At 43.4% G+C, this 116,461-nt stretch overlaps 9 protein-coding genes and 1 pseudogene across 10 annotated transcripts; 2 read left to right on the forward strand and 8 right to left on the reverse strand.

The window, feature by feature from the left end:
• Positions 1 to 1,217: 1,217 nt before the first annotated feature.
• zbtb42 (zinc finger and BTB domain containing 42) lies at positions 1,218 to 8,206 on the forward strand. Of its 2 annotated transcripts, none has more exons than XM_056427135.1 (2): positions 1,218 to 1,321; positions 2,626 to 8,206. In XM_056427135.1, the coding sequence occupies exon 2, from the start codon at positions 2,640 to 2,642 to the stop codon at positions 4,215 to 4,217; it is 1,578 nt and encodes a 525-aa protein (XP_056283110.1). In that variant the 5' UTR covers positions 1,218 to 1,321; positions 2,626 to 2,639; the 3' UTR covers positions 4,218 to 8,206. The 2 variants fall into 2 exon arrangements, with proteins under 2 accessions (XP_056283110.1, XP_056283111.1); XM_056427136.1 differs by lacking the exon at positions 1,218 to 1,321 and adding an exon at positions 1,341 to 1,715.
• A 3,086-nt stretch (positions 8,207 to 11,292) lies between these two features.
• siva1 (SIVA1, apoptosis-inducing factor) lies at positions 11,293 to 15,097 on the reverse strand. Its single transcript, XM_056426279.1, has 4 exons — positions 14,913 to 15,097; positions 14,479 to 14,652; positions 13,454 to 13,607; positions 11,293 to 12,626 (listed from the first exon to the last, which is right to left on the reverse strand). The coding sequence occupies exons 1-4, from the start codon at positions 15,031 to 15,033 to the stop codon at positions 12,578 to 12,580; spliced, it is 498 nt and encodes a 165-aa protein (XP_056282254.1). The 5' UTR covers positions 15,034 to 15,097; the 3' UTR covers positions 11,293 to 12,577.
• Positions 15,098 to 15,599: 502 nt separating this feature from the next.
• On the reverse strand, positions 15,600 to 19,847 carry adss1 (adenylosuccinate synthase 1). Its single transcript, XM_056426277.1, has 13 exons — positions 19,568 to 19,847; positions 18,537 to 18,639; positions 18,381 to 18,443; positions 18,227 to 18,277; positions 18,043 to 18,109; positions 17,825 to 17,932; positions 17,657 to 17,738; positions 17,451 to 17,577; positions 17,177 to 17,331; positions 16,519 to 16,643; positions 16,269 to 16,366; positions 16,023 to 16,172; positions 15,600 to 15,762 (listed from the first exon to the last, which is right to left on the reverse strand). Exons 1-13 carry the CDS (start codon positions 19,748 to 19,750, stop codon positions 15,710 to 15,712), a joined length of 1,365 nt encoding a protein of 454 aa, XP_056282252.1. The 5' UTR covers positions 19,751 to 19,847; the 3' UTR covers positions 15,600 to 15,709.
• Positions 19,848 to 20,054: 207 nt separating this feature from the next.
• Positions 20,055 to 26,428, reverse strand: LOC130201327 (inverted formin-2-like). The gene is made up of 15 exons (XM_056426276.1): positions 26,348 to 26,428; positions 25,552 to 26,179; positions 25,005 to 25,147; positions 24,845 to 24,906; positions 24,663 to 24,765; positions 24,460 to 24,545; positions 24,251 to 24,351; positions 24,091 to 24,161; positions 23,895 to 24,002; positions 23,724 to 23,794; positions 23,512 to 23,632; positions 23,243 to 23,407; positions 22,873 to 22,975; positions 22,620 to 22,772; positions 20,055 to 22,338 (listed from the first exon to the last, which is right to left on the reverse strand). The coding sequence occupies exons 2-15, from the start codon at positions 26,177 to 26,179 to the stop codon at positions 21,410 to 21,412; spliced, it is 2,844 nt and encodes a 947-aa protein (XP_056282251.1). The 5' UTR covers positions 26,348 to 26,428; the 3' UTR covers positions 20,055 to 21,409.
• A 648-nt stretch (positions 26,429 to 27,076) lies between these two features.
• Positions 27,077 to 32,088, reverse strand: inf2 (inverted formin 2). The gene is made up of 5 exons (XM_056426278.1): positions 31,920 to 32,088; positions 28,904 to 29,305; positions 28,259 to 28,374; positions 27,888 to 28,047; positions 27,077 to 27,114 (listed from the first exon to the last, which is right to left on the reverse strand). Exons 2-5 carry the CDS (start codon positions 29,298 to 29,300, stop codon positions 27,077 to 27,079), a joined length of 711 nt encoding a protein of 236 aa, XP_056282253.1. The 5' UTR covers positions 29,301 to 29,305; positions 31,920 to 32,088.
• Positions 32,089 to 36,711: 4,623 nt separating this feature from the next.
• Positions 36,712 to 71,992, forward strand: dnajc17 (DnaJ (Hsp40) homolog, subfamily C, member 17). The gene is made up of 11 exons (XM_056426068.1): positions 36,712 to 36,905; positions 43,213 to 43,282; positions 44,780 to 44,838; positions 44,923 to 45,010; positions 50,187 to 50,263; positions 50,941 to 51,052; positions 51,830 to 51,879; positions 52,625 to 52,702; positions 54,361 to 54,441; positions 55,103 to 55,222; positions 71,714 to 71,992. The coding sequence occupies exons 1-11, from the start codon at positions 36,825 to 36,827 to the stop codon at positions 71,837 to 71,839; spliced, it is 942 nt and encodes a 313-aa protein (XP_056282043.1). The 5' UTR covers positions 36,712 to 36,824; the 3' UTR covers positions 71,840 to 71,992.
• On the reverse strand, positions 59,823 to 71,699 carry LOC130201250 (cdc42 effector protein 3). The gene is made up of 2 exons (XM_056426070.1): positions 71,097 to 71,699; positions 59,823 to 62,076 (listed from the first exon to the last, which is right to left on the reverse strand). The coding sequence occupies exon 2, from the start codon at positions 61,945 to 61,947 to the stop codon at positions 61,321 to 61,323; it is 627 nt and encodes a 208-aa protein (XP_056282045.1). The 5' UTR covers positions 61,948 to 62,076; positions 71,097 to 71,699; the 3' UTR covers positions 59,823 to 61,320.
• A 1,790-nt stretch (positions 71,993 to 73,782) lies between the features above and the next one.
• On the reverse strand, positions 73,783 to 76,182 carry gchfr (GTP cyclohydrolase I feedback regulator). Its single transcript, XM_056426069.1, is given in 4 exon segments — positions 73,783 to 74,358; positions 75,307 to 75,401; positions 75,837 to 75,974; positions 75,976 to 76,182. Coding segments are annotated over 4 exon segments (555 nt in total). The 5' UTR covers positions 76,168 to 76,182; the 3' UTR covers positions 73,783 to 74,228.
• Positions 76,183 to 96,391: 20,209 nt separating this feature from the next.
• Positions 96,392 to 100,285, reverse strand: LOC130201530 (cytochrome P450 1B1-like; annotated as a pseudogene).
• A 723-nt stretch (positions 100,286 to 101,008) lies between these two features.
• Positions 101,009 to 103,873, reverse strand: LOC130201324 (cytochrome P450 1B1-like). Its single transcript, XM_056426272.1, has one exon. The coding sequence runs from the start codon at positions 103,658 to 103,660 to the stop codon at positions 102,089 to 102,091; it is 1,572 nt and encodes a 523-aa protein (XP_056282247.1). The 5' UTR covers positions 103,661 to 103,873; the 3' UTR covers positions 101,009 to 102,088.
• Positions 103,874 to 116,461: the final 12,588 nt, after the last annotated feature.

Here is a 116,461-nt window from a genome sequence, read left to right on the forward strand (position 1 = left end):
GTCTCATTTATGCCCATCTGGACATGACCGGAGTGCAGATATCCACCCTCTGTAAGAGTAACAGCCAAACTAAAAATGGAATAAAGCGGTAAGTGGATAAGAATCTATCCGGTGGCCCCTTCCGACCAGTGGCTGCCGCCTCCCGTCACATTGCTCATTCCCCTCTGTGTCAGAAGGCTGTGAGGAGCTGCAAATGGCCCTTTCAAAACACACGGCAGCTGGAACACAGGGCAAAGGTGACCAAAGCAGTTGGGGGAGCACAGCGAGGAACAGGAGGGGGGGGCACGAGATGAGCAGCTGCAACCTCGAGCCCCTGTGTCTCCACTGTGCCACCATCACTGGCTTTAACAATTACAGAACAGACTCAGGAGGAGACTGGTTTTTTTTAGAGCCTGATATTCTAAACAACTGTGTGACTATTTTTTTCAAAAGTGGTCCACATAAATTTGTATCATTCCTGTCTTGAGACAATTAAGGCTAAATAAGTCACAGCGAAGACCATGGTGTGGTCTCAGAAAACAAAGGCGCTGGGTGATGTGGTGCCAGGGAATTCCACAAACCAGGATTAGCGAGAGCGGCTCTTATAAAGTTCCCAATAGTCCACCGAACCTCCAAATTAACAAAGCATGATTCATAATTCTCTCTATCAGTTTGCTTTCACAAATTCCAGCTTCTTTTTTTCACCCACAGCAAACAAAAAACCACAGGTATCATTTTACAAATTACAATTATTGATTCAAATATATATATATACATATATATACATGCATTTATATATATTCAAATATATATATATATATATATATATATATTTGAATCATGAATGTAAAGTTATTAAAGAAAAAGAAAATTCTTTAAAATTAATATATATATATATATATATTTGAATCAAGAATGTAAAGTTATTAAAGAAAAAGAAAATTCTTATATATAATTTGTTTTAAATAACAACTATATATATATTGTTGTCATATTTAAACACTATATGTAAGTTTATATGCTTCCGGATTTATTCCACTGGACTGTTAATGGGACAGGTGTTTAAATAAGACAAGCCAGTTGATGTTCCCAGTGTGCTCCGCTACTTGCTGCCGCTGTGTGAATTCACGGAGTAGTACAGAACTTATTGTGGCCGCGTGATATCGCGAGACTTGTGCCATTATCAACCTGCTTGACACACAGCAGCGCTGAGTGCAGCCTGCCTCGCCAGGGTCGGACTGAAGCTCAAGAAACGACAAGGAGAAGCGAACATCTGGCTGCACATCATGAAAGGACGTCGGGGCTTCTAGGAAAGAACACGACGGACCGGGCGGAAGTGAATGTAAGTACAGTGTTCGTGTGCTTTGAAACAGAGAAAGACAAAGTTAAAGAGTGTCCCCTCGCCGCTGCGTTCAGCGCAGTTGAGTTCCTCTGCTGTTTAAAAGGCTCCTAGCAATGCGTTTCCCAACACGGACATGGAGCTCAGTTTACTGCGCCCTTGGCGCTCCTGTATCCTCGACACTTGTCTTTCTCCTCTTGAAATATAAAAACTGCGCGCACCATCATAGCCGATACTCGTGCACATTATTCTTCGGCGGCATCAAACTTTAATATCTAATTCACTTTTCGTTTTTCTTTTTAATTTTTTTTGTTTTGTTAACAATCTGCCGGTTCTGTCTTGGATTAACCCCTTCTTTCTTTTTACCACACATTTCACAGTTGTGCGCGTGTGTCAGGTGAGTGGGTAAGCGTTTTCATTATCCACCGCGGGTGTCGGCTGCAGTTTTCTTTTGGTGATGCATTTGCCGATAAATAGAAAAAAAGTTAGAAATGTAATCTAGTGTCACTTATTGAACCACTTTCTTCATGTTTAGTTTTTTTTCACACGTTGTGCGTATAGTTTGGGCTGCGTCGCCCAGAGTTAACATATGGCATAAAGGGGAGCACAGCTGGAGGTACCGTTTCCATTGCGGTGATGTCAGAGCAGCTGACTCCACAGCTTGCAGTGTAATTAGCAAACAGAGCAGCAGTTTACTCACACTGCACTGGTCTTATTTTTCTCCCGGTAGCCTCCTTCCCCCCCGATGGACGAGTGCTCGCGCTCCCGTCGGCTTGTTCTGTAAACACCGCTGTTTGGTGTGCGAGCAGAAACGCGCCGGTGGTGCGCCACTTTTTATTGTTGTTTTTTGTTGCGTACACATTTGGGGAGCTCGTAAAGTAGGCTGACGTGACGACGACAAACCGGATTCCTTTCGGTTAATCTGGAGAGTGGATCCGTTTACTCCGCGGTACATGGGTGGGTGAGCGCAGCGTAGCGTGTCCTGCACCACTGGAGAGAATGTAGGATGACTGTTCCCAAGTTGGACAAGTTATCAAGTTATTGATGTCGATCTTTTCGTTGACTTCTCTCTTTATGAATAAAGTGTTGTTCAACTGTAAACGCTCCTGTGTACCTGCATTTTAAAACACTGCAGGTGTATTGTTTAGTGTGTTCTATGGTAGCCTACCTTGAATTAATTTGGCTGAAGTTCTTCCTCACACTTTCTCTGCTTCTAGCCATGTCGTGTCTGAGAGGCGACGGCAGCTGCGTGGTGCCCTCTAAATGACTTCATTGCGTTTATCCTGTTTTTCCTGTTTTTCCATCAGGTTATGAAGGAAGAATGGAGTTCCCAGACCATAGCCGCCAGTTGCTGCAGTGTCTGAGTCAGCAGCGTCACCAAGGTTTCCTCTGTGACTGCACTGTTCTTGTTGGGGAGGCTCGATTCAAAGCGCACAGAGCCGTGCTGGCCTCCTGCAGCATGTACTTCCATCTCTTCTACAGGGACCAGCTGGACAAAAGGGATGTTGTGCATCTCAACAGTGACATTGTGACAGCCCCGGCTTTCAGTCTGCTCCTTGAATTTATGTATGAGGGGAAGTTGGAATTCAGCTCTCTCCCGGTGGAGGATGTCCTGGCGGCAGCCAGCTACCTCCACATGTATGATATAGTGAAAGTGTGTAAAGGAAAGCTTAAAGATAAGGAACTCTCGTCAGGGGATGAAAAGAAGACTGAGGGTTTGGGACTCAGCTGTCTGGACAGGCAACATTCCTCTGAAGGCAAGCTGCACAGTAAGCAGCTCATCCGGCGACAGCCCCAGACACCGTCTCAGGGGCTTCACAGGGCCCCCCCGGCAGAGGAGTTTGACATGGACAAGAGCGAAGTCATGCTGGCTGTCACAGATTGTGATAGGTCTGCACGGAGCAGGCAGAAGGCAAACGGTCACTCCGGCAGGTCCCCGAACCTTGTAGGTGTCAATTGTTTGTCAGCAGAGGCCGAGCCCTGCGTCCAAACAGCTGGAAAAACAAAAGCTGATGTCAGTAGTTCCACCGTATCGCTGTCCCAGAGGTCCCGGGCTTCAGATGACATGGACTGTGCACTGGATTTGTCTTTCAAGCCTCTGTCGAGCAGAGATCCCTTACAGCCCTCCTACGTCTCGGGACAGCTGGCCCTCGACAGCCAGCAGCAGGGCACTGAGCCACTTGTTAAAGACGAACACGACTTGCTGTCAGAGCAGGAGGACAGTGAGCCGATGAGCCCTGAGAGCCAGCGCTTTGGGAATAGTGCCAGGAGCTCAGTGGTGACAGGGTTCGCTGCCCTCTTCCCAGGCAACAACGGCTCCACAGCCGCCCTGCTCTCCCAGGAGGAGGACCTGATGGACGAGGAGGGGGTGGGCGCCCCGGGCAGGGAGGTAGAGGAGAGGAGAGCTCGGCTGCTGGGGGACAGCGAGGAGGAGGAGGAGGACGACTTGGCCTCCTCGGACATCTCCACCTCCAGCGGGGTGCTCCTGCCCCCGGGGCAACAGGTGTGCGTGTGCCCCCTCTGCAGCAAAGTCTTCCCCAGCCCCCACGTGCTGCAACTGCACCTCAGCTCGCACTTCCGCGAGAAGGACGGCGCTCGCTCCAAGCTGTCCCCCGACGGCTCGGTCCCCACCTGCATGCAGTGCAACAAGACCTTCTCCTGCATGTACACGCTCAAGCGCCACGAGCGCACACACTCTGGCGAGAAGCCGTACACCTGTGGCCAGTGTGGCAAGAGCTTCCAGTACTCTCACAACTTGAGTCGGCACGCTGTCGTCCACACGCGCGAGAAGCCTCACGCCTGTAAGTGGTGTGAGCGGCGCTTCACCCAGTCCGGGGACCTCTACCGCCACATCAGGAAGTTTCACTGTGGCCTTGTCAAGACTCTCGCCATTGGATAAATCGCCTCTCCCCAGTGCCATGACATAAGACGAATGTCTTTTCATACACTGAATACTACTACTGAACACTTTCCACATTAGTACACACACACACATGTTGGCAGTTTGTTGGAGACGCATCTCTTTTGGATTCTACCCCATGTGGCATTTTTCTCAAGTTGTAGCAACGTTAAAACTGGAGCTGTTCTCTGAGCTGGAATGTGTCACAGGCATTTGTGATGGTCAGAGGCAGAACGTTAAAGGTGGATAAACGCGGGTGCTGTGGTCTGTGACGACGTAGGTGAACAAATCAGATGATGCACTCGTTTTTTCCGTCTCGTGTCAATCTGTTGAATTTATTTTGAAGAGTATATTTGCTGAATGAAAAAAGCATCCCATGTTCATACCCAAGGGGCAAATTGGTGATAGCTAATGCTAACATATGTTAATACAATCGTAAGATGTGAGTGAGATTTTTATTTGTGCACATGGAAGAGCAGAACCGTCCGTAAGTAGCAATATATGATTTTTTTTTAAACTCCTACATTATTATTATTTATTTGTTGTTATTCGTCTAGTCCTTAACAAGTAAACTATCATAAGGCAGCAAAACTAATGAAGTTTGTATACTGGAAGTATGACTATTTTCTTTCATGGAAGTATAATTTTCTTTTTTTTAAATGAAGTTGGGTACATATTTATGTTTAACAAGAGGCAAGCAGACCATCATATCACCATATTTCTTTTTTAGCCTGGGGTTGAGTTACCAGCTCTTTAGTTGTTAATGTGAGTGAGCACATTTCGATGGAATGGCCTTCTAATTTGCAATTTAAAAAGAAGTTATATAATCATAGGATGGCTGGAGACTCGTTAATCTAAATGCCTGTAACACTGGTGCCTACTTAAACTCTCAACACTTCACAGAGTGTACTTACTTAAACAAGAACGAGTTATCACTACGCCTTCTTGAAACAAACTAGTCAGTTTTCAGGCCTTTTAAAATAATCTGGATTAAACTCCACATACCAGGTGGTAACAAAGGTAATTATCTACTCTGGAATCCACGAGTGTCCTTAATTGAATAATTTACAAGTATGTTATTCAAGTACATCCATCAAGGTCTCGTCAATTAAATGTTTAAAAGCAGTAAAGTCCATAGTTATTTCCTGGTATGCATAGAGGGTGTTGAGGGTACACCCTCAGCAGGGAGGGACAGGTGGATATTATTCAGCTCTATGTTGGTCACCAACGCTGTGCTCCATGTGCCAGTCAGCTGAATATACTGCCTTTTTTTTCTTTTTCTTTCTTTTGATTTACCTTTATCACATCCTCCCATCTTCTTACTGTATGTGTACATTACTACTGATGAAGCTGGATCCTTTAGTGATGCGGTCCTGGAGAGAATCTTTGGGCAGGAAATGGTTGATGTCTGTTCACATGGATGCTCTCCGGATTCTTAGCAAGAGGGTGTCGCACTAATAGTTCATAATACTCGTCTAATCTGTCCTGAAGACTTGATCAGAATTTATTTATTAGTTTGACTTGAGGATTTTCTGTAGGTGTACTACGTGTTTCTATAAGCTTGAAAGACGTTGCGTCTTGCCTAGCGATCGTGGTACTCATTAACTGGTATTGGGGCTTTCTGTTCATTTTCTCTGTGCAAATCGAGTTACTGTAATTGTATTTTATTATGTCGTGTAGAAATCACTGCGGAGCGTTCAAGATGTGTCACATGGAACATAGAGAAGCACTTGTTTTTAGCATGCATATAGTTTCAACACTATTGTCTAGGCTGCTATTTCTTACTATATGTATATTTAATGTAAATATATATTCTATTTATCAAACTGTTTTGTTGTTACAACACATGTAAGGCAGAGAGAGCCGGGTGTCTTATTAAGGCTGCAGTCTCTTAAAGTGTCACGTCTTCCCCAGGGAGTTTGTTTCCATCTCCATTTTCAAGAACTTGATTGGACTCACGACAAATCCAGTTAGAACCGCTCGGACTGCTGGTCCGACCACAGAAAACGGTTGTTCACAAGCACATCCACACTGGTAGGGCATTGGCTAGCAGCTACCTATAAAAAAAAAGGAGACAATACAGGTATTGTTGCCACCCCACCCCACCCCACCCATGATCCCAGGTAGTTCTCAAGGGATCATGTGTACGTCTCTGCTCGCTGTGGGCAGAAACGGCAGCGCATGCCTCCCATTGCACTTTTCAGTCCTGAATGGAGCCGTTGGAATGTGAGAAATGTATTTTGCAAAGGGAGACCGAGGACACCGTAAACAGGTGTATTGTTTGGAGGCATCCAGGAACTACCCCCCCCCCCCCCCCCCCACGCAGTAGATAAATGCGTCATTGTTTCTCTATATGGAGGATTTGATCGCACATCCATCCAGACAATATCAGAATGATCAGTCGTGTAAGTCGGTCTAGAAGAACGGTTGGTGGCTGTCGGGCAACTGTGACGATGCAGGTCAAATGTAGGTGTTGCGCATCCATTTCAGATCAGTGCACCTGAAGGTGTTTCTCTTTTAGTTTTGTCTTCCCTCATGTTGATCACCGAGACTTCTTTCAGGACACCGAAATGAATTCACACGTGATTTATCAGCATTTGCAACGGTTCGTCAGCATTTCTGACGGAGGACCTAAAGTCGAGTACGAGTCGACGCGTTTCTCTCAGAATTACGGCAATCTTTTTTTTTTCATCCTTCTCCCTGACCCCAACGTCGGCAATGAATGAATGAAGCTTGTGTGTCATTTTACAATAAATGTGATGCGGCTCCCTTCAGACTTGCACAAGCCTTCCTGCCGTTTCCATGACCTGAGAGTTGAATCACTTGGAACAGTTTCAGAGACGTAGCTGTTGCGTAGTGTTCAGAACGTTTATTTAAATCAGAACACAGGAATGTAGATTGTGTCACTGTTGCTAAGGTACGTTTCTAATGTGGTGCACATTCAATTGCTTGATTATCCCATGTACATGTGTACAGAGGTATAGGAGAAGAAGAAAAACTAACCTTGTGAAGATTTGTTCTTTTTATTGTTTGCAGTCTTTATTTATACCTCCAGAAGGATCACCGAACGTGCCTTGTTGACGAACGAATAGGTGTTGTATCTGGAGGAGCCCGTTTTCTATGCTGTGTGTGTTTGCCCTTGACTGCGGCGGTAAAGTTCACATCACAGCGACTGTAGCCCACTCATGATTCACAACTGTTGTTCCTGTTTTTCCATCATGTCGAAAAATCCTGACAAAATAAACGTTTCAAGTCCATTTATTTTTGCTGCTTTTGCAGGAGATTACATTTGAGATTACTTTGACCATTTCTGTTTATGTGAACGTATCTGTGTTTGACGCGTTAAACTGAAGACAAGCTTTTTTTGTTGTTGTGATTTTGGTTTTCAGTTGCCAATACTACTGGGAGCCAAGTCTGTTCCTTTAGTAAATGTCACTGTTGAATGTGAAACACTGAGATTTTGATTGTTGACTATCTCTTGATTGAGGTCTATGTTGCCTAACTCGTGCTGTATGATCTTTAAGTCTAAAACAAACGACTTTACTGATACTGGAATTTTGTCCTCTGCAGGTTACAACTGTGAAATTGTTTATAATCATGAGAAATATTTATTATTGCATTTGCTTCCTGTGCAACATTTTACTGTCTGTTTTAATTTGGTGAAAAGAAAAAAATTCTCAACATTGAAACGAAAAATCTTTTTAATAGAATTTGTAGAAGTGCCATTAGAATTTAATATAATTTTTTATTAATAAAGGTATATTTTATAGTAATCAATTGCTTCAGTGTTAGTGGTGTAGAGATTAGAGGACGATCTTTACGCAGAATTGACATTGCTTAGATATTGAGGCAATTTACTTTTGATCTATAACTGTCTGTGCATTTTCTTTGTTTGCGCTTTAGGAGTGTGCTTGTGTGCTGTGGAAATGTGACAATCTTGATTTAGGTCTTTCTTAAGAATATGCATAGAATTAAATGGTACAACTTTCTCTTTGTGTGGATTTTATTCATTTACTTTTTTCTGTGCACTCGCACGATAGTTTTCACATGTATCAATTTCAGACAAAATGGCAGAAGATGAGCTTTAAATTCAAAAAAAAAATTGTAAGTAAACACAACACAAGAACCTTGTAGAAGAGCCCTCGTCTGACACGCAGCAGCAACAATCAGCCAGATAGCGAATGTGTGGGCTGCGCTGCATTGTGTGCAGAGACAACAGAAAGTGATAATGCTGCTGGTCTTCCAGGCCCTTTCCCTCTGAAACCATAAACTCAGCTCAAGGACGGAGCAATTTCAAGATGGGCTCCCATTGTCCCTGACCTGTTGCCAATACTCTGCAGAACAGATAAACCGCGGATAACAAAGCTGGTTGACTTTATCCTGTAATTATTACTGAAAATTAGATTATATCTGCAACACACACGCATCTATTTATGAATAAACAAACCAACCAAACATGTGTCAGTTTGAGAACTTCATGCTAATTCACTGGACATTTACAATGGCGAGAACTTTTAATTATTTCCCTGCTGCACCATGAAAGAAATCCAGCTGCTCTGCTCCGTGATCCCAATGGGGATGTGCTCTGGTTCCCACCGCCCTCCCCCCAATCCCCGCTCGCCCGCTCTGGGAACGCCATACAGACAAGGGCCGCATCCAACTGCCCCTGCCCCCCATCTATCCCACCTCCACCCCCACAGACCCCACAAACCTCGGCCCCCAAACCGCGGCCTCATCCCACCACTCTATTGTGTTGGTGGGTAGTAGCTCAGCCAGGCTATTGTCTGGCCCGGCTCCCCGGCACATACTTTATGCACAAACGGACGACACAGCGGCGCGAGCCAGGCAGCTCCAACATAAAGAAAACAATGTCCTCCCAAGATCATTCATAAACACCCCGAACAGCCCCAGCCAGCTCACAGTGAATAAGGGCCCACTCCAACGCTGTGGCCACCTCGCACTGTAAACATCCACAGCAGCAGGCCTCGGAGCGCCCGCGAGCAACAACATCTCACATCTGCCTAACGGGGTTAGACGGCCTGGTGTGTGTGTGTGCTTTTCTTATGGACCCAAACCTTCACATGGAAAGTCGGGGCCATGTGATCGGGCTTAGCTGCAGGGTGACGAGCTGGAATATGTGCAATGCAACTCCATGGTGTAATAAAACATTCCTCTCCAAGGCTCAAAGACCAGCGCATTTAGCTGTGAGAGGTTTTGTATATATGTGTTTGTGTGTGTGTGTGTGTGTGTGTGTGTGTGTGTGTGTGTGCGTGTGTATTTAGAAGTACTTGAGAGAAGTTGAGAGGAAAGTTGTAAGTGTCCACCACCAAGGCCAGCGGTGGGAGCCCTTGACCTCTGAAGGGACGGACTGCCAGAGACAGCTGGTGTGGCCTGTTTTTATTTATTTATTTCTTAACAAAAGACAGGTGGCCACACTTGAAAAGGGCACACAAACACAGTTACACATGCGCTTGTGTACAGACAATACACACACACACACAACACACACACACACATACGTGGGTCATTTTCTTTTTTCTCTCTTTGTATGAACACACATGCATATGGTTAACATCCACTTAATTTTGGAGGAGCAATTCTTTTGACTTTCAGAATAATAATGTAATTCAGAATTAATAATATAATATGGGCGGCTGCAGCTCAGTGGGGTAAGAGGGCCGTCCTGCAACTGCAAGGTTGTGGGTTCGATCCCCGCTCTCCCCATTAGTTGCAAAACGAAGTGTCCTTGAGCAAGGCACTGAACCCCCAGTTGCTTCCCGGGTGCTTCACTGCAGCCCACTGCTCCTTAATAACTAAGGATGGGTTAAATGCAGATAATTAATTTCCCCTTGGGGATTAATAAAAGTGTATATTATTATAATAGCCTGCCGTAAAGAGTGACCATTATTGCCACATTTTAAGGCCTCGTCCACATTTTAAGCAGCATTAAGGCTCTTCCCCACTTTCGAAAAGCTACAATCTGAAGTGTTTATATACCACATAAATTGCTACAAGTGCATAAATACATATCAACTAGTATCTCACACTGGGTTTGCCTTTTTTGGAGTGGCTCGCCCTGACAGTGCCAAGACAGTGTGTCCTTGGTCCACTGTACAGCTGTCACTTACTCACACTCGTTGACGCATATTTATAGCAGCAGCATCACTGGGCTTGACGCTCGCCACACTCAGACCACAGCTGGTCCCCACAAGAATGGGGGAAAGACAAAGCCACGTGCTCCCGCTGGCCGACTGCAGTTGGTCCTGTCTGGAGCGCGGTGGGTGATTATGTGGCCCCCTTCTCCTTGCAGACACCCAGTCCATACATGCACCAGGGAGATGAGGAGGATTCGTGGAGGGAGGGAGGGGGGGTGGGGGGCATCGTGACCTTTTTTCTTCTTCTTTGAATGTCACGGATGGGGATGTGCTGAAAACCTTGACAGCTGCACTTGAAGGTACATAAAAACATCATTATGGAGTTACCAGAGAGCAGCGGGGAAAGGAGGAATACGTGTCCTTCTCTCTAATTCTTAAAAAATAATCCATGTTTTGGACCGACGAGTAGGGCCTAAACAACTTTAATTATGAGTGGAAAAGAGGTTTTTTTAATCATTTTTCAGATTTGGGAATGGTAGATCACAGGAGAGACCGATATCACCAATGTTCTTATTATTAAGACAACAGGAATCGTGAGAGAATCATCAGATGATGTTCTTTGACAACACACGGCCCTCCACTGCTTTACATGACTTCCTTTCTTCTAGAAAGCCGACTAAAATGAGGTGTTATGCAATGATGCATCACAGGAAATTGGCTCAAACAACTCGATAATGAAGTGACTTTTTGACAGCGCTTTGGATACTTTTGGGTCACTTTGAATCATTCCTATCTCCGCAGGTTAAGACAAACTCATCTTCCAGGTCAAACAGGAACAGGGGAATGCTGGTTCTGACATTGGAGGCGAGAAAAGAGGTGACTAAGAGTTTCTTTTCTCTTTTGGAACAATAACAAAAGTGTCCACGGACAACATTTTCAAACACTCATTAGGTCCGTGAAGCGAAACAATAGATGGTAAATTAACTTGTATAACGAGTGCTTTAATACTACATGACAACACATACAGTGAGCTTTGGAGACCATCACTAGTCATTTCAACATACAATAAATATCCGATATACACATTTGTGCTTTACATTTTTAATAAGTTATTTACATTTAAAACATCTTGAGAAATTACTTCACTCAAATCCTTAATTTTGCCAGTTGACTAATGGTTTCACATACAATCGATTTGTCTGTTTTTATCAATAAAATAAGTCTTCTGCATAAGTGTTTTATGTCCACTTCTGGGTTTATTAAAGCCTGATCAAGAAATGTGCAGACCACTTGAAGCCTCGCCTGCCAGCAGCTGTCTGTTCGCTCAACCGGAAATCAAGCGGTGCCCTCCAACACCAACTGCAGCGCTCCCCAAAGACCGGTGCCACAACTGGCCCGCTGAGCTGAGGCACACTTGCAATGAGCTCCAGGAAGTGCACTCATCCAAGCCAATATCCAACACCATCTCACATGATTGATGTCTATAAAAGGCAGTGTTCAGGACTTCTGCCACCAAGAACAATTACTCAGTTTGAATACCTGACCCTAAAACCAGTCATCGTCAGTGACGAGCCTCAGCCAAGAGAAAGTGATGACGGCACACCAAGGTCATGTCCGAGAGGGATAATTGCAGCCGAACAGTCTGCCGCAAAGCCCCGGCCGCGTTCAACCTCTGGCTCCTCTGTTTTAATAAATATATTGAATAGCAGATCCTCAAGGTCGGTCCAGACAGGCTGGATTTGAATTCCATTTTCATTGCCAAGACAAAACGTCCATACATCAACTAAAGGCTGAAACAATTTGCTTCTTTAGCATAGCGGGATGGATGTGTCCATCCAGCGAGGAAGCAGAGTTTGTGTGTTACCATGGCCGTCTGAAAGGACCTCGGAGTCCTTGAAGTGTGCTGCCACCTACTGATACATCTACACAAGTGAAGACGGTCGGCTAACCTTTTAGCTAATTGGCTGATTTTTGTTCCAATTTTGATTTGTGCATTATTCAAGAGGCCATTATTCATATATTCATCATTTACTCTGCCCTTTAATTAATCAAAATACATTTTGTGCCTGTATTAGAGATGCGCTGAAGAAGCCATGGCGTAAAGCAATTAACTGTATACAAAAGTGCTAACGTTAATTTCAGTTACTTTATGAATGCAATATACACAATAAAATGGTATAAAATGCGGTATAGAAGTATTAAGCGAGGCCACTACATATGTCCAGCATATACTCCCGATCCCTCAGTCAGTCTTCCTTCCTTCCTTTACGTGGAGCAACTGCAGCACAGTACTTGATCGTATTGCCCGCTGTAACTGTGGAACACAGAAAATATGACATTACAATGGGGAACACTGGTCAAAGAATCACATTGTTCTCATCATTCACACTCATTGTGAGGTCCAGTTTCAATTATCAAATTGAAGGCATACGGTGGAACGAAAGGACCCGGATGTTGAACCACCAACAACAACTCTAAATAACGGCGGACCTCCTCCAGAGCCGCACAGTGTGATAAGCAAAGAAACTATTGCTTTTGCACCAATGGAAAACTTTAGGCTTACGTTTAAAGCAACAACGTGAGCTAATATAACATGTTCTTTAACAGATGCTACTTTGATAAAACAGCTCTTGTACCAAGGCCCACCAACAGTTTTTAGAGTTCTTTTAAGCATCACTCAGCAAATTCACCATGTTGGCTTGTAAGGCGGCTGTAGAAGTGCAGTTTGTTTCTTCATACCCAAAAGATGAATAAGCAGCCGGTTTCCTTCCTGCCTCTGTTGCTTTTTGATGTTTTAACACACAGCAAGTCACCTTGAAGATCTCTGCTCTTACTGGCCAAAGCGGATTAGAACCCAACAATGATCAGGGCTCAGTTGGCTGATGATGTTTACCAGTCTACAAGTTATTTAAGCATCTTAGTCATAACACAATTGCAACTGTGAAAAAGGGCGGACATTTACAGATGTGTAGTTAAAAAAATAAAAAACCAGTCACAATTTGTCAGAAACTGTACAAAGAGCGCAGAGAATGCTTTTTAAGCCCAACTATGGCTGATATTGAAAGCTTGTAAATATGTCTGTGCATTTATATGTCAAAGTCCTTTGGGAAACAGAGAAAAATGAATCCGGTTTGGACTTACTCTATGATAGTGCAGACGGAGCAGCAGAGGCCGGAGCAGCAGGAGCACTGCTGTGTGCAGGAGGGACAGGCGAGGCGCTCACATTGGGCGCAGGGTGTCCTGGACCCCTGGCTTTTCTGACACACACAGCAGCAAGCAAGAGCCGCTGGTGAACCTGGAATCAAAGCACACAACAAAAGTAACCAAAATGAGCCTCCAACTCTGGGACAGCCCTGACATCTGCTGGTGAAAAGCATGAACAGATTTAACAATGCGTTTTTGGCCTCGAGTCAAATTAGTGTGCCTTCTTGCACATTTTAAGTAGTAATACTTCTTTGGTAACATTTAATTAAACTTTTTAAAAAGCATGTGCTTTGTGACACTCAGTACCGAATGAAATTATGCATCAGATACGTGTAACCAAGTAGTATTTAGGGTTACCACATGCATTTGAAGAGATCCACATAAAGTTTGTTTCCAGTTACTTTAGTATAAAAGAAAAACCCATGTATGCTTCCCCAAACAGAGAGAGAGTTGTGTTGGAAGGGTAGTAATAGTTGGGACTTTTGTACTAAGAATACTTTAAGATATCCACTCATCTTTCCTAGGGTTTGGGTTATAAGCTTCAGTTGATTTTTAATTTTTTTTAATTATTGTGACCTGAAGAAGATCCAAGTAATAATTTAACTTTAGTCACATGGTGTAAGCATGGTAGCCTTTTCTTCAATGACAGTTTACTGATGGCCTTGCACCACCTGTATGCATGTATAACTACTTTTAATCTTTTTCTTTACATATACAAATAACGGGATGTTGTACCCTATCACATACATGTAAATTGCTCACGGAAGGGCTGATAACCTTTGCAATAAAAGTATTGTAAGATCAATCCCATGTTTTTCTACTACTATTGTACCGTCTGTCGGTCAAACAATGTGGATCTGAGGTGTTCGAGAAACATGCTAAGATCCTGTTATTTGACACATCGGGATAGATTTGTGACGCAATCCTTCAGTGACGTCATTTACCCGTCGGTTCGGGCTCACCTTGTGCAGCGTTGGCTCGCGTCAGTCTCCCGTCATGTCCGATCAGCGTCTGTCCTCTCAGCAGGGACTGGCTGCATGCAGGAGTCTCCACTTGTCCAGCGGACCTCTGCTCTCCAGTCCATAGTGTACCCATCACAACCTTAGCACCGTTGAAGAGCAGGTTTTTTGTCTTTGCTGTGAGAAAGAAGGGAAAAACAACAATGAGTGAAATGACACGTGATTAACTCTTCTGATCTCCGGGGCTCCCAAGAGACTAATGCAGTCGCATGACATGCACACGCCTTGTGTTAATAGGAATATGAACCAATGTACAACAAGTGATCTACGCGACTTTTTTTTATAGTTGTATAAAACGATGTTATTCCTGCTACGCAAACAACAATTTGCGCAACCATGACGCTAGTCTGAGCTAACAGCGCAACGCATCCACTTACCGTAAATTTCTTGCCGGTATTTGTTCCCAAACACGCCATAATTATTCAACTCCTGTTGTCTGACATGTATTTTGTATTGAGAAGAGAAGGTTTCCGGGAAAGGACAAGCTCGTTTAGGCATATTTCTCTGCAAATAACTCCCGACGTGCTACAACAGGCTGCTGCGGGAAAACTGTAACGGAGACGGGAACGACGAACCAATCACAGACGCCCTTTATTATCACGTGAAAGCTCGAAGCCAATCCAACAACAATGCTTATGTCACGTGATCTTTGGTTTTACGCTGCCTTCATCGGCTGCCGTGAGTTTTGTATTTAATCGATTGCAGAAATGAAAAGCTGGATACTGGTGGAGTAAATTATGACAGCGTGATTAACCAGGGACAGAAATAAACAACGTCTCAACAGTTTGGAATAATGCGTGCTACTCTTATTGACGTGACTTAAAGGAGTAGTTGGTATTTATTTCTCTTGACTAACCGTCTTAAAGTCAACTCTGTCCCAGCTGTGCATGGTTTGACAGGACTGGTGCATCAACTGATCACGTTCCCACACATCTATTAATTAATACCATTGTTGCTGGTTTAATTGGTGATACGATACATTAAAACATGCCCTAGAATTAAATCCGAAAAATGCCCAACAAGACTGTTCGATTGTAACTCAACAAACGTAACCAACACTGCTCAAAGGTAACATAGAGTTTTGTTTATTAATTAATGAGGAGAAAATATGTTTCGATGATGGAAAGATGTCACATCCTCTGGGCTCCTATCAGGGGGAGGTACAGGTTTGCCTCTAGAACATCTGGATCATGCACTCCCTGGACTTTCCAACACCAATCCACTTGACTAAAAGAGACAAAGAAATAGAGAGAAAGATTAGAAAAGTTGACACAACTGTAGAAGTCATAATAAACTGCTGGAAAAGGCTATATTTGATAAGTGCAACAGTGCCACCTCAAGGATTTCATGCAGTTTCTGCATTTCTTCTGCATTTTGAGTTGGAGGCCCTCATTGATAGTATTGATAATAGTTTTCTGCTCCATTTTCTATTTGTTTGTGTGTTCTGCAAAGAGATTTGTGTGTTTGTTATTTTGTGTCAAACATACTGGGAACTCCAATGTGGTTCTCAATGAAGTGGATGTAGTTTTGTGCTTTGGCTGGGAGCTCGTTCCACTTCCTGGCTGCAGACGTGTCCGCCTTCCAACCGGGGAAGGTCTGATACTCAACCTCCACTTTGTGCAACACGTCCATGTTGGCTATTATTGAAAGCAAAACATTATTACCCATCTTTAAATGAAAACTTAATGGGTTCATGATATGTATTTTACATGTGGTTTATTATGTTAAATTACCTGGGAAATGGGGAATTCTTTTTCCATTGACTTTGTAGGCGATTCCGACTTTAATTTCATCCATCACATCCAGAATGTCAAGTTTTGTCAAAGCAATGCTGTTGGACAGGTGACATGTCAGCGGAGAACTGTTTAACATCATTTTTATAACATGATTTTATGACTCTGCATTAATAAATGAAGGCGTCCTTCATTATTTAGATGATCCAGAAAGACTTGAGGATTTGCTTAAACTGTTCTAGCCACTCACGCGGTGAAGCCATTAATCATATGAGCGTATCTCAAGATGACAAGATCCAACCAGCCGCAACGCCGCTTCCTTCCTGTGGTTACACCCACCTCATGACCCCTCGTCTGCAGCAGCTCCCCTACTTCCTACGGTGAACAGGGTGGTGGTGGGGGAAGGGGGACAGCCCTATATGTTACTTCATTATTCATGAACTGAATGATGTTATGCATCTAATAATTCCACAGAAACCTAAAAATGGCAATCACTACACTAGATACAAACACAGCGCACATACAATCAAACATAATATGGACTGATTTTGTGTTAACATCTTGACCTCCTACGTCCATATTTTTAGCTCCCGTGACAGGAAACATAAGCCCACAGTAAATATATCCTGAACCCGGACTCTGGCCCTAAATTTATCCCTGTGAACATGTGACCTGCATCAGAGCTAAAGAGCGTTTGAACCCGTGTCTAAAAAAAATATGACAGCTGCACTCAGCCAGAGAATCCCCCTCCTGCCCCCCCAGCCCCCTTGCTGAATGTGTGTCAGCCACACAATCTCATTTAAACTGTCCATGTCAAGCGCAATATGTTCGGAAAGCCAAGAAATCGTGGACATGCGACAGCGTCCCAGTGAGCCCACTGATTTCCTGAGGTGACATCAAGGTCTTACGTTGAGTTGTTCTGTGGGGAAGGCTCCGATTCCCACCCTGGTAGTGTAGGCCTTTGACACACCAAACACATCGCCGATGTTCAGCGGGGGGATGCCGAGACCAGTGCATGCCCCGCCCACAGTGCAGTTTGATGATGTCACAAAAGGATATGTGCCTTGAGAGCCAACACAATATATAGGTCGATGTCACTGACTCCCTCCAAGATCCACAAAGAACAACCACACATATGCATTTTGAAAAAAAACTACAAATATTATAAATCCAAATCTCTACCAAAGTCAATATCAAGGAGAGCAGCATTGGCCCCTTCCACCAAAATCTTCTTTGGAGATCCATGAAGAGCTTCATACATGTAATACACTCCGTCTCTCACCATCGGCCGCAATCTCTCAGAGTATTCCTGCATAAAGTCAATCAAAACGTGATTTATTCATGTTGGGCATGACAATACGACATCACTTTCGTCATGGATAAACTACCTTGAGTTTTTTCAATTGGTCCTCAACGTCAACTGTCAAGGCTGGGTACATGGACTGATACTGGCGGACAAGGTTCTTGAATCTGAAAGGAAAGGAAATCACGAATCATGCCACAACTGTTCATCGTAGTATTAGTTTTGGAGTTTGGCTCATTCATACGACCCCGACCTCATAGAGAAGTCCTTAAAGTCCCCCAGCAGGTCACACACACGGAGGCCGGTGCGGGAAGCTTTGCTGGAGTATGCGGGTCCAATGCCTTTCCTGGTTGTTCCAATGCTGAAACACAAGCCAAAGGGAGGGATGTAAAATAATGTATGGAATCAAAATATATACTTATACTGACTATAATGTAAAATGTTGGCAGGTGTGTCCTCCGCTATCCTCACTTCTTTCCTTCTTGCGCTTGCCTTTCAGTCTCCTGTAAACCATCGACCACCTGGTGGAAATCAAACACTGTGGAGAGACATCAAACAAGACCTCACACCCTTAAAAAGTGATTGATGATTTATTCAGGCTGTACTTATTTGAATAAAGTAAACCACTCTACGCAATATAATGTTCTGTACATACCAAGGTGAGCTCTGTCTGAGACGATAAGTCTCTTCTCCCAGCCTTTCAGACCTGGTCAAAGAATATAAATGACATTTAAGTGAGTAGACACTAATCCAAATTATAATATACACTTCTGCGTTGTGAGTAACGGGTATTCTTTCTCTTAAAATACCTTTCTTTTCATTTTTATCGCCTTCTTCAAACAGGCCAGGTAGATGTATGACCACTCCGTTGCCTACAGGAGCAGAGGAAGAGGGATATGTAGTCGCAGCGGCACTAATATCCGTGGCCATGCTGTCTCACCACAGCTGAACACTTGAACCATTACCGATGAGGGAGATGCTCTTGGAGTTGATGATTCCACTGGGGAGAAGGTGGAAGTCATACTCCTTGCCTTCCACTACCACCGTGTGTCCTGCATTGTTGCCCCCCTGTAAATCAAAGCAGGGAACGCATTATGATGTGCTCGTGTATCCCGTCTCGTTTTCATGTTGACATAATCAAACACAAACTTCCAGCCACATGCATACGTCTCATTATATTTCCGTGAGACGGTGATAAGCCACCCTTTTCCCTATTCACTGCGCCTCCCCAGCACCCGTTTTAACAGACTTGGCTGATGCTGGTGGAGCCACCACTCTGTCCGCCCTGGCTAAGTCCTGACCTTCTCACATATCAAGCCTCCCTGAGAATGTGACCTCTAGCTCTCTCCTGGTGGGTGGGGCTCTAAAGCCTCCAGAACACAGGGTGCTCGTCCTGTCAGTGGAGAGAGTAGACCACAGCAACTGGTGGCAGGTTTCACGGTGTGCCCCGTTGCTGAAGTGACCTCTGATATCTGACCAGAGGGTTACGTGTCCTATAAGAGTGAATAGCAACTGACCTTTATTGAGTCATTTTTTATTATGAATTCAATGCATCTTCAATGTAATCTCCTTGTGATCCACTGAAAGATTCAGTCAGTGACACTGGGTTTAGAGATGCATGCAATAATCAAGAGAATAGTCAGGCCAGTTGCCTCTTCCTAAAATGGTTATTAGACATTTGGAGTCTGTAAAATGTTTTGCAGTTTGAGTGTAATGGCCACACTTGTCCTCTTCCGTCAGTTATTCTTATTCCACAGTATATTCTCAGCATGGTTAATTAACTGTAATAGACCCCCAAAAAAGATTTCTAAACTAATATTTACGATATTCCTTTGAGCATTTCCCAAAATCATGGAGCTGCAAGTGTTTTCACTCTGCAGCTTGTGCCACATTTCATTATGAATTCAGAGGGGAAAACAAATGGCATGAAGCAACAAGAGACGCACCCATCCCTGTGGATGAATGCTCGTCTGAAAACACGAATCCGAACATGTACCTGACATCTGCAGACAACGTCAGCTTCGGTCGCCAGCAAGTCGACGACTTTCCCTTTGCCCTCGTCTCCCCATTGCGCACCGAGCACCACCGTCACTTTGTTCCCCGCGTCGGTGCGCGAGCGCTTCAGCCCGGCGGGTTGACTCGTGTTTTTGTGGTCTTTCGCCGACCGGTTGAGTGACATGGTGCTGGTGGTGGTGGCGCGAGCCTGCCCGTCTCAAGACGACTAAGCGGTCTCCAGGAGAGGCATTGCCATATCTGTAACTTCATAGCCGATGATGTCAGAGCCAGACGCACAGCAGTGTGCGTCGCTGTGTTCGGGCAACTTGTCTCCGCGGCTGAGCGAGCAACGAGGAAGTCGCCTCCACGGGGAAGGAGCCACGATCGGAAAGCCATTTACAACGTGTATTCTAGAGCTTTTTTTAATTTTCAATGTCATGTTTGCCCCACCCTCCCGCGTGAGTTGGTGGATTAAAAACAAACAGCTGAACACTAAATACACTTTTATTAAAATATTTAACGTTAAAAGTAACAATCCGTTTGATGCTTTTCTTACATTTCCCTGTTAAGTTTCATCAGCGTGTTATCTAAAGAACTACAGGACATTTTGTTTTCATGAGTTAATTAAATATCTCGCACCAACATCACTGCATCGTCCTTCACTCGGTGCTGAAAGGTAAACAAAGCATTTAGCAAAAACACATTCACTGCATATTACAACAGTTAAACAAAACATATAAAGCATATTTAACTTTTTTTGGAACAGTTCTGAATCCAAAACACTCATATACACAATAACAGATTTACATATTGACAGCCATAGCTGTGTTTACTCTTCTTGGTCAGATCATTGCAGGAGGAAGACTCCTGCGTCCTCGTGGAGTCAAAGCTCAGAGTCAAAGCTCAGAGTCAATGCTCAGAAATGGGAATCCTTTCCGTTCTCGACTCCCATGCAAAATTAACATTTTCTTTTTCCTCTCGTTTTCTTTTTTCTGGAGACACCTACGGGAACAAAGACTAAAATTAATAAATCGAAAATAATGAATAATACCTTTTGCATTTCACATTGTGAAATCTATCGGCTTGCAGGCATGACTAGCTTTAAAATATTAACTTAGTGGAAAACAAACAAAACATTTTAATGGATTTACATCACATACAGCAGCTTTCATTAACATCAGATTAGAGCACAGATTACAGGAAGCACATCAGACTGCGTTAGTGGGTTGAACAGTCCCAGTTGCAGATTTGGGTAATGGACAAAAAAATATGGATGAAAAGACACAAAAGTGGTTGCTTTTATGAAATAACGGTCCACAATGATGTCACATGTTGCTTCAAGCTGCATGTTTGAGGTCAGAAAAGTGAAAATACTTAACCACGGATTCATTAAAGGGTACATTTAGGGTTAGTTTTCCCAGGTTTGACCCACATTAAATTCACCGCAAGACACGCTTTTTGGGTGTTAATATTTTGGCCCGCACAACAGAATTGGAAAACGTTTTAGAGAGCAAGTGTTAAAAGCTGGACAACAGAGACAAATGAAATCCAGGATTCGGTTAGACCAACAGATGACGTGTTACTTGGGACAAAGCGTCGACGGTGATTGAGTTAGGACGATGTTCCTGCTTACAGTTTGCCATCCCACTGATTGGACCTACCTCACTGCAACACACAGCCTGTTTTATGTTTAGTGTGTCCTTTCCCACTGTTACCTTGTGTTTCAGAGTCAGAACGAGAACAGAGCATTCAAACAAACGGTTCAGAGAATCAAATCCACTCAATATTAAAATCAGCAAATCAAAATGTGCACACAGCAGCCATACTCGTAAATAAAATGTTGTCATGCCAAATACTTAAAATATATAATATTACCTGTTAAATACAGTAAAAAAACAACTAATCTCCATTTATAACACATCAAGCGACTAGTATTCCAAACAGGATCTTTATTCAAGTGAACGGAGAGGTTACCTTGGTTACTCTTCTTTTTGTTTCGTTTAAAGATGCTCTTCCGTGTCTTTGGCTCGGGCTCAAGGGATGGAGGCACCGCTTCAGACACGGAGCGCAGTTCATCAGATTCCAGTCCATCTGGGGCATCGCACCCCTCGATGCCCCCACCTAGTGTCGTCACGGGGGATTTAACAACAACGCGTTCCCTCTCGTCTCGACCCCGCTCTGCCAAGTGACTCACTTCATGACCGCTTTCACCTTTTTCACCTCGCATCACAGCGCTTTCACTGCTCTGCGCCACATCGTCTGCATTCGGTAACAGACTTTCCTTTATGTGAACATTAACGCTCATGTCCGCCGGCTGATCAGGGATCAGTTTCTCAGAGCCCGGGCTGGAAGCGCCATCGAACGCAGCTTCTAGGGGGTCGGAGTCCGAGAAGGAGGTCGGGCCGAGGACGCTCGTCTCGGTTGAATCCAATGAAAAGACATCTGTTGGGAGGAAGGGTTGACGTTCCGCTTCAGTCGGAGGCGGAGTCGTATCTGGTGGCGTTACGACCGGCTCGCGTGGGCGTGGCCCCTCCTGCAGCGACGCAGGTCCTTCTCGGCGTGCCTGCGTTGTCGCGGCCGGTTCTCTTGGGAGTGCCTTGGGAAGCGCACCGTGTCCGTTTTGAAGCGCACTCGGCGGAGTCTCTTCTGAGGGGCTGAGGCAGCCGGTCGCTCCTCCTGCGCTGGACTGGCGACCCTCGGTCGGAGGTCTGGTGGGAGAGGAAACGGCGGCCACTTCGACGGCTTTTTCGTTTACAGGCTTCACACTTGATCCTGAGGGGGAGAACCAGGTAGTGTTGATGGTGAACACATTAAGACCATCGTTTTAGAAATAAATTGATTTTTTTTTTACAGTGAGCAAAGCTGCGTGAAAAGAAAAATGCTCCCCACGCAAGCGCATGATAAAGCGGCACGACAAAAGCGATGGCGCTAGCTGAGGATGGCAGTGGTGTTTAGGCACATGTACAACAGTGGAGATAAAGCAGCAAAGCGGTGTTGTGGCTCAGGAGCAGAGCGAGGAACTGCGGATGGAGGCCACCGGCTCTTGTCCTTACCAGATGGGCAGGTATCGCTACGCTTTTCACTAGAAGGGAGGCTTTCCAAATCGCACCTTGGCCTGGTCTTTCGGAGGCTGAAGCCTTTCCTGATATCCGCCAAGAGGTGGTCGATGATGCAGTCATCATCCGGCGGCACAAAGGCCTTCTTGACTGGTAACAAAGGTGAAAAGAGGGCTTTAAGCTGACACACACCATCGAGGTGAGGCATCTATTGGGCACAGTGAACAATGGAGGGCCGTTCACAACTTACTGATCTTTCCATTCTCTCCCTTCTGCCTCTTGGACTCTTCCTCTGCCAGCTGCCTCTTCCTCTTCTCAGCCTTGGCTGTCAGCTCTCTTCTGTTTTTGTTTTCCTGTTATAAAGTTAAGATGTCACTCACTGCCAAGTACAAAATGTACGTGGACATTTGTTCTTTTTAAATAATTTATGAGACAACATTTTCCAGTTTTGCCACAGTAGATAATATGACACACTATGTTCATTCGCCAAACGCAGGCAAGTGGTTTAGAAGTTGTACATTTAGAACTACACAACAGAAAGACAGCGTATAGAATACAACAAATGTACAATCCCGGGGGAAAGTCATAACTGCCAACGTAAACAAAGTATCCTCCCTGACCTTCAGTGCTTTGATGAAAAGTCCCCGGAAAGTCCTGATGGTTCCGAAGAGATCCTCAAGCGACAGCTGATTGGCGTCTTCACACAAGTAGGCCGCCAGCTCACACTTCTGCTTCTCCACTGCAGCGAGCCGTTCATTTAGAGCCAGACATGCCTCCAGCCTTTCCTACAGCAGGGAAAATGGAGGAATTTGGATCCAGTTTCCAAACGAAGTGTCGAGCGATCACATGTTGGCTCCATTGGGAGGCGAAGCAGGGGCGATCGCTTTACCTCCAGAAGTTTCTGATATTGCTCCTTCAATTCTTCGACAGAGTTGGAGACCTTCTTGGCCGTCTCGATCAGTCGTTTTAGTAAGGCACTGGTTTCGGACTGAATGGAGTCCACATTCACTCTGAGGACAACATGTACAACCGTTTATTAGAAGGTCACAAATCCACTTATTATGGCCGTGAGCAGAAGTATTTGTGAAAAGGTTCCTATACCCGGCTGCCTTCTCACAGATCTCTATGTCATCCGGCAGCGCCAGCAGCTCTGGGTGGTTCGTGCCTGCTTCCTATGAAAAGCAAATCATGCAGTGGGCAATTAAAACAGGTTCATAATGGAGAAGAGAAAAAAGAAGAATGATGGCAGCAGCCGTGAGCCGCTTTGTGTACCTCCAGGATGTGATGAAGCAGCGTGATGCGGCTCTTGTTGGCCTTGGTCTCCGTGAGCTTGAGCAGGGAGCTGATCTTGAACCCCTCGGCGTTCCCCGTGTGACTTCCCTGGAAGCAGAACGACGATTCAAAAGGCAAGCTCCGTCTAAATGTCGGTTTAAAAGCAAAATATATACGAGACGGAAGAGGTTCTTACATAGTTGAGGAAATTCCCTATGTCGAGGATGAGCCGGCAGAAAATGGGCATGAGCGTGCTCGTTCTGAGAGCTGAGAGATTTGGTAAATGGTGTTAAGAGCACAACATATATAAGAATGGCAACTGTGTGCATACAAGTCGAGCTGAAGGGGTTCCTTACACTGGCAGGCCTCCTCCACCAGCGTGACTCGAGGTCTGAGCATATCCAACACGGATGACGTCTCCTCACACAGCAGCATGCAGTCAATCCTCAACTGATAACTGGAGAAAAGAGCCAGGAAGCAAAGTACATAAGGAGGCAGCTGTGGGAGTATGAAGTCTGCACATCATTATCAGGGAAACAGAGCTGAAGTCAAAACAAAAGCTTACGATGGCACAGTGAGAAGGGAGGTGTAGAAGCGGTCAACATTTGCCAACTTGTCTTTTTCTCCTTGGAAGGACTTCAAATTTTCGATCTACGCGAAAGCACGAGACAGTGACTCAGACATCGGACGTTTCAAAGCGGGCCCCGAATAGTCGGTACGTGGGAAAAACGTCTCTCGGCAGGGATGGAGAATAGTTAGAGTACGAACCTCGTGCTTCTCTGGTAGGAGCTTAATGAGCTGCTTGAGCACCTCGACGTCAAACTTCGTACGGTCCCCGTTCTGAATCATGGCTACAAAGTCCTCATTTTTGCTGGACAGAGAAAATACAAACTACTCAGATGGAACAAACAGATTACAAAACTAACAACAACAACAGTGTGATTCCTTACCATCTGAACTGCTTCAGGAATATGTTCAAATTCATGTTTTTCTTTGGCTCAATGAACGTTATCTATAGAATAAAAAGACATGTGAGAGGCATTCTGATTCATCAGCTTTGATAATCAGGCGTGTTTGTTCAGAGCAGCGTCGAGTGTTGACCAGGCACACCTCTTTAGCCTCCTTGACAGGAGCAGCTGCCCCCTTGTCTTTGTGCTCGGTCACCGGGAGACAGAACAGCTGCTCGATACTGCTGTAGTCCGGCTCCCGGGAAGGCGTCTCTCTCTGAACCGAGGCCCACATGGAGTGACCATCTGTGTGAGCGCAGGAAGAGGGGAACCCGTCATGAGCTCATGTGGCTCCAGTTTGCATCAACATCCCTGAAGTTAATTTGTCCAGTGACGTTTCCACTCTCAGAGCTCGGGGGACTCCTCCACGACAGCCACACGAATATGGAAAACTGGTTCTGGTCATTTTAATGTTTTATCCCCATCAACTATTCTCTATACAGAGGCCTTCAGACAATGTCTTCACTCACATGTCCCATGATAATGTTCCATTTCTGAAATGGTCTGAATCATAGCTTGACGGACAGAGGCAGAAAAGTGATGTATTGTATATATGATACTCTTGAAATTAGTTTCAGCCAGGGTTCACAGCGGTCACAGCAAATGACAGGTTGTTAAGTTGCCCTTTAAAGAATGATTAATCCACTCACCAGTCACATCGCGGAGTTTCTGCCAGTTGAGCTTTTTCATCCTCAGGGTGGGGCATCGGTGCAACTTTGAGGGCGCAGCGCAGCCGAGAGCCGGGCTGCTCAAAGCCCCCATCATGCCTGGGAGAGGAGGAGGTGGAGCCGGCATGCCAGGTAAGGGAGGTGGCGGCGGCGGTCCACCACCCATCCCTGATAGAGGTGGCGGAGGTGGTGGGGGTGGCATGCCTTGACCACCAGGTATTCCGGGCAAGGGGGGAGGTGGTGGGGGTCCACCAAACCCTCCAAGTGGAGGAGGAAGAGGAGGTGGTGGTGGTGGGGGGGGTCCACCAAACACTCCAAATGGAAGAGGAGGAGGAGGAGGTGGTGGGGGCAGAGGTGGGCACTGGTTAGAAGGTTGGAGCCCCATCAAACCAGGGGGTAGAGGTGGAGGTGGAGGGGGTGGAGGAGGAGGAGGAGCTGCGAGCAGTGGCTTCGGAGAGGATGCAGCGCTTTTTTCCGACTTCTTTTCATCCCGGAGATGCAGCTCAGTCTGCATGGCCGTCGGCAGCTTCCCGTCCACTTCATGATGGCCGTCACAGCTCCTGCCTTTGGAGAACATCAGCCGCTGCATGATCTTCTCACAGGACTCCATCTGAGCTGGAGCACAAATACAAACATGTGAAACTCCTCTCATTAAAACGAAAGCTTCCAGCCGCCCTGCCTCCATGTCACTGCAATTCACTTTTTGTCCTGGATAATCACTCTCCTTCCCACATGGATACCAGAGACTTGACCCAAGGTGAATGTATGGCTGACTCACAGTCCTGGGCCAGCAGGATGGCTCGGCTGGTGATGTTCTCCAGAGCCAGCCAGATATCGGAGCGGTTCGGCGCCAGCAACAACAACGTCTGCAGGATGGACAGCAGCTGGAGGGAGGCTGGAGTGCTGCTCACCTGCACACACAAGAGCACACATTAAGGGAGTTTGTCCGCTTTACAGACCCAGGTATCATAGTGTGCCAGAAAACATATATATAAAAAACAGTTTTGATCAGAGAGACAGCAAGAGGCGTTTTCTTTACTGTAACACATGGATTCATTCCGTCTACTTTTCATTGGGCTATCTTAGTTCGAAGAGGTTGATAAAGCAGCTCTCACACCTTGTTAAAGAGCATCGTGAAAACCTCCAGGTGATCGCTCATGTCAATGCCACCATAGACCCGCAGCAGCTCCTCCTCATCTTCAGCCATCGAGTCTTCAAAAGCCTCACATTGAATGATCAAGTCTTCATCCTCCTGCTCCCTGCACACACTCATACAGATCACTGGTGGGCACACTTCACATAGGAAAGGACATTTTACATTTAAAAAAAAGAGAAATGACAAGGGCTTCAAATTAATGTCCGCTCAAACCACAACATCGATTCCCAAAAGAGACATTTTACTTCATGATTATGGACTTTACAATGAGCTCTGAATTTGAACTTAATGTGTTGCATAAAATCTGCTTTAGAGACGAATGAAATGAAATGAAAACAATGGAAAGAAGGCTCACCTTAACTTTGGCAGAATATCAAGTAACTGGAGCCCTGCAAGAGCATCAGAACACTCAAGTATCAGTATATTAAGAACATTTTTCTCCAGAATATCACCCATCCCTCCACATATGTTAGTTTTGAGGAAATTGTCCGGACGTCACAGGTGAGCAATCACATAGGAGGAGTGGCCATGCAAATGGCTGATTGGTCCAAGGTGGTGGGTGTCATTTTGATGTGTTTTTTCCATACGGCCTATATAGCTGCTGCATCTCTAACATGGGTCAAACTATCTTGACAGCGGTGATCTTCCGGCAGAGCTAACTCAGTGCTTAACGCCTCTTAGAAAAAAGCTCCTGTGTTCAGTCCAAGGTTCTTAACCCTGTTGTCCAGTTTATGCCGGGACCGACTCCACAGGACGTAACAAGAATAATCCACGACAGAAGAATGGATGGATGGAGAGGGCGTTCAACTCAAAAGACATCATTACATATCACATTAGGTCAGTGTGATTTAATCAGCGCAAGAGTGATGACACGTTCTCTCATAGAAATATTTGATAGTCACTGTTCGTGTTGTAAAATGCACGATCACACAACGCTTCATACACTTGAGGTTTGCTGAGTTCTCAGGTGTTTTGTGAGTGAGAATAAGGCCATTCGACCTATTCTTCGACCGTGTTAGTGACAGACATGTTTGTGAGAGAGCTTTCCCATCTGCAGTCCCTCTCAGCCCAGAGAGGAGACACTGTTGCAGCGTGACCGTACTCACGGTGGGACTCCGGACTCCCAAGTCATTGTTAAATAGCAGCCGCACGGAGAACCTACCGATGAACTGCTTTCTCATCTTATCTCTCTGCCTGAGGTCATCTCTCCCGAAGATGAGGGCGTTGATGACACTGAGGAGTGTAACCATGTAAGGGACGTTGTCTGTGGCCTGCAGCTCATTCATGATCACACTGAAGCGATACTGCTGCGTCTTCACTCCCTGAAGGGGAAATCAAAGTCAGTGTAAGTCATCAACATCATGAAGGAGCAGTCCAATTCCACAGGGTCACATTGTGTGTGCATGCAACCCACCACTAGAGGGCATCGTGAGGGCACTTATCATTCAGAGAGTCATGTGAGGTCAATCCCACAACAGCTCCACTTTCCGAATAACTAAATTAACAAATGAATGATCTTCTACATCGTCTTGCCTTGTAGTGTTCCAGGGCATCCAGTGCCAGCCGATATCCGTCTCCAGAGAACACGCTGAGGGCGGCGAGAAGCTCAAACACCTGCTTCTTCACCATGGTGTTGGAAGTGTCCAAAGCTGCGGAGCATCATGATCACACACATCAGTACAGGTCCAGCGCTCATATTTTCCATCAGTTTCTCTGAAAGCAAAAGCCGCCCGTCTCTACTCATGCCCCTTTGTGTGTGGACTCAGGCAAGATGCTTTGTTTAACAACCCCACTTGAACTTTGCCCTCTGAGGATGATGCGTTGCACTGAAGATAAACCTGTGTTTGTTTGTTTGTGTGTGTGTGTGTAGGTGAAGAAATCCAGTATTCACTCACTGTGATACACACTTTTTAGGAATTCCAACCCTTACAGATTTATCTCTTTACATAACGAGTACATATCTGGAAAATGCAGCTGTGCAGTGAGTCATGTAGTGTTACGATTTATATCATTGCAAATGTTACATAATATATATTTTAATATATATATAATAAATTCAGTACCAAGGCCACCCTTTCCATGTGTGGGCTATGCTGAGACGTACTCAAAAGAACACCATATGGAGAAATGAGTGCGGTAGATGTGATGATTTTTCCAAAAATAAAAGGTATGGTCAACCTTGGGAGAGTTTGCGAATGTATCCCTCGTTGTCGATGATGAAGTGGATCCCGGCAGAGGAGTTCATGACAGCCCTGACGCAGCTGACACACGTGAGCTGCAGAAGGGCGTCGGCGATGCGAGCGCATCCCCGCCCCGACAGTCGGTCCAGGGCCTCCAGGAGGAGATCCAACCCACTCAGCTCCAGGAACTGGACCATCCAGATCTGGTCGCTGCCCTCCAGGCGACGCTTCAGCCCCGAGTAGTTGACCACAGTGGGGATCTGCAGCAGCCTGATGCACAGCTCCGGGTCAGCACTCTCCAGGTTGGCCTCCTGCTGGGTGTCAGAGTCCTGCGAGGAGCCAAGGCTACCTTTGACAGACGCCCACTTATCTTTCCCATCTGAGTTTCCTGACATGATGGCTGAGGAGGACAGAAGGGAAACGATCAGTTTGTTTTTTATGTGCAGTTGACAGGAGACAACTTTCAGCTATAATTTTTCTGAAAAAGAATTCTGCTGGTTCCGTCTGTTGGGGACGATATCCAAGGATTTTGTCCAGTATGCCGCGTTGTCGGGCGGAAGCAGGCCAAAATAAGGCCCTCCCAGACAGGAAAGCAGAATAGGAAATGATAACTGCACTTTTGTCGATTAAAAGATGTCAGCAGTTCCACTCCCGACACGCTCTGCCAAACATTCCATTCTAATCCTGCGTGAAAGAGAAAAGTCTGGTTGTCAGCTTGTCGAAATTCTCTGGAAACGAACCCGGCGCACCGCAGTCTGGGCAGAGTGTATTGCAATTCGTGTACACACAGGTTCCTTCTCTGCTGTAACTTCAGAGCACAGTCCCCTCTTTGAACAACCTGCCTCGCCCACAAGTTTCTGGAAACGATCCTCTGCTATGTCACAAAGACGTTCTCACGATCTCATCAAATCAACAGAATAGGAGCTCGGGCCAAAAATGGGGGAAATGTTCTGCACAAGTCTAAAATTACTTTCTGCCAGTGTTGAAGTTGTTATATTAGGTGGTCCAGAATTAAAGGACAAGCGTGAGTGGTCCGTCTGTCTCCTGTTGTTGATTTCACACTTGGCAAATATAAGATATACAGACGAGGCACTGAGGGATGAGCAAGAACAAACACATTGCTCGGTGGAAGGAACATTCAGAGAGCCAATCTGGAAGGACTTATGGCTTTAAGAAGTCTTCTATTTTACCATCCAGATATAAGACGAGGCCCGACTCAGAAATCCTGCTTTTTTAAATTTGCTGCATAAATGTAATTCAAAAATGTGTTCGGAGCTCAGTGAATTTACACAGCTAAATTGTATTTGTGACTTGTGTCTTTTCAAAAGGTAATTTGCAGAAGTAATGACTTGCGACAAATCGGCTCAATTGGTTTTCTATTCACTCGGCAGATTCAAGGTAAAATGAGGCTTTTTTCTCTCTCTTCTTTTCTCACATAATCTGGCAAGGCATTTGTCAGCTGTGACTGCAGGTTTGTCGTCCGGCTGCCAGTGTGAGAGTGTTACCGTGGCAGCAAGCAGACAGACAATGGTGTTTAACAACAGGCCTCTCAATACCCTTCAAAGGGCTCTCTGTGTTCGGCGGCCACAAAATGGATGGATGGCTCCCGGCCCCGTGTCAGGCAAACAGGGAGTTGTGGCCAGAAAACCAGTTCAACACTTTCTGCTTCTCGGGTACATTTGGAGTTCATGTTCAGAGTGAGGAGCACAAGTTGCGATGAGCCGAACACTCGGGAAGCCACCGAGAATGTTGTTGAACGGACTCACGTCCTGCAAAGCCACTTGAAGGGAAACGGCGTGCGTACAAACACGGTCTGCAGCGAGGGAACTTTTCACACGGAAGGAAAGGACTTCCCCTGGACAGGAAACGCGGCTCCAGATAAACAGCTCACGCTCTTCTTTTGAAAAAACTTCCATTTTCGTTCCTATGGACGATGACTCAAGAACGAGTTATCTCTGAGCAAACATCTGGGAAGACACTTTTGTTTGTGCAATCTATTTGTCCTCAAATATAATAAACTTTCAGTCGCCGACCTTGTCTGCCAAGTCTCCCACATGTTCCACTAAGAGCCGGCTGATTCACGGCGCTCTGGACAAACCCACTCATCTGTCCTCTCGTTCCACCGCCCACGCAGCAGCCCACTGCTCCTGTACAGCATCCACACCTCAGGAAATGCAGAAACACGTACGCCGATTTACTTCCTCGCAGACATATGCAAAGCCTGCTGGCCTGATTAATTTCTGTTGCTACAGATGATGTGCGAGATTCATCAATAACACATGAGTAAATGCAATAATAGCTTTAGTGGGAATACATATCACGGGGCAGTTTAAACGTGTATTTCTGACTGATTTATTCCAACATAGAACATCTGGGAGTCATTTCCCTGACTTCCGAACCGTCTCTCTTTCACTCGGCTATTTCAGGGAGTGACCGAAATGCCTGCAAAGTCTACAAGCACAGTGTGGAGTTCAAATGTATCTTTTTTTAGTTGTAGTTTCTTCTATTCACAGACTCTGCCGACTCCTATATACCGCAGATTGGTTAAACACCTGCAGGTTGACAAATAAATGGCCAGAGACGACCCATATGTGGTCCAACACACAGCCTCAAAACTGGAATACTCAGTTCGAGTGGATTCTGGGCAACACAGCTGTTTTCCTCACTACCGTCTTCCTCACCTCTTCCTCTTCGTTCCGTCCGAGGAAAGATGGATCGACAATCTTGTCAGACCAAAATACAAATACCAGTGTGCCAAACTGCATTAACTGCATTATGTGCATTGGTCCATGATGATACAAAAGGGACCGAAGGAGCAGCATGAACGGTGCAACATCATCACTTTGAGCTGCAATATATTGCCCCACATATAAGAGGCATAACGGGACCGTATCACATCACTGACAGCAGACAACCAACCGTAACGGTTAAAATGACTCTCACGCTGCACGTGCACATCCTAATGCCTCGGCGCGTCGTTATAGATCACCTATAAAATGACTATGACACCTTACCTGCTTTTATCACATGAATATGAAGACACTTGAAGAGCCGCGTCCTGTGATGTGGTGTCAAACCATGCGGCGCTTTGCAGTCATCCGGACATTTTAATCGGACACAAAATGAATGTGCATGGAGCCCAGGAGATTTCGTCACTGTGTGGTATGCGGATGGCAACGTTTTAAAAACGTTACGTTGCCGCTGAGTTTTCGTTCACTTGAGAGGCGGACAGCGTCAAGACGATCAGCGTTACATTGCTGCGATCTGACATCCGGTCGAGACCATCAGAATAAAACACGTGTTAAGAGTGGCTGCGTGTATATTAATATATTTAATATTAAAATGTTCACGCGGTTCTGTTGTAACGAGGTTAGCTGACGTTGCCCCATTAACCCTAAGCAAGTTAAGCGAGCTCCAAAAGTAACTTAGCGCGAAGATAAATTAACCTAAATTAACCTAACATAGCTATACGTTGACACGTTATATGTTAGCGAGGCTTAACGCTCAGATTAGCGTTAGTCGATTGTGCCTCTTATGCGCTATTTTAAAGCAAGAAGTAAAATAAAGCACTTAATTAAAAAAGAATAGTTTTCAATTAACCTAAGTTGGCTTTACATAAACCGAGTCCACAAAAAAATAAGACATGTTCTTGTTAAATTTGCCACTTTAACATCGAGCGGTTACATAAAAATACAACACATTAGCGTCGCTAACTAATTTAGCTAGCGTTAACTAAACTAACGTTACATTACTTGAGCAGTAAACTAATCACAGAAACAAATGATTAAATACGAACAAACAAAAAGTACATTATAAATGGTGTAACGTTACCTATATTAATTAAGAGTCCAACCAAGCTATTTGGATGCCAGTAGCTAGTAGCCGGGTCACCGTTAGGGGAGATTCAACTGAAAATAACGGCTGGAAATGTTTTTTCCCCTCCATTCCATCCTCCAAACCGCTTGAATAGGTTCTGGGTCGCGAGCCAATCCCAGCCGACATTGGGCGAAGGCCGGGTCCACCCTGGACAGTACTGCGGTGGAGCCGCCGCTTGAAATGTAATGCACCTCTATTCATAGTGTTACGGTACGGAGGCTTGTACGGCACAAAAGCACGGAGATGCACCTTCATTTAAGCAATGCTTTCTCCAATGTGATATAACAAGTGAAAAACAACATTAATTCGGACAATATATTAAATAATATTATAATAACATATGAAGTTTCACTACGGTACGTTTTTTTAATTCAAAGTCAAGTCAAATTCAATGATTATGTTCACAATATTATAACTGTTCCTAAAGCAGATCTTAAAAGGGTGTTATTCTATTTCCACCGGATTTTTATTCATGAGGTCTCCTGCTATGTTCATGTCTATTTTATTTAGATTTTACTGAACAGCTTTTGTGAAAATTAAAGGCAAAGTCTGCTCAAATGAAATACTGATATTAATAATATCCTCATATTTAAACATGTACAAAAGCGGATCCTTAAAATGTTATAACCATTTAAGGATCTGCTTTATAACAGTTCTAACATTTTGAAATTCTGAATATCATAATTGAATTTGAGCTGACTTTCAATTATAAACAGTACAGTAGTGTAACTTCATATGTTATTATCATATTATTTAATATAATCTCCAAACTAATGTTGTTTTTGACTTGTTGACTAGAGTCCGATTAGACTACGGTGCATGTATTTTGACTGTGGGAGGGAGCTTGACAACACGGAGGGAACCCACGCTTTTAATTTGTTTGATTGCATACTCAATAAAAAGGTTTTCTAGAGACAGTGTTTTATTTTAGAGGCAGAATTGACTAACTTCCGGACTTGGTGTGCCTGCCGTTTTCTGGCTTGATGCTGATTGGCAGAATTCATCCAGTGGTTGTGTGGGCCCTCCTCCCGTGCCCCCATCCCCTCACACTGGATTTGACCTCATGCGGACAGTCCCTGCGGGAGGGAAATTAACCCTTGTTAACCCAGTCAACGATTCTTGACAGCACACGATGCACGTCACAGTAACAAAGAAGCGCTCTTTCCTTTTGAATGAATGCAGTTTTGTTTGGGAATGGCAGATACAATGTTCAACCCACAGGGTCTTTGAGTCTGCCTGCACTGAAACATGCTCCAATATTTTTAGCCACATAGCCTAACATTAGACTCACATTTATCTACGACCTAGACCCGGACCCCTCCTTTCTTTTACTGAAATTGCACGTCCTTATTTCAAACTAAATCCCAAATGGTCCATTGAATTATTAACATTAGAATCCAGGATCCAGACCATAATCTGGAGACACACAGACAGGGTGTCGATGGTTTGTTTACATGGCTCCAGGGGTTTAGAAATGTAAACAATTTCCCACAAAGCCCATTTGTATCCACTTCTATAGATATAGGTTATAAGAGAGTCTAAACTATTATGTCAAATTTAAAGTACCACCAGTGCATGGAGATAATAATCCAGAAATCTTGGACTTGGGAGTCAAAATGTGCCTTTTAAACTAAATGTTCCTGTGACTAAAAACACAAAAGTTCATAAAATGAATAACTATGGTTATGGTTTAACATGAATAAGCTTTTTGAGTGTCTCTTATCACTGATTTGTATGCATGTGATTAAGCAAAGTACAAATATCTCCAAGAAGAGACTCGTTCCGTATCCGAATTACACAAACACCACTTTCAGAATGGCAAAAGTGACTTTGATTTGGATCTAGATCATTTGTTGATGATTTGTTGTCACTCCCCTTGTGGCTCGAGGCAATTGGGCAGCCTCAGAGAAAAGCAGCTATGGTAAATGTATTGTTATGCTCATCTGAGCCAATGTGCCGGCCCCATAAGGTATTTTGTTTATCTCAAGGAAATGGGGTTTTCATCAGAGAGACCACAGAGGAATCAGCAGCAATTCCTGGGTTACACCATTAAAATAATATACAGGATTATGCATTCTCAGCTAAAATGGAGCAAAATAAATTCTATCTCTTGTTTAGCTAGATTATGAAGTCCAGTTGGAAACAAGCTCCCAAAACTTAAAAGTCAAAAGTCAACATTATTTTAATTTACATGTGTATAAATGTATACACATTTAAGTGTTTTTTATTTGTAGTTCAAACTCCTAATTTACTAGTCCTGTTGTAAACCTTTTACCATACAGACCTCGGTATAGGATTCAGTTGTCTAAAGTTTCCTGTAACAGGCTTATTAAAGTGCTCAATAGAAGTCTGTGACACAGCTCTATTACCCTGAGAGAAGGCAACCTTTTTGAATAGCCTCTGGGAACAGCTTGCAAATAACATGGAGCTTTGCCATAATCTTTCATTTATTATATTTGAGAAAAACAGAGCTGTCGAATGACACGTCAGGGCATGTTCCTAATCCTGCATCACTATCGTGATCCAAAGTGTTAACAGAGGTGTGTTATTACTAAGCCACACAACAACAGCCCCATAAAAAACAAAAACAGTTCACCCTTCTTTTGGACGTGTCATCGCTTCTAAACCCATTCTATCCCAAGGACCCTCATGTAAGATGATAGGTATTTCTTGGATGAAAATGTCCAGCTGGTTGATGCTGTGCATTGAGTGTGATGCCAGTGGTGGGAAAGTGTTACTGTTGATCCTCTGGTGCAAGCACCCCTCAAGAGTTAAGAACATGGATCCTATGGACATAGCTGACGAGCTGAAATAATGCCCAAAACGCCCTAATCATAACTTCAAAAATATATAGCTACAACTAAAACAAATTATTAACATGAAATTGTTTAGTAAAATCAGACTGTTGGAGCTATTTAATTTGACTTTTGTATTTAGGTTTTATTGTAAAGTAATATTGATTATTTATTGCTTATTTAGGTTATGTTTTGATATGTTAGTTGTTTCTTATGATAGTTGTAATTTAGTTTAATATATTTAGTTGTAGGTTCACTGATGGGTAACACTGGGCACCTGTGGTTATACTGTATGTAGAGGTGGATAGGCACAGGACCAGCATGCACCAGGGTGGCCAATGGTTTTTTACCACAGCACGGAGAGGAAATGTCAATATTTTGTTTGTTCTTTTTTTGTTGGTTTAAATAAATTCTCAGAATACTAACAGGCGGAAATGGACAGTACTTTCTTTTGCATGCGTCAACACCAAAACCCACGGTCCATCAGTGGCGATTTGATTTATGTTTTTGTTTGATTTCGGACGACAAATGGCCACTACACAGACTATATTAGTATTCAAGTATAAACAAAGGTGGAGCCCAGCTGCCCAATTATAATAAAGGTGTAAACAAAGGTGTGCACTTTAATAATGAATCCTGTAAAACCTGATTGATCCATCACAAGGATATGAGCTGATATTGACTTGCATAATAATTGGTCTTTACATAGTCAGATTGCCAATCACTAAATGTAGTACAAAAAATACTGGAAATTAGGTAATTTTTAGAGACAGTGTTGCTGTTACATAATGTGTCCACCAGAGAGTACTCTGTAACAATCACAACAAGATATATTTAGCACAAGTTATTATCATTATTCTACTATAAAATGTCACAACTCTTTCCAGAGCAAACAAGTACGCATTGAGCATGTGTTTACGTGAAAAAAACAATAGAGACCAATACACTCTTTTTTACTCCCAATCATGAATATGTGTAACTGCCTTAAACACCAAAGCATCATAATCCTGTGGAAACAATGTGCAGGTTATTTTTGCATTCACCCAACAGCAGAGCGGAACAACGGAACAAAACTACATTTCCCAGTGTGCCTTGCGCTCCTCAGTTGAAGGGTCGAAGACGTGAAACGCATGCACGCTGCCTGTACCGGGAAAAACAACAACAAACTGCAGAATTAGCCAAACGTTTACATTGCGTTCACATTTCTTTTTATTCTGTCTTGGTATCGTCACTCGTTCTCTGCAGACAATGTCTGGAAAGGCTAAAGATATCCTGAAGATGGATCTGTATGGTCTACTCGACGTTGAAAGCACTGCTACATCGAAAGAGGTGTGTAAATGAGCTAGCGGTTAAGCTAGTTAGCTAGATATAAAGTCGTTATTGTAGAGGCGCGTGGCAGACTGGAGGACTCTGTTGGAGCAGACAGTCTACCGGACCGTTTGCTAAGTAAAGGTTAAATGTCACAATAGTTGTGTTTGCACCAGGAGAGACTGTGGCATGTTTCACTTTCAGGCTATATTAGCTTGCTATCATGGAGCTTGTAACTGTGTGTATGTGTGTGTGTCTCGTAAAGCTCGTGCATGTCAACTAGACAGAGTCTTTTCTGTGACGAGAAAATGCCAGCACAGGCAAAAGAGGACTGACATTCGAGGTCCAGTAAATTAGACACATGCAGCAAAAGGCATGAACACCGGTTAATGGCTGAATCGCAGAGGTGTGGTACATCCGAGAGGCCACAAGGTGGCGCTGCTGCATCAGATTAGTCTTCTATGAGAATTGCATGAAATGCATTTGGTGATTGTGAATTTAAATTCAAGGGCTGCAACCAATTTTCATCATCAAATACCCTGCGAGCTATTCCCCCCCAAATAATGAAATAGTTTGGTTTATGAAATGTTAAATTAAGTATGCATTTTAATGTCGTCAAATTGCTGGTTTTTAAAGCCAGAAATATGGAGGATTTGGCATTTCTCCGAATTTTCCTTTTGACCAAACGATTGATTAATAGAAGAATGATGTAAGCTCTAATAAATTGACAAAAGTATTAATGCTAAATTCATTCATGTTTTTAAGTACGGTATGTTTATATAAAACTAAACAAACACATCAGATCACAATTATATCTGATGAGGCCTGGAAAATGCGTCATACTATGGGCAACCTATCTCTACAAATCAGGTATGCTCACCTCTCCACAGGACAACAATTTTTTTCCCTGCGTGACTTTTCAATCAACTAATCTGTATTTCATTTACCAGTCCAAAGTGGTTTATTATAATGTTCTGAATCCTGCCTCTCCCCTAAGACCCCCTCTCATCACAGTTTCCAGCATCTAGAATCCACAAGCCCAATGGGAAATTACAATTGTGGCCAAAATTGAGGGAAGAATGTAATTTCTTAATTGGATTTCAAAGTCCTCTCCTCCCAGGAGGATTATCCTGGAGGAAGTCAGCGGTTATGGCTCGGGTACAATTGAGACTCCAAAATGCAGAAAGCTGGTTCTGTGTGGTCTGTTGATGTTTGAGAGCGATAGCGAGTGTTTGTTTGTGTGTGTGTGTGTGTGTGTGCGTGTGCCGAGTCAAATCATCAAGTGTGTGTCGATAGATGTCATCAGATTGGCTACTTATCCCAGTTATTTTACCCGCTGCTCCGCCACCACTATCAGGCACGTTGTTTAGGGGCAGAAGCGCATCCCACAGCCCGCTCATGTGGGCTCGGCCACAGCTTGTAAAACGTTGTCTTGACGTAGGAGATTTACGTTCTGCATCTCCTGGTTCCATTTAGCATCCCTTTCTCTTATCACTGCTGCTGACCTCCTTGTGAGCCTGGCTGGCTGATGCCTGCTGGAGGAACCGGCATGTCAGAGTCTCTGATTTAATGACTATGGATGACTTGGGTTCACTTTCTCCGTGTGCTGATGCTATCCCCCATTTAAAGAGTCCCTCTCATGCATATCCGCTGGACTTGGGTAATGATTGCTAAATGTGTGTAGTGTACCTACCACAGATGGCTTGGTGAGACGATGGTAACAGCCAAGACCACACAAAATGCATTGTGGTTTGTTCAGCTTCTTACATCGTCGTGGACCTGACATGTTGCAGTGTATACAGTAACTATATATACCTGGATATCTTCTTTAAGGGTCTGCTTGGTCAGGGTAGGTATGTTTTTTTATTGCGTCACGAGTGATGCAGCCTGGAATCAGCCGATTTATTACCTTCGCATTGAAAATGCGGAAGGTTATGTTTTGATCGCCGTGTATTTATTTATTTGTATGCGTGTTACTCGCATAACTCAAAAAGTATTAAACCGAATCCCATGAAATTGGATGGGATGATTGGTTATTATCCGGGGACCATTTGGTTTGATTTTGGGATCGATCGGGTCAAAGGTCAAGGTCAAGGTCATGAAAAGGTAAACATCTTCTTTTTACCATAGCGCGGTCAATTTTTATCCAATTGGCATGCAACTAATGCCAAAATGTTCATAATTCAATGCCCAATCTTGTGTAATGCGAAGGTATGCGCTCTACCGAGTGCCCGTTCTAGTTCTCAATGCATTGATCTGTGATACACAGATCTACAAACACATGGAAAGTCCATCCCCGTGTCTCACTGCTTTTCTTCATCACATCCAATTCTTCTTATTACTTGTGGTCACATCATCTTTGCCCTGTCTTCGCTCCTCTTCCTTTTCCCTGCTGTGCCTATTATCATTTCCCTCCAGCTGATAACGTCGTGTAAATAGCAGAGCATTGTCCTTAAGGAGGATGGGCCCACGACAGATCAGGCGGCTAATCAGCCACACGGACTAGGGGCTGTGCTGAGGCTGCACTGGGCCCAGTTTGTCAACTATAATTGGCACCAAAGATTGGCGTAATGAGGACAAGATGTGGGCATGCAGTTAAGACTGTGGCAGGCACGGATCACGCGGGTACAGAGAGTCTGTGTTTCACTTGGCACTAAACATGAGGCTACTGTCGGCCTGCTGCTGTATGATCAGTCTGCCCTTGATTTCTTGGCTCCTCCTGGGCACTGATGTGTGGGAAAGAGTCGACATTTATGCAATTTGGTTTGTCTGGAGACCAGAAAAATGGCACGTGACGATCTTAAATTGTTTGAATTGAAAGAGATAGATGACATAATATAATCAAATATAAACATTAATGCTCATATTAGTGGGCAATGGGCAGCATCGAGGTTGAGCCTAGGTGTTCCTGTGGTTTACTCTTTGCACGGTCTTACTCATAATTGATTCAGGTGACCTTTTAGGAACCCTGAAAGGTCATGGAGAAGTGCACAAAAATAACTAGAATGGGCACTCAGTAGAGCGCATACCTTCGCATATCACAAGATTGGGTATTGACTTTTGAACATTTTGGCATTAGTTGCATGCCAATTGGATAAAATTGACCGCGCTATGGTAAAAAGAAGATTTTGACCTTTTCATGACATTGACCTTGACCTTTGAACCGATCGATCCCAAAATCTAATCAAATTGTTCCCTGGATAATAACCAATCATCCCACCAAGTTTCATTCAATTCGGTTTAATACTTTTTGAGTTATGCGAGTCGTAATACGTAGTAGTCGTAACACGCATACAAATAAATAAATACACGGCGATCAAAACAACCTTCCGCATTTTCAATGCGAAGGTAATAACGACGGTAATTGAATAATCCTGTAGGAAGATGCCACTCGATCTGAGCCCTCTTATCCACACATGTGCTCGCCTCTTCAACAGTCGGCCCGCTTTGGATGCTAGTTTGTAGGACCAGAGGGCTTCCAGCATCAATTAAGGCTAGCGTGTTACGGCCTTGATGGAAGTAATCATGTATTATTTAACAAAACGGCACCGGAGGCTCAGGGGACACGAGACGCATTGTGACGGATGCGAGAGGGAGGAGAATGGAAAAGTAAGGTGGAGGAGATGGAGAGAAAAGGAGGTTGGATAATTAACTGGAATGAAGAAATGTATGCGTTAGATCTTTGAGTGAGCTGAACTCGGCAAGACAAAGGTGACGACGTGCGACCTCGCTGTTCTCCCCTAGAATAGCATCAACGATGAGGTTGTACTTGTCAACTTGTCGATGTTTGTCCTGACCGTGTCAAACATCTGGCTGTCTTTCCAGCAGATGTGGAGATGTGTTTATTTCATCTGCCGGCTTCAGGTGATGATGAACATGAGAAGTAGAGTTTGTGTGAACTGAGGACGCAGCAGTAGCTCTTAAAGGACTACAGCTGGGACCCTTTATTTTAAATTTGCAAAGCGGTGAAGTTAGTGTCATTAATTTATTTTGTACCCTTTTCACCTTCGCATTGAAAATGCGGAAGGTAATGTTTTGATCACGTGTATTTATTTATTTATTTATTTATTTATTTGTATGCGTGTTATTCGCATAAGTAAAAAAGTATTAAACCGAATCGCATGAAATTTGGTGGGATGATTGGTTATTATCCGGGGACCATTTAATTAGATTTTGGGATTGATCGGGTCAAAGGTCAAAGGTCAAGGTCATGAAAAAGGTCAAAATCTTCTTGAATCGCATGAAATTTGGTGGGATGATTGGTTATTATCCGGGGACCATTTGATTAGATTTTGGGATCGATCGGGTCAAAGGTCATGGTCAAGGTCATGAAAAGGTCAACTTCTTCTTTTTACCATAGCGCGATCAATTTATATCCAATAGGCATGCAAATAATGCCAAAATGTTCATAATTCAATGCCCAATCTTGTGATATGCGAAGGTATGCGCTCTACCGAGTGCCCATTCTAGTTAAACTTTGCTTTAATTTATGACAGTAAGCACCTTCCAACTTGCTCTATTGTTGTGGGAGGTATTGTAGTGCACACATTTTGTATCAATATGCCCTTTAACTGCATTACCACACTGACACAGAAAGAATGCAGACTTGTCCACATTGGTGAATCTTTTATTAGAATTGAACGTGTTGAAGTTTATGGACATTAATTGCTTTTTCGAGTGTTAGTAAAAAAAAAAATGCCTGAACTCTATAGCCTGAATTTGGAAATGGTGAGCAAATAAATGTACTTAAAATTATCGTCAAAGAACTAAAACTGTCGAACACCCCTTCAAAGCAGACTCTCTTTTTCTGTGTGTGGTCAAAGCTCTGACCTCTTGCAACAGTTATCACAACCAACCCGTTACTCCGAACGCAATGGCTTTCATATCCGCCTTTCTTACCCTCCCGTTTGAACATGCAGCTTGATTTTTCATTTACTTTCTTGTACTTAGTTCACCAAAAGTCTTTGGAGAAATGTGGACAAAGACACCAGAGTATGATGGAGAGCACAGCGAGAAGACGAGGGAGAAGGAGACAAAGAGGCTAAAAGGGGGAAGCATGCCAAGGCCAACAGTGAGCACACTCTCTGTGTTTGGCCCCCGTCCACAGCCCCATGTGTCGGTTGTGATCTGGAGGCAGGCTCAGTGTGCCAAGCAGCAAGACGAATAATCTCTGTGATTTTTAGTCACTCTAAGCCCTCTAAATGAACCACGTTCTCATTTACTGGAACTACAATAATACGAAAAACTCGATGTTGACCACGAGAGAGAAGAAAGGACTTGTAACATTTCGGAGCTATACAAGCCACGTAAGCCCCTGAAGGTTCACGTCTTAGTTCTCGTTCCATGGACAATAGGCGTCCGGCCTCATGTGCCCAAGTTGACTGTCTTGGAGACTCACTGGAGTTGCTCTCAAAGGGAAAACATTCACATCGTTGGTATGGCTGATTGAGACGGGTGAGAGAGTGTCTGTCAGTGGATGCGTGTGTGCGTGCTTGTGTCCGAGCTCGGATGTATGGCGGATGTGTTTTTAGCATGCGATGCGTATGAGCGTGTGTTTTTTTAATTTTTATGTTGTCTTCATGGAGAGTTTTCCTGCTCCCCTTCTTTCTCCAGATGAGCAGAGATCTAATGAAAAGCACCGTGTCATTAACTGGTCCCCAGAAGGACCGATGAATGGTGGACATTCCAAGCAGTGACCTAGAGTAAAAAATAATAAAAAAATCAGCAAAAAGTAAAACCTCATATGACATTACAATACTCAAAAGTATTGTTTAGTTTTTACACTTTGGTTCTCTGAACCCCCCCCAAAAGATTTGGCCACCTGCCTAAGATATTAAGTGCAGCCTTCTCAGATGTGTTATGGACAATGGCACTCTGTTTGTGCATGTTATTATAATTTTTTTTTAGTTTGACTGAGGCTGCAACTCAGGACACATTCATCTTGCACACTGGCAATGGGCCTGAGAATAGTTTGGAACTCTGGGGCGGGTAATTTACTTCAGTTTGTGCCGAGGTGGTTAGAGTCCATTAACATGTCAAAAGGACACGAAGCAGAGGATCAGCTCAGGTGTTGATCTGATCCACACAACACAATCCATATATACATGTAAATGCGGACCACATTTCACCTACAGATCTTTCATGTCAGACTGTTATCCTTTGTGCATCATTTTTTATTCAGACTTTGGTTTTCTGGGCCGAGGACGACGGGATAAAGATAATTGGTATTGATCGTCAGAATCCATCACATGGCCAAGATCTGTGTTTAAGTGGAGGATTCGTTCTCTTTGGGTCCTAATCAACATTTTCCACTTTCCCTAACTCCTAGATCAAGAAAGCGTATCGACAGAAAGCCTTGATGTGCCATCCAGACAAGAACCCAGACAACCCAAAAGCACGTGAGTGAGCCCGTTTGTGTGATACTTTGTGTATGTCTATCTTCACCGTCTCTCCATTCTGAGCCACTGACCTCTCTCAGTCTTCCAGTAGAACTGGAACAAGATTTATTATTCGGTTGCGTAATTTCTGCATTGTTTTCTGAAGAATTCGCGTTAATCGTCTGATCGAGAGGCCATCGAGCTCCAAACCCCAAAATGAACGCTTGAGAGTAGCGCTCTCAGCAAGTTGTAGCCTGCCAGACGGCCGAGCCACACAACTTTGTAGGAAGTCTAACCAGCGCCTGTCTCCCCTGCTGGCTTTCTAGCAGACAGGACCGGCCAAACACCAGCAGCAGCCCCACCGTCACCGCCAGCCTTTCCACACTCTCTCCGTTGTTGGCTCGAGTCCTTCTGCGGCCTGTCGCCAACCAGCATGTCAACAATTAGAGCAGGAAATCCCAATGTAGCTTTTTTTGTCAGGGGGGTAAAAAAAAAAAAAAAGACACCCTGGACCAAATACTGGTCATGAGGCATGTTTTCAAGTGAGGTTTATGTGGTTTCTGGATTGTTCAGACAATTCCTGATTATTTCAAGAAGAAAAAAACTGGGAAATAGGTTTGGTTTGGTGGGTTGAGAGGGATAATGTAGAAGCAGGGGGTCGGTTTCCCTGAAATGTAAAATAAGTGGTTTGGAAGGCCTCAACACTTGAACCCGCACATGGATCGACTCTTCCTCTATCGCACGAGAGCAGAGCAAGCCTCAGGATTTGCTGCTCCTCAGGGGCAGGTTGTATGCATGTTAGAGGTGACTTGAGGGTCATCGGTCCTCACTGACTGAAGACGTCTCCTCACTTTCCTCAACCCCCCCATGTTGTGACACTCTCAGCTGCCTCGTGGACATGGCAGGTCCCCCCCAGTTGGATTTCATTCCAGCCCATTATATGCGGGTCGGTAACCTGAGTGCCCCCGCTGGCAGCGTGATCTCCAGAGCCTCCTGTTAGTGAGCACTGCCAGTCCCCACAGGGAGTAACAGTATCGGTCCGTTCGGCCTCCCATCAGTGAATGATTAAGCCCGTCGAGAATAAAGCAGTAGTGTGGCGGTTGTACGAGGAAGACTGTGAGTGTGTGTGATTGCGGCGGCGGCCCCTCAAGGTGCTCTAATGGAAGATAAATGGAGAGGCCGCAGGTCTGTGTCATTGGAGATAACAGTTTTTGTGATACTCGCTGCGCCCTATTAACTTAACAATGTCTCAGTTTGTTTCAGCCCCGTGTCGAATCGTCCTCTTGAAGATATTATGCTGAGCACATCATGGATCATTTGGCATAAGCCCCCTCTTGATGCAATGTTCTCTTTACTTACTTACCGCCATATCGCCTTAATTTGTATCCCTCCTGTATAACAATTGACAGTTAATTGTAGCCGCTCTCATCCATGTGTAAAAACATTGGTTCCTGATGCAAAAAGAAAAAAAAGGTTTTCTGCGTGCTGAATGTTCATTGTTTTCACTTCTTTTTCTAGTGGATCTCTTCTACCAGTTGTCCCAGGCTCTCGAGGTGTTAACTGATGCTGCTGCCAAGGTAAGGCCACAGATGCCCCTCAACAAGCCCGAACCGCTGATACCGAGAGACTTGATTCATCCTGGTGTCTAATGCTGTTTTCAGGCTGCCTATGACAAGATCTGCTATGCCAAGAAACAAGCAGAGGAAAGAACCAGGAAGCTAGATGATAAGAGAAAGAAAGTTAAGCTTGGTGAGTCCCACTCAGATTCAATTGTATTGTCATTGTACAGAGTACTGAGACAATGACATGTATTGAGCATCTGACCAGAGTGCAAAAGAGAAGCAGTAATAAAGTGCAATGCAGTATGGTGAATAAATACAATGTCGGACAATATAAATAATATAAACATATAAACAATATAAACTGATATATACATACGTGCAAACTTGTCACTTTTCGGTGAAATTCACCGTTTTGAAATCAAAATAGGTCATGTGATGTGGTGCTCTTCGCATTAAAACATCTTTGATGGGACGTGTCGAGTCTCGGCCAATCAGCGTCAAGATGTCGACATCGGTTAGGGGGTTCGGGTTAGCTTGAATGTCAGCCCGCTACATCTGCTGCTGTCACGCTGCACGGTGTATCGACACTAACAAAGTACCCGTACGTTAAACACAATATGATTTAGCATATTTTTTGAATCAATACTTCATTAAAAGAGCGATCAGAGCGCACGCGCTGCTCCGTGTCAAGCTGTCTGCACGCATTGCGCTGCGCAGCGCTCACAGCGAGTGGCGTCAAGTGGCGGAGCTTTTGAGACTTAAAGTCTTCAGCTTTAAAAAAAAAGAAGAAAAAGATGATTCCAGAAGTGAAATGTTTCAGTTCTTTGTCTCCAAGGCAGACAGTCTGTAAAGTTATGTAACTCTACAGCTGTTCATCCTGATGAACTCTGTATCATCTGGTCAGATACTGACTAAAGGCCTCATAGTGTATAATCAATGCTATGATGGGACCATGTAGTTTCATTAATATCTGGCTGTATTAATACTAATATTACTGCCATTTGTTAAGTGTTGAAAAATTGGTAAAAAGTGAACCATACAGATGTTTTATTTATTACTATTATAGAAAAATTTACCAGTATCGTATTTATGGTATCATATTGTTTTTATGGTATTGTATCGAATTCTGGTCTCATGATATTTCTGGCAGGTATCGTATAGAAGTTATAATGTTAATGACAGCCAGGTAGAGGCAGAACAGACTCAGGGAACAGAGTCATGGCTCAGCAGAGCTCACGAGTCCTTGTTGTTCAGGCCAAAGAAAGGGAAGTTGGTTTATGAATGACTTTAACCATATGATATATAATGACAACGCATATTTTTTATTACTATCATTATATCATTAATACTATTTCTACTTTATACATTTTGTTGTAAAACTACCAAAGTTCAGCTAAAAATATTATTAGATTAATCAATTAGTTGCTAAAGAGAAGAAAAAAAAGAAACAAATTATTGATAATAATTTCACTTTAAATAATAATAAAAAAACATTTTATGGTTCCAGCTTCTTAAATTTGAAGATGTGCTACTTTTCGATTTTTTCTAATTTGAATGATTTTTAAATAGTGTTATACTTGTGTTCGCCAGTAGGGGGCAGTAGCGGGTTTTCTCATGACTGGTGCTGTAATTCTTGTCTTAAACAAACAAGTTAGACCAGCGTAACACAGACAGTGACGCAGCTGTTGATGCGAGTCTCTTGTTGTTTACAGGTGAGAAACATACATTAGCACCATATATATATTATTGTTATGTTCGCTCGCTTTTATATTTTGACAGTTATTAACTGTAGAAGTTAAAGTGAAGACAGTTAATTAAGGCTAGCGGATGTTAATCGCGCGCTAGCGTTTTAGCACCATTGTACAATGTCTGCTGGCCTGAGAATTACATTGTTCCATGAACGATTAGATAGTTACATGTTGTGTCCCGTGACGGATATAAACAGTAGTATGCACACACATAAGTACATATATACATACACAACATGTACATGCATATAAAGTTTAAACAGGTTTCCTGGTGGAAGTCACTTCTTGCAGAGCTGCCAACTTTTCAAAAAACCTTGGAGTGAGTTTTTTTCGGGGGTGACCAAAATGTTGCCGCGCACGCAGCCACACACGTTGATGGCTCAAATATCAGGAAATTTGAATTAATGTGGCGTTGTACCCATGTTGTACTCTGCATTCTGGCCTGGCAAAGGTCTTTTACGAGGCATCTTTGCTACCTTAAAGAATTAAAATGTTTTTTTAATAACTCTACTCTCATTTACAAAAACATGCCTAATTCTATTGCACAAATGTCCTGTCTTTATGTTAAATTCTTTATAATACATTTTACTTGTTCAAAGTGCTGCAAATAAAGTGATACATGCTATGTGGGCAGCCTTAACAAACAATGCTCTGATGTTTTGAGCATGCAGTATACCAAGAGGTTAACAAGGTGCTCTCCTGCTGCTCCTTATGACAGCTGAGTTTACATCACCACAAAATCACACGCACAAACACAACGATTTATTTCAAGATTTAAAGTTTATGAGAGTGAGAACTTAATCGAACCACATATCATTAACAGGGCTCTTAAGTTTTGAAGACAGGCAAGAGTGACATATCTATCCAGGATGCTTTATTTTCATTGGTTGCTGGATTAAATCCTACCCAGATCAGGCATGAGAATCCCTCACCTTTCAGCGAAATTCGCCGTTTTGAAACCAAAATAGGTGACTTACGTGAATCGTGTAGATCCGAAGAGTTTTTGTTTTGGGGTAGGGGGGGGGGGTCAATTGGCCGGCCGGCGTTTATGAGATTGGAGTGGGACACAGAGAAAATGTGGAGTGGTGCTCTTCGCAATAAAACATCTTTGATGGGACGTGTCGCGTCTCGACCAATCAGCGTCAAGATTTCTTCAGCGTTTGGTGGTTTAGGTTAGCTTGAATGTTAGTCCGCTACATCTGCTGCTGTCACGATGCACAGTATAGCGATACTAACAAAGTACCCATACGTTAAGAGCGATGTGATTTAGCATATTTTTAGTATCGATACTTCATTAAAAGAGCGATCAGAGCGCACGCGCTGCTCCGTGTCAAGCTCTGCGCAGCGCTCACAGCGAGAGGCGTTAAGTGGCGGAATTTTCGGCTTTAAAAATAAAAATAAAAAAAGATGCCAGAAGTGAAATGTTTATGTTCAGTGTGTAAAGTTCTGTAACTCTACAGCTGCTCATCCTGATGAACTCGGTATCATCTGGTCAGATACAGACTAACTGCTTCATAGTGTATAATCAATGCTATAATGGGACCATGTAGTTTCATTAATATCTTGCTGTAGGCCAATACTAATATCACTGCCATTTGTTAAGTGTTGAAAAAGTTGGTAAAAAGTGAACCATACAGATATTTTATTTATTACTATTATAGATAAATATACCAGTATCGTATTTATGGTATACTGTTTTTATGGTAATGTATCAGTATCATGATATTTATGGCAGGTATGGTATAGAAGATTGTGACAACCAGGTAGAGGCAGAACAGACTCAAGGAACAGACTCCAGGAACAGACTCAAGGCTCAGCAGAGCACAAGACTTAAAGACTTGTTCACGCCAACAACAACAAAAGGAAGTTGGTTCATGAATGACCATATTATACACAATATTACTATTATTATAGGGCCCGATCACTGACTTGGTGTCAGAATGGAGGATTTATAGATTATCATACAACGTCCAACATCGATGTTCCTGGAAGTCATCCCCCCCCCCCCCCGCCTATCCGTCTCACTTTTTTCACCCCTGACCCGTTTTCATGCCTGCAGATACAACAGATACGTTCTTTTCTGTAGCCCATTTCTTTTTTTTATTGGCTGATAAGTGGCTCCTCACAGCAGAACTCCAGGGGAGCGCTTGATTCCTCCACGGTGAGGGCAGCGCGGCCAGCTCATGTTTGCGTGCTGCGGCACATTAAAACATTAAATAGCCGATAGTTTTTTCAGCGTGAGAAATACGATGTGTGGCGGGAGTGCGTGACGTAAGACCGAAATGCGTGACTGTCACGCTCAATGCGTGACACGAGAGCCCTGCATTAACACACCGTAGTCTCTGCTCGTTGTGTCTGTTTGAAAATCTTCTGTTGCTGACTTCGGGACTCTTTGGGGTAAATAGGATGTCTATGCAGCGAATAGGTTTATAGATGCGCTCCTTAGCGCCATCTATCGTCGCAGAGTTTGAAAAGAAACCAATGCGCCTCGGCCCAAAATCAGAATTTCTTTTGCCGTGAGAAATTGGTTGTGTGGCGTGAGCGTGTGAAAACATGCAAAAGCGTGTGTCACACGGTGAAACCGTGAGAGTTGGTAGCTCTGCTTCTTGTCAGTGCCTTCGATCTCCGTGACCTTGTCCGTCACCATGGAAACATTGTCACATGACATGTAAGTACTCTGGTTCTGTGCTGTGACGTCACTAGCGACTAGTGACGTCACAGCACAGAACCAGAGTCTGTATATAGAAGTGATTTCCAGCAGGAATTCAGTGTGTGAATCTCACAGAAACCCCTCCACCCCTTCTCCATTCAGCCACTTCCCGGGGTGGGGGCCTCTGATGGGATATCACAGACCCACAGGGTGGGTGGGAAGGTTTATTATATATTATATATTATTGGTTATTGGATAAGGAACAAAAGGAATTAATTTCTTACATAATTTAGAAATGAAAGAAATTAAAAAAGTGTTCAAGTGCACACATTTCAGGAAGTTACTTTATTTGTAAAATAGTGTAACGTGGGACTTGTTAACCTGTGTGATTGTTGCTCAAGTGGGCCGTAGAGATTTCTCTGAATGGGCCTCGCTCCTATTCACACCTGGGCCCATGCAAAATAAATATTACTGAATATTTCAAGGTGTGGCGGCCATATATATATATATATATATATACATATATACAAACATCTATTATATTCTTATTAGAAGGGTTTGTGGGCACTGACTTAGTCAGAGCAGAGGACCCCCACCCCGTTGTCACCTTTCTCACCCCTCATGAGTTTGCAGGTATGTATATACAGTCTATATATATATATATATATATATATATATATGTAAAAACTTATATTTATATATATATATATTTATATATATATATATGTAAAAAACTCCGACAGCATTTCAAGGCTCTTGATTTGATTTCTCATGATACTGCAATTTTTCGATTGTGATTCTAAAAGGTTTTATTAAATCAGTTTTTTGTCATACATGTTTCAGGTTTAACGCGACACTATATATTTTTTACAGCAGAAAATTATACAAATAATCAATTTGTTTTACACAGTTTTGTCTGTTCTCACACGTGATTTTGCGCGTGTGTGTGTGTGTTGCTCTGACAGACTTGGAGAGCAGAGAGCAACAAGCGGAAGCTCAATGGCAGGATGAGGTGCAAATCACTAGAACACTTGAAGAAGAGGTAAGAGAATTTATAGAAACCATATGAGGGATGATAACGCACCGAACATTGCCTGGGGCAGATGTCCAGAATTAAGAACGCATATGTCACTGTACGACAGGTATTACAGTGCATCCAGGAAACTCTGAAGCACACCCAGGTGTTTCTATTCTCTGTTTTCGTTAAATACTCCCTTCTGATTGAAATCTTTCGAAGACTTGGGTCAGGAACAAAGGCTGTATCTGAGAGGCTATTTTTTCACTGCCATATCACAATTATCAGAAAACCCATGAGGTGATATTGCATGACTTGGTGCACTTTGTTCAGAAATCCGATAATAAATAAAAATGGTGTAAACACTTCCAAGGTGAGTCATGTTTGTGCTTAATGTGCTAAATGCACATAAATATGTAGCCATGTGCCTTGGGGGAAGGAGGTAGACAGTAGGTGGCACTGTTCCATTTTCTTTCTCATCTCAAGGGGCCTTAACTGAAGAAATAATATTGTCTGCACAATCTCCTGGAAACACAGAATAGCAGACAGGGCCTTAGAATGGGAGACTCGTATAGGTGATGAATTACATCAGTGCTTAACAAATGAAAATCGATTCATAATTTAACAAGTGAATAACTAGTAACTAAAACTAATAAGTCTGTTTGAGCACATTTCAGTTTAGCATTTTTGTTTGTTCCTACCAGATAATCCGTTTGAGAGAGGAGGGATCCCGGCAGCTTGAGGAGGAGCAGAGGCTCATCAGAGAGCAGATCCAGAGAGAGAGAGAAGCGCCGCAGCAGCAAACAGGAGGCGGACGTATGTACACTTCCACGATTATTTCACCTAGCCCAGTCGAACCAGTTCAGTGCAGTCCTGTTCTGCTTGGATGAATCCAGTTTGATCCAGTGAAGTCCTATTACCATCCTGAAAACCTCAGCTGAGAGAAGTCACAGCAGTCACGAGGTTCCCTGTTGTTTGCCAAATATTATTCCCATAAAAATACAATAAAAATAACTGAATGTTCTTTTGAATTCATGTTTTGCACTCGATAAGGTCTATTTTAGTTTCTTGGCAGTAAATGTGGCATGGTAACAGAGCATTGCCAAGCACCACACATACACACACAAATACACACACACACACACACACATAGTTTTCCATCAAACTTTTAACCGCCTGATAATACTTTTGCTTTATATCTACACTGTCTCCATTTTCGTTCACATGAAAACAGACTTGTAAAATAAGGCTATAGAAGTGTGTGTATTTAGGGGAAGTACTGATTCTTGGCCCCGGACTTGGATCCATTTTTGTGGCCAGACAATTACTCATGCATAGTCAGCACGTCTTTTGAGTCTCCTCCACTTGCACGCAGTCAGGCCTCATCAGCCCTTCGCTCGATCAGTGCTCGCTCTGTTCTCGGGAGGCACTCGGTGGATCTTCAGACTTCACTCGGTGGCCTTACATTTACCATATGACAGACACGACTCGTTGTCCATCTGCTTGACTTGACTGCTTTTGTTTCCTCAACCAAACAATTGTTTCCTCGTCTTCTCACTTAACTATCTTATTCCCCTCATGTTTTTCTTTCAGATTCAGGAGCGGAGAGATGTTTCAAGAGCATTGTGACCCCAAAATTGAAGGTACGGCTTGCAACTATGGGCTTCTAGGCAGGGTACAAGACAGAGCAGTCCGGATGAGGCCTGCAGTTTATTGAGAGTAATGCAGGAAGATGGAAATCTGAATAAAAGTGCAGGCAGAACCTCAACATGGCTTTGGATAGAACCACAAACGCCGTCTCACCACAGAGCGCACAGGCTGTTCTAAAGCCTCTTCCTCCAGAGGAGGCCTGACGTCCTCAGGAGACCTGTAACTATGCCAACAGAGAGCTTATTATATTTCCTCCTGGAAACTGCGAAGCCTGTGCATATTAACGGAAACTGGGGACGTTAGCTAATGTGTTTCGACATTAAATCTGGTTTTAAAAACGGCGTATTCCCCCGACAACTGTGTATTCAGTTAGAAAAACAAACAGCAGCCGTGCAACTGACGTTATCATGGTTCACGTCAAAGGACACGCATTAGTGTATAGATCTATCTCGGAGACTTTTGGCTCTTTCCATGTTCACGATCGAAGCTTAAATTACCATGTTGTGCCAGGCTGATGTTCCAAGTGTTTAACAATGTCTCTCTCCCATAGCTCCAGTGGTTATGGTAATCTGTGTGTCATCACAGCCAAGGTTACTTGGCATAGTCTGCCTCCTCATTAGCGGAGCCTAATCAACTGTGTTTTAATGATTAGACACCACCATGCGCTGCTTTGATATTTTTTTTTATGTCCTCATGAGTAATAAATGCCTCCCATTTTTGTCTTCTTTCTCATTCTAGTTAAAGTGGAAGTGTAAAAAAGATGATGAGACGAATGGAGGCTACTCTCAAGGCATTCTGTTCACACTTCTACTAAAGGTACTCGTCCTAAAAATGTTACTTCCACAATGCTACAGCAAAGCAGGCCTTTAGAATTCCTGTCTTTTCACACTTAAGACCATTTTGGATTGAATAATATAATAAAATAATCCTTGAGCAAGACTGCTCTTCTTGCATGAATGTGATGAAGTATAAATGTTAATCGACTGAATTAATCAAACGCAGACATTCTCATCAGAGTATTCAATCTACGAATTGTTTCCCAATGTTCTGGAAAATCAATATTGAAGGATACATAACTATAACAAATACATAAATCGTATCGCACTATCATTAATTCCCTCTATTCTTGCCGTCCCAAAGCAGAGCGCTGCTGAAACAGACTTGCCTGCAGAGTCCGGCCATATTTGAGGTCTGCATGACATCACTGTAGATTGTTTTATTCATCCCCTTAACAAGGCCCATTAAGTTTTGTTGCAGTGAAAGTGCTGAGGGCAATGTTGTAGTGCCCTTTTAAAGCCATGCACGCCATGGTTTGTGCCTTTCCTACCAGGTGATTAAGCAGTGCCATGGGAGGTATTAGGAAATTTGCTCTTCTCATGCAACCCAGTACCACCTCATGCCGTCATGGGCTTTTTGGTGGGGTATAGGTTGGCCTGAAATGAGGATAGGGCAAGTGTGAGTGACGTGAATCTGGCCCGGAAAAAAGGTGTATGAATTGCTCCTTTGCACAAACTCAATATGGTTCCAGGCAGGAGGAATCATAAAGTGTTGTTCCTTTTTTATTATTATTCTGAAGCAAAGGGAATACATTTTAGTTAAATATTGTTTTTGATATGGCAAGCTGCAACAGTTCATGTTGGGAAATGTCTGGGAAAGCATGTGATGTGTTCACTTGTGCATACGGACGTGTGAAGACGTGTACTTTGGCCGCTTAAAATAAATCGTCGTGGAAAAAACATGTTAAAACGTTGACATTCTATGAAACGGAGACCTTTGAGAGTCTCTTTTGTCACGTTTGGCTATCCCCACAATGTCCTTCGTAGATATTGGCATTCCTGGACTTTCCGATTGCCAGAAAGCTACATTTTCACAGGATGAGATTCTCCAAGGCCGCGTCCATCCTCCTTTCTCACAAGCCCCTGCGTTAGGCGAGGAGAGGTTTCAGACAGGCCACAGTTCTAAATAATGAAAAAACACTGAGGAATAAAAAACAAAAAATAGAGATCAGGTTTTTGTCTCCCCTGCTTAGACTTGTTTCTCGTCTTCCTCCTCTTCTCTCCATCTCTTGGACAGAAATCCGGGAAAGTCTGAGATGCTCTTTGCTCCCTTTTTGTCCAACCTTTCCTCCCTCTTGTGATTTGTGGCAGGGAGTTCTAATTTCAGCTTTCATCCAAAAATATTGTTTATCAAATGCAATTGCACGAGGAATAGCCCTCATGATCACTCACTTTTGTACATTATGTTCATCGCAGTGTCCCGAACACACAAACACTCATTAAAGATTAGGTTTATTAACCAAACACATATTGAATCCTAACTTTGATTCCAGAAGTCTTTTGTATTCACCCGTGTTTTCAGTTCTTCGGTCTGCATATGCTCTGTGTTTTCATGCCTATGGGTTTCGCTGTGAAAGGAAATACTGAATGTTCTGCATCTCTCCTCTTTTCTTTTATTCTCCCCTTTCTTACCTCTAGTATGGGGATGTTTCGAATGTGATTGTATCGAGTAAGAAGAGAGGAAGCGCTGTGGTTGAATTTGCAACTGTGAGAGCAGCTGTAAGTACCCAACTGTTCCCCGGTCAGTGTCTTCATTCTGTTTGTTCAACGCTAGAAATATTCACCAAAACAGACATTTTCATGCGGTCACATTTGTTTTCTACTTACTTTTCTCCAAGTCTCTGGTTACCTGCTGTTTAGTAATTACTAAGAATGACACCTGTCATAGATTTCCCAGCCTGAGGACGGTTTCTGCAACCTAAACTAATGTTTTAGTCATCCTGTAGTATCGAGTTCTCCGGGCGGATGGGAACCTTTGGACGGAAGAACTTGAGCCGCTTCATTGTTCCACACTGTCTGGATCCTCAGGCCCTTTGTCTTGATAGTGCACTATTTTGTTGTGGTTTCCTCCCCACAACGTGTGGTTTCCCTCCGGAGAACATGTCTGCCAGTCTAAAGGGATCTGGGCACAGGTTCTGTGGTTTCTGCCTGTCCATCTCCAGGACCCAGTCCTGCTCTGGGAGTTGGCCCAGTTACAATCCACCGTTGTCCTTACATGTGTTTTTCATATTTATATAATACCCAGGTGTAAGATGGATATAACACAATTAATTTCTTGCATCTATTAGAACAAAGCGAGTTTTATTTATTTTTGTGTCCTAATAATATACTGGTATAAAAACACAGCCACATATCTTTGGACTTTGTTTTGTGTTTTTAGGAGCTGGCAGCTAAAAATGAAATTGGCCTGAGTAAAAACCCCTTGAAGATTTCGTGGCTCGAAGGACAGCCCGAGGTTATTGCTCCAGCATCTCAACCCGGCCAGTTCATATCTTCACAGGTACCAGTATAACCATGCACTCTCCCTCTCTCATAAAGCATGTTGGCCTGATGTCACACATAATGTTCCCATGTACACACGGCTTCCAACAAAAAGACTATTGCCTAAGCACTGGCCCACAAAGAGAAGTATGTAAACCTTGTGAGGTTGTATTGTTGTATCAGTGGTGTGAGTATTACCCCAGTGCTTGCGTTCCCTTTGCGTGGTCTAGAACAATGTGTTTGCTTAAATGGGCTTCAGTTTATTTGATTTGGAGAGGTGAGGCGCTGGCCTGGGACTGGCCCACAGCCCCTGGTCAGCCACTCATTAACAGGCCTGACCTGGGAGACACCAGGAATGCAGAAAAAGCAGTGTGCAATAATGGTAGCCTGGCACGCGAGTCTGACCAAATGTCTGCATGGGTGCCATCGTCTATATATTGTTATTGATATAACTTAATATAAAATGGTTATTGCATAAACCCTAAATGCTTCCTTGAGAAAAACACATTTCCTTTCATGTGTAAGTATTGCCTCTTGTAATGTGTAAATCACAGCGGTCCATACTGCAATCTGGATATTTGATAATTGATTTGGCACGCCTAATATTTTGTCTTCAGCTACGTCCAGACACCAGAGGCACATTAACTCTTTTCCTGTTAAAGAACAATCTAATTTCAGCTGAATCCACCAGACTCTACAACGTTTTTTCTTCGCTGTCATAAGATTAGTATGAAGTAATGTTTTTTTACCCACTGTGTCCATTTCACTTCTCCAATGTTGTGATCTTGACCTGCGAGGGATTTCAGCTCAGTAGACTCTCTCTGTCTCCAGAGCTGCTGCTGAACTGGGCTTCACCCCTAAACTCAGTGCGGTCTCTCAGACCCCCCTGTCAAGGCTAGCATGTGAGACTCAGCCTGCACACTGGGACTTGTCACTCTAATCTCTTTAAATGTTATTATAGTAACCCGGTTTGCCTTACAGACAGCCAAAGCTGATTGGCTCATTTTTTATTTTTTTTGTCCTGCACCTTTGGCCGGGCAATTTTCACATTAGCCCTCTGCGAGAATACTTCTTGCTAAAGAGGCCCCGCATTGCATAACGGGTGAACCAGTGTCGATATTAGTAATGTTGTTCCACATCTGGCCTAGACACGGGGGGGCATTTGAGAAAGAGAAATAGAGGTTATAAGAAGCCAGAGCCTTGGAGGTCCTTCTCCCCGGACTCTTTCTGACGCCTGAAAATCTGATTCCTCTCCTATTGTCTATCCCGCCATTGCAACCCCACACCAGCCAGCTGCAATCACATGGAGCAGCTTGGGCAAGCTTCTTTAACCTCATCAATCCAAACACGGTGCTCAGAGAGTCAGGGGTCTCACTACAGGGAGCTCAGAGATGCAGATGCATGACTTCAGCCTCAGTTCCAGTTTACTAGGGGGAGCGATTCCCCTTCAGAACCCTGCAGGATCCCCAGACCGTGTCCATGATTTATGAGCCCCCCCCCACTGCATTTACCTAGTCATACGCACCACGAATTAAACAATTTCAAAATAGGAAAGGGCCACGTCTTCCATCTTCCTGACCGTGTGGAATTGCTTCCCAAGCTTTCAATTGTGTTGGGAAAGGATCTAGTTTCTCCCAGAGACTGTGTTTTTGTTGTGTCTTTACCTTTTGACATAATACACTGTCAAAGTGACAGATTGGGAAATGGGAATGTTTATGAAAGAAGTGCTGAAATGATGTGAAGTCTTTCCCAGGTCATTGCACCATTGTTCTGTGCACAGTTGCACATCTCAGTGAATTCAGAATTAGTCACGGTGCAACATAACATCAACTTTTCTGTGGTGTATAATTGAAGCCTGTGTGCAAACAGAAACACCGCAGATCTCATATATACTCTACATGTAATTGCAGTGTTTAATGAAAGCTGTAAATGGCTGCTGCATCAATATTTGATTTTAACATGTGTGGCCGATACCATAGAGTCGGAGTAATGATCACAGCTCACCCTCCAGTCGGTCTTGGTTTAGAAATCACGATCTCATTATTTGTTCTGTCTTTGCCAGGCGTACGGTTTGTGTTTCTGGGGTGATGTAATACCGTCATCAATCACTAGGTCTCCATTCAAGGTTTATTGCGCAGTTTAACGTACCGTATTATTTAACATGAACCTATCATAAAGGATTTGAATTTGAGCGTTCTCGCCCCGCTTCTTCCAGTTGAGCCGGAGAGTCATCATCGGCCTGTCACGATACAAACCAGGTGCAGCACAGCAGCTATTCTGGGATTGTTTTTCCAGCCCGCCGGTTTGCTTGTGCTCGAAAAAGTGCACTCTCATCTGAAATAGCCCCCAAATCTGGAAGAGATGCTTTGTATGCTGCCGTGCTTTTGGCGCCGTCAACCCCGGTCAGCCCTCTCTCTGATTGGAGATAAGACTTCTGTTTTGGGAGACCAGAGGGCTTCTGTGTTTGCTGTGATTGGACCCAAAATGAGGACATCGCATTGTTATTATTATTGATTTGTACCCGATGATAATATTGTGTGCCACGTTTGAATAGATATAGTAAATAATGAGTCAATTCAAGTAAATAGTGCCTTAAACAAATCAAGGTTACATTACATCACTTAAGATTAGTAATAAAAACATACAATAAGTCATGAAGCACCTGTAATAAATCCTAAATGAAATGAACAATAAATCATACAGTTTAACAATGGAGGTTAGTTCATCAATGAGTTAACCCTCTAAAGCCGACGTTACCGTCTTTAAGAGGCCGTAGTGGGACCAGTCCTAAAGCCAGAGTGAGGCAGTGAAAACTGGTATGGCTGATTTCAAAAGGGTCCCTTGACTTCTCACCTCAAGATATGTGAATGAAAATGGGTTACCCGAGTGCCCGTTTACAAACACGCCCAATGCTAATCTCAAGCAGTTTTTGGTATGTAGTATACATGTTTTTTGTTGTTGTTGCTTATTCTAAAAAGGTGTATTTTAAATCCTGGGTTCCCTAAACAGTCTTTGGATTGCATGAATTAGGTATAACTGGAAAGACTCTTGTGGATTCAACGAGTCCAATTGTATTCATATGCGATGACGCTACTCCCCATAGGTCACATTGGGAGAACACTGACATGCACGTATGAAATATAATGTTGTGACCTCTGGAATAATCAAAACCTAAGACCACAAGAATGAGGAATGGTCTCCCGCAAGGAACAGAATACCACACAGTTTATAAAAAGGATACACAGGTTTAGGGTAGCCTGAACTGTGTACACGCGTTTAAGTATTTTCTCACGAAAGGACATGTCAGCTGTGATTATTTTTTTGTCCAAATGTCATGATTACGCCCAATTCATCATGCATATCATGAGAGAGAGAGAGGGGGGGGGGGGGTAGCGGTTCTTGGTTGGCCCTCATGTCAATAGCTTGATAATACATCCTGACGTGATACAGAGAACTCAAACAATATCGGCTTCACAAAATCCCTGTGTGTGTGTGTGTGTGTGTGTGTGTGTGTGTGTGTGTGTGTGTGTGTGTGTGTGTGTGTGTGTGTGTGTGTGTGTGTGTGTGTGTGTGTGTGTGTGTGTGTGTGTGTGTGTGTGTGTGTGTGTGTGTGTGTGTGACCATGCAGCATATTGCAGTAACATCAGGTTGAACTGGAAGACACAAATACAGTAGACAGTATTATTTATAAGACAATATTTTAAGTACCTGACAAAATACATAACTCATAAGAGCTGCTCTTCAGCGAGATGACAGAGTTTCTCGGTATTCTGTATGACGGCACGTTTAGTTTTTTTGGAGGAAGAGAAGTGGTACCAGATGTTATTGGGTTACTTCACAGCTCGGTCAGTTTGTGCTGCACAGACAAGATCATTTGTCTTCAATTATGGGCTCTTTCTTCTCACATCAGTCATGTGGCGGAACACTTGTTGAGCTTAAGTTTATGTGATCTTTCACACTGAGAGCTCTTCTGTAGACAAGTCAAAGCAGCCAAGGACTCTTGCCTACAGGACATTTCTTTTCAGAAAAAGCAGGCAGGAAATTTGATTATTTGAAGATTATCATGAATAAGTACGGGATATCATGTCAGTGGATCTCTTTATCAATGACTGAACGACATGAAATATCTTTTTTTCCCCATCCGTACTCATTAGCACAATCATTTGTTTCCACTGTGTCCGTCTGACCAATTCTTCCTTCTCTTGAGAGGAAATGAAGCTTTGATTTTTATGAGCCATTGTAGCAAACAGTAGATGCAATGTAAAGTCTGTGTGACTGCTTATCTGGAAAAAGTAGCTTGTATTAAAATGTCTGACAAATGTCTGACACACCGGGACGGTGACTAGATACTGGTGAGGCGCACCAGTATCGCACTAGTCACCTCTTTGTGATACTGGTGGTCAAGTTTACTGGAATAGAGCATTTGTGACTTGACACGATATCCTGTTCGTCGCGTCCGTCTAATTTGGGTTTGTGCGTCGGCCCACCTTGAAGAAATGTGTTGCTGCGTGTTGTGGTGGATAAGCCAAGGCTATACATTCTGTAGAAGCTGTTCGGCGAGTCTCATACGAGCTCTATTTAAATGTCGACGGGATCACTTCTATCCACAAAACCACCAATCTTGGAATTTTTCTTTACTTCCTCAAAAATACAAAACAGTCAATCTTTGTTTTCATTGCAAGAAGAAGAAAAAAGCGTTCACAATGTGTTATTGTCGTAACATACACACGCAAGATGGCCAGTGATATCTGATATATAATTATAAATGGCAAAACAGATATACACTGCAGACATATGCACAAACATTGCCGTTTCTGTTTGGACGGACATAGAATCCTGAATCTATTGCTCGGAGTGGGACACTCGTGGTTCCTGTATTCCACAGCATGACCCACGGGAAACGTAGGAATGCGACCGGTGCTGGGTTCGCCCCACAGCCTTTCCTGGCAACCCCCCACTATGGCACAAGCGGCGGTTCTGTCCTGACTCTCCCCTCTCTAGACCTGGGCAAAGTGGACCGAGCTGGTCTGTACAAATCTTGGTTTGGCACACACACACACACACACACACACACGTACTGCTTGTACATGGACGCACGCATCGCCAGAGCACGTGAGATTCAAGCGAGTCTTTTTCTCGTGCCGGCTGTCTGTTTGGTCAGAAGGTAGTGTTTAAACCCTCATCAGGACTCTAGCTGCAGTCATGGATGTCTCTGGTCCTCCTCCCTCGACACCCCCTGCATATGTGGAAGTCTCATGTTACTCTTTACCACTCTCCTTCTCGTGCGCCACTCACCGGAGCATCAGACTCTGATTTGCAGCTAAGAAAACAGCCGTCTTGGCCTTTTTTCTTTTGGTCTCAGGTCTTGGACCCGTGGCCTGGCTTGGTCTGCAGCCCAACCTGCCACCACTGGCTGGCTTTTATTGGAAGCAGGGCTAAGTGTTTGTTTTCCCTGCATTGTTGGTAATGGGAGATGGGGGGTACCTCGGTCTACCTTTGAGTGGGGCCTCTGGGATGCGTGCGGAGGAGAAATTGCCCTCTGCACACAATAGTTTGGCAAGCACGCCAAGAGCCAAGACATCACAGCTCGAGGACCTTGGACTCCAGCCGCAGCTTTTCTTTTCTTAAACACAACACTCTTAAGTCTTAACAGCCGTCTTCAGTGCCGTGCTGCGTGGTTTCAGGGAATTTCAATCGCAAAGGAGGAAAGTCAAAGAAGCTGAAAATGTGCATCTCGGATTCTCACATTTGACAGTTAAATAATTAACTTAAACTATGTACCTAATGAGGACATTAACTTTTTTTTAAAACGTGAACACACATGCTGTGGACCACAGTGTGCGATAGACAACATATCTGGTGCTCTATAAAACATGAAGCTAAATTGCTTGATAAAAAAAGTCACATAATAATCAAAAAAGGCAGAATCTTTCATCCTGTGTATCAGTCTTTTCAGTGGAGTTTACCTCCATTATAACGTAGATCTATATCTTGTAGCAATGGGATTATACCATCATATATCTCCGGATCTCTCAACGATAACCAAAGCTTGAGGATATTCATTTGTCCACATAATCAGGGGTGTGTGGAAGTCGGCCTCCCCCATATTCTGAATGTTTATGAAAGCCTTTCTGTAGCGCCTGGCTGCGGGCTTTTGTCCATCACCTGGAGAACATCATCCAGGATCGAAGGGCCCAGATCAAAGCTGAATGAAAAGCCGCTGTCCTCCTTGTGCTGTCCAACAGTTGGGTCACGTGTCTCTGGGGAGTCCTCGTCCTTGTCTGAATTCAGGCTGCCGCGTCCGACGCTGTGGGCCAGATTGGGAGCAACACTCCTTCCACTTTGGTAGCCATCCTCCTTTTCCATCTCTGCGTCCCTGTGCAGCAGCGGCATGGAGGTGCTTTTCCTTCTCCTCTGGGACGCGGGGTGCCCATGCCAGTCAGGGCTCTCTGAGCCCTCGGCCTCATCGAGGTTCAGGCGAGGGGGCTTCGGCGGGGGAGAGCAGGCCAGGAAAAGGTTCTGCTCACTCTGGGAGCTCTGCAGAAGCAGACCGTGGCCCGTCTTTAAGAAGGACAGGTCTCCAAAGCTGTCTTTGTGGACATCGTTGCCAATATGTGAGATGTGACGGAAGTCCGCCAGTGGTAGGCTAATCATGTTGACAGACAGCACCTCCCTGCGCTTGGTGCTCCTGCCGGGCCAGCGGCTGGACGATGGCTTTCTGTGCGACGATGCTCGAAGTGGCATCTTGGAAGATCTGGTTGAGATGGACCCAAATGTTCATGTATGTCCTCAGCCTTGCTCTGCTCTTGTGTTTGCTCCTTTGTGAGACGGCTAATCCTCAGGAAGTGGTGAAACGTGTGAACATTATTCCATCTGCATAAAACACAAGAAAAGAGAAGTTATAGTTTAGCCAATCCAAGTCTAGTACCGGGTTTGGGATGCTACGATATTAACTCCTTTTTTATAATGGAGGCATCCCGCACACCTCGCTCCAGAGCAGGCCTGTCTGTGCGTGCTCTTCGAGTTGAGCTCCAGATGTAGGTGTTGTACTGAATCAGTCGGCTTCATGCGAATCAGCAGCCAATGGTTTTAGAGATGTGCACCTGCTGCCTTTGATTTTGATTTAATTAAATTCAATATAATGGGCAGCACGCTGTTCCAGCAATGCTTTCATTTATAAATATTTACTTTTCAGATCCCATTGTTTTCTCATAAAATGAAGGTGTGGTCTGTAGCCAATCCTCTAAACTCTAAAGGAAGTCTATCAGCCTACTTAAGACTTCCAGGAACAACAGCAACAACAATTCAGGTTTCCAAATGGTAACAGGTGCACGGCATGCAAGCAAATCATATATCTCTTCACATTTTGTTTTAGGAGAACGTGAGGTTTCCGCCTTAAATCATAATAATTACCGTCGCATTGAAAATGCGGAAGGTTATGTTTTGATCGCCGTGTATTTATTTATATATTTATTTGTATGCGTGTTACTCGCATAACACAAAAAGTATTAAACCGAATCGCATGAAATTTGGTGGGATGATTGGTTATTATCCGGGGACCATTTGATTAGATTTTGGGATCGACGGGGTCAACGGTCAAGGTCATGAAAAGGTCAAAATCTTCTTGAATCGCATGCAATTTGGTGGGATGATTGGTTATTATCCGGGGACCATTTGATTAGATTTTGGGATCAATCGGGTCAAAGGTCAAGGTCATGAAAAGGTCTAAACCTTCTTTTTACCATAGCGCGGTAAATTTATATCCAATTGGCATGCAACTAATGCCAACATGTTCATAATTCAATGCCCAATCTTGAGATATGCGAAGGTATGCGCTCTACTGAGTGCCCATTCTAGTTTTACTATGTTTTATGTTTCTGAAATAGCTGGGATGCAGTCCGTTTATTTTGCTGTATGAGAGTTATGCAGTGACTCTGGATATGGAAAAATAGTTTAATATTTTTATTCCATAAATAACAATGTCGGCATTGCATTTCATACTAAGTTATCCGATTATCAGACTTAAGAGGAATTATTTTGCTTCTTTGTCAAAATGAAACAATACAATAATAATTCAAATTAAAGTCCAACTAAAGAGCATGTTTGCATTCCGTGACCTGTAATCATTTTATTGAGTAAAACAGAACTTAGTTAATAAACTCTGGCATACCGATTACATAATGTGCCTAGTTTCTGTGATTTTACGGTCTCCCAAACGGTTTCACCCACATTAGATCTATGTTCGTGACTTGAAACACTCACTCTGTAAATTTGTACGCCACTACAGAAAACAGGTTTTGTTGGCCCGTAAAGGTTTTATCGTCACTTTATTAGCAGCGGGAGATTGGATAGCGTGGACACAACAGCATTCCTTTCCAAACATGTCAGTTTGTCCGAGGAGGAGTCTCAGGATTTCTGCCATGAGTATCATGTTCAGGAAACACTTTGCACGAATTAATGAAGCCCATTAAAACACATTGGCCAAAAAACAACTTTTAAATGATCTTCCTTAATGCTGCCACAAACAATCCATCTTTGGGACAGATGAGGAATTTGTCTGATGAAAAATGTAACCACTAGTTAAAAGACATTGGTTACACGTTTTTTCCTTTTCATGCAGTGGTTTGTCTATTTGGATCAACAAAACAATAGGATAGATCAAGACTGATTAGTTCTTACCTGTTTTGCTGAGCAAATACAAGATGTTTGAATCCAACACACACACACCCGTCTCTGTCAGGACACTAGGCAGCGTCTACCTGCACACCCTGACACACTCATTCTTGACATGATGGGGCTTGTTCAACGGTTACATTGCACATCTTTAAAATCGAGTGAGGGACCTTCCCTCTGGTGTCACAACCAAGTCAACCTTTACATTGAATCGTAGCATTTAACCCTCAGGCGTTTCTTACCGCTGTCCCTTGCTGTTAGGTGAGTGTTTTCAGCCCTGGGACATTTGATCCGTCCTGTCTTTGCGAATCTTTCCCAGTGTAAACTCCGTCCTGCCTTGCAGAGCTCTCCAGGTGTGTTGTCGGTGAAAGTCTTCTTAGCCAAAGAGATAAGCCAGGTGGGGTCAGAGTACAAGTGTGTTAAGGCATCCAGGTGGAGGCTCGCCTTCAACTGGTTTCCTTACTTTATATTTGCAGTCATCCCACCTTAAAATGGTTGCCAGCCATCAGATTATATCATCCTGGTTGTGGTGAATGAAGGCCATTTAGTCAAATGTGTTAAAATAAGTCCTGCTGGTTGGTTGGCTGCACCCATTACCTTTATAGAGACAAGCTGCTGATTTAATTCCTGTGATATTGAAATGTGGCACCTAAACTCTCTTCAAGAGCAGTTTGCGAGAGGGGAAGTTGAGATTGAATAGGTGTGTGTGTGCGTGTGTTTCATAGATAGTGTGTTTGTATCTAAAAGGAAGTCATAGTCAGTGGGCAAACGGGTCAGCCATTCAGAGGAGGGGGTTAACTGATCTCTAGTCTCCATGTCATTGTCTCTGCTCTGCCGATTCCCTGATGTCCTGCCGACGGCTTCTCTCTCAAACAGACATGTATGTACAGGCACGCCGGGTTGCACAACAAAGATAACGTGCTGCGTTTCCACTTCTAACGCCTTCAGCCTGTTGTCGTTGCCTTTCGGAATGCGTCATCAACACAGGAATGGAAATTGTGTTCGAACAGAAAACTTTTAATCTGTTCTGCGAAATTTGTTTGTGTTAAAAACGGCTGAAGCATTGTGTTGTGCTCTAACAGGCAGCCCTTTTTTTATTTATTTTTACTTGTGCTGTTTATGTCCTGTTGGTTTTATGGTTTGGAGAGTTTCTTTTTTATTATTCTAGATTATAGATCCGTGCCACTTTTTGTTTTTAAAGAGAATATATTAAGATGAACATGCCATCCAAGTCTTAAAATGAGCATTCCAGCAGAAACGAGGTCCCGTCTGTGGATCCCTTTGTTCAGCGTCGTAAAGCTCCTCCTTGTTCATTAAACTTAAACATACAGGATGTGAATGAAATGGACAAATCATATCTTTAACTGTTCTTCCAATCCTTTCATATTGATCTAATAAACAAAAGGCGTGCAGCCTGATCCTCTTTTGTTCTCCCGCTGCGCACTCTAGCGCCAGAGCGGTCTGCAACACCAGACACAAATACTCACGCACATGAAATGATCATAACATTTACTCAAGACTGAAACGGAATATTTTTTAAACATTTATTTCGTAAAAAACCCTGCTCCTTCCACAATATTGCTTTAATGCTGGAAGGCAATCAGGGTGAAGTGCTTGTATTGGAATGACCTCACAAGACCTTCTGTGTGACCCCAGTCAGATCTTTTAGTTTGTTGTCATGCTATGTAGCCTCTGGGCTGAGGCGTTAAACCCGAGCTGGATTTCTGTAAAAGCTTCTTCTCTACGGCCTGACCATAGCAGGCCGTGTGGTTCGATGCAGCTTTGTTGGGCCTGAAATCTGGGATGCTGCGTGTTTTTGTTGTTGCAGGATAAAAAGTGTTTCCAGATATTGTTTTGACTGCTGCTAGAAGCCCAAACTGAGGCTTTGGTTGATATTCTTCTGGTCCGTTGTTGTGTGTTCTCCAGCTTCAGCTTTATCGAGGCCCTCAGACTGCCAACATGTCGATTGGATTTACAGCATAAACTGATTCTTTTTTATGAATTTTTCATTTTTCAATTATGACAAACATAGGACTTACTGTGCTTCGAAACCAAACAATAAGACAAGACAGTCAACTGCTCTCTCTGAAGCAGTTCCCAGGGGCTTCTCTCTGTAACATGCTTCCACCAATTCTGTCATCATCCTCATGATTGTCGTGACTGTTTGTCTGCAGAGTTTTTATGGCTCGGTGATGAGATTTTTGACTGCGCTTCAACTGAAACTCGGCACGCTGTTCAGAGGAAGTGCAGTCACTCAGTTACTTGAAGCCTCATGACGGAGATCTGACGACATTCAAAGTCCAGGTGTTAAATCCTTCAACATCGAGTGCCGACTCATTCCCACATGACAACGATTACAGTCGCCTCTAATGAACTCGGTGAGGCCGCAGCAGACCCGACACACCGAGGGATGACTAGGCGAGATAATTCATGAAGAAGCGTATACTTCTCATGAGGTAATGTATGTTGACGCCCAATACTATTAACAACCTGACGCAGCTTGATTATTTCGGTACGCTTTAGACTTAACGTTGTTGTGAGGCCTGTTTTGGCCTTCTGGCACCATCATGCACGGTTCACCGTTTACAAAGGAGCTGTAATGTTTTCAAATGGACTTGAAGCAAGAAATCTAAGCATAATTTATTTCTACTTGTAAATAATGATAATTAGTATTTTAAAAAAATCGTAATTTTCTACCAGAGGGTGATTCTTTGGGCCCGTGGATGTAAAGTACATAGGATTGAGCAGCCATCCCCACTCCCGTCACTCAACTATCAACTGGTCAATAAAGGCATAAGATTCCCCTGCAGAGATTTTGTGTTATTAAATAGATGAATATATTGTGCTTATGTTGATCTCTTTGTTATGCCCACACTTATAAAATGTATTCTGTGTTTATAGCTCACAGAATAATTTACATATGCATAACTCATAACATCCCATTTCTTTCCAGTTCATGTGGGCGGTCTGTGATGGCTGGGAACGTACTGCTCCGGCTCCTGACACTGAATCATTAGTAATTATAAAATCATAGTCAGGATATTTAGAATTCTTTGAAGACGGGGGATAAGAAATAAATAGTTTAAAGCAGGATACATCTCACTCGCTGTATGTTCTGCTCATTAAATAGTGAAGGACCCATTTTAATATGAGTACATGTATACGTACAGAAAGTACAGACATTTCAAATTGTATCTTTGGCACATTTACTTCGTTTTCTTTTCTCTTCTCCCCTCATAAAGCCCGAGTTATTTTTGACATCTCCGCGGTTCGGGCTGCATTCTCACTAGTCGTGCGGCCAATGTGAAATCTGTTGCAATCAGAGGGCTTTTCCCGTAAGGCCAGGATCTGAAAGACATAATTTTGCTTTTACAGCGATATATTGTCAGATATTAAAGAGGCGAAACCCCCACATCTCCCTATTCTAGGATCCCTGAGCTCATCCATCATCAAGAGAAATGCCAGGGCACCAGGAGTTCAGGTCGTTGCTGCCATTTCTCTTTTCACTGTTTGTTTCCTTAACTTGGTAACAGTTTCCAAAAGGCACTCCTCGTCTCCATCCAACAGGCTTCTTTTCTGTCCAATACACACACACACACACACACACACACACACACACACACACACACACACACACACACACACACACACAGTGCTGCCTTTTTTCCCTTCCCTTCACCTTTGATTGTTATTGGTCAAGACTAGAGTTGACACGCAATCGCCCCAACTATCTGATGAAGAAAAGAGAATTGTAGAAAAGATAAGTGTTTTATATAACAGATTATCCGTGATAAAAAACATCTTGATAAAAAGTCTTTGGCGCTCAGACTCTTCGGGAGACTTGTCATGGACGGCCGTCTGCCCTGAGCAGCAGCAAGATGAATCCCAAGTGGAGTCGAGACCCTTTGTGTGTGGGTAGCTGCGGACTCCGCTGTGACTGGTGGCCTGAGGGCGCTGATAAGTCTGCAAAGACTGAGCGCTTACGAGGGGAGTGTGTGACTGCAGAATGGATGTCCAAAAGGCAGAGAGAGATGTGTATTGATGTAAGAGGACAGGCTGACAATGTCGGCGTGTCGCTGCGCCGTTGGATAGACGTGATCAGCTGATGAGAACACATGATCACACAATCGACAATGAAAGAAAGGAAAATATAATTGAATGGCGGGATGTATAAGAAATAAATTACAGGCCGTAGGATTCTCACTTAACCTTCCTTTGCGCCTGATCATGTGAAAAGCTTTAGAAATCAACTTTGTCTTTTTATCTCAAAGTTTTTGTCACCGCTCTTTGAAATGTTCTAAATAAATATTTTAGACACGATAAATATTTTTCTCATTGTCGTTTGGAGGCATGGATGTATATTCTGCAGCTCGCACATACAATAATTGTCACAGTCGGGGATCTCTCGATGTTTTCACCGAGAAATATTTGGAGATCAATTCGAAAGCCAGATGTTTGCAGTACACGTGCGTTGAAAGAGTTGAATACAGGAAGTATATTTGGGCCTTAATCTCTGTGTAGTGCTTGTCCTTCACTAACAAAAACAGTATAATAGACCAAACCTTAAGGGTATTACGTCTGCCGAGTCTTATAATGGATGATGATTAATCCACCACCATTTACAAAGCTGGCCTGTTCGTTTGAGTTAGCAGGAGTGCCCCCCGCCCCCAGACACACACACACACACACTAACAAACACACACACACACTAACAAACACACGATTTCTAAATAAGTGTTCACCTCTCATAAATCACCTACTTCATAGGTCTGTGACACACACAGAAACACGAACCACGCCACCGCACACGCTCGGGATAAATGGTTCCTTGATTAACTTTACCCGAGTGCATTAGAGGCAGACATGTCTGCCTGGACCACAGAGCGGGCTTGTTAAGGAAGCCATTGAATTACAGGACATTCCCAGCCATCGCAGAAGCCATTTCTTCTCTTGGCAGCAAAGTCTGTAACGTCTAGTTAGAAATATCTGGCGACTGGCGGTGTTAATGAGTGACCCATCTATCGAAGACCCGTTGGTGACATCTCAGGCTGCAAGGTGAAGAGACTATAAACATTTAAATGATGCAGAATAGAAGTATATCAGTATATATATATATATGCACTTGAATTCCAATTCCTTTTTATTTAGACAATATTATAATATATTTCTAAATGAATAGGAATTGGAATGCAAGTGCATATATATATATATATATATATTTTCTTTTTTTGAAGTTACGACAGTGGAATTTCAGTTTCTGAAGTGATAGAAGCCCCGTTAAATGCTCCTTGAGAGTTGTTACCTTGAAGCTTAAATAATTTGATGGTTTCCACTTTCCTTGTTTATCAGGTTGCTGCACCAGCGCGTCTCTCTGCCTTTTGTCTCTCGATCTGTGTGCTTCTCTCTTTTTCTTATTAGGCATACTTTTTTTAATTTAGGAATAGGGTTTATGCTCCTGTAAGCGGAGACATAGTATCACTACATTTCACTTACAAATGAACGGACATGGTCAAAAGCACCGTTACTGACAGTATGAAGTATGTTGTTGCTTCTTGTGTGTCCTCTTTCCGGCAATGAAGTTGTGGTTTTCGCTTTAGACGCATCAACGGAGCACATCACAAAGGACAGGGACGTCGGCTGGAGGAATCTTTATGCGTATGCAGCAAATTACGTAGAACATCTGAATACATTTCGGAAAGTCACTGAATGGTTGGACGAGTACACGATGTGAAGAATATGCTGTGGCCTGAAGAGTTACAAGATCTCAACCCAGTTGAGAGGACATTTTATGATCTGATCAAATGAGAGGTGCAGAGTCTGTCTCAAGGAGCCGTGAAGCTGAACTGGAGGCTCGAGGAGGTCCAGCCTCTCAAGACACTGTGACATGTGACTCGTTTTAGGGGAAGAAATCCCCTCTTTTGTTTGTGATTGTTTGCTTGAAAATAGTTATTTAATTTTTTATTTTCTAGAGATGGTTTCAGTTTTTTTTCCCTTCAGTGTCAGTTCATGGTGATTGTAGTGCCGACACTCTTCCTTCTCTATTGCATACACACACTCACTCGTTTCCTCACGCTTACGTACTCACACACATGGAGGAATGGTGTAATGTGCAGCTGATCTGGACAACTTGTGCCAGGGGAACCCAGTGGCCACCTGCGGACCGTGTGTGTGTGTGTGTGTGTGTGTGTGTGTGTGTGTGTGTGTGTGTGTGTGTGTGTGTGTGTGTGTGTGTGTGTGTGACTGCCATCCTACCTCTGTGGTGTCTTTGTACGGAGGCCCATTGTTTGTGTTCGGTGGTTTCCTACACATCCTGGGCCCCAGTGTTACAGCAAAACACACGCATACTACAAAAGCAAGTATTTAGTTCCAGAGTGAGTTGTCAGACCAACGTTGACCTGCACTTCATACTCGTGGCCAGAAGAGGGCGCGGTAGAGTGAAGATACATTTGCTGAGGAACAGTATTCTACATACAGCTTGCTTGCTTGCGTTTGGTTTAATTTGAAGATGCAGGAGTTGTTTATTTACCTCATGGCGTTCGCGTGATATTTCAGAGTTACGTGTCAGACGAGGGCTTGAGCTCATATGACTGGAATGATAATAGCAGCTTTCCTCAAATCAGGGGTTGGGGGGGAGTAACTTCCCCTCACCGACCCTCTCTTCTTCCTTCATGCTAACGCTCTTTCTCTTCGCACATGGATGCTGGAGTCCCTGTGATGTTTTCCAGATGCTCAGCATTGACAAAAATCAACCTCTCCTCCTCCGATTGCTCTCACTTGCCAGTCCTTTATTCACACACTCACTCGCTTTCTCGCTCACTGTCTTGTTAAAGAGACACTTCCTGGATACAATCCAATAAGACAATGGCTTACTCTGTGGCCACGTGGCCCCCCCTCCGCTTCGACGGTCTTTGCGAGTGTACGATGAGTGTGTTACGGCATCATCCTAGGTGCAAATTCAAATTTACCAAAAAAGCATCTCCATGCTTTTTAGACCGTGTGTGTAGGACGTCTCGCCTGTTTTCCACCCTGCTTGATTAGCCATTAGCCAGTGGCTGCCCTCTCCCCCCCCACAGGAAGAGACTCTGTCGCCATCGTCATCCAAGCCCAAGGCCTTCAAAGAAATCACACACCCAGTGAGAGGCCGGGCGACCGCCAGGCTTAATCCCAGCCCTCATTTTGGGGTTTAATGACCTCAGGCAGCGGAATTACCCTTAAATTACCCTGTCAGCTTGTCTGCGGGCGGCTGTCTCCGACATGTTCGCTCTGCCGTCACGCTCACTGAGATGAGGGCATCTGGAGGAGTCCCCCTCTCCGCCGCTGTGCGCCCACAGGACCTGTCGCGAAAGCAAACAGACAGCGGACGGTGACTGCGGTGTCATTCACTCCGTGTGCATGTTTGACTTTTGATTACCTCCCAGTGCAACGGCCAACTGTAAATATGCCCTGATTATTGCTTAAAGGGCCACTCTCAGAAAATATTGTAAATGCCCCCTTAAATTCAAGCTGATGTCTTTGATTGGTTGTCAGCCAACATCGCAAAACCCAAAGTTATTCAGTTGTAAAACATATTTTTCTATGAAACATGACATGAGTGATTAATCAAATTACCAAAATAGTAGAAACTGTTCTGCTGCTCAACTAGTCAATTATTTGTAAATGTTTGAAAAAGCAAGAAGTCTGACTCAAATCAAATACTTAGAAAACAGCTGTATTTTGTCTGTTTTAATAGATATTCATTGTGACTGATGATGTGTGCTTTCAGATGACAGAAACGCTTCCATGTTGTAATAACCTCTCTGTGTTACCTTGTTTGACGTTGTCTCTCTCTCACCTACAGGGCGCTATGGCAAATGAGCGCGACTATGAGAGCGTGGTGATGATGAGGATGAGGCAGGCCGCCGAACGACAAAAGCTCATCGAACAGATGCAGCGAGATGACGACGAGGAGGCGGCCAGGTCCTAGCACGGCACCCACCTGGGTACCAGCCGGCACCTATTAGATAAATAGCCGTCTCAGGCTTTAGTTTCATAAAGCCTCTTATGTGGTATATTACATTTTTTAAAGATGCAATAAATTGCGTGGTCAAATAAATCTTTTTATTAACTAAAAAAAGGAGCTGTGGTGTTAATCAGCGTGTTATTTCCTTTTATTAAGAGCGCAGGATGACTGAAGGAGGTACAGAGTAGAGAAGAAGTGAGGGCAGTGAAGAGAGGTACGAGTCTTAATAATGAGGCTGCGGGGTTGAATCATCACTAATGACATAATATATGGGATGCCAGGGATATTTGTACAACTTATTATTGATCAATATTTTATTTCCAGATCGAATGTTTTGTTTAAAATAAATGGTTCATGCCTGCGTCGTGTACTGTATGCTTCCAGTTCCAAATTTAGTCCGTAAACTTGAATATTTAGTTTTCTGCAATGAGCTACGACGAACAGAAATGTAATCTGAATCCATTTCTACATCGTGGAATACGTAGCTCATTGGGGAGAAATGCTTTTACAACGTTTACCTCATGATAACTGCTACGCGTGGGCAGTGAATTAACTTCCATTTTGGCTTCACACGGGATTTATCGTCTTGCTTGTTTTTGGGGCGAACCTACAGGGGGGTAGGTTTGTGACTGTAGCCATTACATCCACTTCACTCCAGCCCTGGTCCTGATGTCACATGCTATGGACCGTCTACAATTTAAAAACGTGCCTCTTGCTTTAAAAACAACAAACACATTTAGTCTAAGTTGGGCTATTATTCCAAGCGGTTTTCCAATAGGCTTATGTAACTGATGCCTAGAAGATACTCTGTATTGCTTATTTACGCTCTTGAAGTGACGCTGCCGCTCTCCTACCCACATTAACTCAGACGTTACGGTGCCAAGCGATTTGCGGTCACGGTTTTTGTTTTGTAGCGAGGTCTTCTGCATCCATCCCTCCAAATTGTCTGATTCTCCTGTCCCTCGGGGGACGATGACGTAATGCTGCGTCTGTGTTTGTGGGCCTGTCGTGTTATTTAGGAGCCACATGGCAGCTTCGCACCATCCGACCCAGTCGTCCATCTCTCTACCACTCCTGCACTGCCTTGCCGTGGTTCTGTTACACAATGTCCAGCTGTGGAGCGGAGTGGTGTGGTGGGAGACATCTGCTCCTCTCCTGCTGTAAAGTCCCCTCATCACATGATTTTGTTTATGCGTAGCCTTTTTAATATCCCGGCAATGTAAAAAAATAAGACAAAAAGCCCAGGAACACACAAACTGTGTCCAAATGACAACAGAGGGAATACAATTACAGGAAACACGATTACCACCAACCCTGCCGTGCTCCGACAGCGGCTTGTGCTGCATGCAAATCTGGAAATTGTACGCCTCGGCCCCGTCGACGTCACCGCACGGCCTCGGACTCTTCAAAGTCTCGCCTTCCGCTCTGTTTTCCTTATTATATTTGCGTCGCGTCTTATCGTACGCGAACAGTGTCTGGACTCTCCGTGGTGACAGGACTGCGATGCACCGTCTGATGTTTAGTACGGACGTGGACGCCAGGTCCCGTGTGAGGCAGCGGCCCCGGGAAGAGTTTGGCTGGAAGCTGGCTGGAAACGTTTCTGGTTTGTGGGTTAGTGATCCGGGCTGGCCCCAGACATGTGCTCGCGGACCCGGGGCTGTACTGAAACCACCCAGTGTTTTTTGGCTCTCGCAGGCCGAGCGCTGCACTCTGTGTGCGTGCAGTGCTAGTGCCTCGTCCCGGGGCACCAGCATCCCTGTAAGGTGCCACGGAGCTGCGAGGGCTCGCAATAAAAGCATGTTAATCCTTTGTTCACGTGCAATGTTTGCTTGATGGATTAACAGAAGGAGAAATCTTTTGCATAAGGATTTCAAATCATTTTCTTCTATTCATAAGGACACAATCAATCCACGTCATTAGATTATTTAATGTTGCGCATATGATGCAGTTTCTAAAACATCTTTACAGAGTTGCATTACGTACAAATATGTCTATCTGGCATGCCATCTTTTGCTAAGGCTGAATTTAGAGACATTCCTTTACGTTTTACTGGCTAATATATTAACTTTTTAACTGGACTTCACTCAACACTGCCACCTCGTCACCGCGAGTAAACAGCAAACACGAAGGGCTAAGTCAGGACCTTATGAAGTGCTCTGGAATGTAGTTTGATAGTTCCTTGAGATTGGTGACCTGTCACCTATGGAAGGTAATCTGAAACTTTACGTCTGGGAGAACTTTTAAGACTTTATTTTTAATTGACAAAGGGCCAATTCTGTAGCTGTCAAACTTCTTCAGCATGACTCGTCCTGTTCATGGCTTCTCGAGGCATTTCGATACGCTCGATACGCCATCACACCGTCTCCTTGTGGAGGCACCACACCAGCGTCTGTCCCACGCCCGTCATCGTCAGCACGCGGAAGCCCATCTTCTCCAGCTTGTCCAGCACCAGGCGAGGCGGGTCGTCCACATGGTACTCGGAGCTACATGAGCATAAACACAAAGTCATTCCACTTGACGCAGATGTGGGATTTCTCTGTTTCAGTAAACGTTGGAAAGCCGAATGCTGTTAATTGGTGTGGTGCTCGTTCACTTCCTTCCACACCATGGATCATTTCCCAGCAGCATTTGAATCGGATTGCCGATGACAACACTTCCCTCATCTGTATTGCATCGGCTAGAAGGGTTTATGCTAAATCTGCAAAGTAGCAACCTTCCTTTGCCACATTGAACTTGGCTTTTCCCCCCTCCATGTGACCTGATCTACGCTCTGTTATCAATATGGAGAGGTTAACTGACAATGAAATGTTAAATGCCTAATTATGGAAACATGGTGTAACCACATTCACAGGACACCTGAAGCTGATGCTGCGTTACAGTTATACTTCTACCCGTTTGTGGGATCGCCTCATAGAAATGGTCAAATCAGGATAGAACTTCTTCATCCCGGGAGACGTTTCATTCGTGGGGCTTTCATGGCTGACACCCTGAGTGGAACAATGCTGACACATCTCTCTGGTTACTCTTATCTTCAGATATTGTCAACATTTTGATATGATATGATATATACCTTTATTCGTCCCACAGTGGGGACATTTCAAAAATCACAGCAACGGTGCACATCAGAGCATTAATAAAAATAATTATAAAACACAAAATCAAATACTAAAAAACTAAAAACTAAATACTAATACTAAATATACAAGGGGAAAACAAAGTAAAGTGCTGAGTAAAGTGTTGAGTTTGCCAGGATCTCCAGCGATCTACTGCAGTGTGTTGTGCAGCCTGACAGCAGCAGGAAGGAAGGACTTGTGGTATCTCTCCCTCAGACACCGGGGGTTATCTAACTGCCGGGGTTATCTAACTGCCTGTCTCTTTTACTAAATGTCCACCCACTCAAATAACTGACTGTCCTCATTTACAATACTCACAAATTGTTCCCCAGCATTGTGGTTTTCCTTGCTCCCAGGTAATTCATGACAGAAAGATCCGAATATTCATCCCCCACATTTGTTGGACCAGTCTCCTGTAAGAAGTAAATAAATAGATTAACTATAGCCTACAGATGATATCTTGCTTATAATTGATTGCTATGAATGCTTTGCTAAGACAATATCTGCTATGTGTGCAGCTACACCTAGAGCCCTGTGGCAGGTGCACATCATAATCTCTAATAACTAGACGGACTAAAAATAGATCATCAGATACTCAGGCTGCAGAATTAGGTTGCAGCTCAACAAGAGGGCGACAACTGAGGAACATGTGTTTTTGATTTAGGGCACCCTGGCAAAAAACAACATCCGCACATTGCTCGCTGCGTGTCGGCTTGACTGTTTCCAGCATGCGGAATATTACGTCTGCATAACTGCAATCTAAGTGGCCCCCCTGATTGATTCTGCTCTGGCAAATAAACAAATCGAGCGCGTCTTTCCAAAAAGAAAGAAAGATGCGTGATACACACCAGTCGGATCTGCGTGCTGACGAACATGTAAGGCATCCCTGCTCCCTGGCAACGCGCCGCTACTTCTCCTCCGGGGATCACCGAGGGCGCTTCTTCACGGAGACGCGGCGGTCCTCTCTCGGGTGTTGCGCTCCTGACGGAAAGCTCTTCCCGGAATGCGGAAACACCCACCGCGACGGACCAATCGCAGCCCTCCTGAGCAGCGTCTGTCAACAGCGTCGCGCGCTCCAGCGCTTTTCAAGTGTTGCGCAACTGATGGCATCGCTTGTTTGTTGACGTGAGGAACGGTGGTGGCCAGCAGGAGGAAATGCCTGTTATGCTGAGCTCTCATTATTTGGAAGTATACTCTCAGTATAGAGGTCCCTTGTCCTCGTAGAGTAAATATGTTGTCTCGTATTTGAACCATCGCTGTTGTAACCGAGGCTTCTGGATTGGTGTGTGAGGAGACCAGACATGTTCAGCCCACATGTTCGGCTTCACTCTTTATTTATTTAGTTACTTCTCCTCTCAACGGCAACCCCGAAGGGACATATTAGCTCCAATACCAACACACATGAGAGAGTGTGTTACACTGTTAAAAGCCCTTGAAGCGAGGTTCAACAGGTGTGAACATGACACGTGCTCCTTTTATTTCAGGCCTCAGGCATATACATTTTTATCAAACATTAGAGTTTTGCTTATACTGCCCATGAAGTCACCATTCAGTTTACACAACACATTTGCTCAGGGGAAAAAACAAACACACGTACACACACACACACACTCTAATAATGGAACTCTAATTTCCTCATGAGTGATGTATTCATTTCCTGCTCAGCGCAACAGTAATAATGCTGGACCAGGAGGGAAGGTGAAAGACAGAGACCCAGAGCAAACAACAATGGCAGGGGCTTTGATAACATCAGCAATATGAATGACATGTCACACTGAGGCCAGAGGAGCCCGACGGACATTCAGCAAGGCTGTGCATGTCATGCTCAGAGGGAAGGGTCATTTAAACCTTACCGGCAGCTGGATGTTGTGATGGTAAAACCAGAGCCCATTCAGCAGTGCCCTGAACCACAATCAATGGTGAACACATACTCATTGTTCAAGTGATTTACCATTACAACAGATTATGTTTATTTCAGATTTGATCATGTATTGTTGCTACACAGCTCTGCACTGTGAGAACGAATGCATACTGTTTACTGTCGAGTGTGTCCGCTATGACAGGCTCTGCCTGAAAGGCTCTGGAGCCTGTAATATGTGGCCCCTTCACTCAGAGGGACACACACTTAGTGAGGATTGCTGAGAAGATTGCCACCTACTGGCTTCCAAGATAATTGTCATCAAGTTTGTGTTGCTTGTCTCTTTGATTTTTTTCGACCACATCTTTCACATTGGTGAAAAACCTTCACATACTGAACTAATTTGATTTAATAAAAACTGTCACATGGCTTTTCCCTCTGGGGTGGTCGACTTGTTGTTGTTGTTGTATTGGCTGTCAGAGATAAATGAGCTTCCATCTGAATCCTTTGTGGTGTGAAAATAGAAAGGAGTTTTCCTCTGGAATGTTGCTTTCCCCTGTTTTATCTGTCCCACTAACCTGAGACCTACTTCGGCAAAGAAAACAGGAAAGCAGCAGGGCCGTCGCCAAGGCCACACAAATATACTAGGGACCCCCCTCTTGCCAAAAGAACACTCTCTCAAAACATGATCATATCCGAGCCACTTCCTGGACTCCAGCAGTGTCTTCCTGCGCTGGCTCATCTGCTGCTAGTTATTGAAGTGCGGGGTCACCTCCTCAAGTGACCTGTGGGGACAGTGGAGCACATCCCTAGTGGCTCCACAGGAAGCAGCTTGATCTTCTGATGAGGACTTTGCTCGGTTAAATTGCGATGGCCTGTTGCCGCTACGCTTCCGTCAAATTAGCTACTAGTGTATAAAGAATCGTGTTCATCTTAAGAAATAAAACCTCACAATATTCAACATGTATTTAGTTTCTATAATATAGTCGTAGAAATGTAAATAACACAACTAAATACCATAGCAGCTGGTAATCTGGCTCTACTATGCAGAGGCCTTAAAATAGACAGAAAAGCAATAGCCACTGTAAATACTGCAACATATTTCATATTCGATTATATAATCCTTAAAATTAAAGCAATAACTAGAGCGTATCCTGCAACATGCTCAGGGTTGTTTAAAATATCCTTCTTTCATACCCTGTAATGTATGTTGTACCGCAAAAATATACATTAAAAGTGAAAAACAATGATTTAATTCCACACAGGAAAATGTATTTAACATGTGGTATTTATAAAAAAATAGAAACACAAATCATCTTCAGATCAGCACAGTGTCTAAATCCCAAGGCCTCAGTTATCCCACACACGACATCACTCTGTGATAAATGTGTCTGACGGATTTACTCGCTGTGAATGTGTGGTTGAAGACTTGCACATAGCTGCGCTGCTAAAGCAATCGCTTTAAAGTACTTCTTGGAGACTGAATGGGAATGAATTATACAGCAGGCGGTGTGTGTATACGATAATTTACTGTAGGTGTGTGTTGGAGTAATATACCATTCTTCAGCGGGGAGAGTTAAACTGTGGGAGAGCAGAGACAACAGGCAGCTCTCTGATAGAGTGGGTGTTGGGTTTACACTCCTTATAGGTTTACATCTGCATAATTGTGATGAATCACTGTAATGTTGAGCCATGCATTTCTACTTAAGACTTTTGCATGTATACTTCTGTGCATCTGTGACTGCCTGTGAAGTGCAGTTCCCTTCACAGTCTCTCCTCTGCAACTAGATGCATCATTGACCTCCTTTCCTTTGCTGTTTTCCAGATTGCACCCAGCAGCTCACATAAAGTTTCTCCAAGCTGCAGAGATATCAGCGGGGTTCAATTCTCCTCTCCTCCTGCTGTTTCATGCTGCGCTCACTGATAGATGATAACGCTGGATCTAGGAATTACACAACCCAGCATCGCTGTACGTGCATCACTGTGAAACACGTCAGGCGGCGTCACACGACAGGCGTCATAACACGACAGGTGGCGTCACACGTCAGGCGGCGTCACCAGGTGAACGGTTTGCTGCGGTTTGTGGATTTGTTTCAGGAGACTTTTTCTTAGCGCTTATGAAAAATGTCCTCCGAGGTTTGGAACGGCTCGTTGCTACACAGTTGGTTTTTCCTCCAATCAGCTCCATTCAGAGCTGGAGTTGGTGCAAGGAGCACGTCTCTACGGGCAAATACAACTGGGATCGATTGGATTGTTACTAACAGGAAACAACACGATGCATCATGAATACAAAGAGAACAGAAGAGAGATTTATGACGGCCTAAACGTATCCATATAGCCAAGTTTGTTGTTCAGCATTCCTCATCCTCATCTGTGCTGCATCCCACTGAGTTTGACTACAGTAATGTTCATTTATAGTCAACAGAGCTTTCACTGCATGTTTTACTTAGAGAGAAATAGAAAACTCTTTGTTAAATGTGAATTTTGTGGGACCTGGGAGTCATTTCAGGAACAACAACAAAAAAAGTTCAAGTTCTGTTTGAATTTATTTGCATCGGTGGCTATAAACATCTTATACCTGATTTTCCTTCAGTTCAGGCATTCAGCCTAACTTATAATTACAATGTAAAAACTCTGTTGGTGATTAGGGTTTTTTCTGCTCAGTTCTTGGGCTTCCTAAATTTCTCCACCATCCCTTTTTAAAGACCTCAGTCTCCCCACCACTTCATGCTCGTTCATTATGTTTTATTTCCTGCCATTACCAGATCATAAAAGTGTTTATTGCCAACTCTCCCACAAAGGCAAACATTTGTTTGAATATCATAAAATTACCTAAAAACTAAGAGAGAACTAAGTGAACAATGTTTATACTTGTAAACATTTATAGTCTTGTAGGTTTATAAAAAAACAGTCAATTATGGCTTAAATGTAGTACATTTTACAGTCGTTAAATACACGTTTTCCTGAAGAATCACTTTTATATACAGTAGAGCTTCTGTCTAACGTGTAACTGTGAGGAGGAATTAGTTATGCTATACTTAATGTCCATTGATATTTGCATATGTAGAGTCGGAGGTAAAGCTTAGGGCCTTCAATAAATTCTGTTTACATTTTTATTGTAATTATTTCACAGGCATCTTAACATCCACATACATAATCTCAGTGAATTGTCAAGTCCTAATCTGTATAAGGCTGCCATTTGATCAACCATCACAGCAGGTCCGTACGTCTGAAAAGTAATATAGAAGGATAAAGAGATGGATAGGTGTACACACAGAGAGAGAGAGAGAGAGAGAGAGAGAGAGAGAGAGAGAGAGAGAGAGATGACAACATGGGTGCATACCACGAGGACTGAGTCACATCATGATTCCCATCAGGCCTGTGGTTATTGTCATGTTTTTTATTATATGTTGCAGCATGTGGTTGTTGTTTCTGAACGAGTCCGGCAGAGGTAACCGGCTGAGTGTATCGCCGCAGCCTCACTACGCGACGAATGGCTGCTTCGAGAAAAACAACAACGACGATGAGCTTGGCAGGAACGAAGGGACAGCTTGACTTTGTTCAACACGAACCAACAACAGCCAGACTGCCCCATAGCGGCCCGGGCGCTTACCCTAGCACACAGAGAGCACCGAGAAGTTATTCCAGTTGAGGCGCGTCTCCTCAGCTCGTGTAAGAAGCTGCTTACCATAGCGGTTGACATCAACACAGGGCTCTCAAGTGTACGCATTTCGGTCTTTAGTCACGCACTCCCGCCACACATCGTATTTCTCACGCTGAAAAAAACTCTCGGCTATTTAATGTTTTAATGTGCCGCAGCGCGCCAACATGAGCTGGCCGCGCTGCCCTCACCGTAGAGGAATCAAGCGCTCCCCTGGAGTTCTGCTGTGAGGAGCCACTTATCAGCCAATCAAAAAGAAGAAATGGGCTACACAATCGCCAATCAGAAAAAAACCCGTATCTGTTGTATCTGGGTAAGATTTAATCCAGCAACCAATGAAGATAAAGCATCCTGACTGATATCCGATAATTGGGGGGGGGGGGGGGGGGTGATGGAAATGTCACTCTTGCCTGTCTTCAAAACTTGAGAGCCCTGTCAACATGTATTCATACATTTTCCTCTGGTGATCACGTGTTGCCATGCTCACTTTGCCATCTGATGCTAAACTCAACCTAATGTGAGGGCTGAAAGTGTTTGTGATTTATTAGGACTGTAAAATCCTTCACGAGCGTGCGTCAGCTATAGAAGCAGACATGACATTGTCCAATTCAAAGTCCTAACATGGTTTTCCATTCATAAATCAGGAGATCCTTGAAATGAAGAGCCTGACTGTCTGCTAAATATCTGGCCAGGAAAGAACTGGTTGAACAGAATATCCAGATGCAAAGCGTTTGGTATTACAATCCACGGGCAACAGCATACTCACGTGGAAGAGGAAAACTCCAACGGCTGTGGCCTTCACTTGCCCCGACAACAAAGGAGGGACGGAGGATGAGAGTCGATTGAGTGACAGTGATGTCATGGTAGTACTGGCTCTGATCAACACCATGTGTCTGATGGGGTTCCCTCGCTATTCTCTGCGCCCTGCATCCCTCACATACTTGGTGCTCAGGCTGAGAGTGATTGGGAGTTCAGGTGAGGCATACAAATCTTCTGCAGTGCTGCAAACCCCAAACATATCAGTAAAAACAAGTTATATTAAAAACAAGCTATTGCAGCAATCATGCAAAATACCACAATACATTCTCATCTGGCAGAGTGATTTTATTGTCTTGTTGTGACAGATAACAAGCATCCGGAACACACAACTTCTGGGTTTTGAGGTAGGCTACGCTCAGAGGGGTTCGACTATCGTGCGTAGCTCATCGTAAAGTGGAATTGTTATGGTTTTACAAGATGATACATGGAGTTGAGGGCGGAAGGTTACATTCTGAAATATAGTGTGGTTGAGATGGTTGCTGTGTTCCTAGACCAATAGCTCACTGACACTTATCTAATTTATAATTTTCTGCTTTATTATAGGCTTCAACCAAAGCATGGGGTCACAGGGGAAACAAGCACACCCCACACTACGACACACACACACAATTACATGTGCTATTTACGTTTGCATTTTCACTCCATTTCTCCGTCTGTCTCTATCTCCCTCTGTATTAAACTGAGTGGGAGGTTGAGTAATGAGGCTTAACATTTAATCCAGACCTCCCTTTCTTATCTTTGCTTGTTCGCTTCTCTGTTTTCACTCCTACCTCTAACCGCTTCTAGGAAAAGTCTGGGTTATCTGACTTCAACACTCCTCTTTTCATCTTAAACCAAATTGCATTCCACATTAGTCATAACCTCCTTATCGCATATCAACACTGTGGGTCACTTAAGGATGCTGGGATGACCCAGATGGAGCTCTGCATTCTCCTGTGTCGCTTAGGAGTTAGGGGCTGCAAGCTTGGAGCTTTTTGCAGAAATATAGCTGAAATTGTCAAAAAGTCAAGAGTAGTAAATTAGATTGTTGGAACATGTTGAGCAATGGCAGTTTCCTTGATTTGACTTCCCAGAGCTGTAACATTACTCTGTATTTCAGGCAAATTGGACAGATATCCCCCTACTTTAAAACGGTTAAGAAAACTGATTCTGTATCAAAAACATCAAAGAAGAATGACTGAGAGAGAGTTTAATGAATTAGGCAGAAGAGCATGTTACTTTCCAAAAGGGATGATTAAGTATGTTTAACTGTTTATCCCATTTTAATCCTCCGCCAGCATATACAACTTGATTTTTACCAGCTGCGATAGTGTGCGGCTGGAACTATTTTCACCTAGCAAGTCTGTGAGTGTGTGTGTGTGTGTGTGTGTCATCAGAGCGAAATGGGGCTTCACAACCAGTGGCGTAGTGCTCATTGATGAGTTGGGTTCACTTGGGGGTTGGAGGCAGATCTGGCAAGATTTGGCTTCACTGTTGGTGTGACCTGTCTCTAGACGTTCTCTCGTGGTAGAGGAGTTTAAATCAGCATTTAGTGAACACCATTGAGAAGATGCCAAATCTTCACAATTAAGACAAAATCACAGTGAAGATGAAATCATCATATTGTTAATAATAACCATGCTGACACATGTGCACCCATTTGGTGTGCACCCTAACCACTCGGCTGACATATTGTTTGATTATTTAGAAATTATTATTTCTTCATCATATTTTATTTTTCTAGAAGAGTCTATATATCAATCAAAAGAACAACCCACAGGGGCACGCATGGGATTGAGTACTGAATAGCAACAAGTGGTTTTTATGCACTGTTACATTTAATCTGCAGCATAATAAAGAAAACAATGCATTATCACGAGTGGGTTATTCATCACACATGGATATAACTTTAGTTAGGAAGTGCAGCTGTTCAACATCGCATGGATATTTCTTCCACGGCCGTACACTCGAGATCGGTGAGAGGTCAGAACTGTAACACCCGGTTCTGTTTCTCCTGTGTTCCGTGTCTCCTATGTCTCCTCTGTGTCTCCTCTGTGTCTTCTCTGTGTCTTCTCTGTCTTAATTGTTTAATTCCCTGCACCTGCCCTCAGCCACTCTTGTCTCGTTACTGTCTGATGTCGTACACCTGTTTCCCCCCCTATATATTGTGTCAGTCTTTCCCTTGTCTGCTGTCGGATTGTCGTCTCTTGTTCCGTGTCCTTTTCCTGTCGTCCTGTCCGTGTGCCTGATCCTGCCTGCTTCCACCCTGCCTGCCTGCCTGCCTGCCTGCCTGCCTGCCTGCCTGCCTGCCCGCCTGCCCGCCCTGACCGACGATCCTCTGCCTGCCCCTTTTGGACCGTGTTTATTTTGCAACTGTTTTGCCTCATTAAAGAGTGCTTTTTGTTATTTATATTGCGTCCGGCATGTCAATCTGCGCCTGAGCCTCACCCCGTCACAAGGACCTGACAAGAACATTCTACAGGGAACTTCCAACGCTCAACTTTTCGTGGAAGGCAGTCAACAGGCCAAGCTGGAAGTTTAACTAAGTTCAATTATGAGTTTGTGGAATGCATTAAAAAAAAAAAATCGCAGTGTAATTCATAAATCAGCGAGTATATGATTGATCAGTGACACAATACAACAATCAAAGGGAGTAAACCAATTTAAAAAGAGCTATTAATGCACATACAGTATATAACAAAGATTAATACCAGGCATTATTATTTTTTGTGCTACGTGCTCCTGTTGTGTTCCAGGAAAGACGAGCTTGTCTCTGAGCTGTTGTACTGTTGACTCAAAGACACAGAGGCTCCCCTGTCCCTCTCTCCGTCCCTCCATCTCCTCCAGCTCTCCTCTCCAGCCCTTCGCATCCCTGCATCGCTGCCATTTTGAATTCCTCCTCCTGTCACGGCTCTCGTGGGCTGCTTCCCATCTTCCCCTTCGTCTCGGTGCGCACTCCAAATGCACCAGCCCGGGGTGAGTGGCTGCTTCTCATTCCATGTCAGAGTCATCCCAACTGGGCCACAGCCTAATGATTCATTTCCTCAAGATACAGTGAGAAAATCCCTTTCAGAGTTTGGAGAAAGGCAATGGATGCAGCATGAATCTCATATGCCCTCTCGATGCGTGGTGTAGCCGGCCCAGCGTGTATACACAGGTGTGGATACGGCCGGTCACTCACGCACACACACACACCCATCGCAGAGAGGCTGTGTTGGTTTGCGTGTGTGACTGGTCGTATGAATGTGGTGCGCCTCTTGTTATATTCTGGATTTCATAGGCAGCTACTTCGGCTCCACCAAGCCACAAACTTGATTAAAATGGTTTTGGCCAAATGGACATGTGGATATCAGATGTTTAGCCCTCTGTCTTATTTTACCGTCTTTCTAACCAATTTTGTCATGTACGCAATTGCCAAAACACCCGTGGATTTTCTCGAGAGCGTTCGCAACATCTCCACTTTTGCTCCTCCAACCTGACACACACACACACACACACACACTGCCTGCTCTCTGTCACGTAGTATCTCCCTCCGGGTTTCTGGACCTCCCGGCAGCTCAAGCTGTGTGACTTGGCCGTACATTCCGTGGCGCAGAAAACACAGCGCCCAGGTCATCGAGTGTGTGTGTGCAAGAACGAGGGGAACAGGCAGCGGGAGACACACTGCTTGCTCTGTGCAGTGTGCGGTGTGTTTTCACATGCAGCATGTGTGTGCATGTTTGTGCATGATAAGCACGCGTACAGCTGTACAACCAGACCCCCGATCCCGTCCTCAGAGGTCACACTCCTACAACTCCCAGGATCCCTCCTGGCTTTTTAATTCCTGCACTATAATGGCATTTGTCTCGCCTCGTCCCCCATATCCTTTATTTGAACTCCCTCTCTCCCGGCTATGGCTTCCACTTTGCCCCCTCGAGCCATTTGTCTTGGCCGCTCGCCTAGATCCGTACACGTTGTGCCCCCCCAGTCATCACGGTCATCTGGGGGGGGGGCTATTTTCCTTCATGCATGTTTAGTGTTCCTCCATTTACTCTCCCTCGTCTTACTTGTACTACTCCATTAAACTCCATTAAACTCCATTCTCTGGCAGCGGGGCAAATGAACGAGCCAGAAAAAGAGCATGCCACATGGAAAGCTTCATCTGATTCCTCCCAACACTCATCTGAATGAGATGTCACAAGCTTATCCACAGAATTAGGTAAGAGTTGCTCCCCTTCTCACATCAGTGAGGCTTAGGTAGAAGCACTTTCCACAAGATATAGTTCTGTTTTGTTAGGCCTCAAAATACCGTCGGCTATACAACACAAGCTAATATCAATATGTAAGCTATTGGACCACATCCGATGGCAGGTAGAGGCATCCAAGGCATTTTGAATTTCAGTCCAAATGCAGAGAAGATGCTTCGTTGGACTCCAAACACATTTCTTCTGCTGATCCACCATTCTTATATTACCACTTCGAGGACCTGCCAAAGTTGAATATGCATCAAGATTTGTTTCTTTCCTTCACCCTTTCGAGCGAGCTACTTCCCTATCCTGTTCCACAGACCAATGTCGACTCAATCAACTGTTTTGGCTGCACAGATTTATGCCAGCATCAAGCTGCTCTTGTGTTTAGCTCCTTCTGCAACCAGAGATAAATGCCCTCGGCCTTCATGGCATTCCATCAATCCGTTGACAGTTGGCATGCTGAGCAACGAGGTCTGCTTACATCTAATGAGCACTCTGACAAATTAGCACTGCTTTTGCATGAATGAGAACAGTTCCCAGAAGAGTGTTGAGCAATGGATGCTGCTGGCTCTCCTCCCACTGAAACGGTGGTATGGCTTTGTCTGTCTGTTGTTTGTATGTATCTTTTCAGCATGCTCTTTGGTAAACCCGCCATTTCTAGTGCAACACACGGCATTAATACCCAACTGATCAATCTCTGCTAGATGTCAGATGTCAACAAGAAGGCTGGTCATTGTAACGCAATACATTTTGTAACCATGTGGAAGTGGCATGGATATTAACCGAATATCAATCTGTGTCATCGAGCGCTGGCCTCTGTGTGAGGTCTGGATGAACTAGGGTGAGTCACAGAGATGCTTTTGCTCTCTCTCCAGCTCTTCTGTACTACATCACTCCCATTTAGCCTCTAATCTTTCCTAAATAGGCTAAATTGACACCAGTCTAAATACTGGACTGTAATAAAAATAAACACTCTGTAAAAGTACTTCCCTCGGCAATTGAAGCCCTATTTTTAAAATAATGTAGATTTGTTGTTGAGTTGTTGAGTATTTATCGTTACTATGTTGTCTAAGTTGTTTGTAGTACTGAGTCATTCTTTTGTTAAGTGTGTTTAAAATCTCTGGAGAGATATTTTGAAGTTGAACTTGTGTGTTAGAGAATATGATTGAATGTTTCATAAAAGCTCAAAATCATCAAATCCTGCATGTGTTTTCATAATGCCACAGGATAATGGTTAACATCACTGCTATTAAAGTCACTGTGTGACCACACAACCTTTATGAATAGGGGTCACACAAGTCACCACAGCCGTTAGGAAAACTGATGCATTGTGGGATGAAAGCAAAAGGGACCCATGCTCGTAGTGATTAACATGTGTAGCTCTCTTAGGGATGATTGCATGTAGATTCAGTTAAAATATTTGTGTCTGAGCTTCTAAGCACTAAATTATAATGTATTTTCTATTTGAATACAGAGTTAAACCATTAATGGCTGGTTCTGTGTCACTCGTGACATTGGTGGGATCCCAACGCCACTTAATATAGTTTCTGTGCACGACCAAGAGTTCTATGTATACATGTAAACATGTTTGCTGCTGCTTCATGACATTTCCCCCTGGGAATGACTAAAGTAATATCTTATATCATCTTATATATATTTATTTTATTTTATTTATTTATTTGTTAATATTTTTTTTGTTCTACTCTTTTGCATCTCAAAATCAAATGTAGTAATTTTCACTCCACTATATTTATTTTAGAGCTGTAGATATTAGTTGTATGACTTTATATACAAAACATGTAATCTTATTAAATATGATGGATTGTTGTAGTTTTAGACCAATAATGTACCGATGAGAATGTTTATTGCCTGAAGCCCAAAAAAAACAGGAGAGCCTCTGACGTCCCCAAAACATGTTTTATCTCGTCATCTTCTAATTGTTATCCTGTAAGACATAATAACAAATAATTTTTTGGAGAAAAATCTAAATCTTTTACAATGTTCTTGAAAGCTCTGTAATGTAATACTTTGAAAAGGGCCATTTGGCATATAAGGAGTTCAACCTTTGATACTTAGTACATTTTGCTGGTGGTATTTTTGCATTTTTAGTCCAGTAGAATTTTGAACACAGAACTTTAACTTGTAACAGAGTTCGTTGACAGTGTGGTATTGTTACTTTTAAGTAAGTAAAAGGTCTGAATACTTCATCTCCCACTGAAATACAGTTTACTAACAATACTGTTATCATGTCTATCCTGAACTGGCCTCTGTGTTTTTATTCTAATAAAAGGACAACATCTATTCAAACTGGTCTACTATGCTTCAGAGGTTAGTGTGTTTCCTTTGTGCTTAATGCCAGGCAGGTAGTCATTCGATCAATTATTATGATAAATATATTGTTTAGTGCAACATCAATATTTACTTATTAGAACATCAGAACCATTCCAGGTTGGGCACTGTCCCCTACGTTGGGATATTATTAATGATTAATTTGGGGTGGTAATAGATCGCTGTGTTTCTTCTGTCGTGTTGCTGACATGTCGTCGGCTTTAAATGATATAATTGGATGTGATTGATCTGCAGTGTTAAGTATACTTTTACTTCCTTATCTCACTCAAAAGCTCAAACTCTGCACCAGCTTTTTATGACTCGTCATAAATCAGCCTGTGATGGACTGCATGTTAAACTCTTCCCCTGTTGTATGTTACGAAATGAGGAGGAGGTGTGATGTCAGCTCCGGGCCAAACCAAATGGGTGCCATGGGATGAGAGCGACGGAATTTAAAGTTTTTAATGTTGCGCAGTGTGTAGCGAGGAGTGTTTTTTCAGCTGGTTCACTCAGTAGGACTCAGGCAGTCATTCCTTTGCACTCCAACGTCCACATGTTAAAATACAGATGTGTCCATTACGTCAGTGATCATTTCCACTTCGATACATTCAAGTTGGACTGCCCCAAATATTGGTGATCTACCACAAGCACAAAGACAGATGTCAAATAAGCATGCATGTTCGTTTGTTGGTACCGATTTCATATCGAAGCGCTTTTAGATCTTATATTAGATCGCATAAAAAGACATGATGCTGAACTAATTATAGGCCAGAGTTGTCATTCAAAGGCAAAAGCAATGAACTGTCAGGTTTACAGGACATCCGTATTTCTCCTTAAAACAAATGCTGAGACCGTAGTGACATTTCATGTGTTGTTTCTCTTCTTTTCCAATCTGTGCGGCAAGAATATAACCTCTAAAATTAGACCGTCTTGTCATTATTTTTGAAAAGGGGCCATTCAGAGATTAGGGGTTTGAAACAGAGTTATAATTAGACTCGGGTTAAAGTTAGGGTAAGGATTACTGGAGAGCATGTCATGGATATGGTTACGATTAGTGGCTGGGGTTACGGCATGAGCACGAGTCAATTACATGTCCCCACAACCGAGTTTGGTCTGCATGTCTATCTCCACGTGTATCTGCACGCCAACATTTGTGATCCGTTTTCAAATATGGCCAAGTCCAGTTACTAAATAGCCTATTTCCAATCAAACAACAATAAAAGCAACAAGTGTTCTGCTCCTGTGTATCTCAGGGAAGAACACACACTGCCTCTCGAATGGACAGGATTCAAGGATTCAAGGATTCAAGGGTAATTTATTGTCATTCTGCAGAAATTCAGTTGTCTACATACATATGATATATTTATATATATTGTATGTCGATAGATATATTTATACACCTATCAACATACATTTTCTTGCAAAGTAAAGTCAATCTTTCTCAGAGCCATGAGTGGAAAAAAAGAGGGGCAAAGCAGAGTGTAGCTGTTGGCTGCAGCTCTGACCGTTGCTATGCGGAAGGACTTGTGTTACTGAGGTGGGAGGGAGAGAAGGCGAGAGAGAGCATAATGTCTTATTTTTGCTGGCAGAGGAGAGAAGCGCTACCTTGGAGGCGGTTCTCTGCCGAGGCCCATACATCTTTAGTTCCTGGCAACCGGGCCAGTATGGGGTGGGAGTGCGTGTGGGAGGAGTAAAAGCGGTCGTGGGGGCCTATGCTTTTGGGGAGTCAGCCAAAGTCCAGGACTTGCTTAATGGGTTCTCCTCTGCTATGTGATCCAAGTTTGAAGAATTAGAGCAGACAACCCGACTCCTGTCTCGCCAGCTCTGCCTTGTGCGATGGGGTGGATGGGGGTGGGGGGTGAGATGAGGGGTTGTGGATGCGTCTCTCTCTTCTGGTGTCTCCTGGTCACAGGTCAGGCACCGGATGATAAAACCAAAGCCCCCTTCAGTATGTGCGTGTGCAGCAATCTGAGTCACTGGCTGTCATTCAAAGCAGCGCTTTCCCTTCCTCTGAGTCATCAAATGGCAGTTTTCTAATTCAAGCTTTACAACTCCCGAGTGAAACGGCACTTGCAGCCAGATGAGAGCACATCGTGTCAGTTGCGGTTTCTGCGGTGAGACACAGAGCTCAGCCGGTCATCGTATGAAAAGAGGCGCTCACACGGCGAAGCAGTTTTAATCCAACATTTTCTGCCGATTGTTTCAACTCCTGGACCCAAGTCTGAGTGTACTTGGGCGTCAGGATTCTCGCTGTCACCAGATTGCTTTCTTTATTTTCATCCTCCTTTCCTGTGTTCTAGTTCTCAATTATGTAATGCGGTCAACGAGAGGAAAATCATAATTAATCACCCATCCTGCTGGTATGATTCCAATTCAAGTCATCACGAATCAAATGTTTGAGGGCAAGTGGCTTTAATTTGCACAAATATGTAATTGCATTTGAGAGCAGCCTCATGTGAGCGGTCCCCCCAGCCACTCCGGTTCAGACAGAGGTAGCTCACTGCAGATGTGTTAACTCCTTTTCTGCCTAAACAGAATGTTGTAATCACCAGGAGCTGCTGCACTGATGCATGCAAGTTTTGTTATTTAAACTGTTTAAATTTATGGTTTTCTTTTATTGTAAACATGAAACATTTCGTTTTTTCACAAACATTTGTACTACCCTACCTCTTTAAAAGGCCTGGCGTGGGATTGTTATTGGGGTAAACAAGTTGAGCAAGCTCAAAAAACTATTTCCAAGTATGGCAGGCAGAGAAGAGAGCTGCGTGCTCAACGGCTTGCACCTCAATGTCTCCCCTGCACTCTGTCTGAGGGTCTGGCACATAACGTCATGAGATCACCCGCTCAAGATGTAATGCTGTAACTCAGATGTGCTGTCATCAGTTGCTTTGCATGGCTTTACACTCCAGTGAACTTCGTATCCTCTCGAGTGGGAGCTGGAGACGATGTACCGGTATGCAGAAAATCAGAACTATTGCTATGAATTTGACTTCTAATTTCTCTCTGGAATACTGAGTGGATGCGATGGCACCGCACAAAACGCTCTGAACACGATCGGCTTCTGAGTGCTCCCCGCTTCTCCCCACGTGGGATCCAGTTCGGAGAGGAACCGCCGGCCAAGTCCTCTAATGCTGGCAGGCTGAGTAAACGGTGTCTCCGGAACCTTGTGTCAGCCCCAGCATTTCCATAAGCACACCTTCATCCCCGCTCTGTTATTCTTTATGATCCGCACCTCCGCTGCAGCTCGAGCTGGGTACCAGGACCTCTTGCTCTCTCCTGAGTGGCCCCCTGCACCCAATCAGATGCCTGTTTACAGCATGGGGTCCCACAAAGGGGTTCACCGGATGTATTGTCCCACAAACCAGTTGATAGTGTGATGAAACTAGGAGTCGCCCTCATCCACACATTTGACATCCTGTCGACATCTGTTGTTGGATGGTTGTCTAACCGATTTTTAGCGGTGCCCGTGTGACCCAGAGAGACGGGCTGCGAAAAGAAATGAGAAAAGTGTTACTATTTCCAGGATTGTATTTGAGAAACAGAAGTTAAAATGTTTTGAATCTAGAGCTGAATGAACTTCTCAGGGCACAGCGTGGGCTGGCTCACTGCCCCCCCCCTGTATGAGACGTTGCCGTGAATCATGGCGTAGACCCAACTAATCAAGGATGAAACTCCTTGCCGACGAGCCTTTATTTAGCAGCCAAGAAGTCATGGTGACTTATTGTTGGTCTTTGCAAACCACTTGGCGAAATTGTGTTGTTGTCTCATCGCTTTTTAAAGTTTGTATTCTTATTGTTAGAATGGAACTCCTTTTAATTCATTAATTATTTGAATGTTGGAAATATTGCTATTTGACACATCAAGTTTACGCTAAATAATATAAAGTATATATACAGTGGGTAAGGAAAGTATTCAGACCCCTTTACGTGTTTCACTCTTTGTTTCATTGCAGCCATTTGCTAAAATCAAAAAAAATGTGTATTTCTCATTAAGGGTCTGTACTATATATATATATATATATATATACCCACTATATATAGTTATACGTGCTGAGAAAAACATTTCCTCTGTCTTCTATGTTTTTTTTACAGCAATACAACCTATTTTTAGTGCTCTAACTAACGCTGCAGGAATGAGTCGGAAACTAGTTTGAAACATATTTGCACTAACGGTTCACTCGTCTGGAAGTCTGTTTCATGACTTGGTTAGATCCCATAAATGAGGACTGTGGTTAACATAAACTCAGGAGATGTTAACGTTTTGTTCATAAATTACGTCAGCGGATACAATTCTGAGGCTTTTAACTGCCGGTTGCTATAAAAAGTGTCTAAATGAGACTGCAAATTGTCATCGTCCATCATAGTCTGCCTTCACTACCTCATCACGTTTTTGCAACCGTGTTGTAGTTTGTTAATAGCCCTTAAACGTTGCACAGAGCTTTTCTTTTTTGCAATAATCCAAAATCCAACGGGTTCCCGAAATGAGCCGGTGAAAATCTGAGATAACCAGTAACGTTGTGTCTTTTTTCACACAAGCTGACTTCCTCCAAGTTACATGTGTCTGCCCTTTCTCCAGCTTCCTTCTCTCCTACAGTCTCTCCCTCTGTCTCCCAGTTGCGCAATGGGAGGAGCCCGACCGTGTGGCGTGACAACTCCAGGAACATGCGTGACAGTAGATTACTCGTCCCTGGACACTGCGTGATTGGCCTTGGCAAAGTGAGACTTGAAAATGTCGATGTCACGCCAGAAGTGTGTCAGTTGGTAGCCTTGCTACTTTAGTGGGGATTACCACAGAAGCTGCTCTCAGTACTTCGCCAAGTGATTAAATGCCTGTGTGCCTGTGGACAGATGTTGTCAAAGCGATAGCATCACAACCGTGCAGTCGTGAAAACTTTACAGGTGTGTAGTTGAGATAAAAAAATGAAGCCAGAGTTTGAAAATGGGTGGATCTGAGAAGTCAGGGGAAGTGGGAAAAGGGCCATTGCCCCGTCTGTCTGCCCGTCAGTCTTTGTGCCCCGATTTGGCATCACAACCGGTGTGATCCCTTTGCAAGATGGTCTCTAGTTCTAATGTATTTTAATCAATTTAATTGATTAATTGTTGCAGCCCAACAAAGCACACACGATCAAGAGATTCAGAGAGCTCTGAGCTGGATCAGATACGCTGTACTCTCTCGTTTCATAAATGCTGCTGTTCTGCTGTGCTGGTGCCCTGTGTACTGCCATGAAGGAACAATAGCTAAGTAATGCAGAGCATCTTGGCTTGTCCATGAACATAATTTAACTTTGATCATCAAGGCTGATATATTTTATCAGACCTTTGTAAAAAAAAAAAAAAAATACATATCAACGTAAAATGTTTTGGAATAATGCGAGTCCTCATTTAGAAGAAGAAATATTGCCAGTAAAAGTAAAACCTCCTTAAAATAGACACAACACATAGACTATGTGAAATTGTCATTTAGGACAACATGAACTGAAATATAACATCCCACACAGACAACAAGCCAACATTGTCAGGGTGTCGGAGTCAGAGAGAGACCCAGATGCCAAGAACATGTATTCCTTTACAGAAAGCAGGTCAACCACAGACATGAACTAAACAGTACAAATCCACACTGGGGAATGAGACCAACAGGGTTTAAATACACAGGGAAGGTGCAGGTGATTGGACACTGGGGAACGAGACACAGGTGGACACAATGAGGGCGGGGCTAGCAATCACACAGAAGGAAACAATCAGGGACAGGCCAGACAATCACAGGGACAGGACATGCAGGGAAACAGAGACACGAGGGACAGGAACTTCAAAAGAAGACAAAACAAGAAACAAAAACTCTGGATCATGACAAACATGCTCCAAGCATCCAAATATTAACAGGACAAAGTATTTTCAGCAGAGTAGTCCGTTCCAGAAAATTGTTTCTCATTTTCTTACCAGTGATTATAAAATGTTACATATTCATCGTGGATTCAGAAGATCTGCGTTGTGCCAAGGCCACTGACTCAGACCACAGACTCAGATTATTGGATTGGTATTGACCCAGAACGTTCGGACTAAGATGAACCATTTGTTGTTGTAATATGGCATTTTGGCCTTTGCCATCTAGTTCTTCCTGTAACCACAAGTGTCAAAAATCTTGTAAATAAAATAGTTTTAAATCTCTTTTAAGCGTCTGTGAAAAAGTGCACTGTAGAAATAGAGAATGTTTAAAGTTGTAGTTCAACTTTTCATCTTTTTTGTGCGTCAATATCATTACTTTTCAAAAAAGTTAAAAGTCGCAGTAATCTGCACGTCTCCTTGTTATCGTAGGTCTCTCCCACTCATGCATGGGATATCACTCTGTTGAGTGTTTCCAACGTTCTCATGTTACTTGAAAAAATACACAGAGCAATAATCTGATTTATTTCCTCCCTTTTCAAAACAAAGCAGACATGTCTGCTTCCCAGAGATACGTGTATGTGTCTCATAAAGATCTTCCAGTCTGGATTACACAAGGTGCCAGTGGATTGTTATCGTCTGAGCACACACCGCTATCTCCGGCACTGCACAAGATTAATGGCTTCCTGAAGGTGCAGGGCCGACTGTGGCTCACCAGATCCTCACGAGATGGATGAGATCATGAGCTATTGTAGGATACATACTGTAGTCTAATTTGCTCACTAGGTTTGGCAGATTAAGTGAGTTTGTTTTGTGTTTGCTTGTGTTAAAAAGTTGGATTCTTGATAATATAATAAGGAACTGCAGCTTTTCCGACACTGAAGAATCTGAATGGCGCTAATGCAGTGTGATAGCGACATCAATGCTCTGCAGTGAACGGCGGAAACATGGGAAAACATTTCTCGACCTCAGCCGCCATGTCGGCGTGTCTCAGTCATGGACGAGGGCGGGCTAGAGGAGAAGAGACACCAACGCCATGGCCCCCACATTAACTCTGTCTCACTGCACGCTATGTACATCACACTGGCAGCCACATTGCCATTCAACATAAATCATAGGCAGCAGGGTTGCTCAGTTTCCATAGCAACCAAAAATGACCACTTAAACAAAGTCAATGTGAGTGACTGTGTCAGATCGGGGTGTACAAAAACCACACGCGAGCCGTGTACTCATACCGACCATCACGGATCACTTCCTCCTGCGCTTCCTGAAAATAATTGTTTGTTATATGGAAAGAAAAATGGCGAATGGAGCTGCACGTTGTGTTGCTTTATATCAAAGGTCCTCTCCTTGCCACTGCTCCAAAACACGGACAAAACATCAAGCATCCAACCGTCCCGCCCCATAAAAATGAGTGGGGTAATTGTGTATTGAGAAGGATCACATCACATGTATTTATTATGGTTGCGTTTTTTCCAAAACTCAAAGTGAAGCATCACTAATCGCTGCACTCCATGTTCGTGATGTGCTCAAACACAGAGTCCAGGATACCAAACTTAAAGGTGGCACGACTTGATTATAATGTCAACTGGAACATGAGTATGATGCTCGGTGTTTATGCGGATGACATAATTCCACCTTGTTTGAGCTATGAAATGGAACATCACACATTTATGTGGAATATATTACATTGAATCAGCATTCAGATTACAGCTATTTCCATTTAGTTTTGGACACAATGGAGTTGTTTGCAAATTGCAATGAGCTCTGATGACAGGGAGGCTTAAAACATGTAGCCTCAGTTTAGGGATGGATGGGATGACGAAAGAGTCAGGAAAAATATGTTTTTTTTTTCTTTTGGGGAGTTTCTCTAAAAATAACGCTGTAAAAATATGCTACTGTAAATAGACAGAGGAGAGACGGTTATTTGACTTGTCTGAAATGCCACCAATGTGTTTTCTGGGGAAAAGTTACGATGCCTTTGCTTCTTTTCACCCCACTAAGGCTGATGGTTCTGGCTATTCAGAGAAAAATGTTTACTGGGATACGTCCACGTTTTTTCTTTTTGCAGTCGAATGATTAATGAGCTGCTTTGATGTGTGATGCTGTGGGTCAGAACGGAGAGTACACAGGAATACGGTCATATTATTTGTCTGCAACATTTTTGATTTGAAACGTAGCCGTGGTCAGTGTGTTGGTGTTGAGGGCGGCGTTATAAGAAAAGCCTGGCTGAGTACGAGCACACCGTCTCTCGCTCAGACTCAATGTGTTGTTGTGTTGCAGCAGATGATGGCAGGGAAGGAATTATTAAAGAGATTTGCATATGTCTGGTTCCAAGTAATTCTACCTCACTTTGTGTCATCTCCCAAACAGTGACTTCAGTTTGCATGTGAAACCTCGAGCAGAAGAAAAAGGGGTTTTAGATAGAGTGCTGAGCTGTGTCTGGAGTTAGCGGAGAGAACCTTGTGGGAGTTCACTCTGTGGCTCCGTGTACGTGCTGAACACGAATAAGCTCACCCTGTATGCACACTGTTTTCCTTTAAAGAGTGAAACTCGGCAGGTCCGAGGCTGCGGGGGCGTGTGGAGCGGAGAGCGGGCGACTCGGGGTGAAAGGGAGTCTTTCTGCTGGACACATTTCAAGGATGTTTTGGGAAGCAGTGATGGAAACGGGGGAGTTTCGGCGGCCCATTCCTCCCCTCTAGGGTCCTCGCTGTGTCAGAGCAAGAAGAGGAAGAGAGAGCCTGTTGCAGGACAGAATGTCTTCTAAACAAGCCTCCCTCAGAGCGCAGCCACAGCTGCTTCTGCCAATACGCAGGTAGACTTGGTCCAGGCACTGAGGAAATGCTCCCATGTTGCATGGAAGGGGAGACAGAAGGAAGCGGGAGAATGAGATACGCTGTTAACCGAATTTTTGGATGGTTGTCGACCGTGTTTGTTGGTGTAGATAGATATCATATATATGGAAAGTGTAAAAATTACCATGGCAGACACTGGTGCAGACACAGACGGGGTCGTGTCAGGTTGAAGGCCGGTAAGAGAAATGCCTGGTCATCATTGCTTTATGTGAATGTGTGTGTGTGACAACTAAGATTGGTGGGAAAAGTACTCGGATCTTCTTTAGTAAAAGTAGAAATACACCAATGAAAAAATACATCATAACATGTAAGCATTTCATTCAAAATGTAACTATAAGTACAGAATTATCATCAGCAAAAAGCACTTGACGTATCAAAAGTTGGTAATTTAGTTTACTCAAAGTGCTGACTTGATTTGCCTGCTCCCGATTGCCAACATTGGCGTGTTTTATATCTGTAGTCTTTATTATTTCCCACTTTTTATTGCTTATGATGTCAGTTAAAGGACAAAAAAACCACTGCATTGATAATTGGGAAATAACGCGGTTGGCTAAAAACTGAATGTTTTTGTACAGGGGGAAAATACAGCAGTCAAAAGTACAGAAGTCAAAAGTACAGAAGTCAAAAGAACAGAAGTCAAAAGTACAGCGCGCTCCCTGTTAAATATTGACGAGTGAACCTTGTGGCTTCTGACTGTTGCCTGTACTGCGTCACAGCCTGCTTGTACTGGCTGCAGAACAAGAACATGCAGGGCCTGTAATCTTTCACAACAACGTTGAGACCAGACATCAGGATCTATGATTACATCTTTGACCTCTGCACAGTTCCAACACTTTGGCTGCTCTGACAAAGAAATCTGACTGATTTAGTTAGAGATCAATACAAAATGTTTATTGCACATTGTTTTACACTGGGTTCATTATGAAAACCTTATTTAGCTTTTCTCCACAGCGTATTATTCATACAATGTGGTATGGCATGTTGAATAGTGATGTATTATGCAGTAAAGGAAGGAGACAGTATAACCAACAATTAGATTACATACAGTTTATGTGTGACATGAGTTATTTTCAGAATACAACAGTATTGTGCATGATTTAAGATTACATGAATGTAGATAACTTGCGTGCTGTATTTGTATTAAGTTCAAATCTGAAAAAGCTTTAATACCTAAGTAGATAAAAAAGTGTCTGAGTGAATAACTGCTTAGTTGAGACCACACAGCTGCCACATGATTTCTCCCCATCAGCGAAACAAATAAAAACTGATTCAGCACCACCAGTTTATACTGCAATTTAGGTCGACTCCACTAAATACCCTCATATAAATAACAATACATTCTTACAGTTTATTGTGAATTGTGGTTCAGCGCAAAGACATCAACACTTTCATTAAATGTTTTCTCTTTTTCTGTACGTGATGTGGCAAAGTCATTGGAGTCAATCACAGTTTATCAGAAATTAGGAGGAACATTGCTGTTGGCTCAAGATATAACTCATAGGCTTCCCAATACTATTTATAAGGTACTGGTCTTTTATACATTTACTGGCAGACATTTTAAAACAGAGTGAAATATATTGTCACAATTGTAAATACCAGCAAATAAGAAACTTCTCTCTTAGATATTTGAGGTCAATTTAAGCGTATTACATACACATACTTTGTAATTCAAGGCATAGATACTTAATTTACAACACATATCTTATATTGCATTGCTGTTCTTCAATTGTAAAAACAGTTTTAGACAGTTCTAATCGCCTTCCAGTAATTCTCCCCTGAGTTTGCAGTAATCTAGTAATCTAAAGGCTTCGGTGTTAAACCATAAGAGACAGGTCCTCATTGGCCCATTTCTCAAAGCTACACTGGTGGACTAGAATTGCAAATAACAACAAAAACTCAACTTTGGCGATCTGGTTTCCAATACATCTTCTCTCCCTGGCTGAAAGGATCATAAGATTGTTGGTGAGGTCCTTATGTAGGGTGCCCTCTTCATCCAGGAAGCGCAAGGAGTCAAAGAGATGTGGGTCCTTCCACTTCAAGGGACCACTGATCGATGAAGACCACCGTGTCTTTGGGGATGTGGAGACCTTTGATGGTGACGTCTGCGGTGGTAGACAGGCACGAAGCTGATGAAGCACATGGTTTCGTAGATGAAGGAGTACACCACTTTATCATTGAGCTCTTCGAGTTTGATTTGTATTTCAGGGTGTTTAGCCAGCAGAAGAAGAATCCAGTGAGGAGCGGTGGAGATGGGATCCAGACCTGCACCAATCAGATCGGACACCATCCCCTCTGTGTGGCCTTTGGTGAGCCTGTTGTCACTATCAGAGTTGTCAATCACACCAATCATACCCTTTATTACCTCTGGATCTAGTGTCTTTATGTGCTCCCAAAAAACTCTTGATTCAGGTCTTTGAGGTTCTTGAACATTCTGCGGACTGGATTCGGGAAAGACTGGAGCTACGGGGTTGAAATATTGGCCATGAGCACTGGGTTCAAGGAAAAGCTCAACTAGCTCTGTGGCTTCAGCAACAATGTGCTGCTCAAAGGCTGTTTTGATCTGGCTGTTGGCATTGAGAATGTTCTGATCGTTGATTGAGCAATTTCCCTGTGCATCTTCCACTGTTTGACGTAATTGCTGAAAGTCTTACTTTCCCCCCCTGGAAAGAGACAACGTTTGGTCTGCCTGCAACTTCAGTGCTGTGCTTCATGAGCGCCTCCCGCATCGCCCTGTCTCCATTCAGAACTACAATGTCGCTGTATCCCAGCCGTATCTGGTACACATTGCCGTATTTGCAAAAGGTGATGTGAGGCATCTGGCCCAGCTGCATGGCGTTGCCCACCTCTGGCCAGGCGAAGGGTCCCGGCAGTCTTTTCTTCAGCCTGAGGTTTCTGACCCACAGACCGGCTTCCAGACAGAAGAGGAACACTAAAGAGGCGACCAGAGCAGGCTGGACCTGTCCGCTCCATTCCCTGATGATGCTGCCCTCGACACCAAACTCTGTGTCCATTTGAGCCATTTTCCATCCTGTATTTTATCATGCACTATACGTCAAATAAAACGATAGTTTCTTCCTGAAAGTGAAACACCATTTCAATTAGTCCGTTTTTGTAATTATCTCTACCCTCCTACTTTGACCACAGCCTGTAAACCTTCGTCCTATTCCCACTCAGACCTCCTTCCATCAGGGTGCCCTGTAGAATGATGGAAAAGGAGAGCAGCTAACTAATAGACTCTATGCAGCTCTCTACAGCTGTAAAGCTAAAGAAATAAATTGAACCATGACACTTCATTCATGTGTGGCATGACAGGTATTTGTAACTCAATATATGATACACACCATGGATCAATGGATCATGGAGGTCTGGATCGTGGTCCATGACTACTACAAACTATTCATACACTCTGTCATACTCATTGAATGTGTTGTTACTCTGTAATGATTCCTTCTGTACACATGACATATATTAAACCTGTCCATCCTGGAGAGGGATCCTCTTCTGTTGTTCTCCTGAAGGTTTCTTCCCTTCTATTTTCCCGTGAAAGGATTTTTTCTATTTTTCTGTTTTTCCTGATCGGATTTGAGGTCAAAGGTCAGGGATGGTGAATGTGTACAGATTGTAAAGCCCTTTGAGGCAAATTTGTAATTTGTGATATTGGGCTATACAAAATAAACTGAATTGAATATAATAAAGTTGTTAATGTTGAACAATATAGCACTTTAGTAATGTGATGGAGTCGAGTGATGGAGGTAACTGTAGTGCATAGTCTGAGTTATTGACAAAAAGCTGAATTTGACTGTTTTTCCCGCTATGGTTCGATGACGTTGTTGTCTGCACTTTCCTATGGACTTTAAACTTTTGGTTTCTGTTATTTACAGCCAAGCTGTTAATTATAAACATGCAGGGAAAAAAGGCTCCGGGATATCACGAGGAAAGCTGAGGGTTTCAAATCCAAACTCTGAACCGATACAAACAGATGTATTATGCTCCATAAAAACATATATACAACATTATTGTTGTCATAATATCTCTTTAAACAAAAGGCACCGAGATAATGTAGCCGTGAGGGTTGTGGCTGCATCAAAATAGTTTTAAAGAGAATTCAGTTGAGCTTTGAATCTGTTCATGTGGGTGCTTGTGCAACAAAAGGAAGAAGTAATACATAAACTCATCAGCTTTGGTTTTTGTGATGTTCAGCCACACGTTGATTATTCCAGAGTTTTGTATTTTCGTAACAAAGCGTAATGAGACACATCTAAACAGTGGCAGTTCCTAATATCACATGTCGGACAGTGCCAACAGTAGCTAAAAAAATGCGTTGAGAATGAAAATGTAGTTCTAGTTGGACACGTACACCTTGCTCAGCAAGTTTAAAGGAGGATTGTGAGATTGACAATCAAACAGACACATTAATTATTGACAATTCCCTTTATTATTTTCCTCTATAGCTTATTGTTCCACTTTTCCATCCTAAAAAGCAACACATTAATAACATAATATCCTCGATGAGGAATGCTTCAACATTCAAGGCAGAGAAACACACCCCTTCCTGAATGAGGAGGCTTAAAGAGAACGCAGTGATATCCATGTAGCTTTGAAAAAGTGACTTTGTCAACAACATTGTTTGTTGTGCCTCATAAGTGAACGAAATTTGCTGCACATGTGGTTTTGTTGTACTGGTGAGACGTGTGTGTTTGGATCGGGGTAGCTACAGTGCTTTTACAGTAAATCAGAACGCTGGGTGCACAAACTTTGTGAAGCGTTCATGGTTCATGGCAATATCTCTTCTTCATCCCTAAAACCGTGATGATGTCCCTTGATGAAAGGCTTCCTCCTTCACAAACATGCCAGCTCATTTCCTCCACTTTGATCAGCATTCTTTGATTAATGTGTTCATATGAGTTGAGTACAGTAGATAGTGAAACACATTACACTTCATTACATTGATTGTCACACGTGAAATATGAAGATATAAAAAGTATTTTGTTACTGCTTTACGTTGCATAGGTTTAAACATATCCTTACTTATTACAAAGGAGAACAAGAAGTCATCGAGTGACTTTATAACATTCGCGAGCATTTCATATACAGTTATATTAGTTAAAATTGACAATTAAGGAATGTAGCTATTTTCTGCAAACAGATCAGACATGTACAAGCGCAATAGTGGATGTAAAACAAGCACACAGATCAGAATGATGGACAAAATCTGATCAAGTACGGAATAATTTGTGAAGCAGAAATGTACCCTTGCACTGATTCCAGAAACTTGAATTTAACCTGTAGCTAATATATGTTTGACATCATATTCTCAGACCTGCGCCGACAATAATTCAAATGCAGACCATGTTAGCATAGCCATTAAATATCATTAAATATGAAAATCATACAACAGTAGGATGTAGTGCAGGTATTGTGATACTCACTGTTAATTGTCATTGATGGAAAAGGGTTTGCTGGCCTTGAGTCACAGAATGGGGACACGCTGTTCATGCTGGGGAGACTAAGCCAAGCAGCTTGCCCCTGAGCTTGGCGCTGACGGAGCATCGGAGGGGCTTCAGTGTGAGTCCATACGAGCAGTCGAGAGTGAGGGGCTCAGAGGGGTTTCTCTCAAAGCTGCACTGGTGCAGCAGGATGGCTGTGAATAAAAACACCTCGACCATGGCGATCTGATTGCCGATGCAGCGTCTTTTACCTGTTGAAAAGATCATCACGTCGACGGTTCTGTCCTTATCGAGGGCCCCGTTCTCATCAAGGAAGCGCGCGGGCTCAAAAATGTGAGGGTCCTTCCACTTCAGGGGGTCATGGTTGACGGACCACTGATTGATGAAGACCACCGTGTCTTTGGGGATGTGCAGACCCTCGATAGTGACGTCCGCGGTGGTGGAGTGGGGGATGGTGACGGGGACGAAGCTGGTGAAGCGCATGGTCTCGTAGATGAAGGCGTCCAGGTGTCCCAGGCTGTTTCTGTCATCAATGGATGGCAGTCTGTCTCGGCCGACTACTTTGTCCATGACCTCCTGCAGTTTGGCTTGCATGTCTGGGTATTTGGCCAAGAGCAGCACGATCCACTGCATGGCAGTTGATATTGTGTCTTGACCCGCTCCAATTAGATCTGTGACCGTTGCTTCGACAAACTCTTTGGTCAGTCCGCTGTCCTGTCTGTGCTCGATCTTGTTGATGATGGCGTCAGTCATGTCACGGGTCACGTCGGGGTCGAAGGACTCTCTGTGCTGCACCACTTTGTCTTTAACGAAGGTGAAAAACTCCTCGTTGAGGTTTTTGAAGTTTTCATAGACACTGCGAACTGGGTTGGGGAAGGACTGAAGCCAGGGCATGACATCCACCAAGCTACCTGCCCCAACTGTCTCCCCAAACTTGTCCAACTTTGTCAACATGATCCTGAACTCCTTGTCTTCATGTTCGTACCGCTTGCCAAAGCAGAGAGCGCACATGATATTAGCAGCAGCTACTGTAAATTCAGGAGCAGGGTTAAAATACCGTCCATCAGTGCTGAGACGCAAGAATATCTGCACCAGTTCCGTGGCCTCGGCCGTGATGTGTTGCTCAAACACTTTTTTGGTCTGACTGTTCCCCGAGGAAAAGGCTATGAGGCTGGAATGGGAAATTTTCCTGTGTGCTTTCCACTGTTTGCTGTAATTAGTAAATGTCATACTCCTGCCTCCAGAGACCATCTGGAAAGAGACAAAGTTTGGTCTGCCTGCAAACTCAGTGCTGTGCTTTATGAGCGCCTCCCGTATCGCACTGTCTCCATTCAGAACGACGATGTCGCTGCATCCCAGCCGTATCTGGTACACATTGCCGTATTTTTTTGCGAGCTTGGAGAAGGTGATGTGAGGCATCTGGCCCAGCTGCATGGCGTTGCCCACCACTGGCCATGCGAAGGGTCCCGGCAGTCTTCTCTTCAGCCTGAGGTTTCTGACCCACAGACCGGCTTCCAGACAGAAGAGGAACACTAAAGAGGCGACCAGAGCAGGCTGGACCTGTCCGCTCCATTCCCTGATGATGCTGCTGCCCTTCACATCAAACTCTGTGTCCATTGCTATTGTGTCAAATGTTCTGCACACTTGTTCCTCAGGAAAAATGCAAAAAAATTCAACAACAAAAAAACCTTTCAAGATCTTTGTAAGAAATTCATCAAAATATCCATATCAGAAGAGAAAAAAAAGAAGATATTTAAATCAAAAGCCAGTAAGTTATATTGATAATAACCTCAAATGAAGGAGGAAAGACGTGAGTAAAGGTGAAGTTGTTTTGTCTTCAGTCGAATCATGAAGATTTAAGACTTAAGTGCCTGATTTTTGCTTCACTCCAGCGTCTTATATGTTTTGCTGTTGGTGGGCAGGGCTCAGGATCACTTCCACACTCCTCCCATTGTGGTAGTCCTGCAGACCCCACTGCATCATCCCGGTGTCGTCGCGCGCTCAGAGGCGCGCGCTCGAGAGCGCGGAGGGACACCGTGAGCGTGCAGCGTGTGAACGACCGCTGCCCGCGGCAGAGAGAACGAGTCAGCAACTGGTGACCGATGCAGTTGAAAACGTGTCGAGACAATTTGCTTTACTAATTGGAGGACCGGCAGGGTTTCAAAGTGTGTCTTTCTAACATGATTGATTCTCTCGCTGCGGAGGACTCTGGCTTGAAAAAAGCCTCTGGTTGCAGACGGTTTGTCCAACTCTTGATTGAGTTTACACTGAAATTAAAATGGTTAAAGATATGTTTGAGCGTAATTATATGTTTAGTTACGTGACACTATGCGTACTTATTCAGTTAATTTGCCTGTATTTTGATCTGGTTAAAACGCATGCTAAAGCATCCTCTGGGGATCTAACCATGACGTAATCTATATGAGGTAACGTGTCTTTAATGATACGCTTACATATTTGTTTAGTCTGTAGCGATCAACTTAGAGATTTGTTTAGTATTTACCTTCTTTGTCCTAAAGTCCTGCAGGTTCAGATAGTTTTTCAGTTAGTCAGACACAAAAAAGTTGAGAGAAAGTTGCGTACCAATTTCAAAGAACGTTTTATTTACAGCTTTATAGCAACAGCAACAAAGTCCAGTGTTTTAAATGATCTGGGAATATAACACAGTGATTTAAATAGAAAAAGATAATACACAAGAAAAATCTCAGATATAAAACAGGAATCCAAAATATCACAAACATTAAGATCAATATATATAGTCATATATTTGATTATTCTGTCTTTCAGCTAGATATTTTTTTTCCACTTCAACTTCTGGCAGAATCATTTCACTGAAATCTTAAACTACCGCAAAACTTAGTGTGGACAAACCATTAAATATTGATACTTGAAATAATGTCTTGTTGTTTTGTCCAGCACATGAACTGCAGTTTTACAACCACAACAAACTTCAGGTGCCTTCAGGTGCTTCTCCCTTGAACTCCCGTGCATTCCCCTGACGTATCGGAAGTTCAGAAAGAAAGAAAGATATTTCTGTTTTTACAGTTGCACCATCACAAATTGCACCATCACATTAAAGAGCATATTGTCTCAACTGTTCTTTCAGACAGACAGGCATAGAGATGGGAAGTTTATGTTTGCATGGTAATCAACGTTACTAAAATATCTCTAAAGTGCTGAGTCAGAGGGACAGAAACTTCACTGCCACACCAGCACAGTCAGTGATTAGCAGGAGAGGAGGAGGAGGAGGAGGAGAATGGTTGAAAATTACATCTAATTGACGTTTCTTTTTAATAGGTTTTACAATTATTGACACTGAGCTATGGGTCCATTATGAACCCATCATGAAAACAATTAAGACCGAGGAGGCAGGAGATATCATATGCAGAACACCTCATGGTCATCTTTACCCCGTCCGGTCTATACAATGGACTTTTTTTGAACCCTTAGATTAAATAACTGGATCTGCAAAGCAACCATTTCAGTGCTTTAATAGATGTAACAAAACTTTCACAACCCAGCCACACTCACACATGTATATGTAGAGCAGATTTCAAATAATAACAGATAAATAACAGATATTATAGGCACAGCTTGGTCAAATTAAGAAAACATGAACAAATGCCACAATAACAGTAAGCTAAGTGTAACTACACTGTGTTATGTGTCATTATTTCCCAATAATGGTCCTTAAACAGCCTTTTATAGATGTCGAGAGTTGTGCTGGTTCAAAGCTCTTCTGAGAGCTGTTTGTCTTGAGAAATGCGGTGTGGCTGCGCACCAAAGCCTCCAGAATGATTCCTTGGTTAACCAGAGACATAGCAATGTCTTCGAATACACTGCCTGCACTGGGGATGACTGTATCTTCTCCCCTTTAATCCTATAGGGGGAATCCTCCCCCCCCCCACCCCACCAACACCACCACTACCGCCTCCTCGCCCGAGTCTGCTCCTCATACACATGTGGCCACTTGCATCCCCATCACGCTAATTAGAGCCAGGTTTGTGGCTGAGGAAGGGGTGGTTGGGTGGCGGGATAGGGGTAGTGGGGGTTAGGGTTTGAGTGTGCGTGCGTGGGAGGGTTGGAGGCCCAAGTTCGAAACAGGCGGAGGGGCGGGGGGGAGGGGGTGGGGGGGGGGTTGTGTGTGCGCTTTGCGTGTGGCTGCTGTGTTTGCCTCTGATTACCCCTTGTAACCTGGCTGTGAAAGGTTTGTCCTGACCCTGCATTGACTCTGGCTGAGGGGGAAGTTTTCAGAGGGGCTGGGGGGGGGGGGGGGGCGTATGCGGGGATGGGCGCTATAGGCCGCTGCATGTCATGTGCTGGCGGGTGGGCGCTCGCTGTTTGGAGACAGGGCCAATAGTAGACCAGGCTGCCCCGGCTCTGGAGCTAATCATTGTTTACTAGTCTCATTTCCACTTCTCAGTGAGCTACTGTCACGCACAGCACCAACAGGGAGGAAGGAAGGGGGAGGAAGGGGGGGGGGGGCAGGCGAGAGGAAAGCCAGGGGTCCAAAAGGCAGTTGGGGAGCTGGTGGGACTTGGGAAGAGCAAAGACAGTGCAGGAATTTAAGAAACATTTTTTTTTCTTTCTTGCGTGAATGAAGGTGAGCCAAGACTTTAAAAAACTCAGCCAAAAACAACCCAACAAACAAATAAACAGACCAAAAAAAACATCCTCTCGGCCAGCGGAACCGTCTCAGGCGGCCCGGAGGTAGCCACCGGACAATGCTCGTTTGAGATGGCGATGTTTGAAATGAGGATGCTTTCGCTTGCCAGACTGCAATACCAAGAAAGAGGGATACTTGGAGAAATAGTCCCTGTCTGACACAATCGTTGTTTTTGTGTATAAAGCTTGAGGAAAGACATTCAAAGGCACAATTTACTTCAGTGGGGTGATACCAACCGGACTGCTGGTAAAAGGGGGATACATAGGCAGCATCTTCAGGTATAGAAAAACACTACGACTTTGAGTTCAGCTTAAGCCTTCAAGGTCATCGTGTTACCCATGGTGTGGATTATGTAAAAAGTGAAAAGGAGACACCTCAGGTGAACACGACCTCCCAATGCTAATGTTGTCCATTATGTTATAGATGTGTGAATAGGAAACTGTTTGGTAACACGTTCACTAGTATGTTGATATTGCCGCTCAAAAACATCCATTTACATAGATGTAGGTTTCTCATTGATTTTCAAAGCACTGCTGTGAAATATTTAGATATTTAACAAATATTTTCACAACCTTGGATAAAAATGGTTAAACGTATTGTAGTAAGGTTTCAAATCATAAACAGAAAATTAAATCCATGCTTAGAGTGTATCATGCTCCAAATCCATGTTTAATGTTATTAAACAAAAAATTCAGTAAAAAACAAATAAAAAAATGACAAAGCATTTGTACACTCGTACTATTCTGCATGTATTTTGTTACATGTACATTTCACTACACACTACGAACCCCAGGCACACAAAGCAAGATTGAATTATTGAGCATTCAGTTCTTTGTTTATGTCCTTGTCAAAAGCTTTATGTCATCACTCGGAATGAAAAGAGGCCCAGACAACCTCAAGTCAAGTGGGGAGAGTTACAGTATCACAGCAGGTCCAATGTCCTGTGTTCATTGAGATAAAACCATCCCATCGCAAGGCATCAGGTTATCTCTGATAGCTGCGCTGCGTTAGACCCGGAGACGTGTCACTGTACCAAACGGCACACGTAAAAGAGGAACGCACTACTTTTGTTTTCCTGGAATGATTTACGGCGCTTGGTTCATCCATGAAGAAATGGAAGAGTCTATCCTTCCCAAAAGTATGATTTGTTTTACCTTAGCACAATATTGTCTTACACACGCAGCAATTTCATGTGGCGTATCGTTGAATATTGAATAAAGCCGCGACGCGTTCAAGGTTAAGGGTTTGATATAATCCAGCGCCCACCCACCCACGCTACACATTGTTCACACTTCTATCATCCAGAGTTCCAGGCATTCAGCAATTTTACTGCGAGATGTTCTTTCAAAGTGGCACGCAGTCATTTCTTTCAAGATCCCGAGGAAGGGAAGTTGATCTGGCATGCACTGACAGTTTAAAACAATAGTTAAAATGACTCCACAAGTATAAAAACGAAACCGCAGGGATGATAAATCAGTAATAACGTGACAAAACAGTTATAATATAAAACATTTTTCATGAAGGAGAATTTTCAGGCAACTGCAGACACACTTTTTGATTTTTAATATAGTATCTCATTATAATAAAAGCCTGTGTTTTTCTTTCACCACACTCCTCCTGTACCGGACACTTTCCCTCTGCAGGCTGCGTGATAGATCTTCAATGAATGTGGCCCCCAGGACAGCAGACATGTATTATGTACATTGGAGTCATATTTGTTTCTGGTCCCGTCAGGTTTTTGCGTGCTAGGGGGAGCAGAGTGGGGATGAGCTTGCGTGCCATGGCGGGGTGGCGTGCGCGGAGCTTGGTCGCTGAACCCTGGCTTCCCAAGGGAGCGGGGGCGGCAGGGGGAGGGTGTGTGTGTGGGGCTGCACTGAGAGATTAAAATGAGACGAGGGAGAAAGCACAAGTAGAAATGGCTTCCAGATGACCCCGACTCAGCTCATCAAAGACAGGCTGGAGGATCGGTACACAGTTCGTTGCACTTTACCCGCCTCTTGTCTCCAGAACTATGTTAACTTATTAGTTTAATGCCTTGGAATAAGTTTTCATGAATAGTAAACGCACACATAAAAAAAAACTCTGGTCAAATTTGCCGCTATATATTGTTAAAATTCTTACTGGCAAATAGCATTCAATAACTGCAGTAATCTTAATGAGAAACAATGTTAGACGGACGTTTGAGAGAAAAGATAAAACTGGATATTATTCTGAAACGTTCTTCTGACATGCCACTCAAATATTTACTTTCATTCTCTTTCGCATTTTTCAGCTCAGTCATCCATAACTTCGTATTTCATGCTGCTTTAACCACATTTCTTTATATTCTGGTTTGAGGAAAAATAAAAGTTTTAGCTCAAGAGAACTTTACGATTGAAATGGCAGCTTTGGTGTTGGAGTCTCACCAATGCCAGGAAATTATTACAGTGTTCCTAGAAGCAAAAAGAGACTATATAAACCTCATCTATTATTATTATTATTATTGGATACTTATCATACTTATTGACTTTACATTTAGGATTTAAACCTTTTTTGATTGGCCGCATTTCAGCCTACGTGCTGTTTGACTTGATGTACAGGCCATGGGGTCTCCTTTTTGGAAAGGTTAGACTATTACATCTGTCCCCCATCAACCATGAAGTACAACTTTTGATATACAACTGGTATGCAATGCATATTTTACAGTGGAGACATTTTGGGACAACAGGATATCTATGATGCATAGGATTACAAAAAAACCTCACTGTAGATACCGTAACCAGTAAATCATAGTGTACTCCAACCATATTCTTCACACACTCTAAAAAGCCCAACTTCAAATTTGTTGTCCTAACAAATTTTTTAAAGTTGAGTCAACAAATGCCTTTGAAAAAAGTTGAACTAACTCAAAATGTCAATTTCATTAATAAAGAGTGGAATCCACTTCAAATGTTAAGTTGAGAAAACTTAATATAGTGGTTTGGGCATCTGCTGAGGTAACTAAGGCCACTGCGCATGTATGTCAGTAAACACACACATATATATATATACAAATACATATATAAATACATATATATATATGTAAATACATATATATACTACTTTAATCTTATATTTTAAATAATAAAATAATATAAAAATATTTTCTTTAGCCCCCGTTTAAAATACATTGGTTTTTGATACCATTGTTTGTTTATTATATTTAGATATGGATTAGATTTGGAAGGATATTGTCCATTGTTTAATGGCAGATTTGCTCCAGTTCATGTTTTTGTCACTTATTGAGTTAAAGGGAGCCTGTACCGTGAGAGCAAATGTTTCCCTGTATTTTGCTCAATTTATTTATTTAATTTAACAGACTATGAAGATTGAAATACTATAATACTAATGTGTAGGAGGTGACTCTTGTATGAAAGTGGTATATTTTAGTTTTTAAAATCTGCATAAAAATGTCTTTTGACTTTTAAATTGTATTGTTACAGAATGGGAAGAAAAAAAATGAAAGCAGCCCAGTTTCAAGGGAATGCCATTGTCCTTCTGTGGTGTATATATGTTCCATCATATACCATTGTGGCAGCGGGAGGTGTTAAGGCTCGGCTGCAGAGTGGGTGGAGCGGGGGTGTGGTTCAGGGAACGGTGTCTGATTGTCATCAGCTGGACTGATTGGTAATCAGATTGGTAATCAGTCCAGCTGATGACGATCTGTGTTGGTTATCTGAGTCTGTCTCCACAAAGGAGCTGGACAGACAGGACAGGAGAGGAGAGGAGCGTGGAGAGCAGAGACACAGTCTACTGTCGGAATAAACCTTATTACAGAATATCCCTTTGGCTACTTGTTGCTTATTGGTGCTTTAGGGGGGAGGGGAACCTACTCGTGACGGCTGCACACGTGTCACAACCATGTTCCAAAGCTTGTTTCAAGGCCTTGATTTTGGATTCACAAAACAGAATTTTTTCTTTTTTTTTCTTTATGCAGCCATTTCGATTTTTAAGGATGTTGACCCTCTGCTGTCTATGTTAAAGTGTTGACACCTGGAATTCATATAGTTATGCAAGCAAATGTTTAGTTATTGTTAATAAACATTTTGTGTTTGAAGAAGTTTGTTTTCTTTAACTGTTGACTTTTCCAAAGAAAACGGTGTACATTTTAAATTAATTTAGATGAAGGCAACGTTGCAAAGAATGTTGAGTGTACTCAAATAATGGGCAGTGAAATTTAGTAACAAAACATTTAAAGTTAAAAGTAAGTTCTCTCAACAAAACATTTCTCAACAAAAAATGTTAAGTGCTGTTGATGTATGTTTTTAATCTACAAGAACACACAATTTAAAGTTTCTCCAATTTAATATTTTAAGTGTTCTGAACTTAAGTACATGAGTAGATGTAACTATCAAATGCAATATTTTAAGTAGTGTTAACTTAAATACATAAGTACGTCTGAATAGTAATATTACGTTTGACAAACTTAAGATATCACTTTGAGTGAACTTCTTATCATAAGTTGACACAACACATTAGCCCTTAGTTGAGTGAACTCAAAAAGGCTTTGCAGCTGGTTGCCTCACTTTTTTAAGTTGACTCAAATTTTTTTTTTAGAGTGCATGTATTGGCTTGAGTCGTCATATGACACATCCCAGAACTGCATAAACGTAACATTTTGCAGTACACTTTTCGTAATAGCTTGACAACAACATTATTTCAACGAAAATCAAAGATAATGTTGAACAGACGTTTTAATTTACACTACAATCACCAAATATTTGGACTCAGATGAGTTAAAGGTGACAGGATGGCAGCAGATGTGATGGACCGATTTTCCAGGTTTTAAGGCGGAACTTCATAATTTTCCAGAGACGTGACTACTGCCTCGCTCAACACTATTTTTCACTTCTTTCTTCATTAATCTTCCAGCATTGTTTGAATTGTGAAATGTTGCAGGTCACTTTAATCTTGTCCATAATAGGTCAACTTGATTTCTACTATTTTTTACTGTATTGTTTGCCTGTTAGCACGGACCATAAGGTCTTTGTAACTTGGTTACCACGGTCAAGATTGAATGAGCGTTGTCCATTACAAGTGGGCCAACTGAGATGCTGTGCAAATGCATGCAAGTCCTTTTCGACACACACTGTTCAGGTTATTCGGGGTCGAGTTTGTGTCATGGCTGTGAAGTCCACTTTATTGTCGTGAAAGTGAAAGGGGGCCGGGGAGCGGTCGGCTTACAAACATCCTGCTCCAGTTCTGCAGATGAGCCAATAGTGCCACGGCAGCAGGACGGAGACCTTAGAGTGCAGAGTTCACTCACTGATCTGGTGTAGTCTCACTGGGGCGCATATGTATATAAATACTATATATATATATATGTATATACATACTGTGTCTATATATATATATAAATAATAATAAAATATATATATATATATATATATATATATATATAATCATGGCAATATCAGAATAGAAACATCAGTTTTCTCCAGCTGCACACAGCTGCCCGGCGTATCTGGGATTGTAAATTTTTAACCAATTACTGTGGAACAGTTTTTCCCAAGAACAAGGGATTTACTTGACTACATGACTACTGCCAACTGCTTTCCAGTTTTTCCAACTTGTGTAATTTTTCTGCATTGTGAAAGGAGTTTTAGAAATACTCTGAACAACCAGCCAATGCCATCTTCTCTACACTGGTGCAGCTCTTACTGATTGACTCACATGCTTTCAAGTGTCTTTTAGTGACTCACCTGCTTCTATTTATCTACGCTCCCTCAGTGGTGATTGGTATCGATGTTCAATGACAATGGTTGTCAACTCAGTTCAACTTTATTAGTTCAGTTTCAGTTCTCACTGACGGAGGAGACTGACTCTTATACGAGCTGCTGCTTGAGGAGCGGAGCGTTCTCAAACAAGCTGCTGAAGTGTTTATACTTCTGTCCACGAATACAGAGAGAGTGATTACGGCTCTCAGAGCACGCTGTCGTAAATAGTAACAGTGTGATCCTTGGAGATGACACAACTTCCAGGAGCCTCTTGCCCTCTGGTGCTCTCCAAAAGTGAGAGCTGTCATGCTTGGCTTTGGGTGACGGATGGCTAGGGGTCAGAACCTCTCCGCCTCAGACAGCTGCAGAAAGGCAGAGGGCCTCAAAGTGTGGCTCTGAAATGATTTATTTGATGAAATGATCTGCCCTTGGGACTCTTTGTTGCCTTTTAGTTTACCACTGACAATGTTAAGAACGCAAAACAACATCCTCTGATTCACAAGAAACTAATCCAAGATATTTCGAATATTCTGCCTTCCTTTCATCTTGCTTGTTCACTTGAGTAAAACATACTACCCTCCTCTCATGTCTGAATTAGAAAAGCGATGGAGAAGTAAGTTGAAGTTGACATCATTGCTACACCTTGATCTAATAGATGACTCTACACAGACATTGTCTCATGTCGTTAAGGCTGTGTTTTGTAGAGAAATGAGGACTGACATTTGACTATTAACTCTGGGATACAAACGCCAAGAACTGAATTGAATTACTAAAATGCAATTTCTGTATCATGTGTCCTATAGAGCATCATTTCGTACAAATCACCACTCCAGGCTTTATTTCACTCTGGCATGTTCTGTACCTGCTGCACTGAAGCCCCCCTCGCCCTCTCCGACAGACTGCAGCGCACCGTGTGGCCCGGCCCATGTGGAAATAACCTGGAACCATTGACCTGTTGGGCTGTTGGGCTGAAACAAGATGTACAGGCAATGCATGCTCATACATTGGTACAGTGCAAAGAGCCATGTGTTCAAGCATTCATCCACACAGACAGACACGGGCTGGTTGTGTAACAAGTTCTGCCAGCAAAATAAAAGCTTGCACATCATTGTCCCTTCCCTTTCATGTACTGGTATTGAGAGTTTCAGGAATTTCCTGTTGAAGAAAAAAAAACCACATTTACGGTGATAGTATCTCACCAATGTACTTTGTTTAGGTATGAGACGAGTTCAAATGCTACCCTCAGAGGATTCTGTCTATATAAGGCGTGTTCCTTTCGGTGCTACAGTCATTTATCGGGGAATGTAAACACAAAGCTGTTAGCAGACTAATAGCCATTGTTCGAGAGAGTTTCTAAACTGATACGGCAGAGAGTATCTGCTGTCGATCACGTTGTGTGATAACACTTCTAGGAGAATAATCGGTCGTCCACTTTATGGAGCGGAAAGAGGTGGTGGTACATTATTAGTGGAGTGTTTGAAGAAGTCCAGATTCCTCTTCATTTGCAGAACAGACGCCGAAAACATTCATCAGCATGGAATGCTCTTTATATGCTTTATAGTGTTTTAAACGTAGCCTGCAGGCATAAATGTAGCGAGTGGCGTTCTGTCATTGTTTGGGAATAATTTCAAAGACGTGTGCAAGAAGCCCCATGTTGGCCTTGCATTTCATATGGGATGATGTGCCTTTTCCTCCTCAGTCGATATGCTTTGGTAATTCATTGACATGATGAAAGGGAGCTCAGGGAGGAGCTGCATTTGAGGCAGACATAAAGGCCGAAGAGGTGGCCATATAAAGAGCTCATGTTATTCTCATGTAATAAAGTAAATTACACAACGTACAATGTTGTCAGTAAAAGTCTACGGATAAACCTCGGTAGGATTTTCTTCGATCATGAGTCCGACTGTCCGCGGGGCTTCCCATGGAGGCCGACCCAGATACCAGCACCTTAAAGGTTGACCTTCTTACCATGTCACCCTACATCCTTTGCTAGCTCCCTTTTCCTTGTGGCACCCTCAACTCAAGGTGATACCTTTATATCCGACAGTTTCTGCTGAGAAAAGCGGGGGTGCCTCACAACCCAAATAGCTTAAGAGTGAACAGTCTCGGAGGAGTCCCTCGTGCACAATGTGTTCCATATGCTCTCTCGGAGGCCGAGAGGCACCCTATACCTCACATCTGGCACAGACCACCTATGCTAGCTCACATATTCCTCCCCAGACCAACAGACTGGCTGCCTCTCAGTGGAAGGATGCTGGCCTCACCAATGATCTACTCCCTCTCCAATGTTTGTGTTTGATTTCAAGACATCCATATGTCGTGGCTTTATCTCGCTATGATCAGGGAAAACTAACTAAATTAACACAATTACCTTTTTTACTATTATTTCTTGGGAATGGCAACTATGACAGCTATTATTTATGAAACTGCTCAGTGGTTTCTACATCACCCCATAGAAGGCGGTGCTGGTTTATGTGTGTAGTCTGTGCTTTGGTCTCCTCCCATAGTGGAGACATGCAACTGAGGTGAACTCAGGACCCTACATTATCTGAACAACTCTAAAAGGGGTCTTTAGAGCAGTTGTGAGAGTTGATTTCCACCTGTGGTATACTTTGTGTTAGTCTTTTATTGGCAACTGGGGATGTTCCTAATGGTCCTTATGTCCCTTAATGGACTACCAAAAGAAGGAAAAGACTCAGAAAACAGTCAAAAGTGAGCACAATTTGAAATCCAATAAAAGTAATGAAGTATAAGAGCTATTTTAAATAGTTTGAGGTCAAATCTTTGAATAACTAAATCACTTTTTATATGACACTGATATCAATATACCCCGAGTGTCAGCTGCAGTCACCCGGTTAGGAATGTGCCGCCCGGTGTGAGGTGTACTGTTTGACGAAGCGCCTGCGGGTACTGTGATCCAAGAACAGATGATTTAGTATCTTAGCGTGCAGGTTTGATTCAATGAGCTAGCTGTGTGATGTACTTACACATGGCCAAGTAAACAGTCTCTTCCATAGTTTCCCATATTGCTTTTGAGAAAATTGACAAGACAGATTAGCCTTAACTAAGTTTGCTTTCATTGGAGGTGAACTGAGGACATGGCGTGTGTGAGACCAACAGATATGACGACTCGGCTTTACCGTGCTGACGTTCTGCCACTCCGAGGCACGCTGAGGGTCACCAGAGTAGTTTTGTCAGTGAACAATATATGTCCTGCCTCTCACTTTTACACTCTCCGAGGAGAAGGGGGAGGGGGAGTGAGGGGTGGTGGGGGATTTGCTCCTCTCCTCACTTTATCCCCACTTTTTGCTCCCCCACTTTATTACCTCCGTCAGCTTGAATTTGGGTTGATGGGTAGGCTGTTGCATGACAAGACACATGTCTGGGCCCCTGCGTGAGAAGGCTGGCTGGCTCTAGCTGGGTTTGTTTTCTTTGCGTGACCATGTCCCTCCCTCTGACACTCCTGGCACCTCCCGGCGAGCCCCCCCTCTGACCCGGTTCATGCCCTCCCTCATTAGCTGGCATGTGGCTGGTTTATTTACTTTAGCCAGCCGCCCGTGTGAAAGTCGTATTTTCCCCCACGCTCAGGGACGGGTTATCTCAAATGGAGCAATGGCAGAGGTGTTGATGTGCGTGTGTGGAGGTGGAGACAATCTGAGTGAGGGGCGGTTAGAGCCACAGCTGAAAGGGCTATGTGCATGTGTGGCTGGAATATTGGAGTATGTGACATCCATGCCTGGTCAAAGGGAAGTATATAATTGTAACTGCTTTTGAGGGATGACATGCACAGGTCACTCTGAGTTCACTGTCCCGCTTGCCGTTCACAGCGAGTGAGAATTGGGAGCAGGAGGATCGTGGCAGCGTGTGGAGATTTTACTTGTTCCCCCTGAAGCAATCCAACAACTGCTCACGCTAACATTCATGTGTCTCCACATTCGCTCTCTTGCCAACTTTCCTCTATTGTATTCTGTGTGGGTATACACATATAGACAAGGGAAAAGGGACAGGACTAACACA

This window comes from Pseudoliparis swirei, chromosome 11, assembly GCF_029220125.1.
Source record: "Pseudoliparis swirei isolate HS2019 ecotype Mariana Trench chromosome 11, NWPU_hadal_v1, whole genome shotgun sequence".
Classification (NCBI taxonomy): domain Eukaryota; kingdom Metazoa; phylum Chordata; class Actinopteri; order Perciformes; family Liparidae; genus Pseudoliparis; species Pseudoliparis swirei.

Bases quoted from the DNA above. Each gene is read 5' to 3' on its own strand.
- zbtb42 (XM_056427135.1), top strand. From the start codon at position 2,640: ATGGAGTTCCCAGACCATAGCCGCCAGTTGCTGCAGTGTCTGAGTCAG.
- siva1 (XM_056426279.1), bottom strand. From the start codon at position 15,033: ATGCCTAAACGAGCTTGTCCTTTCCCGGAAACCTTCTCTTCTCAATAC. The intron at 13,608-14,478 runs GTGAGCCCGAAC...CTTTGATTCCAG, and splicing joins GCGAGCCAACGCTGCACAAG to GTTCACCAGCGGCTCTTGCT. The intron at 12,627-13,453 runs GTAAGTCCAAAC...TGTGTTCCACAG, and splicing joins TCCGTCTGCACTATCATAGA to TTACAGCGGGCAATACGATC.
- adss1 (XM_056426277.1), bottom strand. From the start codon at position 19,750: ATGTCACTCAACCGGTCGGCGAAAGACCACAAAAACACGAGTCAACCC. The intron at 18,110-18,226 runs GTATGTACAGAA...GTCTCTCCACAG, and splicing joins CTCAGACAGAGCTCACCTTG to TGTTTGATTTCCACCAGGTG. The intron at 16,367-16,518 runs GTGAGTGGCTAG...CCTGTCCAACAG, and splicing joins ATGATTAATGGCTTCACCGC to CATTGCTTTGACAAAACTTG.
- LOC130201327 (XM_056426276.1), bottom strand. From the start codon at position 26,179: ATGGAGTCCTGTGAGAAGATCATGCAGCGGCTGATGTTCTCCAAAGGC. The intron at 24,352-24,459 runs GTAAGCTTTTGT...TCTTTTCTCCAG, and splicing joins TCCCTTCTCACTGTGCCATC to TTATCAGTTGAGGATTGACT. The intron at 23,408-23,511 runs GTAAAGCGATCG...TCCCTGCTGTAG, and splicing joins AATATCAGAAACTTCTGGAG to GAAAGGCTGGAGGCATGTCT.
- inf2 (XM_056426278.1), bottom strand. From the start codon at position 29,300: ATGTCAGGAAACTCAGATGGGAAAGATAAGTGGGCGTCTGTCAAAGGT. The intron at 28,375-28,903 runs GTTGACCATACC...GATGCTCCGCAG, and splicing joins CATTCGCAAACTCTCCCAAG to CTTTGGACACTTCCAACACC. The intron at 28,048-28,258 runs GCAAGACGATGT...TTTCCCCTTCAG, and splicing joins ATGCCCTGGAACACTACAAG to GGAGTGAAGACGCAGCAGTA.
- dnajc17 (XM_056426068.1), top strand. From the start codon at position 36,825: ATGTCTGGAAAGGCTAAAGATATCCTGAAGATGGATCTGTATGGTCTA. The intron at 51,053-51,829 runs GTATGTACACTT...TTTTTCTTTCAG, and splicing joins GCAGCAAACAGGAGGCGGAC to ATTCAGGAGCGGAGAGATGT. The intron at 52,703-54,360 runs GTACTCGTCCTA...TCTTACCTCTAG, and splicing joins TGTTCACACTTCTACTAAAG to TATGGGGATGTTTCGAATGT.
- LOC130201250 (XM_056426070.1), bottom strand. From the start codon at position 61,947: ATGCCACTTCGAGCATCGTCGCACAGAAAGCCATCGTCCAGCCGCTGG.
- LOC130201324 (XM_056426272.1), bottom strand. From the start codon at position 103,660: ATGGACACAGAGTTTGATGTGAAGGGCAGCAGCATCATCAGGGAATGG.